At 43.3% G+C, this 144179-nt stretch overlaps 3 protein-coding genes and 1 long non-coding RNA gene across 4 annotated transcripts in view; all 4 read right to left on the reverse strand.

Moving 5' to 3' along the window:
* LOC127304281 (uncharacterized) overlaps window positions 1–1858 on the reverse strand; it is a 7389-nt gene extending 5531 nt beyond the window's left edge. The window contains exons 1-2 of the mRNA XM_051334971.1: window positions 1604–1858; window positions 1265–1389 (exon numbers count right to left, since the gene is read on the reverse strand). Of these exons, the coding sequence (XP_051190931.1) occupies window positions 1265–1389; window positions 1604–1858 (380 nt within the window). The remainder of the gene's footprint in view (window positions 1–1264; window positions 1390–1603) is intronic.
* Window positions 1859–6943: 5085 nt separating this feature from the next.
* LOC139831126 (uncharacterized) lies at window positions 6944–58183 on the reverse strand. Its single transcript, XR_011745735.1, has 3 exons — window positions 58076–58183; window positions 7117–7142; window positions 6944–6994 (listed from the first exon to the last, which is right to left on the reverse strand). It is a non-coding gene; the product is annotated as an uncharacterized lncRNA (long non-coding RNA).
* An 18495-nt stretch (window positions 58184–76678) lies between these two features.
* Window positions 76679–77920, reverse strand: LOC127298338 (putative F-box protein At5g15660). The gene has a single exon (XM_051328225.2). It carries the CDS (start codon window positions 77918–77920, stop codon window positions 76679–76681), a length of 1242 nt encoding a protein of 413 aa, XP_051184185.1.
* A 12061-nt stretch (window positions 77921–89981) lies between these two features.
* On the reverse strand, window positions 89982–92001 carry LOC127302582 (protein STAY-GREEN, chloroplastic). Its single transcript, XM_051333070.2, has 3 exons — window positions 91391–92001; window positions 90949–91296; window positions 89982–90709 (listed from the first exon to the last, which is right to left on the reverse strand). The coding sequence occupies exons 1-3, from the start codon at window positions 91517–91519 to the stop codon at window positions 90347–90349; spliced, it is 840 nt and encodes a 279-aa protein (XP_051189030.1). The 5' UTR covers window positions 91520–92001; the 3' UTR covers window positions 89982–90346.
* Window positions 92002–144179: the final 52178 nt, after the last annotated feature.

Below are 144179 nucleotides of genomic sequence, written 5' to 3' on the forward strand. Positions count from 1 at the left end.
ACCATCATCGCCCGATCAAAGATCTTAGGTTTTCACCCTGAAGATAATCCCCGCTCTTAAAATAATGCCTCCAACAAGGTCATTGCGAGACACAACCAGTTAAGGCCAGACCTTAGGTTTTCACCCTGAAAGGTAGGACTCTGAACTTCCCTTGTGTTGTCGCCCCCACTTTCATACCGCTGCTGTGAAGCCCGAAACACCAAGCAAGTCCCTCAACAGCGCGGAGACTTGAACCTCCCTTAGCTAGTCCTCCCATCCAGCCTTCATGAAATTCTCTTCTTCTGACTTTCATCATGGATCCATAGTCACTTGATGTCAACACAGAAAAAGAGCTTCACGTCGCTCCCTCCAGAACCAAACAGTCGGAATAAAAGCATGGGTGCGCGTGACCGAATACCACCCGATCCAGCAAACTACAGCAAAAGATGTGCGGATGCATTCGCCGGCGGAGCCTTCAAGAACTCAACACTCCGGCTAGATGAAAAGGATCAGCATCCGGTAGATCTTCATCTTCGCAGAAGAAAAACCCTAGGACCACCACCTTCAAACCCGAAGCAGACGAACAGGCCCCCACGCCGCCATCCGCTGACCAACGATGACGAAGGAGAATTCGGTGGACGGCGGAAGCCGCAACCACACCATCCTCGCCCCGCACATTGCCGCCCCCTTCCTCGCGCCGCCAGCAGAAGCCGACGATGGATCTCGGCGGGCACAAGAGCCAACAGCCGCATCACCATCCATCGCTGAAGGCCGTGGTGGAGGAGCCACCGCTGCACATCCAGGGACGCCGCCCTAGACGCGGAGCACGCCGAAGCCGGAGGTCGCCGCCATCGCCGATCGCCGCCTCCAACAACCCCCCGGGCACTTTGGCGCCGGGGTCCGCCGCCACTGTGGCCAGCGCCGACGGCAGCGGCGGAGGGAGAAAAACGGAGGGAGGGGGCGGCGGAAGGAGAGAGGGAGATCGGCCCCCCGGCGGTGCCCTGGGGAGCGCCACACGGGAGGGGTTTTCACGGAACGGTCCTGGATGCAGGGGGAGCCAAAGCAAGCTTTGGGATGCAGGCCTTCCTCTGTTAAGTTACCTGGTAGTACGTAGGATCCACTTAGCGCCACTTCAGCAAATACGCTGCTATGCCGCGAGCGCTGCCCGCGTGTGAATCTCTAACGCCGTAAATTCGTCTGGTTACCAAATTGATTTTGCGCGACTAGTTGCATGACTACCGATGAATTTAACTCTATATATGTATGTAGTATATAAATGTTTTACCCGCCGGAGTTTTCTTCGCCCTCGCCGTACTGGAGGAGGTTGGGCTCGCCGGCGTAGCGGACGCCGGTGATCTGTCCCTGCGGCTTCAACACCGAAACCTGCACGACGCCGTTGTCGACCAGCACCTGCGCCGCGCCGTGCATGCACGCGTACATTTCAAACATGCATCAGAAAGGAAGTATACTATTTCGGAGAAAAAAAACGTACGGTGACCAAGATACGGCGACAAACTGATGTCTAACGAAAAAGGTAACATCGAGATCGACGCGATTATGTATGCATGGAAGAAGAAGAAGAAGAAGAAGAAGCGGCAGAGAAGCATCGAAGGACCAAACTCACCTGGTGTGGCTGTACGTGCAGCGTAACGCCGGCGCTGCCGCGTGCCCTCGGCGCCGGTGCCGGCGGCACCATTGTCGCCGCCACCGGTTGCAGCAGAAGCAGCACCAGCGACGACGTCACGGCGGCGAGCTGGACTATCTGAACCGCGGGCATCGTCATCGAGATCGAGCACGACGCCGGTACGGTGGATTCAACCAGTTTCCTAACAGCTGCATGGCTTCTATAGACGTGAGGTAACTTCCGCCATGCTGCCATTGCTAGCTGTTGGTTACGGAAACGATTGAAGGGAAGCAGGTACATATAATTGGCCGGGTTCGTTGCGCGCGGCGATGGACTTTCTACTTGGTTTTATAAAGGCGCCGCCCCGGGGCTGACGCCGGTGTACGTATCGAGTTCGTTGCGCCGGCGGCCACGCAAAGAAGCTCACACCCAAATGGAAACAAACACCGACTATATACTAGACTATGTGCTGTGATTTAACCGATACATGCCAAGACCGCTCCAGACTGGGAAATCTTTTCGTGTAATTAACCTCCAAAAGTGGATGAATGCGATATATTCCTCTAAATCAAGTGCCAGATCTCGCAATTAATATATTTATATCCTGCCTGTGTATATATCAACTTACCTATATCATTGCTTGAAGATGAGAGGAATAATTAATCGGCGCCATCGATTGATTATAGCAAGTATTGATATTACTGTATTTTAAATAGGAGGTTTTTAATTAATTCGATTTGGTTAACTCTTTCCAATATCTCAAACCCCTTCTCCTTTACATGAGCACACACAACAAGACAATATTTTTGGAGAATTGTTTCATTAACTAGCAAGGTGGCCCTCCCAAATGCGAGGGTACCATCTTTAATGTGTTGAAAGTATTAGACAATACTCACTCCGTTCCATTCTATAGTGACTATAGTTTTTTGGCACGGAAATTAGCACAAGAGTGTTCTTTACATAAGACCCCCTAGATTAACGATTTGAGATCAGAGTAAAATGAGGGAAATCGGTAACTTCCTAAATTAACATAACAAATCCCACAAATCTCTCTGATTGAATCTCCATATATGTGCAGTCAGGTTATATTAAGGAAATAAAAACACTGCTTTCTAAATCTAAGAAATCGTTGGGGTCATGCATTAGGAATCTCAATTAATTGTTTCATTTTTGTATGGATTTTTTTTTTTCACGCATGTCGTGTGGGAGCTGACCGGTAGAGGGGTAATTGAAAAAGAGCCAAGCTGCTACAACCTTATATTTTGTATCTGACATTTAATAGTCCATTATAAAAAAAGTGGTAATGTAGCAACATGAGGATGTAAGCCATATTTCATCAGTATCCAAATTTAAAGTGCATGCATGATTTAAGTCGCTGATATTAGATGTATACCCTATATAAGGGATCCGTTGGTGATGTCCATTATCGCTGCATATGGTCCATTATAAGGGCTCATCAAATCAATATGATATACTCATTCTAAGACATGTTTCATGGGACGGAGGGAGTATATAATTATTGTAATGCCACTATTGTTAGACTATGCACTAACTAAATGTCTGTTTTCACGGAACAATAAAAAGATGTACACATTGATGACAAATTATTCACTATATAAAAGTTAACCCGATCTGCCGCAAGGAGATTTATTTGGGTACTGTTGCCCTCCCAGTTTCCACCAATCACGCTTAGACACGATAGAATTTTCCACTGTTCACGGGTGATCGTTTCTGCCCCAGCCGGAATTCATTTACTTTCCTTTACTTTTTCTTTCCTTCCTGAATTACATGATTACCGGCAGGCAGCGGTCAAACCTCCAGATGCGGACCGGCTGCTCCACGATTACAACGTATTTTCTACCTTTGATCTCCGGTTTCATCCGCTTCTACCGGATGTGCATGTTTTACGGCAACTTCCGTTGCCATTATTTGCCACACAGTAGCCTCACTTTTTTCCACCATCACTAGTACGTGGGGTCCCAAAAAACAAATTATCCTCTCTGCGTGTCCGTTTCTTCCTCTACTGCTTTCTGGGCCTACTTTGTTATTCGGTTTTGTATAGGCTAGGCCTCTTCTGGGTTCCTCCGCTCATGTCTCCGCATCGGAGGGATCGGCATATTGGCCAGGCCGCTGTTTGCAGGTTCTGATTTCAGCATGGATGGCGCTGCTGGCCGTGGGCGAGGAAGGTCGGTTCCTCCGCCGTCTCCTTTGCGTCCGTTATTGCCGCGCCTCCATGATCAGCGCAGCTTACCTTCACTTCCTGCTGTCCGACCATCTTTCCCGGTGCCCTCGCCGTTCGCATCGCCGACTTTACGGCAACTTCCTTTTCCTTTGTCTTCGGGGCCGCGTCGCCGGTGTGGATTGGATGAGCTGTCCTGTCGGCCGGTAGGCCGGGGTTCCGGCCGCCGTGGCCGACCCCGTTCTGCCTGCTGCGGCCCGGCCTTCTCTCCTGCTGTTGCCGCAGTTGCCTCAACGTCTGCTGCTTCAGCTGGTCCTGCTACTTTTGTTGGGTTTGATCGATCGCCTTCTGGAACTCCCGCTTTGCCTCAAGCTGGTTCTTTGCCTGTTGTACATCCTCTCGGAGGTTTGGAGGTGTAGGCCAGCGATCAAGCCATCGGCGTCCGCGGTCGTCTTCCTCCTCTGCTTCTCCACCTCTACGCCGCCGTCGTCTTTTACAAGATAGTGCTCCTGCTTCTGCTCGTCATCAACTTAGAAATAAGCTCCTTTTGATTACCACATAGAACTACTGAAGTAATTCCGTAATTCGACTTCTAACTTCTTAGCATTTCTACTAGTTACGTTTCTTCTTCACACGGGAATAAAACAATATAACCATAATTAAGTATTGTACTCAAATAATTTGTAGGCTAATCAGAGACTGACTTAAAATTATTCTAGAAGTAACTCCTTATGTATCTGTGGATGATGCCGAGAGGGTGACAATGGGCTTCTAGAGCACTCATTGTTGGCTTCTCGGCGGACCGACAGATGAGCGCGAGGCCAGCGGCGCACCAGATGGTCACCATCGATGGTATTGGTATGCATCGATAGATCAGTTTGAGAGACTTTTTTTCTTCCTTTAGGCGTAGCCATGTAGACGTATGTATGCGTGCATGCATTTTATACCAGTGTGTAACATTCCGCATGCATTTTATACCAGTGTGTAACGTTCCAGGATTTCAGACGTTTGCGAGATCGAAATAGAAAAGGGATATGCATTGCATCGCAAAACTGGGAAAAATTTCGCGCTTAATTGTATAAAAACTTAAGAGGGAACAAGTTTCTCTCTCTGAATTAGGGTTTCAAAAGAGGGGAGCCATTTGAATTCAACACATACAATTGAGTATTAGCATTTGAAATAAGTTTGAATTGAGTTTCAAACTTAAACATTACTTGATATAAAAGACCACGTATAATTCAAACAAATAATATTATATACAAATAATTCAAACAATATAAGAAAAGATAAAAGTTACAATTAGCTCAATAGATAAACTTTGAGATTTATTAATAATCACACAAGATACATTAAGATACATTGTCAATTACAATATTCAAACATATATTACATAAACATTTTAGAAATAAACAAAGAAAAAGAAAAAGGAAAATTACAAGTAAATCAAGTGACATATTCTAAAACCTAGCTACTGTTTTTGATCTTCTTGATCATCTAGTGGACTTTGTTCATCTTGAATCCCTGCAAAAGATGATACAAGTACAAACACAATTGCCAAGTGGTAAAGCCACTTTGAGTAAAAAAGAATTACACAGGGAGGATGAGCTCCAAACCAACCGAGCTGGTCCATCCAGAGAACAAGTTCCAGCATGGAATACCCACACTGCTCACAAGGCAGTGTGCATGTTGAACAACACACAAGCCTCGGGGCTAGTCAGGAACACCACAACACACTAAAGACATGGAGGGACGGTATAAAACCTTTTCAGCAGTCAACTCCAGTAATTCATCGACATAAACCAGCAAGAACAACTAGAACATCAAGAACAAGAAGAACAACTAGTCCAGTAGTCATTCCACCAAGAGTAAGTTACTGTTGAATCAAGCCATGGTGGAGTAGCACCATCACAAGCCAGTAAGGAGGAGCAGGGCAAGCATCAGCCAACCACACTGAAGCTAACCACTACATCAACACAAATCTAGGAGCTGAAGTGAGGTATACCATTAAACATGAACAAACCAGATGGTTTTGTTCACCATTTGCACAAACATGCTACACACCAGCACACAAAGGGTGGAATTACCCTGTTTTGATCATCATTTGGTCAAGAGACCAAGTGAAGCCTGGTAGAAATGGCAAGGACCAGGGATGAATCAAAGCTAAGACCATGGTTATGCCAACCAGGCAAGCTGTAGCATCTTCCAAATGGAAATAGAAGGTAAACTATCCCAAATACTTACCAAAATACCTAAACTACACTAGCCCTTTTAAAAACCATCAGATATGCAAAATATATGTATCTGCAAATAATTTTCAACATCAAAAAGGCTGCTGGCAATCAAATATGATCACCCAACAAGCTATAACATATTTCCTAACAAGCCAACAAAAGGGAGAGCCACCTAGGCCAGCAGTTCTGCAAAGGCTAACTCAATCCCCAAACCTTCCAAACCATCAAGCTTATTCAAACATCATCACCCAACAGGGTTCAGTTTGCAGCCAGGGTCCCCAACAATAGTTGGCATCCATCTAGCTGTAATAATACAAGTAAAAGAACCATCACTGCTAAACAGTTCATCTCATTTATCCACTAGAACAAGATACACTGCACAGATAAATGAATTAGTTAACTAACAAGTAACAACGACACTTGCTAAACATCAAATGGAGCACTGCAAGCATACACATGCTTTTCCAATTTGAAAGAAAAAACAATTATGTCTATACCAGAACCATCCTTGGGTGGTTTATATGTTGGAGATAAATCATGTTACTGTTTTCAGCTTTTGCCTTGTCATCAACATCCAAACTAGTATTCATCTTGTAATCGACTAGATCATCAGTTTTCCAAGAGGCAGATGCATGATCCCTAAAAAAGTCAAGATTCAAAGTGCCCGTTTCTTGTTGACTTGCAACTATAGCATCGATCACCTGAAACCAAAAAACTGTGACCGTAAGCATAGTAGAATTGAAGAAACATAATGTTTCCTATGTGAACAGCATCACAATGGATGGTTATTGAATAATCACAACACCCATATCATTAATTACAGACCGGATGAGCTCACGGGGGGCAGGAACAAGACAGTCTAAACTGCCCCATAGAAAGTAAATAGATAATGCGCATGTACACTACTGACTGCAGGATGTTCTGACCTCGCAAAACAGTTTTCAGATTGTTTGTCACCCATTGTTGTTGCCAATCTGTTTCCTGCAGGGCAGGGTTAAACGCGAGACGAATCCTCTAAAGAGAGGCTAGTGACCAATGTGAGACCAATCCTAAAAAGTAAGGCTAGTAAAACAATCAGCTCAATTTTAGAATTAGATATATACCTGATTGCCATTCGCACCCTTGGGATCTGCAGATGAAAAAATTATGGAATCAATTATTAATTTGAAGTTAACAAAATGATGGACGCAAAATATTACAATAGTGCTCTTAAAACCTACTCAAATCAAGTCTAAACACAGGTAAATAAAGTTTAAACTGATGATAACCCCGCAGAGGGTGTGTCACTCATGCCTGGGAGGATCTTATAATGTTCTCCCCCTTGTAACTGTGTTTGCTGCTTGCACAGCAAACTGCAGGTTCGATTTTTTATATCGCTAGTAAAATGTCATGGGTTCTCCTAACAGAAACCTCTTACATCCAATGCAGGAATGCCGTGCAATCCGACAGAGAGGGCACCAGGAGAACAACATCCAGATCACTTAAATCAGAACTTCTACTGCCTCTCACAAGCTCGCAATCCTTGACAGTTTAATATAGTACTGAATTTTGGTTTTACAGCTTCACAACTAAAAGCCCCATCCAAACCTAGCCAGTGCCCACCACAATGTAGGATAACGTTGCATAGAAAACAAAAAATTTCCTACCGCGAACACGCAATCCAAGCCAAGATGCAATCTAGAAGACGGTAGCAACGAGGGGTTTATCGAGTCTCACCCTTGAAGAGATTCCAAAGCCTACAAGAGGAGGCTCTTGTTGCTGCGGTAGACGTTCACTTGCCGCTTGCAAAAGCGCGTAGAAGATCTTGATCACGATCCCTCCGGCGCCACGAACGGGCAGCACCTCCGTACTCGGTCACACGTTCGGTTGTTGATGAAGACGACGTCCACCTCCCGTTCCAGCGGGCAGCGGAAGTAGTAGCTCATCTTGAATCCGACAGCACGACGGCGTGGTGTCGGTGGTGGTGGAGAACTCCAGCGGAGCTTCGCTAAAGCACGCGGGAGCTATGGAGGAGAGGGGGGCGGCTAGGGTTTGGGAGGGGGTGGCCGGCCACTTGATGGGTGCGGCCAGCTTGTGGTCTTGAGGTGGCCGGCCCCCTCCCCTTGTCCCTCATTATATAGGTGGAAGCCCCAAGGGTTGGACTACAAGTCTCCGAATAAGACCCGAACCCAAAACCTTCCATATGATAGGGAAACCTACCCAAGCTAGGACTCCCACTAGAGGTGGGAGTTCCACCTTCCATGGAGGGGGTGGCCGGCCCCCCTTGGGGGAGTCTACTTGGGTCTCCTCCCCCACTAGAGTTGGCCGGCCATGGAGGTGGAGTCCCTCCGGGACTCCACCTTCCTTGGTGGTTTCTTCCGGACTTTTCTAGAACCTTCTAGAACCTTCCATAGAACCTTCCGCATCATTTTAATTCACATAAAATGACATCCTATATATGAATCTTATTCTCCGGACCATTCCGGAACTCCTCGTGATGTCCGGGATCTCATCCGGGACTCCGAACAAATATTCGAACTCCATTCCATATTCAAGTTCTACCATTTCAACATCCAACTTTAAGTGTGTCACCCTACGGTTCGTGAACTATGCGGACATGGTTGAGTACTCACTCCGACCAATAACCAATAGCGGGATCTGGAGATCCATAATGGCTCCCACATATTCAACGATGACTTTTAGTGATCGAATGAACCATTCACATACAATACCAATTCCCTTTGTCACGCGATATTTTACTTGTCCGAGGTTTGATCTTCGGTATCACTCTATACCTTGTTCAACCTCGTCTCCTGACAAGTACTCTTTACTAAATCTTGTGGTATGTGGTCTCTTATGAACTTATTCATATGCTTGCAAGACATTAGACGACATTCCACCGAGAGGGCCCAGAGTATATCTATCCGTCATCGGGGTGGACAAATCCCACTGTTGATCCATATGCCTCAACTCATACTTTCCGGATACTTAATCCCACCTTTATAACCACCCATTTACGCAGTGGCGTTTGGTGTAATCAAAGTACCTTTCCGGTATAAGTGATTTACATGATCTCATGGTCATAAGGATCAGGTAACTATGTATCGAAAGCTTATAGCAAATAACTTAATGACGAGATCTTATGCTACACTTAATTGGGTGTGTCCATTACATCATTCATATAATGATATAACCTTGTTATTAATAACATCCAATGTTCATGATTATGAAACTAATCATCCATTAATCAACAAGCTAGTTTAAGAGGCATACTAGGGACTTCTTGTTGTCTACATATCACACATGTACTAATGTTTCGGTTAATACAATTATAGCATGATATATAAACATTTATCATAAACATAAAGATATAAATAATAACCACTTTATTATTGCCTCTAGGGCATATCTCCTTCAGTCTCCCACTTGCACTAGAGTCAATAATCTAGATTACATTGTAATATACCTAACACCCATGGCATTCTGGTGTTGTTCATGCTTTGCCCTAGGGAGAGCTTTGGTCAACGGATCTGCTAGATTCAGATTAGTGTGTATTTTGCAAATCTTTACTTCTCCATCTTCGATGTACTCGCGAATCGAGTGGTAACGCAGCTTGATATGCTTCAGCCTCTTGTGTGACCTTGGCTCTTGTGCATTAGCGATGGCACCCATGTTATCACAGTAAATGATTAATGGGTCCAATGCACTAGGAACCACACCGAGCTCTACAATGAACCTCTTCATCCATACCGCTTCTGATGAAGCCTCTGAAGCCGCTATGTACTCTGATTCTGTTGAAGACTTTGCCACCGTGCACTGCTTCGAGCTTGCCCACCATCTGCAGCACCATTCAATATAAACACGTACCCAGATTGTGACTTAGAGTCATCAGGATCAGTGTTCCAACTTGCATCGGTGTAACCACTTACAACGAGCTCTTGGTCACCTCCATAACAAAGAAACATATCCTTAGTTCTTTTCAAGTACTTCAGGATATTCTTGACCGCTGTCCAGTGTTCCATTCCTGGATCACTTTGATATCTGCTAGTCAAACTAACAGCATGTGCTATATCCGGTCTAGTACATAGCATGGCATACATGATAGATCCTACTGTCGAGGCATAGGGGATATTACTCATCCTTTCTATTTCTTCTGCCGTAGCCGGTCCTTGAGTCTTACTCAAGATCTTGCCTGGTAACATGGGTAAGAACCCTTTCTTACTTTCGTCCATTCTAAACTTCTTTAGAATCTTGTCCAGATATGTACTCTGTGATAGCCCTATTAGGCGTCTTGATCTATCTCTATAAATCTTGATGCCTAATATATACGATGCTTCACCAAGGTCTTTCATTGAAAAACTATTATTCAAATAACCTTTAACACTGCTTAATAGTTCTATATCATTCCCGATCAATAATATGTCATCTACATATAATATCAGGAATGCTACAGAGCTCCCACTCACTTTCTTGTAAATACAGGCCTCTCCATGACACTGTATAAACCCGAAGTCTTTGATCACCTTATCAAAGCGTCGGTTCCAACGTCTTGATGCTTGCTTCAGTCCATAGATTGAACGCTGAAGTTTGCATACTTTGTCAGCATTTTTAGGATCGACAAAACCTTTGGGTTGTACCATATACAACTCTTCCTCAATGTCTCCATTATGGAACGCCGTTTTGACATCCATCTGCCAAATCTCATAATCGAAAAATGCAGCTATTGCTAACAAAATCCTCACAGATTTTAGCTTCGCTACAGGTGAGAAAGTCTCATCGTAGTCAACTCCTTGAATTTGTCGGAAACCCTTTGCGACAAGTCGAGCTTTATAGACAGTAATATTACCATCAGCATCTGTTTTTCTCTTGAAGATCCATTTATTCTCGACAGCCTTTCGGCTATCAGGTAAGTCTACCAAACTCCATACTTTGTTATCATACATGGATCCCATTTCGGATTTCATGGCTTCTTGCCATTTGTTGGAATCTGGGCTCATCATCGCTTCTTCATACATCGCAGGGTCCTCATCATTGTTATCCACAATCATGACATTTAGACAAGGATCATACCAATCAGGAGTGGCACGTTCCCTTGTCGATCTGCGAGGTTCAGTAGTTTCCTCGTTCGAAGTTTCATGATCATTATCATTAGCTTCCTCTGTTGCCGGTGTAGGCTGTACAGGTACAACTTCCGATCTTGTGCTACTCTGATCAACGAGTATAGATTCATCAATCTCATCGAGTTCTACTTTTCTTCCAGTCACTTCTTTAGTGAGAAATTCTTTCTCAAGAAAGGTTCCGTTCTTAGCAACAAAGATTTTGCCTTCGGATCTGTGATAGAAAGTGTACCCTATAGTTTCCTTAGGGTATCCTATGAAGACGCATTTCTCCGCTTTGGGTTCTAGCTTGTCCGGTTGTAACTTCTTTACATAGGCTTCGCAACCCCAAACTTTCAGGAACGACAGCTTAGGTTTCTTATTAAACCATAATTCATACGGTGTCGTTTCTACGGATTTTGATGGTGCTCTATTTAAAGTGAATGCAGCTGTCTCTAATGCATAACTCCAAAATGATAACGGCAAATCAGTAAGAGACATCATAGAACGAACCATGTCTAAGAGAGTTCGATTACGACGTTCGGACACACCGTTTCGTTGTGGTGTTCCCGGCGGTGTCAATTGTGAAAGTATTCCGCATTTCTTTAAATGCATGCCAAACTCATAACTCAGATATTCACCTCCACGATCAGATCGTAAAAATTTAATCTTCTTGTTACGTTGATTTTTTACTTCACTTTGAAATTCCTTAAACTTCTCGAAAGTTTCGGATTTATGTTTCATGAAATAGATATACCCATATCTACTCAGATCATCTGTGAAGGTTAGAACATAACGATAACCACCGCGCGATGCTACGCTCATTGGTCCGCACACATCGGTATGTATGATTTCCAATAAGTCAGTAGCTCGCTCCATCATACCAGAAAATGGAGTCTTAGTCATTTTACCCATTAGACATGCTTCGCATCTATCAAGTGACTCAAAGTCAAGTGATTCAAGTAATCCATCGGTATGGAGTTTCTTCATGCGTTTCACTCCAATATGACCAAGACGATTACCACATATAAGTAGAATTATCATTCAATTTAATTCGCTTAGCATCAACGTTATGTATATGCGTATCACTACTATCGAGATCTAACAAAAATAAGCCATTCTTTTGTGGTGCTCGACCATAAAAGATATTATTCATAAAAATAGAACAACCATTATTCTCAGACTTGAATGAATAACCGTCTTGCATTAAACAAGATCCAGATATAATGTTCATGCTCAACGCAGGTACATAATAACAATTATCTAGGCTTAAAACTAATCCCGAAGGTAGATGTAGAGGAAGTGTGGCGACTGCGATCACATTGACCTTGGATCCGTTTCCAACGCGCATCGTCACTTCATCTTTCAGTAGTTGTCGTTTATTCTTTAGTTCCTGTTTCGAGTTACAAATATGAGCAACCGAACCAGTATCAAATACCCAGGTACTAGAACAAGAACCAGTGAGATAAACATCTATAACATGTATATCAGATATACCTTCTTTCTTCTTCTTGACAAGGCCGCTCTTCAGATCAGCCAGATACTTGGAGCAATTACGCTTCCAGTGTCCCTTCTCCTTGCAGTAATAGCACTCATCATCAGGCTTAGGGCCGTTCTTAGGTTTCATAGGAGGCGTGGCAGCTTTCTTGCCACCCTTCTTGAATTTTCCCTTAGACTTGCCCTGTTTCTTGAAACTGGTGGTCTTGTTGACCATCAACACTTGGTGCTCTTTCTTGATCTCAATCTCAGCAGCTTTTAGCATGCCAAAGAGTTCAGGTAACTCCTTGTTCATGTTCTGCATATTGTAGTTCATCACAAAGTTCTTGTAACTTGGTGGCGATGGATCGAAGGACACGATTAATCCCCAGTCTGTTAGGAATCACTATTCCCAAGTCACTGAGTTTCTTCGCATGCCCGGTCATGGCGAGCATGTGCTCACTAACGGAGCTGCCTTCTTCCATCATGCAGCTGAAGAATTGTTTCGATGCTTCATAGCATTCCACGGCCGCATGAGTCTCAAAAATAGCTTTCAGCTCTTTCACAACTCATGAGGATCGTGGTGCTCAAAACGTTTTTGAAGATCGGATTCCAGACTGCACAGGATGGCACACTGAACTTGAGAGTACCAAATTTTCCAAGTCTCGTAAACAGCTTTTACTTCATCGGTTTCAGTTTCTGCAGGAGGGTCACCTAGCGGTGCATCAATCACATATTGCAGATTTCCGCCAGAGAGGAAGATCCTCACATGACGGAACCAGTCGGTGAAGTTGCTACCGTTGCTCTTAAGTTTTTCTTTCTCTAGGAACTGGTTAAAATTGATTGGGGACGCCATCTCTACAACATATATTTGCAAAAGTTTAGACTAAGTTTATGACAAATTGAGTTCAAATTTTAATTCAACATAATTAAAAATCTAGGTGAACTCCCACTCAAAACAATATCCCTCGCATTGTCTTAGTGATCACACGAACCAAATCCACCGCACCTAAGTCCGATCATCACGAGACAAGGTGTGATTTCAATGGCGAACACTCAAAGTGTTCATCATATCAACCATATGATTCATGCTCTACCTTTCGGTATCACGTGTTCCGAGACCATGTCTGTACATGCTAGGCTCGTCAAGGCCACCTTAGTATCCGCATGTGCAAAACTGTCTTGCACCCGTTGTATGTTCTTGTTGATTCTATCACACCCGATCATCACGAGATGCTTCGAACCGACAAGACTTGGTAACGGTGCTACTAAGGATGAACACTTTATTATCTTGAGATTTTAGTGAGGGATCATCTTATAATGCTACCGTCGCGATCTAAGCAAAATAAGATGCATAAAAGGATTAACATCACATGCAGTTCATATGTGATATGATATGGCCCTTTTGTCTTTGCGCCTTTGATCTTCATCTTCAAAGCACGGACATGATCTCCATCATCTTCGGGCATGATCTCCATCATCGTCGGCGTAGCGTCAAGGTCAATGGCGCCGTCTTCATGATTGTTCTCCATGTAGCAACTATTACAACTACTTTGAAATACTACTCAACATGAAATTTAAAGACAACCATAAGGCTCCTGCCGGTTGCCACAATACAATAATGATCATCTCATACATATTCATCATCACATTATGGCCATATCACATCACCAAACCCTGCAAAAACAAGTTAGATGTCTCTAATTTGGTTTGCATATTTTACGTGGTTTAGGGTTTCCGAGAGAGATCTAATCTACCTACGAACATGAACCACAACGTTGATACTAATGTTGTCAATAGAAGAGTAAATTGAATCTTCACTATAGTAGGAGAGACAGACACCCGCAAAGCCTCTTATGCAATACAAGTTGCATGTCGAACGAGGAACAAGTCTCATGAACGCGGTCATGTAAAGTTAGTCCGAGCCGATTCATCCCACTATGCCACAAAGATGCAAAGTACTCAAACTAAAGATAACAAGAGCATCAACGCCCACAAAACCATTGTGTTCTACTCGTGCAACCATCTATGCATAGACACGGCTCTGATACCACTGTAGGATAACGTTGCATAGAAAACAAAAAATTTCCTACCGCGAACACGCAATCCAAGCCAAGATGCAATCTAGAAGACGGTAGCAACGAGGGGTTTATCGAGTCTCACCCTTGAAGAGATTCCAAAGCCTACAAGAGGAGGCTATTGTTGCTGCGGTAGACATTCACTTGCCGCTTGCAAAAGCGCGTAGAAGATCTTGATCACGATCCCTCCGGCGCCACGAACGGGCAGCACCTCCGTACTCGGTCACACGTTCGGTTGTTGATGAAGACGACGTCCACCTCCCGTTCCAGCGGGCAGCGGAAGTAGTAGCTCCTCTTGAATCCGACAGCACGACGGCGTGGTGTCGGTGGTGGTGGAGAACTCCAGCGGAGCTTCGCTAAAGCACGCGGGAGCTATGGAGGAGAGGGGGGCGGCTAGGGTTTGGGAGGGGGTGGCCGGCCACTTGAGGGGTGCGGCCAGCTTGTGGTCTTGAGGTGGCCGGCCCCCTCCCCTTGTCCCTCATTATATAGGTGGAAGCCCCAAGGGTTGGACTACAAGTCTCCGAATAAGACCCGAACCCAAAACCTTCCATATGATAGGGAAACCTACCCAAGCTAGGACTCCCACTAGAGGTGGGAGTTCCACCTTCCATGGAGGGGGTGGCCGGCCCCCCTTGGGGGAGTCCACTTGGGCTCCTCCCCCACTAGGGTTGGCCGGCCATGGAGGTGGAGTCCCTCCGGGACTCCACCTTCCTTGGTGGTTTCTTCCGGACTTTTCTAGAACCTTCTAGAACCTTCCATAGAACCTTCCGCATCATTTTAATTCACATAAAATGACATCCTATATATGAATCTTATTCTCCGGACCATTCCGGAACTCCTCGTGATGTCCGGGATCTCATCCGGGACTCCGAACAAATATTCGAACTCCATTCCATATTCAAGTTCTACCATTTCAACATCCAACTTTAAGTGTGTCACCCTACGGTTCGTGAACTATGCGGACATGGTTGAGTACTCACTCCGACCAATAACCAATAGCGGGATCTAGAGATCCATAATGGCTCCCACATATTCAACGATGACTTTTAGTGATCGAATGAACCATTCACATACAATACCAATTCCCTTTGTCACGCGATATTTTACTTGTCCGAGGTTTGATCTTCGGTATCACTCTATACCTTGTTCAACCTCGTCTCCTGACAAGTACTCTTTACTCGTACCGTGGTATGTGGTCTCTTATGAACTTATTCATATGCTTGCAAGACATTAGACGACATTCCACCGAGAGGGCCCAGAGTATATCTATCCGTCATCGGGATGGACAAATCCCACTGTTGATCCATATGCCTCAACTCATACTTTCCGGATACTTAATCCCACCTTTATGACCACCCATTTACGCAGTGGCGTTTGGTGTAATCAAAGTACCTTTCTGGTATAAGTGATTTACATGATCTCATGGTCATAAGGATCAGGTAACTATGTATCGAAAGCTTATAGCAAATAACTTAATGACGAGATCTTATGCTACGCTTAATTGGGTGTGTCCATTACATCATTCATATAATGATATAACCTTGTTATTAATAACATCCAATGTTCATGATTATGAAACTAATCATCCATTAATCAACAAGCTAGTTTAAGAGGCATACTAGGGACTTCTTGTTGTCTACATATCACACATGTACTAATGTTTCGGTTAATACAATTATAGCATGATATATAAACATTTATCATAAACATAAAGATATAAATAATAACCACTTTATTATTGCCTCTAGGGCATATCTCCTTCACACAAGACACAGCACATCAATGTCTGGATAGCAATCCTAGACCACTCAAATCAAATCTAGACCGGGTTCCACTGAGTGCATCAAAACTTGGTTTCTAAGAGCATCCCCACTCGTCTCCCCGACGAGGCCCCGAGTGATGTTTTTTTCCATCCGAACGGCGAAATTCGGCCCAGTCGCGCCCCCGGTTACTCGTTTTCGTCCGGATTTGGCCCTTCATCCATCCGGCGAGCCCACGCCATCCCCGGTCCCCCGGGGAGCTATCGGGGGGTCCGGACGAGTGAAAAGCGGGGAAGGGCCCGATCTGTCGGCGACTCGACACACGAACCCCACCGCCACCTCGCTCAAAATCTCCCCCACCCCTCGTATCTCTCTCGCCGCCGGCTTGTTGTCCAGATTCCGCCGTCCACTGCATGCTGTACGTCGACTACTTCGCCGACAATCCATTGCACGGTGAGACTGTTTTCAGGCGTCGTTTCAGGATGAGCAGAAAGCTATTTCTGAAAATTGTGTATGCCATCCGAGACTTTGACCCCTACTTCAGATGCAAGGTGGATGCACTGGCTTGGTTGGATTTTCGTCACTGCAAAAGTGCACAGTGGCTATGAGGATGCTGGCGTATGGAGCTCCCGGTGATGGTGCAGATGACTATCTTCGGATGGCGGAGTCCACCGCCCTTGATTGTTTCTACCGGTTCTGCAGGGCCGTCATAGCAGTGTTCGGGGACTTTTACTTGAGATCACCCACTGTCGAAGACACTCAGAGGATCCTTGCAACAAATGAAGCTAGGGGTTTTCCAGGGATGCTTGGAAGCATTGACTGCATGCATTGGAAATGGAAGAACTGTCCGTTTGCGTGACAGGGAATGTACAAGGGTCACAAAAACGGCTGCACTGTGATACTTGAAGCAGTGGCTACCCATGATCTCTGGATTTGGCACTTTTTCTTTGGTATGCCTGGATCCAACAATGACATCAACGTCCTAAACTGCTCCCTGATCTTTTCCAAGCTTGTTGAGGGTCATGCTCCCCCGGTGAACTATGTGATCAATGGTCGGCACTACAACAACGGATACTACCTTGCAGACGGTATCTATCCAAAGTGGGCAACATTTGTGAAGGCTATCTCGAAACCTAGCACCCCCAAACTTTGCGAGTTTGTCAAGAAACAAGAAGCTTGCCAAAAATCCGTCGAGCGTGCATTTGGTGTCCTCCAGCAGAGATTTGCTGACGTCCAGTTCCCCGCTATGACTTGGTCCAAAGATCAGATGTGGGAGGCGATGAACTGTTGTGTGTGCTTACACAATATGATTATTGAAAATGAGCGAAAACATCCGGTTCCTCTGGCTGAGCAAGAAGCACCATGCTGGCGTGTAGTTGACGTGGCAGTTAGAAATCTTTGTGGTGTAACTTTTCTTCAGATCCCCGGCAACGGCGCCAGAAAAAGAGCTTGATACGCGTACATCACGCGTCCGTTGGGAACCCCAAGAGGAAGGTGTGGTGCGTACAGCGGCAAGTTTTCCCTCAGTAAGAAACCAAGGTTTATCGAACCAGTAGGAGCCAAGAAGCACGTTGAAGGTTGATGGCGGCGAGATGTAGTGCGGCGCAACACCAGGGATTCCGGCGCCAACGTGGAACCTGCACAACACAACCAAAGTACTTTGCCCCAACAAAACAGTGAGGTTGTCAATCTCACCGGCTTGCTGTAACAAAGGATTAGATGTATAGTGTGGATGATGATTGTTTGCAGAAAACAGTAGAACAAGTATTGCAGTAGATTGTATTCGATTAAAAGAATGGACCGGGGTCCACAGTTCACTAGTGGTGTCTCTCCCATAAGATAAATAGCATGTTGGGTGAACAAATTACAGTTGGGCAATTGACAAATAGAGAGGGCACGACCATGCACATACATGATATGATGAATATTGTGAGATTTAATTGGGCATTACGACAAAGTACATAGACCGCTATCTAGCATGCATCTATGCCTAAAAAGTCCACCTTCAGGTTATCATCCGAACCCCTTCCAGTATTAAGTTGAAAACAACAGACAATTGCATTAAGTATGGTGCGTAATGTAATCAATAACTACATCCTCGGACATAGCATCAATGTTTTATCCCTAGTGGCAATAGCACATCCACAACCTTAGAACTTTCTGTCACTGTCCCAGATTTAATGGAGGCATGAACCCACTATCGAGCATAAATACTCCCTCTTGGAGTTACTAGCAAAAACTTGGCCAGAGCCTCTACTAATAACGGAGAGCATGCAAGATCATAAACAACACATAGGTAATAGATTGATAATCAACATAGCATAGTATTCTCTATCCATCGGATCCCAACAAACACAACATATAGCATTACAGATAGATGATCTTGATCATGTTAGGCAGCTCACAAGAGCGACAATGAAGCATAATTAGGAGAAGACGACCATCTAGCTACTGCTATGGACCCATAGTCCAGGGGTGAACTACTCACTCATCACTCCGGAGGCGACCATGGCGGTGAAGAGTCCTCCGGGAGATGATTCCCCTCTCCGGCAGGGTGCCGGAGGCAATCTCCTGAATCCCCCGAGATGGGATTGGCGGCGGCGGCGTCTCTGGAAGGTTTTTCGTATCGTGGCTCTCGGTACTGGGGGTTTCGCGACGAAGGCTATAAGTAGGCGGAGGAGATAGGTCAGGGGGCCACACGAGGGCCCCACACAACAGGCCGGCGCGGCCAAGGGCTGGGCCGTGCCGCCCTAGTGTGTCGCCAGCTCGTGGCCCCACTTCGTATCATCTTCGGTCTTCTGGAAGCTTCGTGGAAAAATAGGCCCCTGGGCGTTGATTTCGTCCAATTCCGAGAATATTTCCTTACTAGGATTTCTGAAACCAAAAACAACATAAAACAGCAACTGGCTCTTCGGCATCTCGTTAATAGGTTAGTGCCGGAAAATGCATAAATATGACATAAAGTATGCATAAAACATGTAGATATCATCAATAATGTGGCATGGAACATAAGAAATTATCGATACGTCGGAGACGTATCAGCATCCCCAAGCTTAGTTTCTGCTCGTCCCGAGCAGGTAAACGATAACAAAGATAATTTCTGGAGTGACATGCCATCATAACCTTGATCATACTATTGTAAGCATATGTAATGAATGTAGTGATCAAAACAATGGTAATGCAATGAGTAAACAAATGAATCATATAGCAAAGACTTTTCATGAATAGTACTTCAAGACAAGCATCAATAAGTCTTGCATAAGAGTTAACTCATAAAGCAATAAATTCATAGTAAAGGCATTGAAGCAACACAAAGGAAGATTAAGTTTCAGCGGTTGCTTTCAACTTATAACATGTATATCTCATGGATATTTGTCAATGTAAAGTAATATAACAAGTGCAATATGCAAGTATGTAGGAATCAATGCACAGTTCACACAAGTGTTTGCTTCTTGGGATGGAGAGAAATAGGTGAACTGACTCAACAATAAAAGTAAAAGAATGGCCCTTCGCAGAGGGAAGCATTGATTGCTATATTTGTGCTTGAGCTTTGGTTTTGAAAACATATAGAGAGCATAAAAGTAAAATTTTTGAGAGGTGTTTGTTGTTGTCAACGAATGGTAGTGGGTACTCTAACCCCCTTGCCAGACAAACCTTCAAAGAGCGGCTCCCATTTTATTTTATTTTTGTGTGGCACTCCTTCCAACCTTTCTTTCACAAACCATGGCTAACCGAATCCTCGGGTGCCTGCCAACAATCTCATACCATGAAGGAGTGCCTTTTTATTTTAGTTTTATTATGATGACACTCCTCCCCACCTTTGCTTTCTCAAGCCATGGCTAACCGAATCCTTCGGGTGCCGTCCAACAATCACATACCATGGAGGAGTGTCTAGTTTTTTTTGTTAATTAATTTGGGACTGGGAATCCCATTGCCAGCTCTTTTTGCAAAATTATTGGATAAGCGGATGAAGCCACTAGTCCATTGGTGAAAGTTGCCCAACAAGATTGAAAGATAAACACCACATACTTCCTCATGAGCTATAAAACATTGACACAAATCAGAGGTGATAAATTTTGAATTGTTTAAAGGTAGCACTCAAGCAATTTACTTTGGAATGGCGGAGAAATACCATGTAGTAGGTAGGTATGGTGGACACAAATGGCATAGTGGTTGGCTCAAGGATTTTGGATGCATGAGAAGTATTCCCTCTCGATACAAGGTTTAGGCTAGCAAGGCTATTTGAAACAAACACAAGGATGAAGCGGTGCAGCAAAACTCACATAAAAGACATATTGTAAACATTATAAGACTCTACACTGTCTTCCTTGTTGTTCAAACTCTTTACTAGAAATTATCTAGACCTTAGAGAGACCAATTATGCAAACCAAATTTTAGCAAGCTCTATGTATTTCTTCATTAATAGGTGCAAAGTATATGATGCAAGAGCTTAAACATGAGCACAACAATTGCCAAGTATCACATTATCCAAAACATTTTAGCAACTACTACATGTAGCATTTCCCGATTCCAACCATATAACAATTTAACGAAGAAGATTCAACTTTCGCCATGAATATTATGAGTAAAGCCTAAGGACATATTTGTCCATATGCAACAGCGGAGCGTGTCTCTCTCCCACACAATGAATGCTAGGATCCATTTTATTCAAACAAAACAAAAACAAAAACAAATCGACGCTCCAAGCAAAGTGCATAAGATGTGATGGAATAAAAATATAGTTTCACTAGAGGAACCTGATAATGTTGTCGATGAAGAAGGGGATGCCTTGGGCATCCCCAAGATTAGACGCTTGAGTCTTCTTGATATATGCAGGGGTGAACCACCGGGGCATCCCCAATCTTAGAGCTTTCACTCTCCTTGATCATATTGTATCATCCTCCTCTCTTGATCCTTGAAAACTTCCTCCACACCAAACTCAAAACAACTCATTAGAGGGTTAGTGCACAATTAAAATTCACATGTTCAGAGGTGACATAATCATTCTTAACACTTCTGGACATTATACAAAGCTACTGAAAATTAATGGAATCGAAAAATCCATCAAGCATAGCAAAACAGGCAATGCGAAATAAAAGGCAGAATCTGTCAAAACAGAACATTTCGTAAAGACGAATTTCATTGAGGCACCAGACTTGCTCAAATGAAAATACTCAAATTGAATGAAAGTTGCGTACATATCTGAGGATCACGCACGTAAATTGGCATAATTTTCTGAGTTACCTACAGAGAATTAGGCCCAGATTCGTGACAGCAAAGAAATCTGTTTCTGCGCAGTAATCCAAATCTAGTATGAACCGTACTATCAACGACTTTACTTGGCACAACAATGCACAAAACTAAGATAAGGAGAGGTTGCTACAGTAGTAACAACTTCTAAGACTCAAAGATAAAACAAAAGGTACTGTAGTAAAAACATGGGTTGTCTCCCATAAGCGCTTTTCTTTAACGCCTTTCAGCTAGGCGCAGAAAGTGTATATCAAGTATTATCAAGAGATGAAGTGTCAACATCATAATTTGTTATAATAATAGAATCAAAAGGTAACTTCATTCTCTTTCTAGGGAAGTGTTCCATACCTTTCTTGAGAGGAAATTGATATTTAATATTACCTTCCTTCATATCAATGATAGCACCAACAGTTCGAAGAAAATGTCTTCCCAATATAATGGAACAAGATGCATTGCATTCAATATCCAAGACAACAAAACCAACGGGGACAAGGTTATTGTTAACGGTAATGCGAACATTATCAACTCTCCCCAAAGGTCTCTTTGTAGAGTTATCAGCAAGATTAACATCCAAATAACAATTTTTCAATGGTGGCAAGTCAAGCATATTATAGATTTTCTTAGGCATAACAGAAATACTTGCACCAAGATCACATAAAGCATTACAATCAAAGTCATTGACCTTCATCTTAATGATGGGCTCCCAACCATCCTCTAACTTCCTAGGAATAGAAGTTTCGCGATTTAATTTCTCTTCTCTAGCTTTTATGAGAGCATTTGTAATATGTTTCGTGAAAACCAAATTTATAGCACTAGCATTAGGACTCTTAGCAAGTTTTTGTAAGAACTTTATAAACTCAGAGATGTGGCAATCATCAAAATCCAAACCATTATAATCTAAAGCAATGGGATCATTATCCCCAATGTTGGAAAAAATTTCAGCAGCTTTATCACAGGCAATTTTAGCAGTTTTAGCAGTTTCAGGCAGTTTTTCATGCTTTGCATTAGAAGTGGAAACATTGCCAACACCAATTATTTTACCATTAATAGTAGGAGGTGCAGCAACATGTGGAGCATTAGCATTGCTAGTGGTGGTAATAGTCCAAACTTTAGCTATATTTTCTTCTTTTTCCCACCTAGCACGCAATTCGGCCATCAATCTTATATTCTCATTAATTCTAACTTGGATGGCATTTGCTGTAGTAACAATTTTATTATTATGATTTTCATTAGGCATAACTTTCGATTTCAAAAGATCAACATCAGCAGCAAGACTATCGACTTTAGAAGCAAGTATATCAATTTTCCCAAGCTTTTCTTCAACAGATTTGTTAAAAGCAGTTTGTGTACTAATAAATTCTTTAAGCATAGCTTCAAGTCCAGGGGGTGTGTTCCTATTATTGTTGTAAGAATTCCCATAAGAATTACCATAGCCGTTGCTATTATTATAAGGATATGGCCTATAGTTGTTACTAGAATTGTTCCGGTAAGCATTGTTGTTGAAATTGTTATTTTTAATGAAGTTTACATCAACATGTTCTTCTTGAGCAACCAGTGAAGCTAACGGAACATTATTAGGATCAATATTTGTCCTACCATTCACAAGCATAGACATAATAGCATCAATCTTATCACTCAAGGAAGAGGTTTCTTCGACAGAATTTACCTTCTTACCTTGTGGAGCTCTTTCCGTGTGCCATTCAGAGTAATTAATCATCATATTATCAAGGAGCTTTGTTGCTTCGCCAAGAGTGATGGATATAAAGGTACCTCCAGTAGCTGAATCCAATAGGTTCCGCGAAGAAAAATTCAGTCCTGCATAAAAGGTTTGGATGATTGATACGTCTCCGACGTATCGATAATTTCTTATGTTCCATGCCACATTATTGATGATATCTACATGTTATATGCACATTTTATGTCATATTTATGCGTTTTCTGGAACTAACCTATTGACGAGATGCCGAAGGGCCAGTTGCTGTTTTCTGCTATTTTTTGTTTCAGAAATCCTAGTAAGGAAATATTCTCGGAATTGGACGAAATCAACGCCCAGGGGCCTATTTTCACCGGAAGCATCTAGAACACCCGAGAGCCGCCAGAGGGGGGCCACAGGGGCCCCAGATGATAGGCCGGCGCGGCCCAGGCCCTGGCCGCGCCGCCCTATGGTGTCGTCGCCCCGTTGACCTTCTGACGCCGCCTCTTCGCCTATAAAAAGGTCCTCGACCTAAAACCTCGATACGAAAAGGCCACGGACGAGAAACCTTCCAGAGCCGCCACCATCGCGAAGCCTAGATCTAGGGGACAGGAGTCTCTGTTCCGGCATGCCGCCGGGACGGGGAAGTGCCCCCGGAAGGCTTCTCCATCGACACCACCGCCATCTCCATCAACGCTGCTGTCTCCCATTGTTGCGGTCAAAACCCACCGGCGGGCAGCGACGGGCAACACAGTAGAGCCGGGAACAACTTAGGGCTGCGGCTGGCCCTGGTCCCTCCGAGTGACGGCCCGCAAAGCCTCTGGTACACACGTCCGATGCTGATGCAAGGGCGTGCCACCTGACCTATACCTGGTCAGGAAGGTGATGGAGATGCCTCGCTTAGTTTCCTGCATGGCATACACGTAAACATTAAATACGAGCCTCGATCGGCTCTCAGGTTATCCTGTGAATCGGCTCAAGGAGCCGATCCACCCATGATTCGTACGAGGTGCACGAATATATGGTGGTCCTGCTTGATCAAGATAAAGCTAATGCGATCTGCGACGATTTAGGGTTTTCACCGCATAATCGGATCATCCTACTCACGATTGGGCCTCGCGGCCACGCACGGTGATCGTAAGCCGATCCTAGACAAGGCCTAAAAACCAACACGAGGTTGATCCCCGGAACATCCTGTCTAGGACTAGCAAACGACACCCTACGTGCCGCTGGATCCTCCAACCCTTTGTAAGGCCTAACTATTGCAGATATTAAACTAATCCTTGAAGAACAAGGAGCAACCGTAACGGATCGGATCTACTAAATAATGATCAAGCGGGGTGCCGCCCCCACACCTAAGATAGGTGTGAGGGCGGCTAGATATGCAAGGGTTGCACTACGATAGCATGTAACACGAAGAACAATGCTAACCCTAACGTATCTAAGATAACTACGTTGCTCGCCATCAAAAAGGCTTCAGTACGAGCAACGCATGAACAACATGAAGCTTATGCTGCCTAGATCGCAAGATGCGATCTAGGCAGCATGATGCTTACCGGTAGAAACCCTCGAGACGAAGGAGTTGGCGATGCGCCGAGATTGATTTTGTGGTTGAACGTTGGTTGTTGTTTATTCCATAAACCCTAGATACATATTTATAGTCCAGGGGACTTTCTAATTTAGGCGTGCACCTAACCGTGCACGGGTAAAACTCTATCTAAGATGCGATCTACTATATCACAGATACATGGGCAATCTAGCCCAACTTTGCCTATAAGGCCGATTCACATATTTCTTCAGTATATAATCTTTAAACCCATCTTGATCGCGGCCCACCTCTGACTCGGTCAAATTCCGGTGATAACACATGCCCCCCTGGTTTTGGAATTGATAATTCCAAAATCACTCTGCTTTCTCTTCGTCGGGTCATGTCGTGGCAGAGCAGAACCATCGCAGCATCCTTCATCATGATGCTCGTCTTCTCAACTTCTCTGCTGAACTTGATAGCTTCAGCATCACTTTCTTGGAAACTGCAATGGCATTAAATCTCCACTAAGCTCCTTCTTATTTAACCGTGCCGATTGATCCACCCTTCTTCATCCCCTTCCTCTTTCCCTGTAGCTATGTCTTCTTCTTCCTCTGTCTCCTCCGGCCTCTCTTTCCAATCTTCTTCCTCGAGTGAGCCAATGCCAGAGCCCGGGTGGGACTTCGGCCTCTTGTCAGATAGCGACAAGCCCCTGACTAACGGGGAGGATGACCTCCAGTTCCTCATTGAAAGGGAACTGGAGAGCAAGAGCGAGGATGACCTCCACTCGTGGGGGAACGAAGAGGAAGACGACTCCTCCTCCTCCTCCGCTGGGTACCCGCCGGCGAAGCGCTTCCGTGCTTGGGCGGACAGTGAAGATGACGATGATGACGAAGAGGAAGAAGCTCCAGTCGAAGACTGGGGTATCGGTGACGAGGAGTTCTCCGGAAGCAGCGCCGGCGGAAGCTATGACGCTGACGACGAGGGCAGCGAGGATCAGTAGAATAGGATCAGTAGAATAGGATCAGTAGTATACGAGCAATCGGCTCTTCTTTTGTTCCCCTTTTTGATGAGGCACTGTCGAGCAATAGTACAGCTTTGCATGCGACTGAAAAACAACCTCGTGTTGGAATAGTCAGTCAACGAGATATGGCAAAATATATAGTTCCAGCTCGACGTGAAATGAAGAGAGCACATGCTATTCTTGTGCATACTAATATTTGTATGGCACCGAAGATTGCACCACCAGAAGAAGTAAAGCCTACTTTCAGAACTCCATGCACATATATCATGGTGGGTCAGATTGCTATTAAAATCTGAACAACAATCACGTTTCTAGTAGTTTCCTAGTTCTGCTCTTTCTATCTAGCTATACGTGTGGTGTGGTGTTTTTGTTTTAAAGTGTCTAGGTTTGGCTTTACTAAAAAGGGCCGGCCTGGTCTAGTATTAGGTGTTCTGGTTTCAGCTCGTATTTGTGCCGAACCAGGTTACAGGAGTCCAGCAAGTTTCGTGCCTGCGTGCACTATTTAAAGGGCCATCCGGTCATGTACTAGGGCAGACTCGTTTTGTTTTAAGATAAACCAGAAAACGCCAGGATGTTTCGGCGGCCAATATCTGTGTATGCTTGAGTTGAAGAACCGATCTGGTTTGTGTGTTTCCTGGCCGGAAGATTGAAGGCGATCTGAGTCGCCTCTAGTCTGCTGCCGATCCTGAAAGGATTTCCCACGCGCTTCTTCTATTGAAGGTGTACGTGTAGTTTCGGCCGGATTGCATCTACGTGATTGTAAGCCTGCTGCCTGTCTATTGATCGCTTGTGTTTTGGAGCTAGCGCCTGATTGAATTGTTTCCGCTGCCAATTGTTTCGTGAGACAAGAGTTAGTGTATTTCTTCTGCTACTAGTAAAATCGTGAAAGATCTCAAACAATCTGCGGCTACTAGTCACGCCGTATCATCTTGGTACTCAGAGCAAGGTTGTTCACGGTGCAGATTTTTTTTTCTCGCGGCTGTTTCTAGTTTGATCTTGTTCCGTTTTAGAGATGTCGCTGCATGAGGATTCTGATCAGGATGGAGATGATATTCCTTGGGGTCCAGAAGTAACTGAAGATCTGCGTATCCACTTGACGTCGATCAAAGACACCAATAAAAACCTTAGCAAAAAAGTTGTCGATTTGTCTACACATATTGCAGGTGTCGAGGACAGGCTTAATGTGCGTTTGACGACTAGTGATCGCGAGCGTGATGACAGTTTGCGAGTGGTGACAGAAACTCTTAATCGGTTGACTGCAGTTGTTCAGCGTCTAGAGGCAAGGGATGCGGCACCTCGGCAATCCCGGTCACCGCAACGCAGGCAAGGCCAGTCAGGTGATGATTTTTCTGATATTTCTGATGCTCGTGGAGGCCATCAACGCCAACCGCGACGAGGTGTTGAGGTTCGCCATGCTGCTGGCCAGCGGCACAACCATCGTGGTGAGGCTGCTCAGGAGGACGGCGGTCTTGGTCGCATAAAGGTTACCATACCGGAGTTCTCGGGACGTTCTGATCCGGAGAAATACTTGGAGTGGGAGATGCGTGTGAACCAAATTCTTGATGGCCATAACTACTCTGAAGAAAAGAAGGTCCGTGTTGCATCCATGGAGTTTACTGAATATGCTCTTGTATGGTGGGATAATAAAAATCGTACAGGGGAGAGACCAGCAACATGGGTTGATATGAAGCGTGTCATGAGGGAGGTGTTTGTGCCTGCCTACTACACTCGACAACTTCACAGCAAGCTGCGTCGTCTTGTGCAAGGTACGAAATCAGTTGATGAGTACTACAAAGAGATGCAAATATTGATGATCCGTACAGCTGTACGCGAGTCCCCGGAGGCGACCATGGTTCGGTTCTTTGAGGGGCTGGAAGAAAAGATCCGCGACCGTGTTGATTTGATGCAGTATAATGATATACATGAGTTACTTCATCAAGCGGGGCGTGCTGAACGTTGGGTTTTGGAGAAGCAAACTGCAGAGATTCGTCCAAGTTACAGTAGTGGGAAGCGTCATTCTTCTCATAGTGACAATGCTGGTTTTAATTCAAAGTCAGCTGCATCTTATAAATCGGTAAGCAATGAACATGGCAAGATTGCTGCTGCACCAAAGGAGGTTTCTCAATCAGCATCAAGCACGTCTCATCATAGCAACATTATATGTCATAAGTGTGGGGGGCGAGGGCACATAATGCGTGAGTGTCCGAATCGAAAGACGATTTTGCTTGTTGACGATGCATATATTTCAGAATCTGAAGATGAGATGCCTCCACTAGAGGATGATACTAAAAATGATGATGGTACTGCCTTGGATGCTTGGCCTGCAATTACTGTTCCGAGTTTGATGGCGCATAAGGTCCAGCGTGATGATAAGGTCATTGTCGAGGCCGGACAGCGGCGAAGTATTTTTCAAACTGCATGTACCATCAAGGGAGAAGTTTGCAAATTAATTGTTGATGGTGGAAGTGCAAGCAATATGATTAGCAATGACGTTGTGGAGTCTCTTTCTTTGTCTACATGGGAGCATCCGAAACCATACTATATGCAATGGATCAACGGTGTTGGCAAGTTAAAAGTCACCCATAGAGTGAAAGTTCCTTTTGCCGTTGATGGATATACTGATAAAGTGGAGTGCGATGTTCTTCCTTTACATGTTTGCCATCTGTTATTGGGACGCCCGTGGCAACACGATGTCAACGCACTTCATCATGGGCGCACGAACAGGTACACGTTTATGCATAAGGGTGAATTCTATACTCTGCTTCCCAAAGAAGACAAGGATATAAACTGCACTATTGAGGTGTTCAAGAAAAAGGCTGCACGGCGTAGGCTGAAACCGAGGACGGTTTCCCTTCAAGGGAGGGAGGATGATGAGGCACTGTCGAGCAATAGTACAGCTTTGCATGCGACTGAAAAACAACCTCGTGTTGGAATAGTCAGTCAACGAGATATGGCAAAATATATAGTTCCAGCTCGACGTGAAATGAAGAGAGCACATGCTATTCTTGTGCATACTAATATTTGTATGGCACCGAAGATTGCACCACCAGAAGAAGTAAAGCCTACTTTCAGAACTCCATGCACATATATCATGGTGGGTCAGATTGCTATTAAAATCTGAACAACAATCACGTTTCTAGTAGTTTCCTAGTTCTGCTCTTTCTATCTAGCTATACGTGTGGTGTGGTGTTTTTGTTTTAAAGTGTCTAGGTTTGGCTTTACTAAAAAGGGCCGGCCTGGTCTAGTATTAGGTGTTCTGGTTTCAGCTCGTATTTGTGCCGAACCAGGTTACAGGAGTCCAGCAAGTTTCGTGCCTGCGTGCACTATTTAAAGGGCCATCCGGTCATGTACTAGGGCAGACTCGTTTTGTTTTAAGATAAACCAGAAAACGCCAGGATGTTTCGGCGGCCAATATCTGTGTATGCTTGAGTTGAAGAACCGATCTGGTTTGTGTGTTTCCTGGCCGGAAGATTGAAGGCGATCTGAGTCGCCTCTAGTCTGCTGCCGATCCTGAAAGGATTTCCCACGCGCTTCTTCTATTGAAGGTGTACGTGTAGTTTCGGCCGGATTGCATCTACGTGATTGTAAGCCTGCTGCCTGTCTATTGATCGCTTGTGTTTTGGAGCTAGCGCCTGATTGAATTGTTTCCGCTGCCAATTGTTTCGTGAGACAAGAGTTAGTGTATTTCTTCTGCTACTAGTAAAATCGTGAAAGATCTCAAACAATCTGCGGCTACTAGTCACGCCGTATCACTTTTCTTTGAGCAATCGGCTCCTCATTGTAAAAAACCCCCCTTTGTTAATGAAGAAGTATTTCCCGTCACCCTTTTGCCGATAGTCAAAGTCAAACGATTTCCCCAAAAGAACCGATGGCACCGCATCGGTCTCTGCCATAAAAACACAAGTGAGGTCGCCCTAGCCGCCCTTCCAAACGGTAACCTGCGACCTTCATCTGAGGAAGCAAACTCAGATCCCCAAATCGCCGCCTGAGCAGCTCCTACTCGCGACCGCCTTCGTCTCAGATCTCGACCGCGCCGCCTGCAACTCTTCAGCGCGTCCAATGGCGGAATCATCCAACACCAACGCCACGGTCTCCGATCTGAAGGTAACCCCTAATCTTTTCTGGCCATCCGAATTGACGTTAGGATTAATAGCAAGCACCTGAAGTAATGTTTTGCTCCGTTACTCATTTTAGGTTTCAGACATCCTACTGCCACATCCTTCTCTCGCAAATTCTATGTGCCTCGGTCCTCGTTCTTCCGAGAGTCCCGCCCTGTTAATTTCATGCGAAGCTAACAGAATCCCCTTCGTGAATCAGAACTTAGATCTGACTTCCTGAGCCGACTGCCTGCGAGCCTGGCCTAATCCTCCTGAGGGTTCGGTGGCATGGTACAATAGGGTATCCAAAACCCATTATGCCACTTGGGAAACCATAGGGATAGCCGATGCCCTGTCATTATCATTGTCTCCTCTTGAGAAGAATGAAAATATTCTGAAAACCATCGGCTACTTCTGGTCTGATGCACTGAATTGCTTCATGTTTGGCCATGGCCCTATGACACCGACTCTGCTGGATGTGGCCATGATCACAGGCCTAGACATTGCATCCCCCAGCCCTTCTGCATTCAAACTGCCGAAAGTTCCTTTCACTCTCTCCTCTAAAAAAGAGTGTACCAGCTGGGGTGCCTACCTCAATCGCTATATGAAAAACAAAGGCCCCGTGACAGAGAGGGAACACACAGCCTTCCTGAACTTCTGGTTGGAGCACTTCATATTCTGTGGCCCATCGCTCGCCCCTACCAAGAATTACCTGTCCCTGGCCTATGAACTTGCTAAAGGCACCCAACTTGGCCTAGGCAAACTGTTCCTTGGAGAGGTATATCGATCCCTCCAACTGATGTCTGTCAAACTGTTCTCTCAAAAGACAGTTAAAACTGGCGGCCCTTGGTGGTTTATTCAGTTATGGGCGCAGCTATATTTTCAGAACCAGATCCCAGACTTCCCACCTTTGACCACCTGCACCTTTCCAGATGTTAATGGAAAGGATATCCGATGCACCAGCTATGGCCAAGCTTTGTATGGTCTCCCAGGCAGCAGGCTGATCCCCAAGGAAGCAGCAGGGTGGTTCAAGATTTTCTTCCAAGGTTTGGACAACCCCCTGTTCTTTCCTTATACTGAATCGGCGAACTTTGAAAACCCAATCTCCTTTCGATTGGATGATTTTGCCGATGACGCCAGCACCCAGCATCTGTATTCTATCATGATCCGTCCTTGCTTTCTCCCTGTTGGTATGAGTACCTCGAACCGGATCATCAAGCCTGGTTATGAGTGTTACCAACCGGTAGTGGTAGCACGACAGCTTGGCCTCGGGCAGGTGCCTCCACACTTCTTCTTACACCACCTGACAGCAAGTAGAGCTGAACTGCCTGGCATTCTTACTGGCCAAAGATGTTATACCTTCTTCGATGCTTTGGCCGTTCCAATTCCCCACGACCTCCGTTTCTCCTCCACCACCGATGGCTTCGAGACTTGGTGGTCCATGTGGAAGACCCATGTCTTCAGAAGGGCTCTAGGACCGCTGCTGAGTCAACTTGATGCCGAGTATGACATTCCTGCAGACCAGGTACCATTACTTAAACATTTCTTGCAACAGCATTATGGTGATTGTCTGTGACCTGACTCCGTTTCCTGGCAGCAACAAGATGGCCCGGCTCCCACGCAAGCCGATGGTTCCCCCTTTGTATTCCTCCCTCCGGCACCAGTGGTCCTCTTCTGCCAGAGCTCGCCACCCCTGAAGAAAGTCATAATGCAGAGTCAGCCGATTTCACCGAAATCGGCTCCCAAGAATAAAACCTCTTCAGGGCCAGTTGCCCCCCGAGCCTCGACTCAGGCGAGGACGGCAGTAAGGAAGGTAGCTACCAGGAAGACCCTGAAGCGTAAAGCTCCTGCCCAAGAAAGCTTGCATGTAAGTTGGTTCATGCCCCGTCCACATTTATCCGCTTTCCCAGTCTTTTACAACACGCTCGTATTCTTTTCTACAGACTTCCACGGAAGAAACCTCGAGCGGGGCCGTAGAATCCAGCCAGGGGGACTCGAGCTCGGGCAATTCTGAGAGGTCCACCACCCAGAGCCAGACGGCTTCACCAGCGCCGGCTTCTAAGAAAAGGTCGATCCCCGAACCTCCTGCTCCCCAAGCCCCGACCAGATCGGGGTCACGCACGAAGCGCCGCTGCGTCAAAAGGGCTCGTAAGAACCCACGAGCCTCTCCATCAAGCCAGGAGGTCTCAAATGTAATTATCTCCCTAGTCACACTTCATGCTAACCCATTGTCATTTGGATCGGCTAATCACTTCCTCCTGCAGACCGAAGAAACTTCTAGCGGAGACGTCGAGGAGGTACCGATGCCGTCCGCCACCCTGGACCTAGCCACATCGACGATCGCGGCTGCCCAAGTGGCTGACCTATCCAAGTCCACAGAAAAGCCGATCATCACTACATCGGCTGTTCCTCCTACCTTGGGAGAGGTATACCCCTTCTCCTTGGCTCTATCACCTTCTTCATTGTATGCTAAACTCGCTTTGTTTGCCTTACCAGGGTTGTGATCTCTCGAGCTTGCTGACGTTCGATCCAGAATCCATCGAACCAACTTCTTCCAAGGCAAGTGGAGAGCCGAGTCTTAGCACGGTCCATGGCCCACTCCAGCGTCTCAAAGACTTGCTCTCTTCCTCAACTGAGACCCTGATTGAACATTCCGAGGAAGTCAAAGGCATCCTCGAAGATATCCAGCCCCATCTCCCTATGACACTGCAAGTGAAGCTCTGGCCTGCTGTTACTCTGTCGGTCTTCAAGTCAAGGGTGCAATCGGCTCGACAAAGGATTACTCTTCGCCGCACCCAGCTTCCACTGAGAGCCGATATTGCGGAAAAGTGTCAACGGCTCAACGAGAAGAAGGTTGCTCTGGACGCCAAGACGGACACTTCTGCCAATCGAGCCGAACTCGAGGCCCTGCGCAAGGAGCTGGAGAGCCTTGAAGAGAGGGTCAGGGTGACCAAGCAGCTCATCCAAGACAAGGAAGCTCTTATTGCCTGTTCTCAAGATGAAGCAAAAGGCCTCACAGCCGATCTGAAGACCGATCTGGCTGAAATTTGTACCCTGAGCAGCCAGCTGGTGATGGGTAAAGACGAGGACGACGAGGCTGAGATCGCTGAGGTAGATCGCATCCGTGTTGACGCCCTTCACGCCCTCGATGCATTTCTTCAGTAGGGCCCCCAGAGACAAATGTTTCGTTGAACTCGCGAAGTACCGATGAATCTGCTTCGGCTGTACTTGCTACATTTTTTTTTATTGGCCGATTTTCCATCGGCTCCTAATATTTCATTGCCTATGCGTCTGTCTGCCTGATCATGTGCCCCCCGAGCCGAATCTGTCAGGTCACTGCAGATATCGGTTCTGCGGTTATCGGTAGGATTATTCCTGAACATCGGCTCTGCAGTCAGGACCAATGCTGATTTCCCTGAACTTGCCAGCCGATGTAACCCCCATACTCCAGTCTTCCGTCACCCGCTAGATCGACGCTGAATGCAGGCGAAGCGTATGGCAAAGATAATACGGGGTGGCTGCTGAATTAGCCCCTATCTTGGTTGTATGGCTCAAAAGAGGCTTACATCTCGTCGTGTCAGCCGATGTCTCATCACCGGCTTTCCTTCGTTTGGGGCGCCATACTCTCCTTTTATGGTCGACCCTCGTGCGCGACTGGAGTGCCGTCCGCCATCTCAGGGGTAGATGGCGATGTGGTTGATGACGAAGCTTGTCCCACCGGGCGTGCCAGAATGTGTTGCGGTCAAAACCCACCGGCGGGCAGCGACGGGCAACACAGTAGAGCCGGGAACAACTTAGGGCTGCGGCTGGCCCTGGTCCCTCCGAGCGACGGCCCGCAAAGCCTCTGGTACACACGTCCGATGCTGATGCAAGGGCGTGCCACCTGACCTATACCTGGTCAGGAAGGTGATGGAGATGCCTCGCTTAGTTTCCTGCATGGCATACACGTAAACATTAAATACGAGCCTCGATCGGCTCTCAGGTTATCCTGTGAATCGGCTCAAGGAGCCGATCCACCCATGATTCGTACGAGGTGCACGAATATATGGTGGTCCTGCTTGATCAAGATAAAGCTAATGCGATCTACGACGATTTAGGGTTTTCACCGCATAATCGGATCATCCTACTCACGATTGGGCCTCGCGGCCACGCACGGTGATCGTAAGCCGATCCTAGACAAGGCCTAAAAACCAACACGAGGTTGATCCCCGGAACATCCTGTCTAGGACTAGCAAACGACACCCTACGTGCCGCTGGATCCTCCAACCCTTTGTAAGGCCTAACTATTGCAGATATTAAACTAATCCTTGAAGAACAAGGAGCAACCGTAACGGATCGGATCTACTAAATAATGATCAAGCGGGGTGCCGCCCCCACACCTAAGATAGGTGTGAGGGCGGCTAGATATGCAAGGGTTGCACTACGATAGCATGTAACACGAAGAACAATGCTAACCCTAACGTATCTAAGATAACTACGTTGCTCGCCATCAAAAAGGCTTCAGTACGAGCAACGCATGAACAACATGAAGCTTATGCTGCCTAGATCACAAGATGCGATCTAGGCAGCATGATGCTTACCGGTAGAAACCCTCGAGACGAAGGAGTTGGCGATGCGCCGAGATTGATTTTGTGGTTGAACGTTGGTTGTTGTTTATTCCATAAACCCTAGATACATATTTATAGTCCAGGGGACTTTCTAATTTAGGCGTGCACCTAACCGTGCACGGGTAAAACTCTATCTAAGATGCGATCTACTATATCACAGATACATGGGCAATCTAGCCCAACTTTGCCTATAAGGCCGATTCACATATTTCTTCAGTATATAATCTTTAAACCCATCTTGATCGCGGCCCACCTCTGACTCGGTCAAATTCCGGTGATAACACCCATGAGGAGGGAGTAGTTCTCCATCGAGGCTCGGGGCTGTACCGGTAGCTATGTGGTTCATCTCTCTCCCTATGTACTTCAATACAATAATCTCATGAGCTGTCTTACATGATTGAGATTCATATGATGATGCTTGTAATCTAGATATCGTTATGCTAGTCAAGTGAATTTTACTTATGTGATCTCCGGAGACTCCTTGTCCCACGTGTGTAAAGGTGACAGTGTGTGCACCGTGTGGGTCTCTTAGGCTATATTTCACAGAATACTTATTCACTGTTATGGATGGCATAGTGAAGTGCTTATTTATATCTCTTTATGATTGCAATGTGTTTTGTATCACAATTTATCTATGTGCTACTCTAGTGATGTTATTAAAGTAGTTTATTCCTCCTGCACGGTGTAATAATGACAGTGTGTGCATCCGTGTTAGTACCTGGCGTAGGCTATGATTATGATCTCTTGTAGATTATGAAGTTAACTATTGCTATGATGGTATTGATGTGATCTATTCCTCCTACATAGTGTGAAGGTGACAGTGTGCATGCTATGTTAGTACTTGGTTTAGTCGTGTTGATCTTTCATGCACTCTAAGGTTATTTAAATATGAACATTGAATTGTGGAGCTTGTTAACTCTGGCATTGAGGGTTCGTGTAATCCTACGCAATGGTGTTCATCATCCAACAAGAGTGTAGAGTATGCATTTATTTATTTTGTTATGTGATCAATGTTGAGAGTGTCCACTAGTGAAAGTATGATCCCTAGGCCTTGTTCCTAAATACTGCTATCGCTGCTTGTTTCTTGTTTCTTTGCGTTACTCTTTGCTGCGTTACTACGCTTGTTTCTTGTCTGGATAGCAAAGCACTTTTCTGGTGCCGTTGCTACTGCTCATACTTATTCATACCACCTGTATTTCACTATCTCTTCGCCGAACTAGTGCACCTATTAGGTGTGTTGGGGACACAAGAGACTTCTTGCTTTGTGGTTGCAGGGTTGCATGAGAGGGATATCTTTGACCTCTTCCTCCATGAGTTCGATAAACCTTGGGTGATCCACTTAAGGGAAAACTTGCTGCTGTTCTACAAACCTCTGCTCTTGGAGGCCCAACACTGTCTACAGGAAAAGGAGGGGGGGCGTAGACATCAAGCTATTTTCTGGCGCCGTTGCCGGGGAGGAAAGGTAAAAGGCACTCATACTTCGGTTCCAGGTAACAGTACTTTTCTGGCGCCATTGTGTTTGTGCTCGAAGCTATTTCCTTTAGATCCTGCAATTGCAACTTTTTGTTTCTTGTTTACACTAGTTAGACATAATGGAAAACAACAAAAATATGAGAGATCTTTATGAACTTTATCTTGAATTAGGACATGATGTGTTTGAAGAGAGAATTAAAAAACCCATGGAACTTTATATGCATGTTAATGGGAATGTTATTAATATGAATGCTTTGAACACTATTGTTGCTAATGCTATGGAAAATTCTAAGCTTGGGGAAGCTGGTTTTGATGAGCATGATCTTTTTAGTCCCCCAAGAATTGAGGAGAAAATTTACTTTGATGATACTTTGCCTCCTATTTATGATGATTATAATGATAGTAGCCTTTTGGTACCACCTGTTATGGAGGATAAATTTGATTATGATTACAATATGCCTCCTATATTTGATGATGAGAATAATAATGATAGCTACTTTGTTGAATTTGCTCCCACTACAACTAATAAAATTGATTATGCTTATGTGGAGAGTAATAATTTTATGCATGAGACTCATGATAAGAATGCTTTATGTGATAGTTATATTGTTGAGTTTGCTCATGTTGCTACTGAAAGTTATTATGAGAGAGGAAAATATGGTTGTAGAAATTTTCATGTTACTAAAATGCCTCTCTATGTGCTGAAATTTTTGAAGCTATACTTGTTTTATCTTCCTATGCTTGTCGCTTTGCTCTTCATGAACTTGTTTATGTACAAGATTCCTTTTAATAGGAAGCATGTTAGGCTTAAATGTGTTTTGAATTTGCCTCTTGATGCTCTCTTTTTGCTTCAAATACTATTTCTTGCGAGTGCATCATTAAAACTGCTGAGCCCATCTTAATGGCTATAAAGAAAGAACTTCTTGGGAGATAACCCATGTGTTATTTTGCTACAGTACTTTGTTTTATATTTGTGTCTTGGAAGTTGTTTACTACTGTAGCAACCTCTCCTTATCTTAGTTTTGTGTTTTGTTGTGCCAAGTAAAGTCGTTGATAGTAAGGTTCATACTAGATTTGGATTACTGCGCAGAAACAGATTTTTTTTCTGTCACGAATCTGGACAAAATTCTCTGTAGGTAACTCAGAAAATTATGCCAATTTACGTGAGTGATCCTCAGATATGTACGCAACTTTCATTCAATTTGAGCATTTTCATTTGAGCAAGTCTGGTGCCCCAATAAAATTTGTCTTTACGGACTGTTCTGTTTTGACAGATTCTGCCTTTTATTTCGCATTGCCTCTTTTGCTATGCTTGATGGATTTTTCGATTCCATTAACTTCCAGTAGCTTTGAGCAATGTACAGAAGTGTTAAGAATGATTGTGTCACCTCTGAACATGTGAGTTTTTGATTATGCACTAACCCTCTAATGAGTTTGTTTCGAGTTTGGTGTGAAGGAAGTTTTCAAGGGTCAAGAGAGGAGGATGATATACTACGATCAAGAAGAGTGAAAAGTCTAAGCTTGGGGATGCCCCGGTGGTTCATCCCTGCATATTTCAAGAAGACTCAAGCATCTAAGCTTGGGGATGCCCAAGGCATCCCCTTCTTCATCGACAACATTATCAGGTTCCTCCCCTGAAACTATATTTTTATTCCATCACATCTTATGTGCTTTTCTTGGAGCGTCGGTTTGTTTTTGTTTTTGTTTTGTTTGAATAAAATGGATCCTAGCATTCACTTTGTGGGAGAGAGACACGCTCCGCTGTAGCATATGGACAAGTATGTCCTTAGGCTCTACTCATAATATTCATGGCGAAGTTTCTTCTTCGTTAAATTGTTATATGGTTGGAATTGGAAAATGATACATGTAGTAATTGCTAAAATGTCTTGGATAATGTGATACTTGGCAATTGTTGTGCTCATGTTTAAGCTCTTGCATCATATACTTTGCACCCATTAATGAAGAAATACATAGAGCATGCTAAAATTTGGTTTGCATATTTGGTCTCTCTAAGGTCTAGATAATTTCTAGTATTGAGTTTGAACAACAAGGAAGATGGTGTAGAGTCTTATAATGTTTTCAATATGTCTTTTATGTGAGTTTTGCTGCACCGCTTCATCCTTGTGTTTGTTTCAAATAGCCTTGCTAGCCTAAACCTTGTATCGAGAGGGAATACTTCTCATGCATCCAAAATACTTGAGCCAACCACTATGCCATTTGTGTCCACCATACCTACCTACTACATGGTATTTCTCCGCCATTCCAAAGTAAATTGCTTGAGTGCTACCTTTAAATTTCCATTCTCCACCTTTACAATATATAGCTCATGGGACAAATAGCTTAAAAACTATTGTGGTATTGAATATGTACTTATGCACTTTATCTCTTATTAAGTTGCTCGTTGTGCGATAACCATGTTCCTGGGGACGCCATCAACTACTCTTTGTTGAATATCATGTGAGTTGCTATGCATGTTCGTCTTGTCTAAAGTAAGGGAGATCTACCACCTTATGGTTAGAGCGTGCATATTGTTAGAGAAGAACATTGGGCCGCTAACTAAAGCCATGATCCATGGTGGAAGTTTCAGTTTTGGACATATATCCTCAATCGCATATGAGAAAATTAATCGTTGCTACATGCTTATGCATAAAAGAGGAGTCCATTATTTGTTGTCTATGTTGTCCCGGTATGGATGTCTAAGTTGAGAATAATCAATAGCGAGAAATCCAATGCGAGCTTTCTCCTTAGACCTTTGTACAGGCGGCATAGAGGTACCCCTTTGTGACACTTGGTTAAAACATGTGCATTGCGATAATCCCGGTAATCCAAGCTAATTAGGACAAGGTGCGGGCACTGATGGCGTGTAACTCACACGTTCGTTGGGAACCCCAAGAGGAAGGTATGATGCGCACAGCAGCAAGTTTTCCCTCAGAAAGAAACCAAGGTTTATCGAACCAGGAGGAGCCAAGAAGCACGTTGAAGGTTGATGGCGGCGGGATGTAGTGCGGCGCAACACCAGGGATTCCGGCGCCAACGTGGAACCTGCACAACACAACCAAAGTACTTTGCCCCAACGAAACAGTGAGGTTGTCAATCTCACCGGCTTGCTGTAACAAAGGATTAACCGTATTGTGTGGAAGATGATTGTTTGCAGAAAACAGTAGAAACGATGTGCAAGAGATTGTATTTCAGTATAGAGAATTGGACCGGGGTCCACAGTTCACTAGAGGTGTCTCTCCCATAAGATAAACAGCATGTTGGGTGAACAAATTACAGTTGGGCAATTGACAAATAAAGAGGGCATGACCATGCACATACATATTATGATGAGTATAGTGAGATTTAATTGGGCATTACGACAAAGTACATAGACCGCCCTCCAACTGCATCTATGCCTAAAAAGTCCACCTTCAGGTTATCATCCGAACCCCCTCCAGTATTAAGTTGCTAACAACAGACAATTGCATTAAGTATTGCGCGTAATGTAACTAGTAACTACATCCTTGAACATAGCACTAATGTTTTATCCCTAGTGGCAACAGCACATCCACAACCTTAGAACTTTCTCACATCCCCGAGATATCAATGGAGGCATGAACCCACTATCGAGCATAAATACTCCCTCTTGGAGTTACAAGCATCTACTTGGCCAGAGCATCTACTAGTAACGGAGAGCATGCAAGATCATAAACAACACATAGACATAACTTTGATAATCAACATAACAAGTATTCTCTATTCATCGGATCCCAACAAACGCAACATATAGAATTACAGATAGATGATCTTGATCATGTTAGGCAGCTCACAAGATCCGACAATGAAGCACAATGGGGAGAAGACAACCATCTAGCTACTGCTATGGACCCATAGTCCAGGGGTAGACTACTCACACATCACTCCGGAGGCGACCATGGCGGCGTAGAGTCCTCCGGGAGATGATTCCCCTCTCCGGCAGGGTGCCGGAGGCGATCTCCTGGATCCCCCGAGATGGGATCGGCGGCGGCGGCGTCTCTGGAAGGTTTTCCGTATCGTGGCTCTCCGTACTGGGGGTTTCGCAACGGAGGCTTTAAGTAGGCGGAAGGGCAGGTCAGGAGGCGGCACGAGGGCCTGATGTCTACTTCCCCCTCCTTTTCCTGTAGACAGTGTTGGGCCTCCACGAGCAGAGGTTTGTAGAACAGCAGCAAGTTTTCCCTTAAGTGGATCACCCAAGGTTTATCGAACTCAGGGAGGAAGAGGTCAAAGATATCCCTCTCATGCAACCCTGCAACCACAAAGCAAGAAGTCTCTTGTGTCCCCAACACACCTAATAGGTGCACTAGTTCGGCGAAGAGATAGTGAAATACAGGTGGTATGAATATATATGAGCAGTAGCAACGGTGCCAGAAAATAGCTTGCTGGTGTGTAGTTGATGGTGGTAGTATTGCAGCAGTAGTAACGCAGTAAAACAGTAAACAAGCAGTAGTAACGCAGCAGTATTTAGGAACAAGGCCTAGGGATTAGACTTTCACTAGTGGACACTCTCAACATTGATGACATAACAGAATAGATAAATGCATACTCTACACTCTCGTTGGATGATGAACACATTGCGTAGGATTACACGAACCCTCAATGCCGGAGTTAACAAGCTCCACAATTAAATGTTCATATTTAAGTAACCTTATAGTGTAAGATAGATCAAAAGACTAAACCAAGTACTAACATAGCATGCACACTGTCACCTTCATGCATATGTAGGAGGAATAGATCACATCAATACCATCATAGCAATAGTTAACTTCATAATCTACAAGAGATCATGATCATAGCATAAACCAAGTACTAACACGGATGCACACACTGTCACCATTACATCGTGCAGGAGGAATAGAACTACTTTAATAATATTGCTAGAGTAGCACATAGATAAATTGTGATACAAACACATTGCAATCATAAAGAGATATAAATAAGCACCTCACTATGCCATTCATCAGTGAATAAGTATTCTGTGAAATATAGCCTAAGAGACCCACACGGTGCACACACTGTCACCTTTACACACGTGGGACAAGGAGTCTCCGGAGATCACATAAGTAAAACTCACTTGACTAGCATAATGACATCTAGATTACAAGCATCATCATATGAATCTCAATCATGTAAGGCAGCTCATGAGATTATTGTATTGAAGTACATAGGAGAGAGATGAACCACATAGCTACCGGTACAGCCCCGAGCCTCGATGGAGAACTACTCCCTCCTCATGGGAGCAGCAGCGGTGATGAAGATGGCGGTGGAGATGGCAGCGGTGTCGATGGAGAAGCCTTCCGGGGGCACTTCCCCGTTCCGACAGCGTGCCGGAACAGAGACTCCTGTCCCCCAGATCTTGGCCTCGCGATGGCGGCGGCTCTGGAAGGTTTCTGTGGTTTTCGTCGAACGTCTCAGGGTTTTCGATCCAGGGGCTTTAAATAGGCGAAGAGGCGGCGCAGGAGGGTCGAAGGGGCGACGACACCATAGGGCGGCGCGGCCAGGGCCTGGGCCGCGCCGGCCTATGGTCTGGGGGCCCAGTGCCCCCCTCTGGTCCTTCCCGGGTGTTCTGGATGCTTCCGGTGAAAATAGGAACTTGGGCGCGTTGATTTCGTCCGATTCCGAGAATATTTCGTTACTAGGATTTCTGAAACCAAAAATAGCAGAAAACAGGAACTGGCACTTCGGCATCTTGTTAATAGGTTAGTTCCAGAAAATGCACGAATATGACATAAAGTGTGCATAAAACATGTAGATAACATCAATAATGTGGCATGGAACACAAGAAATTATCGATACGTTGGAGACGTATCAGCATCCCCAAGCTTAGTTCTGCTCGTCCCGAGCAGGTAAAACGATAACACAGATAATTTCTGGAGTGACATGCCATCATAACCTTGATCATACTATTTGTAAAGCATATGTAGTGAATGCAGCGATCAAAACAATGTATATGACATGAGTAAACAAGTGAATCATAAAGCAAAGACTTTTCATGAATAGCACTTCAAGACAAGCATCAATAAGTCTTGCATAAGAGTTAACTCATAAAGCAATAATTCATAGTAAAAGCATTGAAGCAACACAAAGGAAGATTAAGTTTCAGCGGTTGCTTTCAACTCATAACATGTGTATCTCATGGATAATTGTCAATGCAAAGAAATATAACAAATGCAATATGCAAATATGTAGGAATCAATGCACAGTTCACACAAGTGTTTGCTTCTTGAGGTGGAGAGAAATAGGTGAACTGACTCAACAATGAAAGTAAAAGAATGGTCCTCCATAGAGGAAAAGCATCGATTGCTATATTTGTGCTAGAGCTTTGATTTTGAAAACATGAAACAATTTTGTCAACGGTAGTAATAAAGCATATGTATCATGTAAATTATATCTTACAAGTTGCAAGCCTCATGCATAGTATACTAATAGTGCCCGCACCTTGTCCTAATTAGCTTGGACTACCGGATCATCACAATGCACATGTTTTAACCAAGTGTCACAAAGGGGTACCTCTATGCCGCCTGTACAAAGGTCTAAGGAGAAAGCTCGCAGTGGATTTCTCGCTATTGATTATTCTCAACTTAGACATCCATACCGGGACAACATAGACAACAGATAATGGACTCCTCTTTTATGCATAAGCATGTAACAACAATTAATAATTTTCTCATATGAGATTGAGGATATTGTCCAAAACTGAAACTTCCACCATGGATCATGGCTTTAGTTAGCGGCCCAATGTTCTTCTCTAACAATATGCATGCTTAACCATAAGGTGGTAGATCTCTCTTACTTCAGACAAGACGAACATGCATAGCAACTCACATGAAATTCAACAAAGAATAGTTGATGGCGTCCCCAGTGAACATGGTTATCGCACAACAAGCAACTTAATAAGAGATAAAGTGCATAATTACATATTCAATACCACAATAGTTTTTAAGCTATTTGTCCCATGAGCTATATATTGCAAAGGTGAATGATGGAATTTTAAAGGTAGCACTCAAGCAATTTACTTTGGAATGGCGGAAAATACCATGTAGTAGGTAGGTATGGTGGACACAAATGGCATAGTGGTTGGCTCAAGTATTTTGGATGCACGAGAGATATTCCCTCTCGATACAAGGTTTAGGCTAGCAAGGCTTATTTGAAACAAACACAAGGATGAACCGGTGCAGCAAAACTCACATAAAAGACATATTGTAAACATTATAAGACTCTACACCGTCTTTCTTGTTGTTCAAACTCAATACTAGAAATTATCTAGACCTTAGAGAAACCAAATATGCAAACCAAATTTTAGCATGCTCTATGTATTTCTTCATTAATGGGTGCAAAGCATATGATGCAAGAGCTTAAACATGAGCACAACAATTGACAAGTATCACATTACCCAAGACATTTATAGCAATTACTACATGTATCATTTTCCAATTCCAGCCATATAACAATTTAACGAAGGAGAAACTTCGCCATGAATACTATGAGTAGAAACCAAGGACATACTTGTCCATATGCTACAGCGGAGCGTGTCTCTCTCCCATAAAGTGAATGCTAGGATCCATTTTATTCAAACAAAACAAAAAAAATAAAAACAAACCGACGCTCCAAGAAAAGCACATAAGATGTGATGGAATAAAAATATAGTTTCAGGGGAGGAACCTGATAATGTTGTCGATGAAGAAGGGGATGCCTTGGGCATCCCCAAGCTTAGACGCTTGAGTCTTCTTAGAATATGCAGGGGTGAACCACCGGGGCATCCCCAAGCTTAGAGCTTTCACTCTTCTTGATCATAGTATATCATCCTCCTCTCTTGACCCTTGAAAACTTCCTTCACACCAAACTTCTCATAAACTTCATTAGAGGGGTTAGTACATAATCAAAAACTCACATGTTCAGAGGTGACACAATCATTCTTAACACTTCTGGACATTGCTCAAAGCTACTGGAAGGTAATAGAACAAAGAAATCCACCCAACACAGCGAAAGAAGCAATGCGAAATAAAAGGCAGAATCTGTCAAAACAGAACAGTCCGTAAAGACGAATTTCTAATAAATACTTCCGTTGCTCAAATCAGAAAACTCAAAACTAATGAAAGTTGCATACATATCTGAGGAACACGCACGTAAATTGGCATATTTTTCTGATTTTTCTACAGAGAAAACAGCCCAGATTCGTGACAGATAGAAATCTGTTTCTGCGCAGAAATCCAAATCTAGTATCAACCTTCGATTAGAGGCTTCACTTGGCACAACAAAACACAAAACTAAGATAAGGAGAGGTTGCTACAGTAGTAAACAACTTCCAAGACACAAATATAAAACAAAGTACTGTAGCAAAATAACACATGGGTTATCTCCCAAGAAGTTCTTTCTTTATAGCCATTAAGATGGGCTCAACAGTTTTAATGATGCACTCGCAAGAAATATTATTTGAAGCAAAAGAGAGCATCAAGAGGCAAATTCAAAACACATTTAAGTCTAACATGCTTCCTATGCATGGGAATCTTGTAAATAAACAAGTTCATGAAGAGCAAAGTAACAAGCATAGGAAGATAAAACAAGTATAGCTTCAAAAATTTCAGCACATAGAGAGGCATTTTAGTAACATGAAAATTTCTACAACCATATTTTCCTCTCTCATAATAACTTTCAGTAGCAACATGAGCAAACTCAACAATATAACTATCACATAAAGCATTCTTATCATGAGTCTCATGCATAAAATAATTACTCTCCTCATAAGCATAATCAATTTTATTAGTAATAGTGGGAGCAAATTCAACAAAGTAGCTATCATCAAATATAGGAGGCATATTGTAATCATAATCAAATTTATCCTCCATAACAGGTGGTACCAAAAGACTACTATCATTATAATCATCATAAATAGGAGGCAAAGTATCATCAAAGAAAATTTTCTCCTCAATGCTTGGGGGACTAAAAAGATCATGAAAACCAGCTTCCCCAAGCTTAGAACTTTCTATATTATTATCAACAATGGTGTTCAAAGCGTTCATACTAATATTACTACCAGCATGCAAATAAGATTCAATAGGTTTTTTAATTTTCGCGTCAAACAATCCATGTTTTAAATCAGGAAATAGAATAAGAAGCTCATTCTTGTCCATTATGCCAAACTAGTGTAAACAAGAAACAAAAAGATGCAATTGCAGGATCTAAAGGAAATAGCTTTGAGTACTTACGGCGCCGGGAAATAGCTTAGTAGCCGAGGTCCGGAGTGTGAGTACCTTTTACCTTTCCTCCCCGGCAACGGCGCCAGAAAATAGCTTGATGTCTACTTCCCCCTCCTTTTCCTGTAGACAGTGTTGGGCCTCCACGAGCAGAGGTTTGTAGAACAGCAGCAAGTTTTCCCTTAAGTGGATCACCCAAGGTTTATCGAACTCAGGGAGGAAGAGGTCAAAGATATCCCTCTCATGCAACCCTGCAACCACAAAGCAAGAAGTCTCTTGTGTCCCCAACACACCTAATAGGTGCACTAGTTCGGCGAAGAGATAGTGAAATACTGGTGGTATGAATATATATGAGCAGTAGCAACGGTGCCAGAAAATAGCTTGCTGGCGTGTAGTTGATGGTGGTAGTATTGCAGCAGTAGTAACGCAAAGAAACGATAAACAAGCAGTAGTAACGCAGCAGTATTTAGGAACAAGGCCTAGGGATTAGACTTTCACTAGTGGACACTCTCAACATTGATCACATAACAGAATAGATAAATGCATACTCTACACTCTCGTTGGATGATGAACACATTGCGTAGGATTACACGAACCCTCAATGCCGGAGTTAACAAGCTCCACAATTAAATGTTCATATTTAAGTAACCTTATATTGTAAGATAGATCAAAAGACTAAACCAAGTACTAACATAGCATGCACACTGTCACCTTCATGCATATGTAGGAGGAATAGATCACATCAATACCATCATAGCAATAGTTAACTTCATAATCTACAAGAGATCATGATCATAGCATAAACCAAGTACTAACACGGATGCACACACTGTCACCATTACATCGTGCAGGAGGAATAGAACTACTTTAATAATATTGCTAGAGTAGCACATAGATAAATTGTGATACAAACACATTGCAATCATAAAGAGATATAAATAAGCACCTCACTATGCCATTCATCAGTGAATAAGTATTCTGTGAAATATAGCCTAAGAGACCCACACGGTGCACACACTGTCACCTTTACACACGTGGGACAAGGAGTCTCCGGAGATCACATAAGTAAAACTCACTTGACTAGCATAATGACATCTAGATTACAAGCATCATCATATGAATCTCAATCATGTAAGGCAGCTCATGAGATTATTGTATTGAAGTACATAGGAGAGAGATGAACCACATAGCTACTGGTACAGCCCCGAGCCTCGATGGAGAACTACTCCCTCCTCATGGGAGCAGCAGCGGTGATGAAGATGGCGGTGGAGATGGCAGCGGTGTCGATGGAGAAGCCTTCCGGGGGCACTTCCCCGTTCCGACAGCGTGCCGGAACAGAGACTCCTGTCCCCCAGATCTTGGCCTCGCGATGGCGGCGGCTCTGGAAGGTTTCTGTGGTTTTCGTCGAACGTCTCAGGGTTTTCGATCCAGGGGCTTTAAATAGGCGAAGAGGCGGCGCAGGAGGGTCGAAGGGGCGACGACACCATAGGGCGGCGCGGCCAGGGCCTGGGCCGCGCCGGCCTATGGTGCAGGGGCCCAGTGCCCCCTCCGGTCCTTCCCGGGTGTTCTGGATGCTTCCGGTGAAAATAGGAACTTGGGCGTTGATTTCGTCCGATTCCGAGAATATTTCGTTACTAGGATTTACGAAACCAAAAACAGCAGAAAACAGGAACGGCACTTCGGCATCTTGTTAATAGGTTAGTTCCAGAAAATGCACGAATATGACATAAAGTGTGCATAAAACATGTAGATAACATCAATAATGTGGCATGGAACACAAGAAATTATCGATACGTTGGAGACGTATCAGGGCCCCACACCACAGGGCCGCGCGGCCAAGGGGGGGGGGCCGCGCCGCCCTAGGGTGTGGCCCCCTCGTGGCCCCTCTTCGTCTCCTCTTCGGACTTCTGGAAGCTTCGTGGCAAAATAGGACCCTGGGCGTTGATTTCGTCCAATTCCGAGAATATTTCGTTACTAGGATTTCTGAAACCAAAAACAGCAGAAAACAAAGAATCGGCACTTCGGCATCTTGTTAATAGGTTAGTTCCAGAAAATGCACGAATATGACATAAAGTGTGCATAAAACATGTAGATAACATCAATAATGTGGCATGGAACATAAGAAATTATCGATACGTCGGAGACGTATCAGCATCCCCAAGCTTAGTTCTGCTCGTCCCGAGCAGGTAAAACGATAACACAGATAATTTCTGGAGTGACATGCCATCATAACCTTGATCATACTATTTGTAAAGCATATGTAGTGAATGCAGCGATCAAAACAATGTATATGACATGAGTAAACAAGTGAATCATAAAGCAAAGACTTTTCATGAATAGCACTTCAAGACAAGCATCAATAAGTCTTGCATAAGAGTTAACTCATAAAGCAATAATTCAAAGTAAAAGCATTGAAGCAACACAAAGGAAGATTAAGTTTCAGCGGTTGCTTTCAACTCATAACACGTATATCTCATGGATATTGTCAACATAGAGTAATATAATAAGTGCAATAAGCAAGTATGTAGGAATCAATGCACAGTTCACACAAGTATTTGCTTCTTGAGGTGGAGAGAAATAGGTGAACTGACTCAACAATAAAAGTAAAAGAATGGTCCTCCATAGAGGAAAAGCATCGATTGCTATATTTGTGCTAGAGCTTTGATTTTGAAAACATGAAACAATTTTGTCAACGGTAGTAATAAAGCATATGTATCATGTAAATTATATCTTACAAGTTGCAAGCCTCATGCATAGTGTACTAATAGTGCCCGCACCTTGTCCTAATTAGCTTGGACTACCGGATCATCACAATGCACATGTTTTAACCAAGTGTCACAAAGGGGTACCTCTATGCCGCCTGTACAAAGGTCTAAGGAGAAAGCTCGCATTGGATTTCTCGCTATTGATTATTCTCAACTTAGACATCCATACCGGGACAACATAGACAACAGATAATGGACTCCTTTTTTATGCATAAGCATGTAACAACAATTAATAATTTTCTCATATGAGATTGAGGATATTTGTCCAAAACTGAAACTTCCACCATGGATCATGGCTTTAGTTAGCGGCCCAATGTTCTTCTCTAACAATATGCATGCTTAACCATAAGGTGGTAGATCTCTCTTACTTCAGACAAGACGAACATGCATAGCAACTCACATGAAATTCAACAAAGAGTAGTTGATGGCGTCCCCAGTAAACATGGTTATCGCACAACAAGCAACTTAATAAGAGATAAAGTGCATAATTACATATTCAATACCACAATAGTTTTTAAGCTATTTGTCCCATGAGCTATATATTGCAAAGGTGAATGATGGAATTTTAAAGGTAGCACTCAAGCAATTTACTTTGGAATGGCGGAAACTACCATGTAGTAGGTAGGTATGGTGGACACAAATGGCATAGTGGTTGGCTCAAGTATTTTGGATGCATGAGAAGTATTACCTCTCGATACAAGGTTTAGGCTAGCAAGGCTTATTTGAAACAAACACAAGGATGAACCGGTGCAGCAAAACTCACATAAAATACATATTGAAAACATTATAAGACTCTACACCGTCTTCCTTGTTGTTCAAACTCAATACTAGAAATTATCTAGACCTTAGAGAAACCAAATATGCAAACCAAATTTTAACATGCTCTATGTATTTCTTCATTAATGGGTGCAAAGCATATGATGCAAGAGCTTAAACATGAGCACAACAATTGCCAAGTATCACATTACCCAAGACATTTATAGCAATTACTACATGTATCATTTTCCAATTCCAACCATATAACAATTTAACGAAGAAGAAACTTCGCCATGAATACTATGAGTAGAAACTAAGGACATACTTGTCCATATGCTACAGCGGAGCGTGTCTCTCTCCCATAAAGTGAATGCTAGGATCCATTTTATTCAAACAAAACAAAAACAAAAACAAACCGACGCTCCAAGAAAAGCACATAAGATGTGATGGAATAAAAATATAGTTTCAGGGGAGGAACCTGATAATGTTGTCGATGAAGAAGGGGATGCCTTGGGCATCCCCAAGCTTAGACGCTTGAGTCTTCTTGATATATGCAGGGGTGAACCACCGGGGCATCCCCAATCTTAGAGCTTTCACTCTCCTTGATCATGTTGCATCATACTCCTCTCTTGATCCTTGAAAACTTCCTCCACACCAAACTTAGAACAACTCATTAGAGGGTTAGTGACAATAAAAATTAACATGTTCAGAGGTGACACAATCATTCTTAACACTTCTGGACATTGCATAAAGCTACTGGACATTAATGGATCAAAGAAATTCATCCAACATAGCAAAAGAGGCAATGCGAAATAAAAGGCAGAATCTGTCAAAACAGAACAGTTCGTATTGACGAATTTTATTAGGCCACCAGACTTGCTCAAATGAAAATGATCAAATTGAATGAAAGTTGCGTACATATCTGAGGATCATGCACGTAAATTGGCTTAATTTTGTGAGCTACCTACAGGGAGGTAGACCCAGATTCGTGACAGCAAAGAAATCTGGAACTGCGCAGTAATCCAAATCTAGTATGAACTTTTCTATCAACGACTTTACTTGGCACAACAAAACACTAAACTAAGATAAGCAGAGGTTGCTACAGTAGTAAACAACTTCCAAGACACAAAATAAAAACAAAGTACTGTAGGTAAAAACATGGGTTGTCTCCCATAAGCGCTTTTCTTTAACGCCTTTCAGCTAGGCGCAGTAAGTGTGTATCAAGTATTATCAAGAGATGGTGTGTCAACCTTACCTTGGGCTTTACCCTTACCTTTCTTATTGTTTTTCTTTCCCTTTGATTTAGGAAATATATGATTTCCTCCTGGTGTAGAGGTGAATTCCAGGGTGCCTTCTCCCACATCAATGACTGCTCCCAATAGTTTCAGCAGGGATCTTCCGAGTGTGATTTTTCCTGTCCCTACGCATTCAATAACAAGATAATCAATGGATATTGTTCTTCCAAGAATGGTTGTATGCACACCTGCAGCTATTCCCTTAGGAATTATAACAGAGTTATCAATGAGAGTTATTTCTTCTCCTCCTTTATCGACTCCCCAAAGTTTCAAAGATTTATAAATGCTCTCAGGCATAAGGCAAAATTCAGACATAATATCACAGTTGGCACGAAGAGTTCGATCACCGATAACAATTTTAACAGTAGGATCCCACAATGAAAGTTTAGAGTTCACTAAAACTTGTTCAAGACGATTACGAACATGGCAATAGTTATCATCCAAGCGAGATGTACTTATCTCGAGATTGTTTAATCTATTATAAATGCTAGTGAGGGCTGAATCAAAGTTATTAGCTGAATCATGTGATGCAACCAACTTCTTTATGGCATTAAAAGCTTGATCCCCATTGCAATGAAGGAAATCTCCTCCCACTAAAGTATCCAAAGCATATCTATAGCGAATCATAATACCAAAATAAAAATTACTAAGGAGCAAACTTAGAGTCATTTGAGGTTCAGTTTTACGATAAGAAGTAAAAATTCTAGACCAAGCATCCTTAAAACTCTCCTCATCCCCTTGTTTAAAGGTGAAGACTAATTCTTCAGGCGAAGAAGTAACAGGTTCAGAGCTAGACATGGTAACAAAAGTAACTAATTTTTTTTGTATTTTTAATATAGAGTGCAAGACAATAAATAAAGCAAACTAGATAAAGTAAATGCAAGTAACTAATTTTTTTGTGTTTTTGATATAGCAAACAAGATAGCAAATAAAGTAAAACTAGCAACTAATTTTTTGTATTTTGATTTAGTGCAGCAAACAAAGTAGTAAATAAAACTAAGCAAGACAAAAACAAAGTAAAGAGATTGAGAAGTGGAGACTCCCCTTGCAGCGTGTCTTGATCTCCCCGGCAACGGCGCCAGAAAAAGAGCTTGATGGCGTGTTACTCACACGTTCGTTGGGAACCCCAAGAGGAAGGTATGATGCGCACAGCAGCAAGTTTTCCCTCAGAAAGAAACCAAGGTTTATCGAACCAGGAGGAGCCAAGAAGCACGTTGAAGGTTGATGGCGGCGGGATGTAGTGCGGCGCAACACCAGGGATTCCGGCGCCAACGTGGAACCTGCACAACACAACCAAAGTACTTTGCCCCAACGAAACAGTGAGGTTGTCAATCTCACCGGCTTGCTGTAACAAAGGATTAACCGTATTGTGTGGAAGATGATTGTTTGCAGAAAACAGTAGAAACGATTGCAGTAGATTGTATTTCAAGATAGAGAATTGGACCGGGGTCCACAGTTCACTAGAGGTGTCTCTCCCATAAGATAAACAGCATGTTGGGTGAACAAATTACAGTTGGGCAATTGACAAATAAAGAGGGCATGACCATGCACATACATATTATGATGAGTATAGTGAGATTTAATTGGGCATTACGACAAAGTACATAGACCGCCATCCAACTGCATCTATGCCTAAAAAGTCCACCTTCAGGTTATCATCCGAACCCCCTCCAGTATTAAGTTGCTAACAACAGACAATTGCATTAAGTATTGCGCGTAATGTAACTAGTAACTACATCCTTGAACATAGCACTAATGTTTTATCCCTAGTGGCAACAGCACATCCACAACCTTAGAACTTTCCGTCATCGTCCCGAGATATCAATGGAGGCATGAACCCACTATCGAGCATAAATACTCCCTCTTGGAGTTACAAGCATCTACTTGGCCAGAGCATCTACTAGTAACGGAGAGCATGCAAGATCATAAACAACACATAGACATAACTTTGATAATCAACATAACAAGTATTCTCTATTCATCGAATCCCAACAAACGCAACATATAGAATTACAGATAAATGATCTTGATCATGTTAGGCAGCTCACAAGATCCGACAATGAAGCACAATGGGGAGAAGACAACCATCTAGCTACTGCTATGGACCCATAGTCCAGGGGTAGACTACTCACACATCACTCCGGAGGCGACCATGGCGGCGTAGAGTCCTCCGGGAGATGATTCCCCTCTCCGGCAGGGTGCCGGAGGCGATCTCCTGGATCCCCCAAGATGGGATCGGCGGCGGCGGCGTCTCTGGAAGGTTTTCCGTATCGTGGCTCTCCGTACTGGGGGTTTCGCAACGGAGGCTTTAAGTAGGCGGAAGGGCAGGTCAGGAGGCGGCACGAGGGCCCCACACCACAGGGCCGTACGGCCAAGGGGGGGCCGCGCCGCCCTAGGGTGTGGCCCCCTCGTGGCCCCTCTTCGTCTCCTCTTCGGACTTCTGGAAGCTTCGTGGCAAAATAGGACTCTGGGCGTTGATTTCGTTCAATTCCGAGAATATTTCGTTACTAGGATTTCTGAAACCAAAAACAGCAGAAAACAGCAACTGGCACTTCGGCATCTTGTTAATAGGTTAGTTCCAGAAAATGCACGAATATGACATAAAGTGTGCATAAAACATGTAGATAACATCAATAATGTGGCATGGAACATAAGAAATTATCGATACGTCGGAGACGTATCAGGCACTATTAGTATACTATGCATGAGGCTTGCAACTTGTAAGATATAATTTACATGATACATATGCTGTATTACTACCGTTGACAAAATTGTTTCTTGTTTTCAAAACCAAAGCTCTAGCACAAATATAGCAATCGATGCTTTCCTCTTTGAAGGACCATTCTTTTACTTTTATTGTTGAGTCAGTTCACCTATTTCTCTCCACCTCAAGAAGCAAACACTTGTGTGAACTGTGCATTGATTCCTACATACTTGCATATTGCACTTATTATATTACTTTGCATTGACAACTATCCATGAGATATACATGTTACAAGTTGAAAGCAACCGCTGAAACTTAATCTTCCTTTGTGTTGCTTCAATGCCTTTACTGTGAATTATTGCTTTATGAGTTAACTCTTATGCAAGACTTATTGATGCTTGTCTTGAAGTACTATTCATGAAAAGTCTTTGCTATATGAATCATTTGTTTACTCATGTCATTACCATTGTTTTGATCGCTGCATTCATTACATATTCTTACAATAGTATGATCAAGGTTATGATGGCATGTCACTCCAGAAATTATCTTTGTTATCGTTTACCTGCTCGGGACGAGCAGAAACTAAGCTTGGGGATGCTGATACGTCTCCGACGTATTGATAATTTCTTATGTTCCATGCCACATTATTGATGATATCTACATGTTATATGCACATTTTATGTCATATTTATGCGTTTTCTGGAACTAACCTATTGACGAGATGCCGAAGGGCCAGTTGCTGTTTTCTGCTGTTTTTTGTTTCAGAAATCCTAGTAAGGAAATATTCTCGGGATTGGACGAAATCAACGCCCAGGGGCCTATTTTCACCGGAAGCATCCAGAACACCCGAGAGCCGCCAGAGGGGGGCCACAGGGGCCCCAGATGATAGGCCGGCGCGGCCCAGGCCCTGGCCGCGCCGCCCTATGGTGTCGTCGCCCCGTTGACCTTCTGACGCCGCCTCTTCGCCTATAAAAAGGTCCTCGACCTAAAACCTCGATACGAAAAGGCCACGGTACGAGAAACCTTCCAGAGCCGCCGCCATCGCGAAGCCAAGATCTGGGGGACATGAGTCTCTGTTCCGGCACGCCGCCGGGACGGGGAAGTGCCCCCGGAAGGCTTCTCCATCAACACCACCGCCATCTCCATCAACGCTGCTGTCTCCCATGAGGAGGGAGTAGTTCTCCATCGAGGCTCGGGGCTGTACCGGTAGCTATGTGGTTCATCTCTCTCCCTATGTACTTCAATACAATAATCTCATGAGCTGCCTTACATGATTGAGATTCATATGATGATGCTTGTAATCTAGATGTCGTTATGCTAGTCAAGTGAATTTTACTTATGTGATCTCCGGAGACTCCTTGTCCCACGTGTGTAAAGGTGACAGTGTGTGCACCGTGTGGGTCTCTTAGGCTATATTTCACATAATACTTATTCACTGTTATGGATGGCATAGTGAAGTGCTTATTTATATCTCTTTATGATTGCAATGTGTTTTGTATCACAATTTATCTATGTGCTACTCTAGTGATGTTATTAAAGTAGTTTATTCCTCCTGCACGGTGTAATGGTGACAGTGTGTGCATCCATGTTAGTACTTGGTGTAGGCTATGATTATGATCTCTTATAGATTATGAAGTTAACTATTGCTATGATGGTATTGATGTGATCTATTCCTCCTACATAGTGTGAAGGTGACAGTGTGCATGCTATGTTAGTACTTGGTTTAGTCGTGTTGATCTTTCATGCACTCTAAGGTTATTTAAATATGAACATTGAATTGTGGAGCTTGTTAACTCCGGCATTGAGGGTTCGTGTAATCCTACGCAATGGTGTTCATCATCCAACAAGAGTGTAGAGTATGCATTTATTTATTCTGTTATGTGATCAATGTTGAGAGTGTCCACTAGTGAAAGTATGATCCCTAGGCCTTGTTCCTAAATACTGCTATCGCTGCTTGTTTACTATTTTACTGCGTTACTACTGCTGCGTTACTACTGCTTGTTTACTGTCCTGGATAGCAAAGCACTTTTCTGGTGCCGTTGCTACTGCTCATACTTATTCATACCACCTGTATTTCACTATCTCTTCGCCGAACTAGTGCACCTATTAGGTGTGTTGGGGACACAAGAGACTTCTTGCTTTGTGGTTGCAGGGTTGCATCAGAGGGATATCTTTGACCTCTTCCTCCCTGAGTTCGATAAACCTTGGGTGATCCACTTAAGGGAAAACTTGCTGCTGTTCTACAAACCTCTGCTCTTGGAGGCCCAACACTGTCTACAGGAAAAGGAGGGGGGCGTAGACATCAATGATCATCCAAGTAGTCAGTCCATGGGTTGGGCAATTTTTAACCAAAGATTTCATTCTTTCCCAAGCTTGTGCAACATGCTCATTATCCAATTGTTTAAAATTCATTATGCTACTTCTCAAAGATATAATTTTAGCAGGAGGATAATATCTACCAATAAAAGCATTCTTGCATTTAGTCCATGAATCAATACTATTCTTAGGCAGAGATAGCAACCAATCTTTAGCTCTTCCTCTTAATGAGAAAGGGAACAATTTTAATTTTATAATGTCACCATCTACATATTTATACTTTTGCATTTCACACAATTCAACAAAATTATTGAGATGGGCAGCAGCATCATCAGAACTAACACCAGAAAATTGCTCTCTCATAACAAGATTCAGTAAAGCAGGTTTAATTTCAAAGAATTCTGCTGTAGTAGCAGGTGGAGCAATAGGTGTGCATAAGAAATCATTATTATTTGTGGTTTTGAAGTCACACAACTTAGTATTTTCAGGAGTACCCATTTTAGCAACAGTAAATAAAGCAAACTAGATAAAGTAAATGCAAGTAACTAATTTTTTTGTGTTTTTGATATAGCAAACAAGATAGCAAATAAAGTAAAACTAGCAACTAATTTTTTTGTGTTTTGTTTTAGTGCAGCAAACAAAGTAGTAAATAAGATAAAGCAAGAAAAAAACAAAGTAAAGAGATTGGAATGTGGAGACTCCCCTTGCAGCGTGTCTTGATCTCCCCGGCAACGGCGCCAGAAAAAGATTTGCTGGCGTGTAGTTGATGTGGGAGTTAGAAATCTTTGTGGTGTAACTTTTCTTCAGATCCCTGGCAACGGCGCCAGAAAAAGAGCTTGATACGCATACAGCACGCGTCCGTTGGGAACACCAAGAGGAAGGTGTGATGCGTACAGCGGCAAGTTTTCCCTCAGTAAGAAACCAAGGTTTATCGAACCAGTAGGAGCCAAGAAGCACGTTGAAGGTTGATGGCGGCGAGATGTAGTGCGGCGCAACACCAGGGATTCCGGCGCCAACGTGGAACCTGCACAACACAACCAAAGTACTTTGCCCCAACGAAACAGTGAGGTTGTCAATCTCACCGGCTTGCTGTAACAAAGGATTAGATGTATAGTGTGGATGATGATTGTTTGCAGAAAACAGTAGAACAAGTATTGCAGTAGATTGTATTCGATTAAAAGAATGGACCGGGGTCCATAGTTCACTAGTGGTGTCTCTCCCATAAGATAAATAGCATGTTGGGTGAACAAATTACAGTTGGGCAATTGACAAATAGAGAGGGCATGACCAAGCACATACATGATATGATCAATATTGTGAGATTTAATTGGGCATTACGACAAAGTACATAGACCGCTATCCAGCATGCATCTATGCCTAAAAAGTTCACCTTCAGGTTATCATCCGAACCCCTTCCAGTATTAAGTTGAAAACAACAGACAATTGCATTAAGTATGGTGCGTAATGTAATCAATAACTACATCCTCGGACATAGCATCAATGTTTTATCCCTAGTGGCAACAACACATCCACAACCTTAGAACTTTCTGTCACTGTCCCAGATTTAATGGAGGCATGAACCCACTATCGAGCATAAATACTCCCTCTTGGAGTTACTAGCAAAAACTTGGCCAGAGCCTCTACTAATAATGGAGAGCATGCAAGATCATAAACAACACATAAGTAATAGATTGATAATCAACATAGCATAGTATTCTCTATCCATCGGATCCCAACAAACACAACATATAGCATTACAGATAGATGATCTTGATCATGTTAGGCAGCTCACAAGACCCGAAAATGAAGCATAATTAGGAGAAGACGACCATCTAGCTACTGCTATGGACCCATAGTCCAGGGGTGAACTACTCACTCATCACTCCGGAGGCGACCATGGCGGTGAAGAGTCCTTCGGGAGATGATTCCCCTCTCCGGCAGGGTGCCGGAGGCGATCTCCTGAATCCCCCGAGATGGGATTGGCGGCGGCGTCTCTGGAAGGTTTTCCGTATCGTGGCTCTCGGTACTGGGGGTTTCGCGACGAAGGCTATAAGTAGGCGGAGGAGATAGGTCAGGGGGCCACACGAGGGCCCCACACAACAGGCCGGCGCGGCCAAGGGCTGGGCCGCGCCGCCCTAGTGTGTCGCCAGCTCGTGGCCCCACTTCGTATCATCTTCGGTCTTCTGGAAGCTTCGTGGAAAAATAGGCCCCTGGGCGTTGATTTCGTCCAATTCCGAGAATATTTCCTTACTAGGATTTCTGAAACCAAAAACAGCAGAAAATAGCAACTGGCTCTTCGGCATCTCGTTAATAGGTTAGTGCCGGAAAATGCATAAATATGACATAAAGTATGCATAAAACATGTAGATATCATCAATAATGTGGCATGGAACATAAGAAATTATCGATACGTCGGAGACGTATCACACCATATGAGAGAGAGGTTCCTCTTGCACATCCTAATCACTAGGTGCCGACATCATGGACCGCCTTCATTGCTATGCGCCAGGAGATTCGAGACTCTACAATGCATCAACAGCTGGAAGATGATCTAGTGGAGCACATATGGACGCTCGGAGGCAACGCCAACGCCGACGCCAACTAGTCTGTCTTAATTTGTTTCAAAACTTGTGAAATTTTGTGCTTCATTTGTTTCAGCACTTGTTAAACATTGTACTGATTTTCGCCGAATTTCTTTCAGCAATTGTATGACTCTTGTTCGCCGAACTTGTTAAATTTTATGTCGAATTTGTTTGAAATATGTCAAATGGGCGAGGTTGGGGTTTTCCTGCCGGGGGGGGGGGGGGCGGCTGGAACTTCGGCGCTCTCCAGGCCAAATTTTCCTCCAATCCGGACGAAAATTTCTCCGGATTTGGGCATGGGGAGCGCCAGTGGAGATGCTCTAAAGAGTGAAATTCTCGGGAGGAAGAGATGGCTTATGGAGTGAGGCGGGACGGACCGGACGCGACGTGGACGTGGCCGTTGCCGCCGCTGCGCGCGATGAGGAAGATCGACGATGCGACGACGAAGAGGAAGACGAGGACCACCACCGGTGGCACCGTGCCGGAGCCGCGCCTCGCTCCGCCCCCAGCGCCCGCGGTCGTGTACGGGAGCCGCTTCGGGGTCGCCATTGATACGTCCAATTTGCATCACTATTTTATATCATAATTTGCTGTTATTCATTGATATATTTCATATTTGGAGATGATACTTATGTTATTTCGTCTATTTTGCATGTTTCATGATTATTGGAGGATCACGCACCGGAGTCAGGATTCTGCTGGAAAAAGCACCGTCAGAACGCAATATTTCAGAAGATCAACAATTGACGAAAGTTATATGAAAAATCCTATTTTTCCAGAAGATGACGAGAGCCAGAAGGAGGAGCCGAGGAGGGCCACCATGGGCCCCCATCATAGGCCGGCGCGGGCCCTGCCCTGGCCGCGCCACCTTGTGGGGAGGGGGCCCACAGCCCCCTCTGGCCTCCTCTCCTTCGCGTATTTCTTCGTCCCGAAAACCTAAGCTCCGGGGGGTAAGTCGCGAAGAGTCACAGCCGCCTCTGCGGGGCGGAGAACACCAGAGAGAAAAGAGCTCTCCGGCAGGCTGAGATCCGCCGGGGAAATTCCCTCCCGGAGGGGGAAATCTACGCCATTGTCACCGTCATCGAGCTGGACATCATCTCCATCACCATCATCATCATCTCCATCATCATCACCGCCGTCTCCACCGCTGCACATCGTCATCGCTGTAACAATTTGGGTTTGATCTTGATTGTTTGATAGGGGAAACTCTCCCGGTGTTGATTTCTACTTGTTATTGATGCTATTGAGTGAAACCGTTGGACCAAGGTTTATGTTCAGATTGTTATTCATCATCATATCACCTCTGATCATGTTCCATATGATGTCTCGTGAGTAGTTCGTTTAGTTCTTGAGGACATGGGTGAAGTCTAAATGTTAGTAGTGAAGTATGGTTGAGTAATATTCAATGTTATGATATTTAAGTTGTGGTGTTATTCTTCTAGTGGTGTCGTGTGAACGTCGACTACACGACACTTCACCTTTATGGGCCTAGGGGAATGCATCTTGTACTCGTTTGCCAATTGCGGGGTTGCCGGAGTGACAGAAACCTGAGCCCCCGTTGGTATATCGATGCAGGAGGGATAGCAGGATCTCAGAGTTTAAGGCTGTGGTTAGATTTATCTTAATTACTTTCTTGTAGTTGCGGATGCTTGCAAGGGGTATAATCACAAGTATGTATTAGTCCTAGGAAGGGCGGTACATTAGCATAGGTTCACCCACACAACACTTATCAAAACAATGAAGATTAATTAGCCGTATGTAGCGAAAGCACTAGACTAAAATCCCGTGTGTCCTCAAGAACGTTTGGTTATTATAAGTAAACAAACCGGCTTGTCCTTTGTGCTAAAAAGGATTGGGCCACTCGCTGCAATTATTACTCTCGCACTTTACTTACTCGTACTTTATTCATCTGCTACATCAAAACCCCCTGAATACTTGTCTGTGAGCATTTACAGTGAATCCTTCATCGAAACTGCTTGTCAACACCTTCTGCTCCTCGTTGGGATCGACATTCTTACTTATCGAAGATACTACGATACACCCCCTATATTGAGGGTCATCAAGACTATTTTCTGGCGCCGTTGCCGGGGAGTGAAGCGCTATTGGTAAGTGGAATTGGTAAGGGAAATTTCTACTGTTTGTGCTGATTTTATTTCTGCCTGCTGCCATAATTCATTATGGAGAGATCTTCTCTTGAGTTTTTATTTGGAAAATCTACTACTACTGCAAAGGTAGTGGATGAGGCGCCAGGTGAGGAAGAAATACCATACAAAATACCTATGAAAATTATTGAACGTGTAGTGGATAACCGTTATACAGGGGATGGAACTGTCCACCCTGGAGATCATTTACTGTTCTTGCATGAATTATGCGGTTTATTCAAGTGTGCAGGTATTGCTATGGATGAAGTGAGGAAGAAACTATTCTCTATATCGCTGTCTGGTAAAGCGGCGCATTGGTATAAATTACTGGATAATGGGGATTCTCTTGAATGGAATGATATTGTGCCCCGGTTTTATTCTAAGTTCTATCCTCCAGGTGAAATTCATAAGGATCGGAACCGCATATATAATTTTTGGCCTCATGATGGAGAGAGTATTGCCCAAGCGTGGGGGAGATTGAAGTCTTTAATGCTCAAATGCCCCATTCATGAGCTTCCTGGTAATGTTATTATTGATAATGTCTATGCAAGACTTTCTTTTCAAGACAAGACCTTGCTGGATACTTCTTGTTCTGGATCATTTACGCGCAACAAAGAAGAGTTTAAAAGGGACCTTCTTAATCGGATTCAGGAAAATACTGAAGGATGTGAGAACGACAAAGATAGAGAATCAGGTATAAATTATGATTATAAATGCATTGAAGCTTTTATGGATACTGATAAATTTCGTAATATGAGTGCTACTTATGGTCTTGATTCTCAAGTTGCTGCAAATCTTTATAAAGCTTTTGCCTCTCATTATGAATTGCCTAAGAAGAATTTTGATAAGTATCATGAACCATATAAAGATAAAATTGATTCACATATAAATAAATGTGTTGTAGTTGAAACTGTTGATCATGTTATTCCTGAAGCTTATATTGAAAAAACTCCTTTCCCTGCTAAAATTAAGGAGTACTCTGTTATAAATAGTGCGGTTCATAAAAGTGAAAAGAAACCTATAGAACCTGAAGAACAAATAAAGGTTGAACCTGTTGTTGCAATAGTTAAAGATCTTGTGATTGAAAATGTGGAGGATGGTCATATTATTTTCTGTGAAGATGCTTCTAATATTGTTTCACATCCTAATAAGTCTAGAAAAGCTAGTGTTCCTATGCTATCTGTTAGAATTGGAGATCATTGTTATTATGGTTTATGTGATATTGGTGCTCGCATTAGTGCTATTCCTTATGAGCTTTACACGGAGATTATGCACGAAATTGGTTCTTGTGAACTTGAAGATATTGATGTGGTTATTCGGCTGGCTAATAGAGAAACTATCTCTCCAATTGGTATTGTTCGAGATGTGGAAGTTCTATGTGGTAAGATTAAATATCCTGCTGACTTTTTGGTACTTGGTTCTGCTGCTAGTAAATATTGTCCTATCATTTTTGGTAGACCTTTTCTAAATACTTGTGGAGCTATTATAGATTGCAAGAAAGAGAAAATTTTGACTAAATTTGCTGGTGAATCTTATGAGTTTAACTTCTCTAAATTTGCCAAAACCCCTTATAAAATTGATTCGCCTAATAATGATTTTAAAGTTGAACAGTGTGCATCTATTGCTCTTGCTCCTAATAATCCTTTGCAGCAACATTTGGAGAATAGTGAGAGTGAAGTTTTTAGGGAAGAAAGAGATGAGCTTGATGAAATTTTCCTTCGTCAACCTATTCTTAAGCATGATTTACCGGTAGAAGATCTGGGTACAACACCACCACCAAAGGAAGATCCTGTCTTTGATTTAAAACCATCGCCTGATAATCTTAAATATGCTCATATTGATGATAAGAAAATATATCCTGTTATTATTAGTTCTAAGCTTTCAGAGTTTGAAGAAGAAAGGTTATTGGAAATACTGAAGAAGCACCGAGGAGCTATTGGCTACACACTTGATGACTTGAAGGGGATTTCTCCCTCTATATGCCAACACGCCATTAATATGGAAGATGATGCAAAGCCTGTTGTTGAACCTCAGCGTCATCTAATTCCTAAGATGAAGGATGTGGTAAGAAACGAGGTATTAAGACTTCTTGAAGCTGGTATTATATATCCTATTGCTGATAGTAGATGGGTTAGTCCTGTGCATTGTGTTCCTAAGAAAGGGGGAATGACTGTTGTGCCTAATGATAATGATGAGTTCATACCTCAAAGAGTAGTTGTAGGTTATAGAATGTGCATTGATTATCGAAAAGTTAATAAAGTTACTAAGAAAGATCATTACCCTTTGCCTTTTATTGATCAAATGTTAGAAAGGTTGTCTAAGAATACTCACTTTTGCTTTCTTGATGGTTATTCTGGGTTTTCACAAATTGCTGTTAAAACTAAGGATCAAGAGAAAACCACTTTCACTTGTCCCTATGGAACTTATGCTTATAGACGTATGCCTTTTGGTTTACGTAATGCTCCTGCTACTTTTCAAAGATGCATGTCTGCTATTTTTCATGGCTTTTGCGAGAGTATTGTAGAGGTATTCATGGATGATTTTTCTGTCTATGGGAATTCTTTTGATAATTGCTTGCGGAACCTTGATAAAGTTTTGCAGAGATGTGAAGAAACTAACCTTGTTCTTAATTGGGAGAAATGCCACTTTATGGTTAATGAAGGAATTGTATTGGGACATAAAATTTCCGAGAGAGGTATTGAAGTTGATATAGCTAAAGTTGAAGCAATTGAGAAGATGCCCTATCCTAGGGATGTTAAAGGTATTCGTAGTGTTCTTGGTCATGCTGGGTTTTATAAGAGGTTTATTAAAGACTTCTCCAAGATTTCAAAGCCTCTTACTAATCTTCTTCAAAAAGATGTACCTTTTGTTTTTGATGATGATTGTAAGGAAGCTTTTGAAACTCTAAAGAAAGCCTTAACAACTGCTCCTATAGTTGAACCTCCTGATTGGAACTTACCATTTGATATTATGTGTGATACTAGTGATTTTGCTGTAGGCGCTGTTCTTGGACAGCGAGTAGATAAAAAATTGAATGTTATTCATTATGCTAGTAAAACCCTTGATGCTGCTCAAAGAAATTATGCTACTACTGAAAAAGAATTGTTAGATGTAGTCTTTGCTTGTGATAAGTTTAGATCCTATATTGTTGATTCAAAAGTTACTATACATACTGATCATGCTGCAATCAGATACCTAATGCAAAAGAAAGATGCTAAGCCAAGGCTTATTAGATGGGTACTTCTGTTGCAAGAATTCGATTTACATATTGTAGATAGGAAAGGTGCTGATAATCCTGTTGCTGATAATTTGTCTAGATTGGAAAATATTGCTTATGATCCTGTTCCTGTTAATGATAGTTTTCCGAATGAACAATTGGCTGTAATAAAGGTGAGCTCGCGAGATAGCCCTTGGTATGCTGATTATGCTAACTTTATTGTTTCCAAGTACTTGCCTCCAACCTTTTCAGCTCAGCAAAGGAGGAAATTATTTTATGACTTGAGGCATTATTTCTGGGATGACCCACACTTATATAAAGAAGGAGTGGATGGTATTCTGCGAAGATGTGTTCCCGAATATGAACAGCAAGAGATATTGAGTAAATGTCATGGTAGTGCTTATGGAGGACATCACGCCGGAGAAAGAACCGCGCAAAAGGTTCTACAATCAAGTTTTTATTGGCCAACTCTCTTCAAAGATGCAAGGAAGTTTATCTTATCTTGTGATGAATGCCAAAGGGTTGGTAATATCTCCAGACGCAATGAAATGCCTATGAATTATACTCTTGTTATTGAACCATTTGATTGTTGGGGATTTGACTTCATGGGACCTTTTCCCTCTTCAGAAGGTAACACTCATATACTTGTTGCTGTTGATTATGTTACTAAATGGGTGGAAGCCATACCTACAAAAAGTGCTGATGGTGAGACTTCTTTAAGAATGCTTTTAGATATTATTTTTCCTAGATTTGGAGTTCCTAGATATATTATGACTGATGGAGGTTCTCATTTTACTCATGGTGGTTTTAGAAAAACTCTTGCTAAATATGGTATTAATCATAGAATTGCTTCTGCCTATCATCCGCAAACTAGTGGGCAAGTAGAATTATCAAATAGAGAGATTAAATCTATCTTGCAAAAGACTGTTAATAAAACTAGAAAGAATTGGGCTAGTAAATTGAAGGAAGCACTATGGGCTTATAGAACTGCTTATAAAAATCCCATGGGAATGTCACCTTATAAAATGGTTTATGGAAAAGCTTGTCATTTGCCTCTAGAACTAGAGCACAAAGCTTATTGGGCTGTAAGAGAATTAAATAAAGATCCTAAACTATCCGGTAAGAAAAGATTGTTGCAATTGAGTTCTCTAGATGAATGGAGAAGTGAAGCTTATGAAAATGCTAAACTCTTTAAAGAGAAAGTTAAAAAATGGCATGATAGAAGGATTATCAAAAGAGAATTTAATATTGGGGATAAAGTCCTATTGTATCGGTCTCGTCTCAGATTATTTGCAGGGAAATTACTCTCGAAATGGGAAGGACCATATGTTGTTGAGGAGGTGTATCGTTCAGGAGCAATTAAAATTAGCTCTCTCCAAGGCAATGCCACCCAAGTGGTGAATGGACAAAGACTCAAGCATTATATCTCAGGTGATTCTTATAATGTAGATGTTGATGTTATTCGAGTGGAAACACCGGAGGCTTTCATCAAAGGTCAAATTGACGATCACTTGAGAACTCGACTTTGAATAGGTAACAGTACTGGTAATAAAAAGTTCGCAATTTACTTTCCGAACAATGTTTTTGGTATTTTTGGAAAATATGAAAAATTACGAGATCGAAACGGAGTGGAGGAGACGCACGAGGGCGTGCCCTCATAGGCCGGCGCGGGCCCCAGCCAGGCCGCGCCGCCCTATGAGCTGGCCGCCTCGTCGCCCCTCTCCGACTCTGGTTCGACCTGGTACTTTCCTTATGACATAAAAATTCCTGCTATATAATCCCCCGGACCCCTGGAGGTCCGTATATCGTTTTCTCGACGTGTTTTGTTTCGAGTTGTTTCTGCCCGGATTTGTTTCGGATCTGGAGCCATCATGTCTTCGTCGGAAACTCCGAAGGACAGCTCCTGCAAGGACGTTGACAACTTGTACATGAACGAGCTGAGGATGCACCCCAAGGAGTTGCTGCTCGTTGATGGAGAGATGCAGATCAAAGATGTCCAGGGTCCTAAAGGAGAAGGAAGCTTGGAAGATAGGATGGAGAAGCTAGAACAAGAGGTTTTCAACTACAAGAAGATGGCTGAGCGTGAGGTGGACATCTTCCACAAGATTGTGTCTGAACTTATTGATGCACACGAGGAGGACACTGCAAAGCTATGGGGCGACATCCTCTCACTTCACGACACCACCAACAAACTCCAAGCTTAACTCTATGACGTTCAGAATCAGAACTGTGAGTATGAAAACAGGTTTAAACACATAAGCTATGCTGCTAGTTTCAGGATTCCCGAGACCAAGATGTCGTTTGTTGATGGAGAGCCTCTTCCTTGGAAATCTGATGATGGGAATTCATCACCACCATCGCCGAAGGAGTAATTCATCATCGGTATTGGCATCCCCTTGGTTTGTTCCAAGCTTGGGGGAGTGCCGCGGTATCACATCATCACTATCTTTTACTTTTTACTATCAAGTAGTGTCATATCATGAGTAGTGAAGTTATCGTATAAGATGGGTTGCAGTGTGGAAGTATCTCTCTTTTAGTTGGTTGTCTATGTATCCCTTGGTGTGAGTTATCGTTATGGAATATTAATGAGAAGTCTTATCATTTACATATTGCGCATCTTATTTTAGTTTGCAATCCTTATTATATGGTTGATCTTGTTATTAGTATTGGTATCACTTTGGGAGCATTGAATAAATCTATTTGGTTTTGGCAAACTTAGCATTGGTCAATAGCAACAACACTTTGAGGTTTAAGTAGAAAAGAGAAATACATGTAGTTGTTTCATTGTCTTCCTTTCTTGTTAGCTCATAGCTTATTATTCTGAAGTTAAAATTGTTTGTGCTTACAAGGAAGATGCATGATTGTTTCTATCACATGTATATTTGTTTGTTTCCCTCGACTCTTATGCTTGCTAATTAACCTTGCTAGCCAAAGACCTGTACTGAGAGGGAATACTTCTCGTGCATCCAAACCTTAACCCAAACCTATGCCATTTGTGTCCACCATAACTACCTACTACATGGTATTTCCTGCCATTCCAAGTAAATACTTCGTGTTCTATCTTTAAATAATTCAAAATTTACTATCTCTTATTTGTGTCAATGTTTTATAGCTCATGAGGAAGTATGTGGCGTTTTATCTTTCAATCTTGTTGGGCAACCTTCACCAATGGACTAGTGGCTTCATCCGCTTATCCAATAATTTTGCAAAAAGAGCTGGCAATGGGATTCCCAGTCCCAAATTGATTAACCTAAATAGACACTCCTCCATGGTATGTGATTGTTGGACGGCACCCGAAGGATTCGGTTAGCCATGGCTTGAGAAAGCAAAGGAGGGGAGGAGTGTCATCATAATAAAACTAAAATAAAAAGGGCACTCCTTCATGGTATGAGATTGTTGGCAGGCACCCGAGGATTCGGTTAGCCATGGTTTGTGAAAGCAAGGTTGGAAGGAGTGCCAACCCAAAATAAAACTTAATGGGAGCCGCTCTTCGAGAGTTTGTCTGGCAAGGGGGTTAGAGTGTCCACTACCATTCGTTGACAACAACAAACACCTCTCAAAATGTTACTTTCATTCTTTTTATATGATTTCAAAACTGAAAAGCTCTAGCACATGATTTAATCCCTGCTTCCCTCTGCGAAGGGCCTGTCTTTTACTTTATGTTGAGTCAGTAAACCTATTTCCCTCCATCTTAAGCAAGCATTTGAGTTGTTGTGATCAAACCATTATATTGTGATGTACTTCATCATGTCTTTTACTCTTCCTTGTTTAGTATGAGTTTTATCTGAATGAATATAGTTTTGAAAGTTATCAATGATCATGAGGAGATTATTATGATTGAATATGCAAGTTGTGCCATATAAACTTTAACATAAGAGCGCTGCTCGATAGATAAGTATAACCTGTTAATTGTTCTTTGACCAAGAACGAAGTTTGCCATCACCAACTATGATTTCTTATGCACCTTTATTTGTGAGTATCTTATACTTGTTTCAAGTTTAATTATATGAGGAAGTAGTTTACTAGAATGTCTTGTGTGAATGAATATGATGCTTCTTGTCCGTATTTTATTTATCGACTCTTCACTCCATAAACATGTGGTCCTGTTTACCGAGTTCAGTTTCGCTTGGGGACAAGCGAAGTCTAAGCTTGGGGGGAGTTGATACGTCCAATTTGCATCACTATTTTATATCATAATTTGCTGTTATTCATTGATATATTTCATATTTGGAGATGATACTTATGTTATTTCGTCTATTTTGCATGTTTCATGATTATTGGAGGATCGCGCACCGGAGTCAGGATTCTGCTGGAAAAAACACCGTCAGAACGCAATATTTCAGAAGATCAACAATTGACGAAAGTTATATGAAAAATCCTATTTTTCCAAAAGATGACGAGAGCCAGAAGGAGGAGCCGAGGAGGGCCACCATGGGCCCCCCTCATAGGCCGGCGCGGGCCCTGCCCTGGCCGCGTATTTCTTCGTCCCGAAAACCTAAGCTCCGGGGGGTAAGTCGCGAAGAGTCACAGCCGCCTCTGCGGGGCGGAGAACACCAGAGAGAAAAGAGCTCTCCGGCAGGCTGAGATCCGCCGGGAAATTCCCCCCCCCCCCCCCCCCCGGAGGGGGAAATCTACGCCATCGTCACCGTCATCGAGCTGGACATCATCTCCATCACCATCATCATCATCTCCATCATCATCACCGCCGTCTCCACCGCTGCACATCGTCATCGCTGTAACAATTTGGGTTTGATCTTGATTGTTTGATAGGGGAAACTCTCCCGGTGTTGATTTCTACTTGTTATTGATGCTATTGAGTGAAACCGTTGGACCAAGGTTTATGTTCAGATTGTTATTCATCATCATATCACCTCTGATCATGTTCCATATGATGTCTCGTGAGTAGTTCGTTTAGTTCTTGAGGACATGGGTGAAGTCTAAATGTTAGTAGTGAAGTATGGTTGAGTAATATTCAATGTTATGATATTTAAGTTGTGGTGTTATTCTTCTAGTGGTGTCTTGTGAACGTCGACTACACGACACTTCACCTTTATGGGTCTAGGGGAATGCATCTTGTACTCGTTTGCCAATTGCGGGGTTGCCGGAGTGGCAGAAACCTGAGCCCTCGTTGGTATATTGATGCAGGAGGGATAGCAGGATCTCAGAGTTTAAGGCTGTGGTTAGATTTATCTTAATTACTTTCTTATAGTTGCGGATGCTTGCAAGGGGTATAATCACAAGTATGTATTAGTCCTAGGAAGGGCGGTACATTAGCATAGGTTCACCCACACAACACTTATCAAAACAATGAAGATTAATTAGCCGTATGTAGCGAAAGCACTAGACTAAAATCCCGTGTGTCCTCGAGAACGTTTGGTTATTATAAGTAAACAAACCGGCTTGTCCTTTGTGCTAAAAAGGATTGGGCCACTCGCTGCAATTATTACTCTCGCAATTTACTTACTCGTACTTTATTCATCTGCTACATCAAAACCCCCTGAATACTTGTCTGTGAGCATTTACAGTGAATCCTTCATCGAAACTGCTTGTCAACACCTTCTGCTCCTCGTTGGGATCGATATTCTTAGTTATCGAAGATACTACGATACACCCCCTATACTTGAGGGTCATCAGCCATCTCCGGCGATGCGTGCGCAGGGGGGAGGATCCGGTCGGAACGCGGCGGCGAGGGGCTCGCCATCGCCGGAGGGCCCTCTCTCGCCTCGCCTAGGGAGTGGGGATGCCAGGGATGGCAAGCGAAGCGAGGAATGTACAACTGTCCAATACGAGTGGCCCGGTAGCAAACGGGCCGGAAGTTGTTTAGGGCAATAGAAGCCCAGGAAGGGTTGTTCGCAAAAATAGAAACCCACGACCGACGTGTGGGCCGGACGGCTGGTACGACCCGTCACTGAAAATACCCACCACGAACTTTGGTTTCCTGACCTTCTCTTGGGGTATGATTAGCTAGAGGCCGACCTTTGGAAAGGTCCGAACGTTCCTGAGCAATGCTCCGCGAGCGACGCGTGGCGCTACTCCTGAGCGCGTGGGCGCGCGGGTACGTACGCGCGTGGGCGCGTGGGCATGTAGCGACCGGAGCGCGCGCGAGTACAAAACACGAACGAGCAGGAATACAAGACCGCGTGGAGAACGATGGGGCGTGGGCAGGTACGAGCATGGATCGATCGGTAGCTTGCATGCATCCATCGTGCGTGTCCTGTGCCCATCGCGAAAGCTTTGACCAGTACAGATACTATAAGTCACATACAACACTGTGCACGTTGGTTTTTTATAGCGCGTTCGACAGTTAGCTCGAGTACAGATAGGTACACGACACGAGTACAGTTACGTAAGACACGCGAGTACAGTTATGTAGAAAGCACGAATACAGTTATATATACGAGCGGATACAATTACGTATGACACACGAGTACAGTTGCGTACAACGTAGGAGTATAGCTGCGCATAACACACGAGTACAGTTAAACAAACGGGCGAGTATAAGTACAGTCACGCACACGCGCAGGTACAGTCGTCCACATAAGACAGTGTAAATAAGCAAGACACGAACGAGTCAGTGTACAAATACAAGACACGAGATGGCAATAGCCGCCTTACACGAGCAGTACAGTACAACTATCCATATAAGACAGTGTACACTCACAAGACACGAACGAGTACAAGTACAGTTGCTCACACGAGTAAAGGAAAAAATACACTAAATACCTTCAAAAGAGAAGTACTTATCAGTTCATGCACGAGTACATCCATAGTAGTATAGGAAGTACGAAAAAAAAGTATCTCGAAACCTGCTAACATGGGATCTAGTTTTGAAGATCTCGACGAGAGGATCTCAAAAGTGAAAACGGTTCGTCATTTGGACTTACGGTTCTCAAGATATTTCATTTTGAAAAACCGAATCTAGAAAATAAAGGGAAAAACGCAGCCCCCTCTGCCTTCTCTCTCCTCCCTCATCCCCACTTTGCTTCGACACGTGTCAAGCAGGGAGACCACTTCCCCGAGATTTTCTGGCACCACAGCGCGCCACTTGTCGCGCGCGGAGCGAGTTGTCTTCCCTTCGCGAAGGTCGGCATTTTTCTAGAGTTTTCGCCTTCTTCTCTTGCCAAAACAAGAATGATTACCTAATCAATCATCTCCTGCCAAAACAAATGGTTTCCCAAAATCGTCTACGCCTTGCTCACTAGTACGATTCAAAGTCGAGCCCGTCGTATGCTAAGCCAATTATGTCTGTATATATGTATAGCTCGTGTGATCGATCTTGGATCAAGTGCCAACACGATCACGCCGGCGCCACCATGTGTATGTATAGCTCGCGTGATCTATCTTTGATCAAATCTCAGCACAATGACGCCGGCGCAACCGTGGCGGCTTCCCCTACTGCCTCCGTCGAGACCGCGCCGACGGTGAAGGTGGGTCCCGCCTCCCGTGCACGGGTGGTGCTCACCCTGGCGTTCCAGGCTTCCATGGCGGTCGTAGCCGTGGCCGTGCCCGTCGTCCTCCTGATGCGCTCCAGTGGACAGCCTATGTCACAGCTGTGGATCATGGCCGTCACCCTCTGCAGCTACGTCTTCGTCTTCCTCACCCGCATCTGGTGGAGCTGGTGATCTGGCGGAGCTGGTGGTTCACCACCGACCTCATCCGCCTCTCCTACGGCCTCCTCCTCGCCCACTACGCCGCCGACCACGTCGGCAAGGGCAACACCGTCCTCATCCTCGTCCTCACCACGGCCTGGGCTGCCGCGTACCTGGGTTACTCCCTCGCCCTCCACCGCCTGCACAACGGCACCGAGCGGGCCATCGTCGACGGCGAGCTGCCCCGCCCCTGCTGCCACAGCAAGCGCAGTCGACCTGACGGTGCTCTGGATCGCGCTCATGGCGGGGATCGTCAGCATTTTCGACCTGACGGACGAGCCGCGCCTGCCGCACCGGCTGGACGAGCTGGACATCTTCTCAATCCTCTCCTTCGCTGGATTGATCTACGCCGCCTTCTGGGTGGCGGCCGTCGGCGAGTTGGCAATGCATGGCGTTTTCATGAAGGGGCCGATTCCGTGGCTGATGGTCGGCCTCATCCCGTGGACGATGGTTTCGCCTGCGGTAATCTTCCTACTAAGTCGTGCCCTCTGGGTCATGTTAAACTGGCTGCTGATGATGGTCTTGCTCGCCTTCCTTGGGTACAATCTAGCCGTGTACGTGTGCTACCTGCAGACCGCTGAAGCTGAACCAGCTACCCCGATGCGATCACTCAGCTCCTTGGGCAGCTCAACTCTGGCCGAGCCTGTACCTGGAGAAACGTCGGTATCTGAAGGTTCACGACAGTAAATTTGCTCCCTCCATCTGCTGATGTCCGGCTGGAATACCCATCAAATTAGTTGTTGTCTTACCGGCATTATCTAAACAGTTCTGCTACTTCTAAGTCGAGTTATATACGAAATCACTGGCTGGCGTTCGACCGCGCCCGCGGTTAGTCCGCGTGAAGCGCGGGGAGCGCGGGTCAGTTTCAGTTTCCTATTTTGTCGTTTTGTGTTACCGCGTGCCATTTAATTACGGGTCAACTAATCCTGCGTAATCAATTCCAGTTTCCTTTTCTGTGATTTATATTACTACCACTGCCCAGTAGTTCGAGTTAATTACGGCAGTTAATCTCGCGCATTTAATTCGCTGGACTAATTCTATTCCTTTCTTGGTCGCTTTTAATCCCGCGCGCTTTAATTCCGATCCGATAATTTCGCACATTTAAGTGATATAACTAATTTCGTCCGGTCAATTTTCCGTTCCCTTTTTTGTTACGTTTTTTACCCTCTATTTTTCTCCGTGATGCCCTATTTTTTCAATTTTCTTTTATCAATTCCTTTTTTTTCAATTCCCTTTTTACCTCCTTTTCTTTGTTGTTGTTATTTCTGTACAACAAATTATGTTATTTTGGACTAATTTTTTTATTCCCTTTTTGGGATAGTGGTCTTTTCTAGGAAAAAAAAAGGGTGGGGAAACCACTTGCAACTTAAATAAACTAACACTTGCAACTTAAATAAACTACTACTTTTTAAATTGATATTTTTCATTTACCGTTGATAAGTAACGGGCAAAGGGGTTGATAAACTTTGAGAGTTAAAAAATATTCTAAATATAAATAGCTTTTCGGGTCGATAAATTTTTATATTTACCACTGATAAATAACTAACAGAGGGTTTGATAAACTATAAGCTAAATATGTCTTCAAATATTCTAAATAAAATTAGGTTTTCGGATCGATAACTTTTCACATTTACCATTGATAAATAACGGGCGGAGGGGTTGATAATTTGTGAGCTTATAATGTTCACAAAAATATTTAAAATAAAATTAGCTTTTGGGTCGATAACTTTTCACATTTAACGTTGATAAATAATAGGCAGAGAGGTTCATAAATTATAACCTAAAAATATTCCCAATTGTAAATAAAATTAGCTTTCGGATAGATAACTTTTGACATTTAGCATTGATAAATAACGGGCAAAGGGCTTGATAATTTGTGAGCTAATAATGTTCCCAAAAATATTCTAAATAAAGTTAGTTTTTTGGGTCGATAAATTTTCACATTTACCGTTGATAAATAATGGGCAGAGAGGTTGATAAATTGTGAGCTAAAACTGTTACCAAAATATTTAAAATAAATTTTGGCTTTTTGGGTCGGTAAATTCTCGCACTTACCATTCATAAATAATGGGGTAGAGGGTTGATAATTTATAGATAACGGGTAGAGTGTTGATAGATTATGAGCTAAAAATTTTACTAAATAGTGTAGTTTAAGAACTGGACTAGGAAGCTCGAGGTCTACTATTCGTCCTGTATTTTTGCTGGTCTTAGTGTACAGCCAAATTTCCTTTTTGTACCTCTACCGTGTAGAATCTGATAGTACAAAATAAGTGCGTCTCTTTACTTTAGCACGAAGTACTACTAGCTCAGCTGGCGTACTCTCGTCTGCGCTGCGCCCGCTCGATCTGGAGGTTGGAGGTTCGATTCCTGCCGTCGCGGTTATTTTTACCAGCGCGCCCGCACGCATAACCAAACAGATTTGCTATTTTCGGAAAGGTTGACTTTGTCGAAAAGTGACCGCTCGGGAGGGATCCAGCGATCGCTCGCTAGCTAGGGAAGCCCAGTTATATACCCTTATATTTTCACCATGATTCGTGAATTTAGATATTTTTCAGTTACAAGTTGCGTTGCAACTAAATTGCAAATAAGGTTGCAACTCGAAACATGCCTCTAAACTGTTAGATTAACTTTGTGATTCGTGCTAATGGTGAATTGCAATAGGGGTTGCATCTGAGAGTCGATGATGTCAACTGAGATTGTTATGGTTACAAATATATCATGGGCTTTACGGTTATGTGCTGTTTTTTAAAGATTTTTTTTTAGAAAATAGCAGCTATGTTAGCATGATTGTGCACTGATTTAGACTGAGAGGAGTCTGAAAAATTATCCGTCACGGACAAGCATCCAATTTGAGGCACGAAATTTTACTCGCTTCTTTCACGGAAATCCATTTTGGCCTGTAGGTGTAGATACACCTATTACTGAAAAAACATATTTTAAAATTTCTAAAAAATTTGAAAATAATTTGGTGTGTACTTCCACATATTCGATGCCTGCTCAATCATTTTTATTAGAAATATGAAAATGGTTTTAAGCTATGGGCTGTTGAGCCTCTCGAACAAACTACACTTACATCCGGGCCTAGCTCGTGAGGGCACCTTCTCTTCTTTAATTTTTGTTCTTTAAAAAAATAGGGAAATAAGATTTCACCCCGGCATGACAAATTAGGGTGCCTTCTCCTCTTTTATCCTTCTCCCATGTATGAAGCGGTGGTAAAAGAAGAGGCACTACTTGGTCAACGACAAGGGATTGGCTCCGTCAGCTTGATCCGCAAGCTGTGGTAGGAGTTTAAAATACAAGTCCCGTTGGATGTCGATGTTTTATTCCGTGTCGCCACTAGCTCGGTTGTTGGTGATAAAGAGGACATTCTATTCTTGGAGGAGGTTTGATTTACGGCACTCAACATTGCGATCATGTTCGAAAGCTTTGGGGTTTATGGTCCGCTTATTACAGAAGGTCTCTTGATAGGTGTTGGTCTGAACCTCGATGTCGCGGCGATTCATGAGACCATCTGGGCTAGATTGCAGGAGGTGGAAAAGCTCATAGTGGGGACGAGGGATGTGTGTTTTGTTGGGCATGGGAGAAACATGGGAGTTGCGGCCATATTTGACTACATTGTCTTCTTTGCGGGAAGGAGAAAGGCGTGGCCAATTCGATATGAGAGTATCGGACACCTCTCAACGGTCACTTCTTTGTGTGGCTTTCTTCGAAGACCCAGCATTAACGGCAAAGAGACTTCCAGAACGTAACGATTTTGGTGATGTGGGTGATCTCGATGCATTGGAATGGCATTGTCTTCGATGGAGTCTCATTGGTGGGTTCGACATGAAGGATATGAGTGGCTAAATTTGGGGGAGATAGTCAACTATTTTTAAAAATAATGGTGGCTTCCACCTCGCTGGTAGGACATGTTGTACTCTTGTCTTCTGTGGACTGTCTTCTTTAATATATGATGCTCATGCTATGTGTGTTATGAAAAGAACAATTAGAGGAATCAATTGGCATCATATATTAATGAACGGAAGGAGTATTAATTGGGTTGACTAACATGAAACGAAACGTGTTTCAGCTTGACGGTTAGGAGCAATAACTTTGAATGATTGATTAGGTACTTGTGTTGCAATATATTTTTACCACTCATGTTGCAGCCTTCCCCATCAGGGGTCCAAACAAAATCAATCGTTCTTGCTGCCAAAATAATACTATAGTAAAAAATCCATGCAAACATGAAGGTTCATTATTTAGTCAATATGTCAGATTATAAAATTAATAAAACAAGCCAGGCATGTGGGGCCTATCAACATTGTGGAGATATCACATCTATTTCACAACAGCATAACATTGTGACAATATGTCTTAAATATTACCACACACGTACGTTCTATTGCAGTACCTACTTTCGCAACCAAAAAATTATGTCAATGAAATAAAAACATTGCAATGTGTTTTAAATATTCGTACGAGCTAGCATTTTGTTGCACTAACTACCCTCTACTGCAAAAAAAAGTCTAGCTTCCCACAACACAGTAAAATTGTGGCAATACATGGGCCCCTATTACCACAATTGGAATTTACATGGTAATATTGTGATTTATTGCAGCAAAAAGTGTCGTTGCAATAAAATTTGTTGCAATACAATGGAATCCTTCTTGTATCTTAGGGTGTAACCTTATTCTGAAAAAGAAAATGATCATGTTCAGCCGAAGACTGCGTCGCTCAGAACCTCCAGGTCGGGGCGCCCTTGGATCTATCAAATAGTTATATGCCCTCTGTTGTCTCGTGCGCCACGCATCCTTGGCTGAGACCCTCCTACGCCTTATCTCTTCACCCGGTCATCCCCATCCACTCGCCCCTCCCTGGTTCCCCTTTATTCTTCGATTTCTCTGCAGCCTCTCCACAACCACGATAGAACAACGTGTGCCGCCATGGACGACCTCCCGCGCGCAGCATTATGGCTAACCTTCTGTCCACAGCAAGGCGTGTCGCCGTTGCACCTTCCCATGGCTGCAATCCGCGCTGTTGTGGTGCGAGTACTGAACAACCAACCTCCGAGAATTGAGTGGCATTTGATGCATGGCCACACACAGCTGATGGATGGATCCGCAAGGTAGGCCACGCCAGCGTTGATGCTGCGGGCATGGAGGAGTTGCGAGCCACACCATGTAACCTGCAAATCGAAGCATCGTGATCCCGGTGCTGCTATGGTGTTTTCGTGCTCCAAGGGCCAGGTATGATGTCGCGACCAGTGTTTGCCTAAGATGCAAGGGACATGAGTTGATGCTGCGAGCAGCGGTGGCGATTGCTACAAGCGGCGTCGACGGTTGCTACAATGTGGTTGTGTGCCTTTTCTTTGTCGTGTGTTTTTTTCCACCGTGGGCGTGATATGTCCTTTGTCGTGTGTCATGGCAAAGGCTCACATTGCAAAGACAGTATTTGCCGTGTTCCAGGCTCCCTGACACATGCAAACCCACATGAACACGACAAAGCTGGATTTTTCGGTACTGGCGGCAATATACAAGCAAGCGTGGGCCCTTAGCTATAGTCCTTGCTTCCACTAGGGAGCTATATGCATGCAGGGGAAGATCAAGCAAAACTGTTTTGAAAAGGGTTTATGCGATTTTTTTTGCCATATTCAAAATTCAGTTCAAGGGGCAATATTCTTACTGGTGTATAATTTGGGACAAGAAATTTTGTTGGCTACTTAAGCACCTAGGTAAGTGTCTGGCATTGTTGTGGAAGCTCTAAACGGAAAATGTTATTGCCAAGACAAGACAACTATATATACATATATGTACATAGAGTTGGTGTACATGCATGCCTCGTTTACACCTGACGCTAAGATTTCCAGACTAATTAATTGTTCCCACTGAACTTTTTTTGAGGGGTGATATTCACACTGAACTTGTTAAGGGTTTTTGGACTACTCATGATTATCAGTGCAAAACTCAAACCTTTCTTGCAGACTGAACTTAGTTACGAGATTGCGAGATGTCCTTCGACAGTGAAGTTTCTGATGGAGACGAGACTCTCCCTGTATGGGACGACGTGGCGAACATAATTGCCCTCCTCCAAGTCCAGAGCCTCTTCCAGGTCCACCACTTCCTCCACACCTCGGCTCTTCTCGTCGCACCAGTACAGCGTCTCGTCAGACACCATCACCAGCATCCTGCCGCCGGTGGCCCAAAGCGGCAGGAAGCCGTAGCTCCCGAAGCACTCGTCGTCGTCTCCCGGATCGATCCGGCAGCGCAGATACCACTGGGCTGGTCCTGTCCCGCCGTCATCCGCCAGCTGCCACACGTCGAAGGTCGTCAACGAGGCCCCATTGTTGACATAGCACAGCTTGCCGTCTAGCTCCGCCAGATGGTCGAGGGCAGTGTGGTAGCCGAAGTTAGGAGGGCATGGCACCAGGTCGAACGTCCTGTGTCGCAGGCTAAACCGTAGCAGCGAGCTCGGACGGGGGTGTTCGTCTTCATCGCACGCCCAGTAGAAGGCGTCTCCCGTGTAGGCCGGCCGAGTGCCGCTGATAGCGTGGGGCGGGTCCGCGGTGAGCTCCCAGGACTTGCCCCCGAGCGTGAAGATCTCGTGCCCGATGTCGTAATCAAGCTTGCCGCCGGACTCGTCGTCGTAGCACCGGCGCCGGTAGAAGTACCTGGCGACGACGTACTGGTTGCGCCACCGGTCGAAGCCGATCGCCCCCGATGGAAACTTTGTGTTTTCCACGTTCGGGCTGCCGAGCGGCAGCGCGACGAGCTCATTTGTGGCCGGATTGCACACAAACACCTGATCCGTGGCGGTTACGATGGCGACCAGGCCATCGCAATGCGTCGGTGATACCGCCGCTTCCAGTGGGCACGCCTTCTCGAGCAGCAACTCCGCTTTGACCTTGGACTTGCCCGGTGTCTGTCCCAGCCGCAGGCGGTAGAAGGTGATGTCCCCGGAGGGTTCTTCTTCGTCTTCGGTGGCACTCTTGCGCCCGATGAGGAGCATTGACGGCTGACTCGCGCGGGAGAAATCACGGTGGCGGCGGACGAAGCCGGCGTCCGCCATGCCGACGCACCAGGAGCGGCAGACAGATTTGAAGCGCAGGAGGCATTTTGCAGGGAGGCGCACCAAGACTTCCATGAAAAGCAGGTCGTCGGGGAGGGCGATGCCGGCAGCCGGAGGAGGCGTTATTATCCTGCGGCGTTTCTCCGGGCGTCGCCGCCGATGATCCATCTTCTAATCCTTCGTGGCTTCCTTTGCTTGAGCCTGTGTATGCCTACTCCGAAGATTATGTACAGGTTTTAGATAGGTACTGCATTATGTATGCGCCAGTAAAAAAAAACCTTCCAAATTACAAAATGCTTTATATATTTCGATGTTGACTAGATACGTAATAAAATGAATGAACACACTAAAGTATGTCTAGATACATACAATATTAAAAGAAAAAAACTCTCAAATTTGGAATAGACTGATGCCACTATATACGAGGTAAAGCATAATTTTGTTCCCGTATATTCTCATGGGCTGGCGTTTGTTTTCTGTTCGACTTCAGGATTTTTGTGTGCTGGTTAGCGCATGGACTTGCTGGCATGGACCTAGCTTGTTGGTCCTTCCTTACTTATAATAAGAGTAACCTAAACAGGCAAATATTTGCGAGTGCGGCTTTTGTAGCCAGGGCTACATGTTGGCCACTTTTCAAATTTTTGAATATGGCATTTTTTTAAACCTGAATTTTTTTTAAAAAAACTGCAAATACTCAACTCGAATTAATTTATATTCTAATATATAGTGCAAAAATAAAAAAATGGATATCTCAAATAGTGAATAGTGCAAACTTTGAAATCTACAAAAATAGCCAGATTTTATCATTGTTGTGTTGCCCAAAATACAATGGTGTTTGAGTTGATATTTTATATGTTTATAGAATACAACAGTATCAACATCGGTATTATCTTTCATAATTGTTTGCAATTTAATATGAGGAAAGTTATTTTGGCTCCCGAACACCAGTGCTCTCGGCATATTATAAAAATTAAAAATTTATATTTACAGGTTAAAGAAATTATGAAACAAAATTCTAAAAGTAGATGATGATCTATCCCACTAACATGAAAATTTTCATTTTCAAATATTTTGTATTATGAGCAAACAAAAATGACAAAGTATGTCCTTTTTAGAGATTTAAAATCACTATACCTACATATACATTTTTGTTACTTTTGTGTATCCCAAACTACACATTGTTTCCAAATAAAATTTTGCTCGTTTGTGAGATACATTACTGGCTACATCAATAAAATTAAAACTTAGTAATAATTTTTTTATTTTTTTGAATAAAGAGATCATTGGTGCCCATGTGTACCAAATCTATGTCCTTTCATACGTCATTTTCAAATAACAAAAAGACTTACATGTAGCCCGAGCTACATTTGTAGTTTCTGAATATTTTTCCGCAATATAACTGTGGTCTATACGTGATAAACTCATCATAGACTAGAGCGACAGATGTGATTGATCGCTAATATTGCCTCTATCCTAAATTAACTGGCTAATTTAAATCGTAACCCCTCACGTCGCCCCCTGTCTGGCGACCGTGGGGAAGCCTTAGCCGCCGCTACCTCTCCATCCCCTTCCCACCTCCCACCTCGTTGCCACCAGAGGGTGCGGCTAGGCAAAGCCCTGGCGGTGGGGCCTCCCTCACCCCGTCGTTTGCGCTCGCTAGCACGGGACGATGATCTAGGGTTTGGGTGTGGCGTGGACGCTGGCATAACAGTGTGACTGCCCTGCAGCAGCACGAAGGATGGCGGACGATGGTTTCCTCTCGGTTGATGGCGGTTGCTTCTGTCGTCATCTGGGAGGGAGGGCGGCGAGCGGTGCAGACTTCGTGGCTGGTTCCCGACAGAGTCTGTGTGGTGACAAGGCTGCTAGGTCTCGTCTTCGGGCCTAGGCACATCATGGTTGGCATGCATCCATCGAGTCTCTCTCGGTGGCTGCAGCATGGATCAGATGGTGGTGATGTTGTTGGATATGTGCCCTACAGGTAAATAAATAAAGATGTTTTATTGTAATATATTTTTCGTATTAAGTTTTATGCAATAATATAACTGTATAATGTAAACAAAACCTTAGCCATTTGACACCAACGCTATTTTTATTATGTGGCATATTTAGCTTTTAGCAACACTGTGGCTGCGCTTATATGATCATTTTTCTTTTTTTCTTCTTCAAAATGAGGGAAATATCTCCCCAGCTTCTGCATCCAAAGGATACACACGGCTTTTTTTATATTAGATTATTCACGAAACCTTACAAGAAAAAATACAAAAGATCAAACTCGAAGCAACCTTACTATACCTACAGTGGGATGAAGATGGTGACAATACACCAACTCAAATCATCCAAAACTAAATGCCTTCTCAGACCGCCCAATAGCAGGTGCGAAACACATCCAGTCAAGCAGACTCTCAGCGCAAGCCAACGCACACGCCACATGAGTTGCTCCCGCCGTCTTCCTCGACACCATCTTCAAGAGAGATCAACACATTAACCTTGCAAGACCTGCCGTCAGTGCCACCATGACGCCAGACGGCTCCACCCTCCTGCACGTATACATCATCCCGCATCTGTCGTCGATACCCTGCAGCACCATGCCACTGAGACTCGGCGCCAAAAATGTGGTAGATGAACACCACTCCACCGAAGTCCGCCAACATCCAGCAGCTGCTCCAAAAACGATGCCCCAAGAGGTAGAACGACGCAGGACGCGCCGCCATCGTCCGATCCGGGAGACCCGGACCTAGGGTTTCCCTCGGAGCAGCACGAGTGAGAAACCGCAGACTGCGTCGACGATGCCTTCAAGAAGGTTGCGGCGCGACACGTCGCCATCGTCCGCCAACCGAGGTCGGAACACGATTTTCACCGGCAGCCGCGCATCCCCAACTCGCCGAGTGTAGTGCCAAGATGGGCAAAGATGACGCCTTCGACAAGGTAACGACGTCGACCGATGATACGTCTCCAACGTATCGATAATTTCTTATGTTCTATGCCACATTATTGATGTTATCTACATGTTTTATGCACACTTTATGTCATATTCGTGCATTTTCTGGAACTAACCTATTAACAAGATGCCGAAGTGCCGATTCTTTGTTTCTGCTGTTTTTGGTTTCAGAAATCCTAGTAACGAAATATTCTCGGAATTGGACGAAATTAACGCCCAGGGTCCTATTTTGCCACGAAGCTTCCAGAAGTCCGAAGAGGAGACGAAGTGGGGCCACGAGGGGGCCACACCCTAGGGCGGCGCGGCCCCCCCCCTTGGCCGCGCGGCCCTGTGGTGTGGGGCCCTCGTGCCGCCTCCTGACCTGCCCTTCCGCCTACTTAAAGCCTCCGTCGCGAAACCCCCTGTACCGAGAGCCACGATACGGAAAACCTTCCAGAGACGCCGCCGCCGCCGATCCCATCTCGGGGGATCCAGGAGATCGCCTCCGGCACCACCTGGGAGGGGAATCATCTCCCGGAGGACTCTACGCCGCCATGGTCGCCTCCGGAGTGATGAGTGAGTAGTCTACCCCTGGACTATGGGTCCATAGCAGTAGCTAGATGGTTGTCTTCTCCCCATTGTGCTTCATTGTCGGATCTTGTGAGCTGCCTAACATGATCAAGATCATCTATCTGTAATTCTATATGTTGCGTTTGTTGGGATCCGATGAATAGAGAATACTTGTTATGTTGATTATCAAAGTTATGTCTATGTGTTGTTTATGATCTTGCATGCTCTCCGTTACTAGTAGATGCTACGGCCAAGTAGATGCTTGTAACTCCAAGAGGGAGTATTTATGCTCGATAGTGGGTTCATGCTGCATTGACACACAGGACGATGTGAGAAAGTTCTAAGGTTGTGTTGTCTTTGTTGCCACTAGGGATAAAACATTGATGCTATGTCTAAGGATGTAGTTGTTGATTACATTACGCACCATACTTAATGCAATTGTCTGTTGCTTTGCAACTTAATACCGGAGGGGTTCGGATGATAACTTTGAAGGTGGACTTTTTAGGCACAGATGCGGTTTGGATGGCGGTCTATGTACTTTGTCGTAATGCCCAATTAAATCTCACTATACTCATCATAATATGTATGTGCATGGTCATGCCCTCTTTATTTGTCAATTGCCCAACTGTAATTTGTTCACCCAACATGCTGTTTATCTTATGGGAGAGACACCTCTAGTGAGCTGTGGACCCCGGTCCAATTCTCTATCTTGAAATACAATCTCGCAATACTTGTTCTCTTGTTTTCTGCAAACAATCATCTTCCACACAATACGGTTAATCCTTTGTTACAGCAAGCCGGTTAGATTGACAACCTCACTTGTTTCGTTGGGGCAAAGTACTTTGGTTGTGTTGTGCGGGTTCCACGTTGGCGCCGGAATCTACGGTGTTGCGCCGCACTACATCCCGCCGCCATCAACCTTCAACGTGCTTCTTGACTCCTCTTGGTTCGATTAAACCTTGGTTTCTTACTGAGGGAAACTTGCCGCTGTGCGCATCACACCTTCCTCTTGGGGTTCCCAACGGACGTGTCAACCACACGCATCAAGCAAATTTAAGGCGCCGTTGCAGTGAGATCAAGACACGCTGCAAGGGGAGTCTCCACTTCTCAATCTCTTTACTTTGTTTTTGTCTTGCTTAGTTTTATTTACTACTTTGTTTGCTGCACTAAATCAAAATACAAAAAAATTAGTTGCTAGTTTTACTTTATTTTCTATCTTGTTTGCTATATCAAAAACACAAAAAAATTAGTTACTTGCATTTACTTTATCTAGTTTGCTTTATTTACTGTTGCTAAAATGGCCAACCCTGAAAATACTAAGTTGTGTGACTTCACAACCACAAATAATAATGATTTCTTATGCACACCTATTGCTCCACCTGCTACTACAGCAGAATTCTTTGAAATTAAACACTGCTTTCTTGAATCTTGTTATGCGAGAGCAATTTTCAGTGTTAGTTACGATGATCTTCTGCGCATCTTAATAATTTTGTTGAACTATGTGAAATGCAAAAATATAAAGATGTAGATGGTGACATTATAAAATTAAAATTGTTCCCTTTCTCATTAAGAGGAAGAGCTAAAGATTAGTTGCTATCTCTGCCTAAGAATAGTATTGATTCATGGACTAAATGCAAGGATGCTTTTATTGGTAGATATTATCCCCCTGCTAAAATTATATCTTTGAGGAGTAGCATAATGAATTTTAAACAATTAGATACTGAACATGTTGCTCAAGCTTGGGAAAGAATGAAATCTCTGGTTAAAAATTGCCCAACCCATGGACTGACTACTTGGATGATCATCCAAACCTTTTTTGCAGGACTGAATTTTTCTTCGCGGAATTTATTGGATTCAGCTGCTGGAGGTACCTTTATGTCCATCACTCTTGGTGAAGCAACAAAGCTTATTGATAATATGATGATCAACTACTCTGAATGGCACACGGAAAGAGCTCCACAAGGTAAGAAGGTAAATTCTGTCGAAGAAACCTCTTCCTTGAGTGATAAGATTGATGCTATTATGTCTATGCTTGTGAATGGTAGGCCTAATGTTAATCCTAATAATGTTCCGTTAGCGTCATTGGTAGCTCAAAAAGAATATGTTGATGTGAATTTCATTAAAAATAACAATCACAATGATTCTAGGCCATACCCTGCTGATGTTGATCTTTTGAAATCGAAAGTTATGCCTAATGAGAATCATCATAATAAAATTGTTACTACAGCAAATGCCATCCAAGTTAGAATTAATGAGAATATAAGATTAATGGCTGAACTGCGTGCTAGGTGGGATAGAGAAGAAAATGAAAAACTAGCTAAAGAGAAGAATGTAGCTAAAGTTTGGACTATTACCACCACTAGTAATGCTAATGCTACACATGTTGCTGCACCTCCTACTATTAATAATAAAAGAATTGGTGTTAGCAATGTTTCCACTTCTAATGCAAAGCGCGAGAAACTGCCTGAAACTGCTAAAATTGCTGAAACTGCCTGTGATAAAACTGCTGAAATTTTTTCCAACATTAGGGATGATGATCCTATTGCTTTAGATTATAATGGTTTGAATTTTGATGATTGCCACATCTCTGAAGTTATAAAGTTCTTGCAAAAACTTGCTAAAAGTCCTAATGCTAGTGCTATAAATTTGGCTTTCACGCAACATATTACAAATGCTCTCATAAAAGCTAGAGAAGAGAAACTAGAGCGCGAAGCCTCAATTCCTAGAAAGCTAGAGGATGGTTGGGAGCCCATCATTAAGATGAAGGTTAAAGATTTTGATTGTAATGCTTTATGTGATCTTGGTGCAAGTATTTCCGTTATGCCTAAGAAAATTTATAATATGCTTGACTTGCCACCATTGAAAAATTGTTATTTGGATGTTAATCTTGCTGATCATTCTACAAAGAAACCTTTGGGGAAAGTTGATAATGTTCGCATTACCGTTAACAATAACCTTGTCCCCGTTGATTTTGTTGTCTTGGATATTGAATACAATGCATCTTGTCCCATTATATTGGGAAGACCTTTTCTTTGAACTGTTGGTGCTATCATTGATATGAAGGAAGGTAATATAAAATATCAATTTCCTCTCAAGAAAGGTATGGAACACTTCCCTAGAAAGAGAATGAAGTTACCTTTTGATTCTATTATGAGAACAAATTATGATGTTGACACTTCGTCTCTTGATAATACTTGATACACACTTTCTGCGCCTAGCTGAAAGGCGTTAAAGAAAAGCGCTTATGGGAGACAACCCATGTTTTTACCTACAGTATTTTGTTTTTATTTTGTGTCTTGGAAGTTGTTTACTACTGTAGCAACCTCTCCTTATCTTAGTTTTGTGTTTTGTTGTGCCAAGTAAAGTCTTTGATAGTAAAGTAAGTACTAGATTTGGATTACTGCGCAGTTCCAGATTTCTTTGCTGTCACGAATCTGGGTCTACCTCCCTGTAGGTAGCTCAGAAAATTAAGCCAATTTACGTGCATGATCCTCAGATATGTACACAACTTTCATTCAATTTGAGCATTTTCATTTGAGCAAGTCTGGTGGCCTAATAAAATTCGTCAATACGAACTGTTCTGTTTTGATAGATTCTGCCTTTTATTTTGCATTGCCTCTTTTGCTATGTTGGATGAATTTCTTTGATCCATTAATGTCCAGTAGCTTTATGCAATGTCCAGAAGTGTTAAGAATGATTGTGTCACCTCTGAATATGTTAATTTTTATTGTCGCTAACCCTCTAATGAGTTGTTCTAAGTTTGGTGTGGAGGAAGTTTTCAAGGATCAAGAGAGGAGTATGATGCAACATGATCAAGGAGAGTGAAAGCTCTAAGCTTGGGGATGCCCCGGTGGTTCACCCCTGCATATATCAAGAAGACTCAAGCGTCTAAGCTTGGGGATGCCCAAGGCATCCCCTTCTTCATCGACAACATTATCAGGTTCCTCCCCTGAAACTATATTTTTATTCCATCACATCTTATGTGCTTTGCTTGGAGCGTCGGTTTATTTTTGTTTTTTGTTTTGTTTGAATAAAATGGATCCTAGCATTCACTTTATGGGAGAGAGACACGCTCCGCTGTAGCATTTGGACAAGTATGTCCTTAGTTTCTACTCATAGTATTCATGGCGAAGTTTCTTCTTCGTTAAATTGTTATATGGTTGGAATTGGAAAATGATACATGTAGTAATTGCTATAAATGTCTTGGGTAATGTGATACTTGGCAATTGTTGTGCTCATGTTTAAGCTCTTGCATCATATGCTTTGCACCCATTAATGAAGAAATACATAGAGCATGCTAAAATTTGGTTTGTATATTTGGTTTCTCTAAGGTCTAGATAATTTCTAGTATTGAGTTTGAACAACAAGGAAGACGGTGTAGAGTCTTATAATGTTTACAATATGTCTTTTATGTGAGTTTTGCTGCACCGGTTCATCCTTGTGTTTGTTTCAAATAGCCTTGCTAGCCTAAACCTTGTATCGAGAGGGAATACTTCTCATGCATCCAAAATACTTGAGCCAACCACTATGCCATTTGTGTCCACCATACCTACCTACTACATGGTATTTTCCGTCATTCCAAAGTAAATTGCTTGAGTGCTACCTTTAAAATTCCATCATTCACCTTTACAATATATAGCTCATGGGACAAATAGCTTAAAAACTATTGTGGTATTGAATATGTAATTATGCACTTTATCTCTTATTAAGTTGCTTGTTGTGCGATAACCATGTTCACTGGGGATGCCATCAACTACTCTTTGTTGAATTTCATGTGAGTTGCTATGCATGTTCGTCTTGTGCGAAGTAAGAGATCTACCACCTTATGGTTAAGCATGCATATTGTTAGAGAAGAACATTGGGCCGCTAACTAAAGCCATGACCCATGGTGGAAGTTTCAGTTTTGGACATATATCCTCAATCTCATATGAGAAAATTATTAATTGTTGTTACATGCTTATGCATAATAGAGGAGTCCATTATCTGTTGTCTATGTTGTCCCGGTATGGATGTCTAAGTTGAGAATAATCAATAGCGAGAAATCCAATGCGAGCTTTCTCCTTAGACCTTTGTACAGGCGGCATAGAGGTACCCGTTTGTGACACTTGGTTAAAACATGTGTATTGCGATGATCCGGTAGTCCAAGCTAATTAGGACAAGGTGCGGGCACTATTAGTATACTATGCATGAGGCTTGCAACTTATAAGATATAATTTACATGATACATATGCTTTATTACTACCGTTGACAAAATTGTTTCATATTTTCAAAATCAAAGTTCTAGCACAAATATAGCAATCGATGCTTTTTCTCTATGGAGGACCATTCTTTTACTTTCAATGTTGAGTCAGTTCACCTATTTCTCTTCACCTCGAGAAGCAAACACTTGTGTGAACTGTGCATTGATTCCTACATATTTGCTTATTGCACTTATTATATTACTCTATGTTGACAATATCCATGAGATATACATGTTACAAGTTGAAAGCAACCGCTGAAACTTAATCTTCCTTTGTGTTGCTTCAATGCTTTTACTTTGAATTATTGCTTTATGAGTTAACTCTTATGCGAGACTTATTGATGCTTGTCTTGAAGTGCTATTCATGAAAAGTCTTTGCTATATGATTCACTTGTTCACTCATGTCATATACATTGTTTTGATCGCTGCATTCACTACATATGCTTTACAAATAGTATGATCAAGGTTATGATGGCATGTCACTCCAGAAATTATCTGTGTTATCGTTTTACCTGCTCGGGACGAGCAGAACTAAGCTTGGGGATGCTGATACGTCTCCGACGTATCGATAATTTCTTATGTTCCATGCCACATTATTGATGTTATCTACATGTTTTATGCACACTTTATGTCATATTCGTGCATTTTCTGGAACTAACCTATTAACAAGATGCCGAAGTGCCGATTCTTTGTTCTTTGTTTTTGGTTTCGTAAATCCTTGTAACGAAATTTTCTCGTAATTGTACGAAATCAACGCCCAGGGTCCTATTTTGCCACGAAGCTTCCAGAAGTCCGAAGAGGAGACGAAGTGGGGCCACGAGGTGGCCACACCCTAGGGCGGCGCGGCCCCCCCCCCCTTGGCCGCGCGGCCCGGGGGTGTGGGGCCCGCGGGCCGCCGCCGGACCGGCCCGTCCGCCGACTTAAAGCCACCGGCGCGAAACCCCCAGTGCGGGGAGCCCCGATACGGAAAACCTTCCCGAGATGCCGCCGCCGCCGATCCCATATCGGGGATCCAGAGATCGCCTCCGGCACCACTGCCGGAGAGGTGAATCATCTCCCGGAGGACTCTACGCCGCCATGGTCGCCTCCGGAGTGATGAGTGAGTAGTCTACCCCTGGACTATGGGTCCATAGCAGTAGCTAGATGGTTGTCTTCTCCCCATTGTGCTTCATTGTCGGATCTTGTGAGCTGCCTAACATGATCAAGATCATCTATCTGTAATTCTATATGTTGCGTTTGTTGGGATCCGATGAATAGAGAATACTTGTTATGTTGATTATCAAAGTTATGTCTATGTGTTGTTTATGATCTTGCATGCTCTCCGTTACTAGTAGATGCTCTGGCCAAGTAGATGCTTGTAACTCCAAGAGGGAGTATTTATGCTCGATAGTGGGTTCATGCTCGCATTGACACACAGGGACGGTGACAAAAAGTTCTAAGGTTGTGTTGTGCTGTTGCCACTAGGGATAAAACATTGATGCTATGTCTAAGGATGTAGTTGTTGATTACATTACGCACCATACTTAATGCAATTGTCTGTTGCTTTGCAACTTAATACTGGAGGGGGTTCGGATGATAACCTGAAGGTGGACTTTTTAGGCATAGATGCAGCTGGATGGCGGTCTATGTACTTTGTCGTAATGCCCAATTAAATCTCACTATACTCATCATAATATGTATGCGCATGGTCATGCCCTCTTTATTTGTCAATTGCCCAACTGTAATTTGTTCACCCAACATGCTGTTTATCTTATGGGAGAGACACCTCTAGTGAACTGTGGACCCCGGTCCAATTCTCTATACTGAAATACAATCTACTGCAATACTTGTTCTACTGTTTTCTGCAAACAATCATCTTCCACACAATACGGTTAATCCTTTGTTACAGCAAGCCGGTGAGATTGACAACCTCACTGTTTCGTTGGGGCAAAGTACTTTGGTTGTGTTGTGCAGGTTCCACGTTGGCGCCGAAATCTCTGGTGTTGCGCCGCACTACATCCCGCCGCCATCAACCTTCAACGTGCTTCTTGACTCCTACTGGTTCGATTAAACCTTGGTTTCTTACTGAGGGAAACTTGCCGCTGTGCGCATCACACCTTCCTCTTGGGGTTCCCAACGGACGTGTCAACCACACGCATCAACCGACGCCGCCATCATCCGCCAAGACCGAGGTCGAGGCTTAGTTTTCACCGGCCGCCATGACACCCCGGACTAGATCACCATCGTCGGAAACCTGTGTGAGATCCCATGATCCCCCACACAGGACTACCAGCCTGGCCGACCACCTCCGACGAAGAAGAAGGCCACCTCCTCCATCGAACCCGAGGTTGCTGCCCCGGGCGTCCTCGAACCGCGGGAGAAACCCAAGGTCACCACCCCGCACCGGCGAGAAGCAGAGGGGATGGCACAAACCGTCCCACCACCAGCCACCACCGGTGTGCCACCAAGGGAGGCAGGGGAGGCCGCAACACTCTGGCCACCGCCGCCCCTTCTTGCTCCGACCGCCGCCGCCCCGCCATCACACAGGATGGAGGAGGTCTACCGCCGCCACCGTCGAGGGGATGACCCAGCCGCCGTCCCATCCGCGTCAAGAGGGAAAGCCCCCGCCGCCGCCACGCCCCGAGGTCTTTGCCCCGGCGGCACTGCCGGCGGCGGCGGCGGCGGGAGGAACGGATGGTGGAGCAAGGTCTCGGATTACGGCTTCACACGTGTTTGACTTCAATAAAATATCACACTCTCCAAAAAAAAAGTTAACTCGAATTTAGTATAAAGTTGTACTAAATTCTAATCAATTAAAATGAATAGGAGGGAAGGGAGTCCGTGTGTTCAAAATGTTCTTTTTTAGAAAGCTATACTGGCTTCCAGTAAGAAAAAGAAGGGTGTGTCTATATCTCAGTTACTGAGATTTTCTTCACCTCAGAAAAATGCAACTGTTGTTTAAAGAAAAGTGTAACTCGATCCAGTTGCACATTTATAGGAAAAAAATACTACACTCTTTTAACGTAAAAGTGCAACTCAGACACTTTTTTATAAATAACTTAGACTTAAGAAAATCTAGACATAGCAAAACCGGAAAAAGAAACGACGTGTTTTTTTTTTAAAGCAAAAGAAACGACGTGGTTAGCGGTGAAGCCGTACGTTCTGGCGGTAGAAAAGTTGGTGAAGCTTGTACGCATGAACAACCACGGCTGGCTGAAGACAAAGTTGCAGATCCCAGCGATGACGCAAAACAAATTGAAGTAACCGTTCACCTCGAACAGCCGTGTCTCGGTCCACTAACCCAGTGATTCTGAATCGACCAACTCGACTCGATTACTCGTGAGAAAGTTCCCGGCCAGCACTCTCTCTCCACGCCGGCACGCAATCGCCGACAGCTACCGCTACCAACACACTTTCAGAGTACCACGCTGCCGACAGTTGCCAAACTCGGAACGACTCCAGAGTCCCGAGCGATCTCGGCACCTTCCGATCGCGACATGGCTGAATAAGTTAACAGTTGACCATTTCGAGCTAATTACATGGTTTATTTCGCTACACAAATACATCCAAGTGCCAAACATCGTACAAATGAAATTGTGGATCTTGCTTGCTACCTAGTGATGTGTTTGCCAATCGTCTAATACTTCTATTTACAAGATGGAGTATACAATGCTACAAGATCACCACATCCATGGCGTTAATTAATTAACTAACCTAGGTGTATGTGTGTATTGGCTAGAGCTGAGCTAATTAAGCTACCAATTAAAGAATACCGCAGCGCATGCAGATGGGTGTTCTTGGCGCCACCGCATGCGCTGTGTTGGCTGACCCGTGTACTTATGTACCTGCGCGAGCTGAACCATCCGGCTAGTCTATCGAAGGGCGTACATCACTGCGGCGGCTGGCCGGCGTCGGTGGCCGCCGCCATGTCGCGCTCGTGCGGCCAGGGGATGAGGCACTCGGGCGGGAAGCAGCACTCGCACTTCCCGGTGCAGCGCCGCGGCCACTCGCTCGCCGGCGGCATCGTCTGCGGCTCATCCGCGGCCGTCATGGCCATGGTAGGGTCGGCGGCCGGCGCGTCGACGGCGACTTCGTCGTCGTAGGGCGCGGCGGCGTCGTGGAGCGGGCCCCAGCACTCGACGCGGTTGAAGCGCGGGAGGTTGGAGTGGAAGTAGACCCACACCGTGGCCTCCTCCAGCTCCGGGTGGCTGCTGAACAGGCTGCCGTCGCCGTGCACGAACGCCTTGAGAACCTGCATATATACGTGCCGGACGGCAAGCGGAGTCAGAGGATGACACACTGGAACTTCTACAAGTGCTTCCATGAAACTCCGCACATTTTCATTTGGAAGTCCGTACGAGAACAAAATAATGGTGACACGGACATAAAGGCTGCCCATGTCTGAACATTTTAATTTTGAGAGACACTGTTCGTCAATGGAGTTGTGGTCCAAAATTCTTGTGAAGAAAAAGGGGTCAAACGGTAACCTACCACGGGTAGCTCCTTGCGGAAGATGTAGTAGCGGAGCGGCGCGATGAGGTCGAGGAGGAAGTGGCCGCCGGAGATGTGGCAGTGGACGTGCAGCGACATGGCGCCCTGCACCTTCTTCCACTCGGCCACCACCTCGTCCCGCTGCAGGCGGTTGTACCACCCTTGCAGCTGCGCGGCGTGGATGGTGTGCGACACCGCCAGCGTGAGGCGCGCCGTGACGTCGCTGTGGGTGAGCGTGTAGGTCCGCGGCAGCTTACCCGGGTGCTTCGAGTTCTCCTCCTCCACCCCCACGAACAGCACCTTCAGCTTCGACGCCTCGAAGATGGCCGGACCGAACAGCCGCGCCCTCTGCACACGCGCAAAAAACAGAGCATCCAGTTCGTCAGCCGATCGAGTCACTCAACAGCAGACCAAAGAGATTGTCCATCCAGATGGTTCTTACCGGCACGACGAATCGCTTCCGCCGCCCGAGCACGAGCACGGAGCTGGCGCCGCCATGTCGGCGCTGCTGCTGCAGCTGCTTTAGCTGGGAGAGCGGGAGCAGGGACATGGTGGAAGCGGCAGTGGCCATGTCTGCCCTCCTTCGATCAGGCTCTCTGCTTCCACCTCGGAGGCTAACCAAAAGTAGGAGCTGAACCGGGTGCCAAGAAAGGAACCCTATGAACTAGGTAGGATGAGCTCGATCAAGCAGGGTCGCCGGCTAGTTAACCGGCGTGGAGCAAAGGGCACGGTGTAGCTTGCACGCCTCAACCGGAAGAAATTAAGCAACGACCAGATCGATCCAGTAGCCCCAAGACTGCAGGAGAGAGCGGTAGATCGATGGGTGGAATCGCGTGTGCGTGCGGCACTGGCAAAAGAGAGTTGAATTGGATTCGTCGTTTGTTCCACAAGTGGCTACTGATTGGATGGGGCAGCAGGTTTTGGGGAGTTATAGGAGGGCGGTTAGGGTCAAGGAAGAGACAGTAGGTGGTGGTGGAGTGAGGGCTCGGGAAACGTCGCGGTTGTGTGTGAGAGCCGGCAAACGAAGAAGAAGCTCTGGATGCTCTCCGTCTCTCTTGTCCTCGGCGTTTCATCGGACGGGAGCGGAGGAAAAAGCGGCAAGAGATGGCGTGTCGGGGACTGGGAGCGGCGAGAAACTAACGGGATCCGTCCATCTCCCATGATTTTGGCACGTCCACGTTTGCGCCAGCGTGGAAGAAGGCATGTGTGTTTTTCTTGTTATGGCAGGTGGCGCCTCCTCGTTGGTGCTTGACACACGCTTCAGGTTTACCTGGGGTTAAAATACAAGATACTCAATTTTTTTAAAAAAATATAAGATACTCTTCTCCGGTGGTACCCATGTGTCAGCCACATGTGGTATTAGGAAAACAGCTAATTTAGCTAGAGAATGTAGAATTTATTCAATAATTTTACGAGAGTACAGTTTAGTAAGACCTTTTTGGTTAGGTTAACGAGCAGCGATGGCATCGCTCCGCTAGTCATGGTGGCGTTGTCTCGGGAGTACCGACACTCTTGCATTACATTTAGGCCCATCTTGCCCGGTGTTAATCTTGGGTGCTTGAAACCAAGCCTAAGTGCTCTCCCAAAACCAAATGGAATTCCAACATTGGAACGAATATGCGGCGTGGTCCCGGGTGATTGGTTGCAAAGTTGGCAAAGGGTGCAGTTTGGTCATCCTCTCTTCTCAAGCTTGTCAGCTATCCACACATTGTTTTGGGTAGTAAATAAGCAAACATCTTGCACTTAGGGCAGGGCGTCCAATTTTCCCACACACAAGGCCTCATGCGAGTGGATTCTGCTCCAACGAGGTGGATGTTGTAGGATAACTTGGAGGAGTATTCACCCGAAGTCGTTAGCGTGCAAGTGATGCCATCGGGCAAGCCCTCGTCGAGGTGGATGTCGCGAAGCAAGGTCCAAAGCTTGATAAATTCTGCGAGGTGCTTGATAACCCCCAAGAGCAGGGGGTCATTGTAGCACCTCTCAATGTGGAAGTATGGGAATCGAACAGCATGAGCAGGAAGGAAATCTATTTACTCTCTCCAACTAGAGTATCTCAATTCTACTTGCCTATGCAGTAAGAAAAAACAAAGTAACGAATAGGTTTAACTTGATGCTTCAAAGTAAAAACAAAACATAAAAAGTAAAAGTGTCTCAATCCTCTAAATGCAAGAGGAAAGACCAGATGCTTATGCTTATAGGATCTTTCTCTCTCAAACAATGGTGGATATCATATTAGAAGATGGTAAAGTATACACAATTGTCATGCTCCAGTGGTTAACTTTTATAGCGGCTACATGTCCTAACACATATAGTTGAAAAGAAGTTCTCATATGACTGTTCTGTCACGCAGCGTGAAATTATTGTCACTTCTCCTCGTCACACTTAACCCCTTTTAACCCCTAGAAAAATGATGTTTGTGTTACCATTTCCATCACTCGGCTATGCCATTGTTATCACTTGGCTACAGTTCTCATCTGCATACACCATACTTTATGTAAAAACACACTGGACCACTATGTCAAAGGTTTTGTTTGTTGTGCGTGTACCGCATCTCTCTCATTGACCAATAGTTAGTGTTGTCAAACACCTCGTGATGTGGAAAGACAAGCCATTACCGCTAGCACTACGCCGATGCTTATGTGACGTATAATCACAAACGAATGCATAGATATGATAAACATGCTTCCTAAGTATGGCACCCTATAAAGTCTCAACACAATGGTAGACACATAACATAGGACGTATAATCTCATGCCACAATATCCACCATAGGATGTGCGCTTCATCGACAAGATATTTTTATTTTCTAAATTAAGAATATTAAGGTTGCAATATCTTTGGGCTTGCAAACCATCCCCAATAGTGATTTTTGTAGCCACGTAGAAAAGCTCCATGTCCTCTTGATGTTGTGCAGAGCACGCAGTTGGGAAACCCCAAGAGGAAGGTATGATGAGCACAGTAGCAGATTTCCTCCAGTAAGAAACCAAGGTTTGATAGACCAGTAGGAGAAACAAATCACTTCTGAAGGTGTTGATGTCTGACTTTGGCAGGGCGCACTACCGGTGTCAGCACACAACACAACCAAAGTACTTTGCCCCAACTTACAGTGAGGTTGTCAATCTCACCGGTTTTGCTGAAAACAAAGGATTAGACGTATAGTGTGGAAAGAGATGTTTGTTTGCAGTGAAATAAATAGAACAGTGTGTGGATACCATAAAAAGAGTTGTTGCCATGGGGTTGGCAATAAAAAGAACAGGTATTTGCAGTGTAAAATAAAGGATTAGGGTCCACAGTTCACTAGAAGTGTCTCTCCATAAAGATAAATAACATGTTGGGTAAACAAATTACAGCTGGGCAATTGACAGAATAAAGACCATACATGACACGATGATTACTATGAGACTCATTTCGGCATTACAACAAGATTCATAGACTGTAATCCAACTAGGTCTATGACTAATAATCCACCTTCCGGTTAGCGTTCGCACGCCCTTTTAGTATTAAGTTGCAAGCAACAGATTATTGCATTAAGTAAAGTGTGTAAAGTAAACAATAGAATTATCCTTGGATAAATCATTGTTGTTTTCTCCCTAGTAGCAACAACACATCTACAACCTTAGAAGTTATTGTAACTCTCCTAGATTACTAGAGGCATGAATCCACTATCGAGCATAAATACTCCCTCTTGAAGTCACTAGCACATACCTGGCCAGAGCATCTACTTGCAATGGAGAGCATGCAAGATCACAAATAACATATGACAAATATATAATCAAGCTCAACCATAGTATTCAATATTCATGGGATCCCAGCAAACACAACATGTAGCATTACATAAAGATGATGTTGATCATGATAGATAGCCCACAAGATCTAAACATGAAGCATAATAAGGAGAAGACAATCATCTAGCTACTGCTATGGACCCGTAGTCCAGAGATGAACTACTCACGCATCACTTTGGAGGCGGGCATGGCGATGTTAAGGCCTCCGATGATGATCTCCCTCTCCGGTAAGGTGCCGGGAAGAGTTTCAGAACCCTCCCGAGCTAGGGCCGGCGATGGTGGCGGCAATGGAACTTTTCGTGGATGGAGGCTCGGGTATTTAGGTTTTTCTTGATCAGATGAATTTATAGGCGGAAGGGCGAGATCGGTGGGCGCCCAAGGGGCCCACACCATACCTAGGCGTGGACAGGGGCTGGGCCACGCCTAGGGGTGGTGTGGCCACCTCCTCGCTTGTCTCCATCTCTCCTCTGGACTCCGTCTTTGTTACGGTAAAATATGAACTTCGGCTTTTGTTTCGTCCAATTCCGAGAATATTTCCTGTACAACTTTTCTGAAATGCAAAAATAAGATAAAACAAGAACTGGCACTGTGGCATCTTGTTAATAGGTTAGTTCCAGAAAATGCATAAAAGTTCCACTAAGTGTAAACAAAACATATAGAAATTGGTGTAAAACAAGCATGGAGCATGAAAAACTATAGATACGTTTGCAATGTATCACCTGTTCACAGGGATTATCTAGCCCCACCCATCCAGGTCGGGGTCATTCCATTCGAACCAAGTCCATCGGAGCCGAAATGCTCTCGCAAACTTTTTGTAATATCCCAGGTAATGGGGTTACAAAAATAAAGGAAATAGATGTGTGCATTGCATTCATGCATAGAAAATCTGGGGAATTTTCGCGCTTTAAAGTAAAACAGTCACAGTAACTGAAGTTTCACTTGACCTTGGTGGAATTGAAGTAGCTCATCAAGTCAAGCGCTATAAACCTCAATGTGACTTTGTTAAAACTTTGTTTTGGGAAGAAATGATTTGATCTAAGGGGTTAGATCAAATAGAACTAATAATCAACACAACAACACTTTACTCAATGATCAACTACTTGATCTTCTAACAGATCATAATATGGTAATCATTGCCACAACACATGAACACCAATTCAATTGTAAATCCAGTAACAATAATTGGAGAAACTATTCTTCACTCATCTTCTCCATGTCTTAAACTAATCCATGCTCTTATCATAAACCCTATGATATCCATTCTACTTTAATCTTGGAAACAAGACAAGGAGATCCAACTAAGGAATACAACTCTTCTCTATTCCAAATTATTAAGCATCAAACCTAGAGAGGTGAGAGTTCTATTAATTATTAGAGAAGCAATAACAAACCTTGAGTTAAACCCTGGATATACATCCATGTAAACAAAACCTCATCTTAAGAACATAACCTTAGGATACTAATCAAGACCATTCCTAGAAAGAGAACCTTTTATGTTGAACATAGATATTGATGATCACATCATTATCTATGGAACCAAATCTTAAGATGGTATTAAAAGTCCTTTCCTAGATGAGAGAGAGACCACTCATACCAATTTTAGCTTTACCTATTTAAGAATAAAGGACAATCTTTGAATTAAAGTATTAGGTTGAAAACCATTTCTCTTGGAGTGGTGGGATAACCTAATATCACATGGAATAATACCATACCCCTTAATTGATAAGGTGAGGAAGAGACTAACCCAATTAATCTAGACAAATGAAACCTTAGCCTAGATACCTAAGGAGATATTGGGAGTACCCCATAAACCCTAGAATAAACATTCTTAAATGAGAAAGCTCAATCTATGGTGTTATACTCAAGATAATTGAGACAACCCTAACCATGCCCATTCAAGAAACTATAAAAGAAGGTATATATTTAATTGATCAAGACAACACTTGATCTTGGGAGTGAGAAAACCATTCAAGGAGAGATACCTTAGGAAGTCCAACCTTGATCATTATAAATTGTGTAATGATCATAAACCCTAAGAATTTTAAGTAAAGATATTAAGAACAAGATGATCATATGTAATATATGATCATGCTTTGGAGATATGTGAGGATAAGTTAAACCCTACTAGTATAAGTAGATCCCCTTTCCACATGAAATTATAGGGAGATCACTAGTAAGAAACCCTAGGCTTATATCTCAATCCCAACTTGTGAATCACTTGGTGATCATAAAGTAGAATCCTACCACATCTATATTCCATTTATTCCTTAATTAAAGGACCTAAGAAAACCTTAGAGTAAAATTCCATATTTTATATGGTGAGAAATCATTAATCCATATAACCAAAGTTAACTATAAAAAGAACAATATTCACTCTAGTTACTTTAATGATAAAATGAGGATAGTAATAAAAGTCAATTGGTAGTAAATAAAACCAATTCTCAAGTCCTTAACTAAAGGAGCACATGATAGATTAAGCAAATAACCAATTTATCATGCATTGGGGAGAGTAAACCTAACCAATGCAAAATGGTGTCATCTCATATCTACCACCTAGAATTATATCTCAACAGTAGTTTGTGTATCACTATGGAGATTACAAAACTATAAACCCAATCCACATTTGAGTTCCAACCCATGTGTCATTAGGTTAATAGTATTGGAACCTAAAATTATCCATAGAGTAAACCTTATATTCCAATTTATTAACACATAATTATGCACATCAAATAATAAACAAGAGATCACTTCCCAAATGGAAACTAAGTCTTAATAACAATCCCTCAAATACTTTTAGTTGGAAGTATCACTCTCATAATTCTAAACAGAATTGATTGCATAGCAAAATGAGAATTAAAGGGAACATATAAAATTCATGATTAAGGGTTATTTTGAATAAGTCACTAATATGCAATATAATCTCATCTAAAATAATTATTCCAATAGAATCCTGGTATGAAAGACAGGAAACTAAATCCTGATTGAAATTTGCATAATAAAAAGATCTGCAAAAGTAAATCAAACCCAAATATGAATTTCAATGGATAAATATAAAACAGGAAAATAAAAACAGAAAAGAAAAACAGGGAAAAACTTACCTGGACCCTGCCAGCCGAAGGAGCCCAACAAGGCAGCCCAGCAGCAGCCCAGAACCGACACACCGAGCAGCCCAAGTACCCTTTCGTTAAAAATAACAAGGAGAAGGTCGTCCTCATCCCTTCCTGGCGCATGGAGGCCACCGCGACGCCGTGGTGAGCTTCTCCTCGCGCTGGCGTCCTCTCCTCGACCGAGTCCGTGACGAGGCGTCCACCTGCGTCGTATAAAAGCTTCTGATCGACACCTAGCTTCGGATTTCTTCCTCCTTGCTCCATTTCTTCCCTCTTGCCGAAACCCTGCCGCACCGGTGACCTCAAGCGCCGCCGGTGGAGACCACCCCGAGCCTCGCCGTAGCTTCCATTGGAACCGCCATGGTCGACTTGTTCATCCTGCAGGAGGAATCGGGCCGCTGTGACCGAAATCGGCGCCGGCGACCTCAACTCCCCGACGGCCGGAGCTGGAAATTCCGGCGATGCCGACCTCCTCTCGCCTCACCGTCAAGCGCATCGTACTCAGGGTGAGCTACTGGTGCACACGCAACCCCTAGCTTCTTCGATTTCGCCCTAAATCATTCCCGCATCGATAGCCAGCGAGCGCCGCCGCTCGTCCTCGCCGCCGGACTTTCTCCGATGACCATTTGGAGGCGGCGCTAGCATCATTAGACTTGCCATAGCATGCTGGTTCATTTGGTGCAAGTATTACATCCGCGCGAGCCCGGGATCGACGGCGATCATCGAATTCCGCCGGCCACTGTGAGTCTCTGGACATGAAATCGTATTTTGACTAGTCCACGCCGCGTGGCAGCTGACGTGGACCCTTGGCCCACTCGTCAGTGACCCCGGGTAACACTAACCCGGGTACGTCCAGTAGTTTTTCTATTTCTATTTCAAATTTCATAATTGCTGCAACTTTAAATAAATGTATAAAATTCGTTATAACTCAGAAAATTTTAAATAAGATATCAAAATTCTTAAAAAAGTAAACTCTATCCAATAAAAATATAATATGAAATTTTTATTTTTAATAAAAATTTAATTGTTTAATACCTATTAATTAGGCCTTTTCTTTTAATTCTAAATTCAATTAAAATTCAATAATTATGAAAAACATCCAAATTTAGTAAAAACCATTAAGTAAATAAAGAAAACATTAAAACAAATTTTCTTTATTTATTATCTTATTAAATCCTTAATAGAGGGATTTAAAACCCTAATTAATAATTATCTTAATTATTAATCCATTACAAAAATAATAAAAAGCCAAATTCTATATTATTTTTATTTCTAAGTTATTAATAACTTCAACTTTATAATGAAGTTATTAATCCAATAGTTATAGGGTAATTAGGAAACCCTAGTTCCATTATAAATAAAGTGATAACCTCATCATTTCATGTGATCCCTAAAACCCTAATATCATTAGGAACCCTAGTTCCATTATTACATGGAAACCCTAGTTTGCTTCTAACCTAAACCCTAGGTTAGCACAGGTGATCATGGTACCTTCTTTCAAATCATAGAACCATAGTAGCAACTAAACACTAGTCTTGGTCACATAAAATGTAGAATACCTATCACTAATATATGGGTATCCCATGTGTTCATCCTCATCAGACTTAATTGATCAATTAGGGTCAACCAAATGTAAACCCTAGATCCTATTACCAAAGCCATCGTCCTTATTTAGCATCACACAATTGTGATGAACCCTAATAGTAACCATGATTGATGATTACCTTACATACCATATTCCACTAAACCCTACTAGTGTTAGATATTTATCAAACATCCTATTTAGGAACCAACCAATCTTTACTTAGGGAATTAAATAGCTAACCTAGACAACCTCAACCCTAATTGATATACTTCTTATTACTTAAGAAGTATGTTCTTCAAAAGTTATTCTTTTGAAGTAAATAAAGAATCATCACCAACCCTGCTTATAAAGACCTATAAACCCTAGCCAGCTATCACTAGCAAGATAAACCAACCTTGACAACAACCATGTATAATGAATTGCTTAGGATGCCTAGGCTTATCTCAACCTTACAAGCCCTAGTTGCTGATGAATCCAACTATGTTGTGATCCATCTTATACTTACTCCAGAAACTACTTGGAATCAGAATAAATTATAGCAACCCACAAACCTAATTACCATACTTGTTCTTTATCAAATTACATGTTCTTCAAAAGTTATTCTTTTAAAGTATAGGATAATCAATCATTAACCATGCCATACAGTACTAAAACTGACCACTGCTCCTTACTTGTTAACATTATGCCAATAATCATTCTCTTTGTGATCAATTGATTATTATGCTTTATTATCTACCTGTTTATAATACCAAGTAATCACACCTGAATAAGAACCTTGTTTGTGAATCACTCTAAAAGCGTAACACACCCTGAACCAATCATTACAACTCACTGATCCTAAATCATCGGGGTTAGATCACGCTTAGAGCGATTGCATCTCATACTTATGCATTATTGCATCCTTGCCAATCTTTTAAACATCGTCCTTATCGAACGATGATGCTATTTCGGAATTTGGAGTTATTGCGTATCGAAGACCTTGCCTGCATAATCTTGCAGTCAAGAAAGGCAAGTTCATCACTTGCTCATGTCATTTGAGTATTTCTATCAAATTACTTGCAAAGTATTATGGTTATCACTATTGCATAAAAACCAAAACCGCTACTTTCATAACTATGAATATGACTATGTGGTGGGAAATGGAACCATGGATTGTGTTGATATGGTGGAGGTTCCATTGCACGGGCTTATATCCATCTAGGATTAAACAACAAATGTCGCCAGTGATTCTTGTGCCGTAATACCTGTGTTAACCATAAGATCCGGAGTGGGACGGAGTAGTCAAAAGTGTTTCCACCTCTCGTTCATCAACGGATGCGCTTTACCGTAGACACTTGTATCTGTCAGGGCAAGCGGTTGGCTGGGGAAGCCTTAAGTCCCCACGGCATAGTCCGTAGACACTTGTCGCTCGAAGTGCAAGCGGTTGGCTGGGGAAGCCTTAAGTCCCCACGGTATTGCGGTCTATGATGGGTTGCAGCCACCGGCGTAGGAGTGTATGGTAGAGCCCAACACTGTTGTCGTGGTCGGGGTCCACCTTGAAATCTACAGGAATAATGGGACCGACGTGGACCCAGGATCGGCGCATGCAACAACGGGTGGGTGTTCGAGGTAGCGGAGGAACATGATTGGCTAGACCTTATACTGGGCCTCACACCATAGGAAGTGTGGACGAGAACATGACTCGGTTGGCACCAAGGTTAAGATCTCTTATGGGTAAAGCAACACACCTCTGCAGAGTGTAAAGAACCGTGACCTGTCACTCCCTGTTCCGGGATATGGAACTGCGAACGCTGCCGGAAAGGAGCTCCATGAAGTTCTAGTAAACCGGTGAAGGCTGACGGACATAGTTCTTCTGAATAAAAGCAATCTTTTGAAGAAATGGTTATGAAAACTTGCATTGGTATTAGACTTTCTGGTCTAATGCCGTAGCTAGTGCATTAAACACCTCTTTCCTATAATGAACTTGTTGAGTACGCTCGTACTCATCCCACTCTTAAATCCCCTGCTTAGATATGGAGGCATCAACGGAGGATCTACAGTGCAACTCAAAGGCCGAGGAGTCAACAACTACTTCAAGAGACAGGACCCTGTCAGAGGAGTCAGATACCACATCCAACAAGGAGAAAACCTAGTTTAGTCATAGAAGGGAACTAGCTTCCTAAACCTAGCTCCTATTTAGCTAGAATCTATTCACATCCCCTATAGCTAGTCAAATACTCTACAAATAGAGTTCGTGATAGGATTAGACTACGAGTCGTTCTTCTGGAGTTTATTTGAAGATTTACCTCATTGTAAAGTAGGAGGCTGTGCTGATCTTATGTAATAGAGTCGATGTTGTAATTCTATAGACATGCCTTGGACCCGCATATGTTTCTGTTGTACCACTCTGAGCGATATGATACCCGTGGAACTGTGTTTCATTGGTGTTATATCAGACTTGCATACTACACCATGCAGTGGTATGCCGGGTCACCACAGTTGGTATCAGAGCAAATGCTTTGACCTTAGGATTAAAACCCTTTAAAGGAGACCTATAGGATTGGTAGTGTCTATAGGAAGTTGTCTTAGTTGAACCAAATTTTCTTATGACTTGAGATGGATATTCACTTGAGAATAATCCTGACACACTTGAGTCAACATTTCCTACCTATCCTTCCTAAGTGAAGTTAGTTAGCTAATCCAAAACTTGTAGCACATCAATAAGCCCTTAAAACAATAGATGAGTAGATCACAGTTGGTATACAATACATGGTAGTCCAAAGAAAGGATACAACCATAAGGAAGATATCCTATTGGAAGATGTGTACCAACACATGTTATAGTTAAATAAGAATTACTTAGACCTGCACTAGAAGTAATATCAAGTGATGGAGATAATTAAGATATCCTAATAGAAGGTGTATACCAAAACAAGAAATGTGTAAGTAAAATCTATCTAGACTTGTGAAACAACTGATAGTAAGTAATACAAACAAGTGATATGAGTAGTATTGACCATGATGAGTCAATCATGGGAGACAAGGAAGAGTGATAGGAATAATATATGTCTACTCACAAGGTAGAGTTGTAATCATATATGATTCATCTGAGGATCATTATGTGATGAACATCTAAAGTATTTAGGAGGAGAATACTAAGAAGCCAGTTTTTTTCAACAATAGTGCAAGAATTGTGTTCCAAAACAATGGGAAGTGTGCCAAGCACATCATGACCATATGCTTATGGTAGAAACGCTTAGAAGTATAGGAACTATATCCTAATAAATATGTATTCAGAGTAACCATATTAGAACTAGTGGTATCATACAAAATAGTCCTCAATAACACTTATATATGGTATAATACTTTGTTAGTACTTCCAAACAAAATTAGGTCAACCACAACTATCCTAGACCACTTTGTTTCAAGTTATCTCATTGCAATTGTGCAATTCAGGTAAATGTCAAGACAAATAGTAGAATGCCAAATTTATGTGCTAAGTATCACGAAATAAACCTATCTTATGTGGTGTTATATACTACACATCTTAGCCTAATATTTTGAGATGTCCTACTCAACTATTATATTCAGGCTTATGATGGTGTGTATTATAAACACAAAGCTGAATCTTCTTGGATTTTATTGGATTTTCATTGTTTGACTAGATCCATACATGAAGTTTGACTTTGATATGCAAATGCATGTTGCAATATCAAGTTTTTACTTGATGCTCTAGATCTAGAGGGTAATAGTATACGTGTGAGGAAGTGACGAATTCTGGAAGATTCCGAAGACAAGATGAATGTTCATCAGATAAAGGAAACAAAGTTGTGGGAAGCAACCACAATATTCAGAAGGAAGTACCAATCAAAACTCATGCTTAGCCTCAACAGAGGAATACTTTAGTACGGGAGAAGCATGAGGGTGAGAAATCTGGTGATTATGGTGAAGCTGAAGCAGATCCATAATCCACATAGAAGAGGGAATGCATGGGAAATCACTTCGAATACTATAATCATAGTGTTAGCTAGTGGTTTTCTTGCAACAATAAACCCTCGAAAAAGGAAGATGACTTATGAAACCATAGCAGATATAAGAAGACCATAGTTGGTATCAGAAGACCATAGTTGATATAGGATCAATACTGCGAGATAAAGTAGAAGATGTCTCGTCCAATTGATCAGAACCTATAATAGAATCCATTTTTTAGATAACAAATAGCCACAATTGGTATCAAGTAGTCCATCGTTGGATTATTTGTACCAAGAAATTGTGAAAAAATAAAACTTTGGTAGCCAAATAACAATGACTTATAATCATTCAGTCGAAGGATTCACATTGGATGTCCACAACTGAGTGGATATACCACAAACATCCTTCATGAGACCTTAGAATAAGTACAAACCAAAGCTAGACCTAGACCAATATTCTAACCATCAATCCAATGGTTGGAAGAAAAGGAGTTGAAGACATAAGAAAACTCTAAGGGGTAGAGTAAAGATTGAGATGAATGTACAATAACTCAAAATTTTGAGCAAGATAGAAGCAGAAGGTCTCGACTGAGAGGAAGTTCGATCTTATTTTCATAAGATTATCGAACACTACTTTTAGAAGGATGTCATATTAGAAGCCGAGATTCATACCTCGAGAAAGTAAGAAGTGGACTATAACTTGAGAAAGTGAGTAGTATTTACTCAGAAGTACGGAAGCTCAAGTAAGTCAAGCATAAAGAAGTTAGACGAAGAAAATACTATAGATCAAATAAAGCCCAAGATGGTCAAAGAATGAAGAAGATTGAACATACCAATATCAAAGACTAATAGAATGATTCCTTTCATGGAACCTAAATAACCCAAAATAGTTATAGGTATCAACTATAAACCATGATTGGATGGACTAAATGAGTATAATCTATTCTTAGGAAAATAAACCATCACAACCATCCCATGTTAAGTACCTTACTTAGTACCATTATTGCAGTTTTGGTAGTAAGGGAAAACAAAGACCTATGTACCAATTAGGAGTATGTTATCAAACTAGTCTTCAGATAAGACTAGCAGCCTCAGAAGAAGTCTCAAAACATTGAATCTTCAATGAGAAAGGAAACAAGACTATAGGGTTGAAAGAAATAAAATAATTAAAGTTAGAAGCCATGGCTCAGAGACAGGTATTATTAGATTCCAGGAAGAAAATCATAGAACTGGAGTAAGAAACTAATGTTCAGAGACAGACTCTAATGGATTCCAGGAAGAATCTGGACAAGGGATATATACAATTATATCCAGTGAGATCACCACGGAGTTCTATAAAAGTTTAAGTCTGCATAAGTCAGAACCACACTTCGGAAACGTGAGAGAGTTCAAACTTCGAGGACGAAGTTTAGTTTAAGGGGTAGAGACTGTAATATCCCAGGTAATGGGGTTACAAAAATAAAGGAAATAGATGTGTGCATTGCATTCATGCATAGAAAATCTGGGGAATTTTCGCGCTTTAAAGTAAAACAGTCACAGTAACTGAAGTTTCACTTGACCTTGGTGGAATTGAAGTAGCTCATCAAGTCAAGCGCTATAAACCTCAATGTGACTTTGTTAAAACTTTGTTTTGGGAAGAAATGATTTGATCTAAGGGGTTAGATCAAATAGAACTAATAATCAACACAACAACACTTTACTCAATGATCAACTACTTGATCTTATAACAGATCATAATATGGTAATCATTGCCACAACACATGAACACCAATTCAATTGTAAATCCAGTAACAATAATTGGAGAAACTATTCTTCACTCATCTTCTCCATGTCTTAAACTAATCCATGCTCTTATCATAAACCCTATGATATCCATTCTACTTTAATCTTGGAAACAAGACAAGGAGATCCAACTAAGGAATACAACTCTTCTCTATTCCAAATTATTAAGCATCAAACCTAGAGAGGAGAGAGTTCTATTAATTATTAGAGAAGCAATAACAAACCTTGAGTTAAACCCTGGATATACATCCATGTAAACAAAACCTCATCTTAAGAACATAACCTTAGGATACTAATCAAGACCATTCCTAGAAAGAGAACCTTTTATGTTGAACATAGATATTGATGATCACATCATTATCTATGGAACCAAATCTTAAGATGGTATTAAAAGTCCTTTCCTAGATGAGAGAGAGACCACTCATACCAATTTTAGCTTTACCTATTTAAGAATAAAGGACAATCTTTGAATTAAAGTATTAGGTTGAAAACCATTTCTCTTGGAGTGGTGGGATAACCTAATATCACATGGAATAATACCATACCCCTTAATTGATAAGGTGAGGAAGAGACTAACCCAATTAAGCTAGACAAATGAAACCTTAGCCTAGATACCTAAGGAGATATTAGGAGTACCCCATAAACCCTAGAATAAACATTCTTAAATGAGAAAGCTCAATCTATGGTGTTATACTCAAGATAATTGAGACAACCCTAACCATGCCCATTCAAGAAACTATAAAAGAAAGTATATATTTAATTGATCAAGACAACACTTGATCTTGGGAGTGAGAAAACCATTCAAGGAGAGATACCTTAGGAAGTCCAACCTTGATCATTATAAATTGTGTAATGATCATAGACCCTAAGAATTTTAAGTAAAGATATTAAGAACAAGATGATCATATGTAATATATGATCATGCTTTGGAGATATGTGAGGATAAGTTAAACCCTACTAGTATAAGTAGATCCCCTTTCCACATGAAATTATAGGGAGATCACTAGTAAGAAACCCTAGGCTTATATCTCAATCCCAACTTGTGAATCACTTGGTGATCATAAAGTAGAATCCTACCACATCTATATTCCATTTATTCCTTAATTAAAGGACCTAAGAAAACCTTAGAGTAAAATTCCATATTTTATATGGTGAGAAATCATTAATCCATATAACCAAAGTTAACTATAAAAAGAACAATATTCACTCTAGTTACTTTAATGATAAAATGAGGATAGTAATAAAAGTCAATTGGTAGTAAATAAAACCAATTCTCAAGTCCTTAGTAACTAAAGGAGCACATGATAGATTAAGCAAATAACCAATTTATCATGCATTGGGGAGAGTAAACCTAACCAATGCAAAATGGTGTCATCTCATATCTACCACCTAGAATTATATCTCAACAGTAGTTTGTGTATCACTATGGAGATTACAAAACTATAAACCCAATCCACATTTGAGTTCCAACCCATGTGTCATTAGGTTAATAGTATTGGAACCTAAAATTGTCCATAGAGTAAACCTTATATTCCAATTTATTAACACATAATTATGCACATCAAATAATAAACAAGAGATCACTTTCCAAATGGAAACTAAGTCTTAATAACAATCCCTCAAATACTTTTAGTTGGAAGTATCACTCTCATAATTCTAAACAGAATTGATTGCATAGCAAAATGAGAATTAAAGGGAACATATAAAATTCATGATTAAGGGTTATTTTGAATAAGTCACTAATATGCAATATAATCTCATCTAAAATAATTATTCCAATAGAATCCTGGTATGAAAGACAGGAAACTAAATCCTGATTGAAATTTGCATAATAAAAAGATCTGCAAAAGTAAATCAAACCCAAATATGAATTTCAATGGATAAATATAAAACAGGAAAATAAAAACAGAAAAGAAAAACAAGGAAAAACTTACCTGGACCCTGCCAGCCGAAGGAGCCCAACAAGGCAGCCCAGCAGCAGCCCAGAACCGACCCACCTAGCAGCCCAAGTACCCTTTCGTTAAAAATAACAAGGAGAAGGTCGTCCTCATCCCTTCCTAGCGCATGGAGGCCACCGCGACGCCGTGGTGAGCTTCTCCTCGCGCTGGCGTCCTCTCCTCGACCGAGTCCGTGACGAGGCGTCCACCTGCGTCGTATAAAAGCTTCTGATCGACACCTAGCTTCGGATTTCTTCCTCCTTGCTCCATTTCTTCCCTCTTGCCGAAACCCTGCCGCACCGGTGACCTCAAGCGCCGCCGGTGGAGACCACCCCGAGCCTCGCCGTAGCTTCCATTGGAACCGCCATGGTCGACTTGTTCATCCTGCAGGAGGAATCGGGCCGCCGTGACCGAAATCGGCGCCGGCGACCTCAACTCCCCGACGGCTGGAGCTGGCAATTCCGGTGATGCCGACCTCCTCTCGCCTCACCGTCAAGCGCATCGTACTCAGGGTGAGCTACTGGTGCACACGCAACCCCTAGCTTCTTCGATTTCGCCCTAAATCGTTCCTGCATCGATAGCCAGCGAGCGCCGCCGCTCGTCCTCGCCGCCGGACTTTCTCCGAGAACCATTTGGAGGCGGCGCTAGCATCATTAGACTTGCCATAGCATGCTGGTTCGTTTGGTGCAAGTATTACATCCGCGCGAGCCCGGGATCGACGGCGATCATCGAATTCCGCCGGCCACTGTGAGTCTCTGACATGAAATCGTATTTTGACTAGTCCACGCCGCGTGGCAGCTGACGTGGACCCTTGGCCCACTCGTCAGTGACCCCGGGTAACACTAACCTGGGTACGTCCAGTAGTTTTTCTATTTCTATTTCAAATTTCATAATTGCTGCAACTTTAAATAAATGTATAAAATTCGTTATAACTCAGAAAATTTTAAATAAGATATCAAAATTCTTAAAAAAGTAAACTCTATCCAATAAAAATATAATATGAAATTTTTATTTTTAATAAAAATTTAATTGTTTAATACCTATTAATTAGGCCTTTTCTTTTAATTCTAAATTCAATTAAAATTCAATAATTATGAAAAACATCCAAATTTAGTAAAAACCATTAAGTAAATAAAGAAAACATTAAAACAAATTTTCTTTATTTATTATCTTATTAAATCCTTAATAGAGGGATTTAAAACCCTAATTAATAATTATCTTAATTATTAATCCATTACAAAAATAATAAAAAGCCAAATTCAATATTATTTTTATTTCTAAGTTATTAATAACTTCAACTTTATAATGAAGTTATTAATCCAATAATTATAGGGTAATTAGGAAACCCTAGTTCCATTATAAATAAAGTGACAACCTCATCATTTCATGTGATCCCTAAAACCCTAATATCATTAGGAACCCTAGTTCCATTATTACATGGAAACCCTAGTTTGCTTCTAACCTAAACCCTAGGTTAGCACATGTGATCATGGTACCTTCTTTCAAATCATGGAACAATAGTAGCAACTAAACACTAGTCTTGGTCACATAAAATGTAGAATACCTATCACTAATATATGGGTATCCCATGTGTTCATCCTCATCAGACTTAATTGATCAATTAGGGTCAACCAAATGTAAATCCTAGATCCTATTACCAAAGCCATCGTCCTTATTTAGCATCACACAATTGTGATGAACCCTAATAGTAACCATGATTGATGATTACCTTACATACCATATTCCACTAAACCCTACTAGTGTTAGATATTTATCAAACATCCTATTTAGGAACCAACCAATCTTTACTTAGGGAATTAAATAGCTAACCTAGACAACCTCAACCCTAATTGATATACTTCTTATTACTTAAGAAGTATGTTCTTCAAAAGTTATTCTTTTGAAGTAAATAAAGAATCATCACCAACCCTACTTATAAAGACCTATAAACCCTAGCCAGCTATCACTAGCAATATAAACCAACCTTGACAACAACCATGTATAATGAATTGCTTAGGATGCCTAGGCTTATCTCAACCTTACAAGCCCTAGTTGCTGATGAATCCAACTATGTTGTGATCCATCTTATACTTACTCTAGAAACTACTTGGAATCAGAATAAATTATAGCAACCCACAAACCTAATTACCATACTTGTTCTTTATCAAATTACATGTTCTTCAAAAGTTATTCTTTTAAAGTATAGGATAATCAATCATTAACCATGCCATATAGTACTAAAACTGACCACTGCTCCTTACTTGTTAACATTATGCCAATAATCATTCTCTTTGTGATCAATTGATTATTATGCTTTATTATCTACCTGTTTATAATACCAAGTAATCACACCTGAATAAGAACCTTGTTTGTGAATCACTCTAAAAGCGTAACACACCCTGAACCAATCATTACAACTCACTGATCCTAAATCATCGGGGTTAGATCACGCTTAGAGCGATTGCATCTCATACTTATGCATTATCGCATCCTTGCCAATCTTTTAAATATCGTCCTTATCGGACGATGATGCTATTTCAGAATTTGGAGTTATTGCGTATCGAAGACCTTGCCTGCATAATCTTGCAGTCAAGAAAGGCAAGTTCATCACTTGCTCATGTCATTTGAGTATTTCTATCAAATTACTTGCAAAGTATTATGGTTATCACTATTGCATAAAAATCAAAACCACTACTTTCATAACTATGAATATGACTATGTGGTGGGCAATGGAACCATGGATTGTGTTGATATGGTGGAGGTTCCATTGCACGGGCTTATATCCATCTAGGATTAAACAACAAATGTCGCCAGTGATTCTTGTGCCGTAATACCCGTGTTAACCATAAGATCCGGAGTGGGACGGAGTAGTCAAAAGTGTTTCCACCTCTCGTTCATCAACGGATGCGCTTTACTGTAGACACTTGTATCTGTCAGGGCAAGCGGTTGGCTGGGGAAGCCTTAAGTCCCCACGGCATAGTCCGTAGACACTTGTCGCTCGAAGTGCCAGCGGTTGGCTGGGGAAGCCTTAAGTCCCCACGGTATTGCGGTCTATGATGGGTTGCAGCCACCGGCGTAGGAGTGTATGGTAGAGCCCAAAGATCGTTGTCGTGGTCGGGGTCCACCTTGAAATCTACAGGAATAATGGGACCGACGTGGACCCAGGGTCGGCGCATGCAACAACGGGTGGGTGTTCGAGGTAGCGGAGGAACATGATTGGCTAGACCTTATACCGGGCCTCACACCATAGGAAGTGTGGACGAGAACATGACTCGGTTGGCACCAAGGTTAAGATCTCTTATGGGTAAAGCAACACACCTCTGTAGAGTGTAAAGAACCGTGACCTGTCACTCCCTGTTCCGGGATATGGAACTGTGAACTCTGCCGGAAAGGAGCTCCATGAAGTTCTAGTAAACCGGTGAAGGCTGACGGACATAGTTCTTCTGAATAAAAGCAATCTTTTGAAGAAATGGTTATGAAAACTTGCATTGGTATTAGACTTTCTGGTCTAATGCCGTAGCTAGTGCATTAAACACCTCTTTCCTATAATGAACTTGTTGAGTACGCTCGTACTCATCCCACTCTTAAATCCCCTGCTTAGATATGGAGGCATCAACGGAGGATCTACAGTGCAACTCAAAGTCCGAGGAGTCAACAACTACTTCAAGAGACAGGACCCTGTCAGAGGAGTCAGATACCACATCCAACAAGGAGAAAACCTAGTTTAGTCATAGAAGGGAACTAGCTTCCTAAACCTAGCTCCTATTTAGCTAGAATCTATTCACAGCCCCTATAGCTAGTCAAATACTCTACAAATAGAGTTCGTGATAGGATTAGACTACGAGTCGTTCTTCTGGAGTTTATTTGAAGATTTACCTCATTGTAAAGTAGGAGGCTGTGCTGATCTTATGTAATAGAGTCGATGTTGTAATTCTATAGACATGCCTTGGACCCGCATATGTTTCTGTTGTACCACTCTGAGCGATATGATACCCGTGGAACTGTGTTTCATTGGTGTTATATCAGACTTGCATACTACACCATGCAGTGGTATGCCGGGTCACCACACTTTTCTTGGGCAACTATGACCCCTTTGTTTGGTTCATTGCACACAATGTTTTGTGGGAGGATGATGAAAGTCGAAGGAGTTTGGTAGCCCACATGATCTTGCATATGGTTACCCCATTCAAACTTTGTTTAGGTTACCATTCATCCGATCTTACACACAAGCAACAAGAACATAGATCGAGGATGATCAGAAGAAGAGTCAATTCACAATCACCACCAACAGGACGATGATGATGAAATCTCTTAGCCTATTCTGTCGGGCCTGATTAGGCATTACCACATCTACAACATCCATAGCTTGAACAACCATTACCTCCTCAGCCAAGAAGTCTAGTAATCCTCATCTACCTCCTCTCTAGTTTCATACCCTCTAGAGTAGCTGTTGGAGAAACTATTGACTTCATCCGGGCGGATCCTCCAAGAACTGTAGAGTCCTAGGTGCCTCCCTCTATACACCACGCACCACTAACATGGAACATATATATACAAAGTACAATATCGCAAGCATTAAAAGTTCACAAAAAATCATGAACTAAGGTGAGCACGTATGATCATTACCAAAAGGGGATCACACATTCATCCTACCACTATGATGTTAACCTACCACCACATCAAAAGTGGGTGTCATCCTACCACTGCACATAAAGGGTTAGTATATACCACCTCATCAAAATATACATGCCATAAGAAGTTTGTAGGCCCTAGCTACCACGAATCACACTTTTGGATTGGGAGTGCCACTTGCACTAGTAATCCACAACATAGGATTGATTTGAGATGGACCTAATATAAGGAAAATTGAATGGATGAAAAGTGACATTATTCACAATACATGGGAATACCAGTACATGCACCTGACTGCCCCACGAATCGGATGTTGGCCTTGTTTGCTGCCACACTGATCTGAATGTTGGCCTTGTTTGCTGCCACACCGAGCTGAATGTTTGTTGCCACACCAAGGTGAATGTTTGCTGCCACACCTGCCTGGAGAGGTCACCAGGGCAGCTTGGTTGGAGGGGACACTGGGGCAGAGGCAAATAGAATGGCCGACGACCACTAGGTGTGCGTTAGAGCTTGACGAGGGATTTTGTCGATGTATCCTTGCGCCTAGCGCGGCAGTGCGCCTCACGCGCTCACTGAATTTGTGATGGATGTGGGCTGGTCGGTGCAGTCACTGGTAAAAACCGGGGCACAACGAAGGGACCCCATGGTCGTCGGCATCCTCCTTTTTGGCCCCTTGGAAGCGAGCATCATGCTCACGCGGCCAGGGGAGCCCCCACCAGACCTATTTCCCTCATCGTGTGGGTCCTAAGGTCGTCGACGTCCTCCTCGCATGGCTAAGTGAGGTCTACATGTGGAGAAACCAGGAGCACATGGGGAGACCAGGCCGCAATGACGGGAACCGTGTCGATCCCGGCGGCATGGGACCCTATGGTGGCGTGGAACCAATTCGGTCCAGGTGGCGTGGAATGCAGCGAGAAACCACATCGGTCCCAGTGGCATGGAACATGATGGCGGGGAACAATGTTGAGCATGCGGGCGCAGACAACAACCTCCAACATGCCTATTGACTTTTGTGCACCGGTTGAGTATAAGATACATGGGTGAGAACCCAATGGGTTGGGATGGTTGAAGAGACGATGAAAGCTCGAATTGGACTAATGAACAAGGAACAATAATAGTGAGCATTGGATGCTATCGTACATGAGCCTCCAACGACACTTTTTGACTTGTGTGTATCGAGAGATGCGAACATTGAACATGTGGGTCTAGGTCGGTCAGGATATTGGGTACAATATACAGACATTTTACTAGGAGTATACATGGGCATCGGTGGTTGTGACTCCCGGAGCCACACTGCAATTATCCTAGCTACCACCAAAATATACAACATCAATAAGTTCATCATCATCGTATCAAGACATCACCAACAATCAAGCATGCGTACTCCCTCCCCTCACATGGCACCTAGGCCGGCACTACAGATTGTGAATGCTTGCTCATGTAGGTCATGAGCTACAGGATCTTGTTTGGCTCATCCATACCAAAAGTTTGGTTCCCTAGGCCTTGTGGTCGACGAGGTGGTCTAGAGTCGCCATGAGAGCCTCCTGGGAGAACTCAACAGCCTTAATGGCGGCCTGGTAGAGGCCAGGGCGCATGTGAGTTGGCTTGTTGTTCCTAAACGCTTGAGTGATGCTTATGAAGGCATGTAGCTCATCCTCTGCCAGGGTTCCCCTCTTCCTCTAGCCTATACTTGCATGGGCATGGGCAGGCTTATACGAGACATCGATAATGATAGTCTCGTACTATTATGTGACGACTGCATCCTCAAATGAAGGTGTTCGTGTACCTAGGGGGTCATTAGAGCCCATGACAAACTTGCGAGTGGCGAGACCACCTGCAAACATGGTGTGCATTTCAGTGTAGTTGATGATGGGCATGTTGAGGAACTCGGCGTCCTTTGGGTTATATCCTAAGGAAGACAGTTAGTTGTGCAAGGTAGTCATGGATGATAAATTCACATGTGCAAGAGTGTACTAACCATGATGTGTCCCTGATAGCTAGTGTTCAACCTCTCCCACTGAGCTCCACTGAGGTCTCTGAGCTTTTTAATCTGGATCCACCTGACCTTCAATTTCCTCAGGTGGTTGTACACGTGCGTAGAGTCACCTATCTCGACAATGATCAAACGCAGTCGTGAAAATAGAAGGCACATGGACCTCTTTGAAGCTTTGTTAGTACATACGCCCCTCTTGTTGAGCTCGCACATCTTCTCCGGCATAAAGGAGGACCGGAAGGGCAACCACTTCATGGTGTTAGCTTGTGCTTTGCGCTTTTTGAGCATTGTGCGCCTCCTACACCTTCCGTGCCTTGTCAAGGTTCACAACCACCTTTGAAGCAACACTAAGCACAAGACTGTGTATAGAACTGTGCGACATGGATCCAAGCTCTGCATACTGAGGCAAGTCTGATGAATTCTGAGCCACCTCAACATTGAGAATGTTCTCACCCAAGGTAGTTAAACAAGACATGGACATGATCAACAGAAAACAACATTATACTAAAAGTTGTGCCATCGATTTCACTAAAGTACCATGGTACAAGCTAGGTATAAACAATCAAGGGAAACAAGACATGCTCATGGCTAGCATATAATAAGATCATACTACAAGCAATGCCATAGATTTGAATATTGAAGTGTCACATATTTACCCTAACTAGATGAAGGTTTAGGACGAAGTCATGCTGATGTTACTTACAATCATCGCTAGAGGCAGAGGACGAAGCGGGGAGCTCGAAGAAGTGGTCGAAGGCGCGCTGCCGCCGATGCCGCCTACTTACTAGCTCAGTGACCGGAGGTGAGAGTTCGAAGGGGCGACATGGTGGTTTGAATTTGTGTTCTGGCGGGAGGTGGTGAAAATAAGGGGAGGATTTTGGCGGGAGGTGACTGACATATTCCCACCCCTTTTTCTCTGCGGTGTGGGAGCTCGCGCCATCTCAATGGTCGTAGCACCTTGTGCAGACAGCGCCACTTTTTGGCTCGGGATGCACCGTACCTAGGGAGGGTGGCTTTGGGGAAACAACCAATTCTAGCGTTTTTCTTGACATGGCACGGGACAGTTTTTTTCTTTTGAAACGGAGACAATTTTTTTACCACATCTACTAAAAAAAATTCAATTTTTACGAGAAAACTAGACGAAAACCAACAGCTGGTTGCCCCAATGAAGTCCAACCAGACCTTGTGAGCCAAAAACTAGGTGATCGGTTGGTTGGGCTCACTCCACGATGTTGCTAATGCGCGTCAAAGCAGTTCCGGGATTGATGGGAGCAAACGCGTTGACACTATTCACCAAGATATTTTGCAGTCTTTCATACACGAATCCACTGGTACGTGGAGTGAGGATACTTCACACAGCACAGTTGCTTAATTAGAAGCTAGGCGTATATATACGGGTCGTTTGACTGAATCCGTGCACTACAACAAGTTTGTATCAATCGTGAGAATTGTGGTGGAATCTATCTCTCTGTCTGACTTTTTTCATTGAGAGATCTCTCTGCTGGGCTTAAGAAGGAACCAGCATCGCACTAACCCCTAGCCGTATATGGCCATGCAAGTTGATCAAGTAGGAACAGAAGACATGTGTCTAATTTGATTACCAGCTGGCTGCTACGTCTCCAGTCCAGTCTAGAGTCATCGTACTGCATTTTCTACATGTAATTATCTGTTAATCCTGGTACGTATTTCCATCAAATAATACGAATCCGGCACGTATACTTCGGCCGGCGCCGGTCGACGTCGATCGATCAGGACAGTGTACGTGGTCACGTGGACGTACAGGCGTGTGGAGCACGCGGTGATGCTTACAAGGCACTGCTGAGTGGCTTGTGCGGCTGCCTCTCTTTCCATCTGACCAGCTCCAAGTTCCGATCAACGTGGACATACAGGCGCGTGCTTGTGAGCGCGGCGTCGGTCCACGTATATGTACGTACGTCTGGTCCGCAGCGCCGCCTCGACGGCGACGGCGAGCAATGCGTTTCTCCACGACACGTTACGCGCGTGCTACGTAGCTCGGCTTGGTCTTGTCTCGGCCTGCCGCCGGCGAACACGTGCTTCGCCGGCAACTAGGACGTACGATGCCCTACCTTCTCCGCGCGCATGGTCGCTCTGCCGAGTCCTGCACTGGCTCCGGCGGGAACAGGACGTCTTCGTCTCGACCCTCCCATCGACGACCTCTTCCTCCGCTTCTGCTCCGGTGCTCCCAGGGAAAAGACTGGAGGCGCCAAACACATGGACGGCTGATATCTTCTGATACCTCTTCGACAGCGGAGGTAAAATCGTAATTCCACTGTGCGTAGACCGTTCGTACAGCCTTGTACAGGCCCGTATGGCCCGCGTGCGTTATTATGTACGTATCTACAGCACATGCTTATGAGCGTGTACCGACATAGAAACTCATATAAAAGTGGATGTTTCCTTCTCCGCCTCCCTCGCCTCACCATTCCCGTACGAGCGTGTACCGAAATAGAAACTCATATAAAAGTGGATGTTTCCTTCTCCGCCTCCCTTGCCTCACCATTCCCCCAAGATCAGGAGCGAGCCAGAAAACCCTCCTCTCCATTTGCCCAAACCCTCCTCTCCCTCCACCACTTCGGCTTCTCTACTCCCACTCCACTGCTCGCGATCGAATCTGTAGCCGATGGAGGGTACGAGCGGAGCATCGCGGGCGGCTGCCGCTGATCTGGTGAGGAACAAGGCCGTGGTGGAGGCAGATGTAGCTGTGGCCGGCGGAGGAAGGCGTGGTGGAGCGGCTGCGTCGGGCGGATTGGTGGCGGCGGCGGTGGACCAGAGGAGCACGGATTTCCCGGCGCGACCGTGCCGGATGTGAACGTGGTGCCGGCCGGCGACACTCTGGTATATCCTCCTCGCTCGACTCTCCATCTTCTATGCCCTTCTCTGGTGGTGGTTAGGGTTAGATGAAATAAATTTCGTGGAGGTAGTACCAGATTGTCCTAGGGTTTGTGACGGATTTTATTTCATTTTACATGGATAAATTTTCTGCAAATATTATATGTTGGAATGTTATTTGAAATGGATGTGGAAATTGATGCCGTCAGCAGTGGTGCAAATGCTAATTATTTCATTGCCCTTTGGTAATATGTGTTTGCAGTAAATTTGCCCAGATTGGACACATCCTCAAGTATAAGTACAACCATTTTGCTAAGATCTGTTGGCAGTATCTTTCATTGCCCTTTTACTAACATATATGTTGGCCGTATGTTTTCTCTTTAGGCCTATGGCCTTTTAGATAGCCACCCATTGCTAACCTATAGCAATTGCTTTTCATCCAAATACTGACCACAAGATTTAACATCTTATGGTGATAATTATTGCTTATAAAATTTATGATACTGTTGCTCAGGGGCATTCCCATTTGTGCATAAGATATTTCCTTTTTCAGAATGTGTTGTAATCTATTAATTCCACCTGTATTAAACATGCTTTATGTAGTAATATTTAACATGCTTTGTATAGTAAGATATAGTTGTCATGTTTTCAAAGTACAGTTGTAATTTAGAATGTGCTCCATTTCTTTGAAGTACCTATAATGTAGTAATGATTGCAATAGAATCTTGACTCTGTTTACTCTATGAAATTTACTATTAAGAGCAATATTATGTTAAGGTGAAACATACTATTGTCTATGATTAATCTATGATATTAAGATCAGTATTAATGATAGGTTGATAGAATTATGTTTCACTTTAACATAGTAGGAGAAATATAATGTTACTGGCCTATTCTTGTAATGATTGCAATATTGATTTGTAGTGCTGCTATGATTGCAATTTAGATTGACATAATAATTTGCTCCCTACTAGTATATTAATTGAAATAGAATGATAGAACCTGTATATGGTACTATAAACTGTAAATATGCCGAGTTATTAGTTCCCAAAGTTTTGTACTAGCATTATCCATTCGATAAACATTGTACAATTAATTGCAATGTGTACTCTTTAATTTATAACAATGCATCATTGAGTTTATTATTTGCTTAGTTTTCCCACTTATTTTCTTTAAATTAGGCAATGTGAAATCTGTATATATGAACATTGTTTTTAAATTTATTCTTACCAGGTTGGTGAGACCTCCTCTGTCCGCAAGAGGAAGTTTGAGGAGTTGGATGACAGGGAGGACTCTGCCCACTCCTACATTTTCTCCGAGGTCCAGTCCGGGGACGCTGTGTCGGTAAGATAGCTTTCTCAATATTGATTGTGCATGGCTGACAACTTTATTGAACTCATTGTTGTACAAAAGTTGTGACATATGCTTGTGATATTGCTGTTTTACAGTACAACTCAGATGCTTCATCTGATAATGAAGTCAGCAAGTACAATGTGTTGTCATATGAGAAGAAGGTGGAGGAGAAGATCTGTGCTGAGGGAATCAGTGCTTACATGAAAAATGATGGGAGGTACTACTGCAAGTTCCATCCCAACAAGCAGGTTCCTATGGATGGTATGCGTGAAGGACTTGTTAGCCATGTGAAGACTGTGCACCCGAAGGACCTCGGCGACAAGGCGAACCATGCTGCCCTGACCAAAGTATTGGAGTACTATGGTCAGGATTGACCGAATGTCTGAAGTTACTGAAGAAGTACATCATCAGTAGATGATGTTAAGTAATGTATTGAAAGTTCAGAGATGGTAAACCTAGAGGGGGGTGAATAGGTTTCTACAGATTTTAATTCTTTCTTTGCAATATTAGGCTTTGCGGAATATAAAGATGAGCCTAATGCAAACTAGGTGAAGCAACCTATATGAGGATACAAATAACTCAAGCACGAAGGCTCTCACAGGCAGTTATATCACAAGTAAGGAGTTCGGTTAGAGATAACCGATAGCACGCGGAGACGAGGGTTTATTCCCGTGTTCCCTTCCTTTGCAAGAAGGTACGTCACGTTTGGAGGGGTGGAGGTCCCACGAAGGATTCCCCACACCACGAAGGCTCACCCTATTCTCCGGAGCCTATCCCACGAAGGAATAGCTCACTCACTTGTGGTAGACTTTGAGGTAGACTCCAAACCTTCACAATCTTATCAGGAGCAAATCCAAAGCCCGGATGCTTCCGAACCTCTCTTGCCCACCTAGGGTTTCCAAGAAACCCTAGAGAGCAAGTTTCTTGATGAATACAAGGGGAATGAGATTTGGCTTGGTAGAACAGTAGATCGGGTCCTCCTCTATCGTTTCCCTGGAGGGATTTGAGTTTGAGTGGAGGAGGAGGGAGATCTGAGGCTTTTGGTGTTTCTAACAATGGAGTATGAGAGAGAGAGCTCAAAAACAGCTTGTAGTGTAGTGCCTACTGTTATCACCAGATTTTGGCCAAATCAGGAGATGGGCCGTAAGGGAGATGGGCTTGGAAGATTACATGTGGAGGATCTCTGAAGCGGCCTTGCACGAAGAGTTTGGGCTAGATTGCCCGTGTATCTGTAATATAGTAGATCGCATCTTAGATTAAAAGATAGAGTTTTACCCGTGCATGGTTAGGTGCACGCCTAAATTAGAAAGTCCCTTGGACTATAAATATGTATCTAGGGTTTATGAAATAAACAACAACCAACGTTCACCACAAATCAATCTCGGCGCATCGCCAACTCCTTCGTCTCGAGGGTTTCATCCGGTAAGCATCATGCTGCCTAGATCGCATCTTGCGATCTAGGCAGTATAAGCTTCTTTGTTGTTCATGCGTTGCTCGTACTGAAGCCTTTTTGATGGCGAGCAACGTAGTTATCTTAGATGTATTAGGGTTAGCATTGTTCTTCGTATCATATGCTGTCGTAGTGCAACCCTTATACATCTAGCCGCCCTTACACCTATCTTAGGTGTAGGGGCGGCACCCCGCTTGATCATTATTTAGTAGATCCGATCCGTTACGGTTGCTCCTTGTTCTTCAAGGATTAGTTTAATATCTGCAATAGTTAGGCCTTACAAAGGGTTGGAGGATCCAGCGACGCGTAGGGTGTCGTTTGCTAGCCCTAGACAGGATGTTCCGAGGATCAACCTCGTGTTGGTTTTTAGGCCTTATCTAGGACCGGCTTACGATCACCGTACGTGACCGCGAGGCCCAATCGTGAGTAGGATGATCCGATTATGCGGTGAAAACCCTAAATCGTCGTAGATCGCTTTAGCTTTATTTTGATCAAGCAGGACCACCATATATTCGTGCACCTCGTACGAATCATGGGTGGATCGGCTCCTTGAGCTGATTCACAGGATAACCTGAGAGCCGATCGAGGCTCGTATTTAATGTTTACGTGTATGCCATGCAGGAAACTAAGCGAGGCATCTCCATCACCTTCCTGACCAGGTATAGGTCAGGTGGCACGCCCTTGCACCAGCATCGGACGTGCGTACCAGAGGCTTTGCGGGCCGTCGCTCGGAGGGACCAGGGCCAGCCGCAGCCCTAAGTTGTTCCCGGCTCTACTGTGTTGCCCGTCGTTGCTCGCCGGTGGGTTTCTGACCGCAACACATTCTGGCACGCCCGGTGGGACGAGCTTCGACATCAACCACATCGCCATCTACATCTGAGATGGCGGACGGCACTCCAGTCACGTACGAGGATCTGACCGACGAGCTCAAGAAGAAGTATGACGAGGTCAAAGCAATCCTCGAAGCCGACCTCATCGGCTCTTTTCACAGAACCCGTTCACATGGCATCAGGTGGAAGGGGTTCTCGCCTGATGGTGCGCTTGATGGAATAGACCTGTCTGCCCCGTCAGAAGAGCGCACCAGGTCCCTGCGTCAGGAGATTAACTACATGGTGGCTCACTCGCTGCACCGCCACTCTGAGAACCTGGTGAACACTTTGGAGCGTGTCGCTCTTCGGGTGATCCAGGAGATCATGAGGCACCAGTACTCTCCGTCAGGACCAGCTCTCGGGACACTGATGTCTACTTCCCCCTCCTTTTCCTGTAGACAGTGTTGGGCCTCCAAGAGCAGAGGTTTGTAGAACAGCAGCAAGTTTTCCCTTAAGTGGATCACCCAAGGTTTATCGAACTCAGGGAGGAAGAGGTCAAAGATATCCCTCTCATGCAACCCTGCAACCACAAAGCAAGAAGTCTCTTGTGTCCCCAACACACCTAATAGGTGCACTAGTTCGGCGAAGAGATAGTGAAATACAGGTGGTATGAATATATATGAGCAGTAGCAACGGTGCCAGAAAATAGCTTGCTGGCGTGTAGTTGATGGTGGTAGTATTGCAGCAGTAGTAACACAAGAAACAAGAAACAAGCAGCGATAGCGATATTTAGGAACAAGGCCTAGGGATTAGACTTTCACTAGTGGACACTCTCAACATTGATCACATAACAGAATAGATAAATGCATACTCTACACTCTTGTTGGATGATGAACACATTGCGTAGGATTACACGAACCCTCAATGCCGGAGTTAACAAGCTCCACAATTCAATGTTCATATTTAAGTAACCTTAGAGTGTAAGATAGATCAATTCGACTAAACCAAGTACTAACATAGCATGCACACTGTCACCTTCATGCATATGTAGGAGGAATAGATCACATCAATACTATCATAGCAATAGTTAACTTCGCAATCTACAAGAGATCATGATCATAGCATAAACCAAGTACTAACACGGATGCACACACTGTCACCATTACACCGTGTAGGAGGAATAAAACTACTTTAATAACATTACTAGAGTAGCACATAGATAAATTGTGATACAAATACATTGCAATCATAAAGAGATATAAATAAGCACTTCACTATGCTCTTCATAACAGTGAATAAGTATTCTGTGAAATATAGCCTAAGAGACCCACACGGTGCACACACTGTCACCTTTACACACGTGGGACAAGGAGTCTCCGGAGATCACATAAGTAAAATTCACTTGACTAGCATAACGACATCTAGATTACAAGCATCATCATATGAATCTCAATCATGTAAGGCAGCTCATGAGATTATTGTATTGAAGTACATAGGAGAGAGATGAACCACATAGCTACCGGTACAGCCCCGAGCCTCGATGGAGAACTACTCCCTCCTCATGGGAGCAGCAGCGGTGATGAAGATGGCGGTGGAGATGGCAGCGGTGTCGATGGAGAAGCCTTCCGGGGGCACTTCCCCGTTCCGGCGGCGTGCCGGAACAGAGACTCCTGTCCCCCAGATCTTGGCGTCGCGATGGCGGCGGCTCTGGAAGGTTTCTGTGGGTTTCGTTAATCGTATCAGGGTTTTCGCGACGGAGGCTTTAAATAGGCGAAGAGGCGGCGCCAGAGGGTCGAAGGGGTGCCCACACCATAGGGTGGCGCGGCCCCCCCTGGCCGCGCCGGCCTAGGGTTTGGTGGGCCTGTGCCCCCTCCCTGGTGGCTCTCGGGTGTTCTGGATGCTTCCGGGCAAAATAGGAACCTGGGCGTTGATTTCGTCCAATTCCGGGAATATTTCGTTACTAGGATTTCTGAAACCAAAAACAGCAGAAAACAGGAACTGGCACTTCGGCATCTTGTTAATAGGTTAGTTCCAGAAAATGCACGAATATGACATAAAGTGTGCATAAAACATGTAGATAACATCAATAATGTGGCATGGAACATAAGAAATTATCGATACGTCGAAGACGTATCAGCATCCCCAAGCTTAGTTCTGCTTGTCCCGAGCAGGTAAAACGATAACACAGATAATTTCTGGAGTGACATGCCATCATAACCTTGATCATACTATTTGTAAAGCATATGTAGTGAATGCAGCGATCAAAATAATGTATATGACATGAGTAAACAAGTGAATCATATAGCAAAGACTTTTCATGAATAGCACTTCAAGACAAGCATCAATAAGTCTTGCATAAGAGTTAACTCATAAAGCAATAATTCAAAGTAAAGGTATTGAAGCAACACAAAGGAAGATTAAGTTTCAGCGGTTGCTTTCAACTTATAACATGTATATCTCATGGATAATTGTCAATGCAAAGCAATATAACAAATGCAATATGCAAATATGTAGGAATCAATGCACAGTTCACACAAGTGTTTGCTTCTTGAGGTGGAGAGAAATAGGTGAACTGACTCAACAATGAAAGTAAAAGAATGGTCCTCCATAGAGGAAAAGCATCGATTGCTATATTTGTGCTAGAGCTTTGATTTTGAAAACATGAAACAATTTTGTCAACGGTAGTAATAAAGCATATGTATCATGTAAATTATATCTTATAAGTTGCAAGCCTCATGCATAGTATACTAATAGTGCCCGCACCTTGTCCTAATTAGCTTGGACTACCGGATCATCGCAATGCACATGTTTTAACCAAGTGTCACAAAGGGGTACCTCTATGCCGCCTGTACAAAGGTCTAAGGAGAAAGCTCGCATTGGATTTCTCGCTATTGATTATTCTCAACTTAGACATCCATACCGGGACAACATAGACAACAGATAATGGACTCCTCTTTTATGCATAAGCATGTAACAACAATTAATAATTTTCTCATATGAGATTGAGGATATATGTCCAAAACTGAAACTTCCACCATGGATCATGGCTTTAGTTAGCGGCCCAATGTTCTTCTCTAACAATATGCATGCTTAACCATAAGGTGGTAGATCTCTCTTACTTCAGACAAGATGAACATGCATAGCAACTCACATGAAATTCAACAAAGAGTAGTTGATGGCGTCCCCAGTAAACATGGTTATCGCACAACAAGCAACTTAATAAGAGATAAAGTGCATAAGTACATATTCAATACCACAATAGTTTTTAAGCTATTTGTCCCATGAGCTATATATTGCAAAGGTGAATGATGGAATTTTAAAGGTAGCACTCAAGCAATTTACTTTGGAATGGCGGAAAATACCATGTAGTAGGTAGGTATGGTGGACACAAATGGCATAGTGGTTGGCTCAAGTATTTTGGATGCATGAGAAGTATTCCCTCTCGATACAAGGTTTAGGCTAGCAAGGCTTATTTGAAACAAACACAAGGATGAACCGGTGCAGCAAAACTCACATAAAAGACATATTGAAAACATTATAAGACTCTACACCGTCTTCCTTGTTGTTCAAACTCAATACTAGAAATTATCTAGACCTTAGAGAAACCAAATATGCAAACCAAATTTTAGCATGCTCTATGTATTTCTTCATTAATGGGTGCAAAGTATATGATGCAAGAGCTTAAACATGAGCACAACAATTGCCAAGTATCACATTACCCAAGACATTAATAGCAATTACTACATGTATCATTTTCCAATTCCAACCATATAACAATTTATCGAAGAAGAAACTTCGCCATGAAAACTAAAAGCTAAGAACACATGTGTTCATATGCAACAGCGGAGCGTGTCTCTCTCCCACACAAGCATTTATTCAAACAAAAACAAAAATAGAAACAAACAAACAGACGCTCCAAGCAAAGCACATAAGATGTGATGGAATAAAAATATAGTTTCAGGGGAGAAACCTGATAATGTTGTCGATGAAGAAGGGGATGCCTTGGGCATCCTCAAGCTTAGATGCTTGAGTCTTCTTGAAATATGCAGGGGTGAACCACCGGGGCATCCCCAAGCTTAGAGCTTTCACTCTTCTTGATCATAGTATATCATCCTCCTCTCTTGACCCTTGAAAACTTCCTTCACACCAAACTTCTCATAAACTTCATTAGAGGGGTTAGTACATAATCAAAAACTCACATGTTCAGAGGTGACACAATCATTCTTAACACTTCTGGACATTGCTCAAAGCTACTGGAAGGTAATGGAACAAAGAAATCCACCCAACACAGCGAAAGAAGCAATGCGAAATAAAAGGCAGAATCTGTCAAAACAGAACAGTCCGTAAAGACGAATTTCTAATAAATACTTCCGTTGCTCAAATCAGAAAACTCAAAACTAATGAAAGTTGCGTACATATCTGAGGAACACGCACGTAAATTGGCATATTTGTCTGATTTTTCTACAGAGAAAACAGCCCAGATTCGTGACAGATAGAAATCTGTTTCTGCGCAGAAATCCAAATCTAGTATCAACCTTCGATTAGAGGCTTCACTTGGCACAACAAAACACAAAACTAAGATAAGGAGAGGTTGCTACAGTAGTAAACAACTTCCAAGACACAAATATAAAACAAAGTACTGTAGCAAAATAACACATGGGTTATCTCCCAAGAAGTTCTTTCTTTATAGCCATTAAGATGGGCTCAGTAGTTTTAATGATGCACTCGCAAGAAATAGTATTTGAAGCAAAAGAGAGCATCAAGAGGCAAATTCAAAACACATTTAAGTCTAACATGCTTCCTATGCATAGGAATCTTGTAAATAAACAAGTTCATGAAGAGCAAAGTAACAAGCATAGGAAGATAAAACAAGTGTAGTTTCAAAATTTCAGCACATAGAGAGGTGTTTTAGTAACATGAAAATTTCTACAACCATATTTTCCTCTCTCATAATAACTTTCAGTAGCAACATGAGCAAACTCAACAATATAACTATCACATAAAGCATTCTTATCATGAGTCTCATGCATAAAATTATTACTCTCCACATAAGCATAGTTATTCTTATTAATTGTAGTAGGAGCAAATTCAACAAAGTAGCTATCATTATTATTCTCATCAAGTGTTGGAGGCATAGTATAATCACAACAAAATTTACTCTCCATAGTAGGTGGCACCAAAAGACCACTATCATTATAATCATCATATATGGGAGGCAAAGTATCATCAAAGAAAATTTTCTCCTCAATGCTTGGGGGACTAAAAATGTCATGCTCATCAAAACCAGCTTCCCCAAGCTTAGAATTTTCCATATCATTAGCAACAATGGTGTTCAAAGCGTTCATACTAATATTACTACCAGCATGCAAATAAGATTCCCTAGGTTTTTTAATTTTCGCATCAAACAATCCATGTTTTAAATCAGGAAATAGCATAAGAAGCTCATTCTTGTCCATTATGCCAAACTAGTGTAAACAAGAAACAAAAAGTTGCAATTGCAGGATCTAAAGAAAATAGCTTCGAGTACTTACAACGACGGAAAATAGCTTGGTAGCCGAGGTCCGGAGTGTGAGTACCTTTTACCTTTCCTCCCCGGCAACGGCGCCAGAAAATAGCTTGATGTCTACTTCCCCCTCCTTTTCCTGTAGACAGTGTTGGGCCTCCAAGAGCAGAGGTTTGTAGAACAGCAGCAAGTTTTCCCTTAAGTGGATCACCCAAGGTTTATCGAACTCAGGGAGGAAGAGGTCAAAGATATCCCTCTCATGCAACCCTGCAACCACAAAGCAAGAAGTCTCTTGTGTCCCCAACACACCTAATAGGTGCACTAGTTCGGCGAAGAGATAGTGAAATACAGGTGGTATGAATATATATGAGCAGTAGCAACGGTGCCAGAAAATAGCTTGCTGGCGTGTAGTTGATGGTGGTAGTATTGCAGCAGTAGTAACACAGTAAAACAGTAAACAAGCAGCGATAGCAGTATTTAGGAACAAGGCCTAGGGATTAGACTTTCACTAGTGGACACTCTCAACATTGATCACATAACAGAATAGATAAATGCATACTCTACACTCTTGTTGGATGATGAACACATTGCGTAGGATTACACGAACCCTCAATGCCGGAGTTAACAAGCTCCACAATTCAATGTTCATATTTAAGTAACCTTAGAGTGTAAGATAGATCAATTCGACTAAACCAAGTACTAACATAGCATGCACACTGTCACCTTCATGCATATGTAGGAGGAATAGATCACATCAATACTATCATAGCAATAGTTAACTTCGCAATCTACAAGAGATCATGATCATAGCATAAACCAAGTACTAACACGGATGCACACACTGTCACCATTACACCGTGTAGGAGGAATAAAACTACTTTAATAACATTACTAGAGTAGCACATAGATAAATTGTGATACAAATACATTGCAATCATAAAGAGATATAAATAAGCACTTCACTATGCTCTTCATAACAGTGAATAAGTATTCTGTGAAATATAGCCTAAGAGACCCACACGGTGCACACACTCACCTTTACACACGTGGGACAAGGAGTCTCCGGAGATCACATAAGTAAAATTCACTTGACTAGCATAACGACATCTAGATTACAAGCATCATCATATGAATCTCAATCATGTAAGGCAGCTCATGAGATTATTGTATTGAAGTACATAGGAGAGAGATGAACCACATAGCTACCGGTACAGCCCCGAGCCTCGATGGAGAACTACTCCCTCCTCATGGGAGCAGCAGCGGTGATGAAGATGGCGGTGGAGATGGCAGCGGTGTCGATGGAGAAGCCTTCCGGGGGCACTTCCCCGTTCCGGCGGCGTGCCGGAACAGAGACTCTGTCCCCAGATCTTGGCGTCGCGATGGCGGCGGCTCGGAAGGTTTACGTGGGTTTCGTTAATCGTATCGGGGTTTTCGCGACGGAGGCTTTAAATAGGCGAAGAGGCGGCGCCCGGAGGGTCGAAGGGGTGCCCACACCATAGGGTGGCGCGGCCCCCTGGCCGCGCCGGCCTAGGGTTTGGTGGGCTGTGCCCCCTCCCCGGTGGCTCTCGGGTGTTACGGATGCTTCCGGGCAAAATAGGAACACAGGCGTTGATTTCGTCCAATTCCGGGAATATTTCGTTACTAGGATTTCTGAAACCAAAAACAGCAGAAAACAGAGGCGGCACTTCGGCATCTTGTTAATAGGTTAGTTCCAGAAAATGCACGAATATGACATAAAGTGTGCATAAAACATGTAGATAACATCAATAATGTGGCATGGAACATAAGAAATTATCGATACGTCGAAGACGTATCAGCATCCCCAAGCTTAGTTCTGCTTGTCCCGAGCAGGTAAAACGATAACACAGATAATTTCTGGAGTGACATGCCATCATAACCTTGATCATACTATTTGTAAAGCATATGTAGTGAATGCAGCGATCAAAATAATGTATATGACATGAGTAAACAAGTGAATCATATAGCAAAGACTTTTCATGAATAGCACTTCAAGACAAGCATCAATAAGTCTTGCATAAGAGTTAACTCATAAAGCAATAATTCAAAGTAAAGGTATTGAAGCAACACAAAGGAAGATTAAGTTTCAGCGGTTGCTTTCAACTTATAACATGTATATCTCATGGATAATTGTCAATGCAAAGCAATATAACAAATGCAATATGCAAATATGTAGGAATCAATGCACAGTTCACACAAGTGTTTGCTTCTTGAGGTGGAGAGAAATAGGTGAACTGACTCAACAATGAAAGTAAAAGAATGGTCCTCCATAGAGGAAAAGCATCGATTGCTATATTTGTGCTAGAGCTTTGATTTTGAAAACATGAAACAATTTTGTCAACGGTAGTAATAAAGCATATGTATCATGTAAATTATATCTTATAAGTTGCAAGCCTCATGCATAGTATACTAATAGTGCCCGCACCTTGTCCTAATTAGCTTGGACTACCGGATCATCGCAATGCACATGTTTTAACCAAGTGTCACAAAGGGGTACCTCTATGCCGCCTGTACAAAGGTCTAAGGAGAAAGCTCGCATTGGATTTCTCGCTATTGATTATTCTCAACTTAGACATCCATACCGGGACAACATAGACAACAGATAATGGACTCCTCTTTTATGCATAAGCATGTAACAACAATTAATAATTTTCTCATATGAGATTGAGGATATATGTCCAAAACTGAAACTTCCACCATGGATCATGGCTTTAGTTAGCGGCCCAATGTTCTTCTCTAACAATATGCATGCTTAACCATAAGGTGGTAGATCTCTCTTACTTCAGACAAGATGAACATGCATAGCAACTCACATGAAATTCAACAAAGAGTAGTTGATGGCGTCCCCAGTAAACATGGTTATCGCACAACAAGCAACTTAATAAGAGATAAAGTGCATAAGTACATATTCAATACCACAATAGTTTTTAAGCTATTTGTCCCATGAGCTATATATTGCAAAGGTGAATGATGGAATTTTAAAGGTAGCACTCAAGCAATTTACTTTGGAATGGCGGAAAATACCATGTAGTAGGTAGGTATGGTGGACACAAATGGCATAGTGGTTGGCTCAAGTATTTTGGATGCATGAGAAGTATTCCCTCTCGATACAAGGTTTAGGCTAGCAAGGCTTATTTGAAACAAACACAAGGATGAACCGGTGCAGCAAAACTCACATAAAAGACATATTGAAAACATTATAAGACTCTACACCGTCTTCCTTGTTGTTCAAACTCAATACTAGAAATTATCTAGACCTTAGAGAAACCAAATATGCAAACCAAATTTTAGCATGCTCTATGTATTTCTTCATTAATGGGTGCAAAGTATATGATGCAAGAGCTTAAACATGAGCACAACAATTGCCAAGTATCACATTACCCAAGACATTAATAGCAATTACTACATGTATCATTTTCCAATTCCAACCATATAACAATTTATCGAAGAAGAAACTTCGCCATGAAAACTAAAAGCTAAGAACACATGTGTTCATATGCAACAGCGGAGCGTGTCTCTCTCCCACACAAGCATTTATTCAAACAAAAACAAAAATAGAAACAAACAAACAGACGCTCCAAGCAAAGCACATAAGATGTGATGGAATAAAAATATAGTTTCAGGGAGAAACCTGATAATGTTGTCGATGAAGAAGGGGATGCCTTGGGCATCCTCAAGCTTAGATGCTTGAGTCTTCTTGAAATATGCAGGGGTGAACCACCGGGGCATCCCCAAGCTTAGAGCTTTCACTCTTCTTGATCATAGTATATCATCCTCCTCTCTTGACCCTTGAAAACTTCCTTCACACCAAACTTCTCATAAACTTCATTAGAGGGGTTAGTACATAATCAAAAACTCACATGTTCAGAGGTGACACAATCATTCTTAACACTTCTGGACATTGCTCAAAGCTACTGGAAGGTAATGGAACAAAGAAATCCACCCAACACAGCGAAAGAAGCAATGCGAAATAAAAGGCAGAATCTGTCAAAACAGAACAGTCCGTAAAGACGAATTTCTAATAAATACTTCCGTTGCTCAAATCAGAAAACTCAAAACTAATGAAAGTTGCGTACATATCTGAGGAACACGCACGTAAATTGGCATATTTGTCTGATTTTTCTACAGAGAAAACAGCCCAGATTCGTGACAGATAGAAATCTGTTTCTGCGCAGAAATCCAAATCTAGTATCAACCTTCGATTAGAGGCTTCACTTGGCACAACAAAACACAAAACTAAGATAAGGAGAGGTTGCTACAGTAGTAAACAACTTCCAAGACACAAATATAAAACAAAGTACTGTAGCAAAATAACACATGGGTTATCTCCCAAGAAGTTCTTTCTTTATAGCCATTAAGATGGGCTCAGTAGTTTTAATGATGCACTCGCAAGAAATAGTATTTGAAGCAAAAGAGAGCATCAAGAGGCAAATTCAAAACACATTTAAGTCTAACATGCTTCCTATGCATAGGAATCTTGTAAATAAACAAGTTCATGAAGAGCAAAGTAACAAGCATAGGAAGATAAAACAAGTGTAGTTTCAAAATTTCAGCACATAGAGAGGTGTTTTAGTAACATGAAAATTTCTACAACCATATTTTCCTCTCTCATAATAACTTTCAGTAGCAACATGAGCAAACTCAACAATATAACTATCACATAAAGCATTCTTATCATGAGTCTCATGCATAAAATTATTACTCTCCACATAAGCATAGTTATTCTTATTAATTGTAGTAGGAGCAAATTCAACAAAGTAGCTATCATTATTATTCTCATCAAGTGTTGGAGGCATAGTATAATCACAACAAAATTTACTCTCCATAGTAGGTGGCACCAAAAGACCACTATCATTATAATCATCATATATGGGAGGCAAAGTATCATCAAAGAAAATTTTCTCCTCAATGCTTGGGGGACTAAAAATGTCATGCTCATCAAAACCAGCTTCCCCAAGCTTAGAATTTTCCATATCATTAGCAACAATGGTGTTCAAAGCGTTCATACTAATATTACTACCAGCATGCAAATAAGATTCCCTAGGTTTTTTAATTTTCGCATCAAACAATCCATGTTTTAAATCAGGAAATAGCATAAGAAGCTCATTCTTGTCCATTATGCCAAACTAGTGTAAACAAGAAACAAAAAGTTGCAATTGCAGGATCTAAAGAAAATAGCTTCGAGTACTTACAACGACGGAAAATAGCTTGGTAGCCGAGGTCCGGAGTGTGAGTACCTTTTACCTTTCCTACCCGGCAAGAACGGCGCCAGAAAATAGCTTGATGTCTACTTCCCCCTCCTTTTCCTGTAGACAGTGTTGGGCCTCCAAGAGCAGAGGTTTGTAGAACAGCAGCAAGTTTTCCCTTAAGTGGATCACCCAAGGTTTATCGAACTCAGGGAGGAAGAGGTCAAAGATATCCCTCTCATGCAACCCTGCAACCACAAAGCAAGAAGTCTCTTGTGTCCCCAACACACCTAATAGGTGCACTAGTTCGGCGAAGAGATAGTGAAATACAGGTGGTATGAATATATATGAGCAGTAGCAACGGTGCCAGAAAATAGCTTCTTTGGCGTGTAGTTGATGGTGGTAGTATTGCAGCAGTAGTAACACAAGAAACAGTAAACAAGCAGCGATAGCGATATTTAGGAACAAGGCCTAGGGATTAGACTTTCACTAGTGGACACTCTCAACATTGATCACATAATGAGAATAGATAAATGCATACTCTACACTCTTGTTGGATGATGAACACATTGCGTAGGATTACACGAACCCTCAATGCCGGAGTTAACAAGCTCCACAATTCAATGTTCATATTTAAGTAACCTTAGAGTGTAAGATAGATCAATTCGACTAAACCAAGTACTAACATAGCATGCACACTGTCACCTTCATGCATATGTAGGAGGAATAGATCACATCAATACTATCATAGCAATAGTTAACTTCGCAATCTACAAGAGATCATGATCATAGCATAAACCAAGTACTAACACGGATGCACACACTGTCACCATTACACCGTGTAGGAGGAATAAAACTACTTTAATAACATTACTAGAGTAGCACATAGATAAATTGTGATACAAATACATTGCAATCATAAAGAGATATAAATAAGCACTTCACTATGCTCTTCATAACAGTGAATAAGTATTCTGTGAAATATAGCCTAAGAGACCCACACGGTGCACACACTGTCACCTTTACACACGTGGGACAAGGAGTCTCCGGAGATCACATAAGTAAAATTCACTTGACTAGCATAACGACATCTAGATTACAAGCATCATCATATGAATCTCAATCATGTAAGGCAGCTCATGAGATTATTGTATTGAAGTACATAGGAGAGAGATGAACCACATAGCTACCGGTACAGCCCCGAGCCTCAATGGAGAACTACTCCCTCCTCATGGGAGCAGCAGCGGTGATGAAGATGGCGGTGGAGATGGCAGCGGTATTGATGGAGAAGCCTTCCGGGGGCACTTTCCCGTTCCGGCGGCGTGCCGGAACAGAGACTCATGTCCCCCAGATCTTGGCGTCGCGATGGCGGCGGCTCTGGAAGGTTTCTGTGGGTTTCGTTAATCGTATCAGGGTTTTCGCGACGGAGGCTTTAAATAGGCGAAGAGGCGGCGCCAGAGGGTCGAAGGGGTGCCCACACCATAGGGTGGCGCGGGCCCCCCCTGGCCGCGCCGGCCTAGGGTTTGGTGGGCCTGTGCCCCCTCCCTGGTGGCTCTCGGGTGTTCTGGATGCTTCCGGGTAAAATAGGAACCTGGGCGTTGATTTCGTCCAATTCCGAGAATATTTCGTTACTAGGATTTCTGAAACCAAAAACAGCAGAAAACAGGAACTGGCACTTCGGCATCTTGTTAATAGGTTAGTTCCAGAAAATGCACGAATATGACATAAAGTGTGCATAAAACATGTAGATAACATCAATAATGTGGCATGGAACATAAGAAATTATCGATACGTCGGAGACGTATCAGACACACCAAGGAGAGATGCCACTCCAGTCCCGTCCACCGCTACCATTTGCGTTGGCAGCACCAGAAGTGCCGAATTCACCGGCATTCGTCGTCTACAAGATCGGTGGTGACCCTAGTGACTACCAGTTCTTGCATGAGGCGCCTAAGGAGATCCCTCACGGGTACATGTGCACATACGTGCCAGACTGTGGTAACTGGGTGCTCACAAACCAGGCCGCGACAGCAGGGACTTCTGGAAAAGCAGGAGGAACGTCAGCAACAGATCTTGAGAAGCAGACGTGGCTAGCTAAATATGCCACCCCGACGAACCTCCAGAGCTCAGCTCCTGCAGTTGGCTCAGAGCTGGAAAAGCAAGCATGGCTGGCTAAGTACGCCACCCCGGCGAATCTTCAGAGTTCGACTCCTGCAGCCAGCACCGTGGACCAGATCAGCACGATCCTGAGGGACCTGTTCGGCATGGTGCCGAAAAGGAGGACAATCGGCTATTCCAAGCCGTACCCCGATGAATACGAGTTGGTCCCGCCACCACCCAAGTATCGGCTCCCTGACTTCTCCAAGTTCAGTGGATCAGATGGTTCCAGCTCCATCGAGCATGTGAGCCGATATTTGGCACAGCTAGGAACGGCCTCAGCGTCGGATCCACTACGCGTGAGGTTCTTCGCACAGTCCCTCACGGGATCGGCTTTCGGGTGGTACACTTCGTTGCCACCAGACTCGATCCGGACTTGGAAGCAGTTGGAAGAACAGTTCCACATGCAGTTTCACTCAGAAGCTTCCGAGGCCGGCATTGCCGATCTAGCTCAAATACGTCAAAAGCGTGGAGAAACCGTGGCAGAATACATCCAGCGCTTCAGAAATCTGAGGAACCGATGTTATTCGGCTCGTGTAACTGAAAAAGAAGCAGTCGAGTTGGCAGTGGTGGGCCTTGCCTCGCAAATCAAGGATATGGCTTCCCAAGCAGACTACCCTTCACTGGCGCACATGGTTCAGAAACTGTCAGCATATGAACAGCGCCATCCGGACTTGTACCAGGACAAATTCAAGCGTGCGGTAGTCCTGCTTGAGGCAGATGAAGACGAAGGCTCTGCGGGAGATCAAGAGGTAGCAGTGGCTGAATGGACTCGGGGGGCAAACCCCGTGTCCTGCAAATGGGTAAAGCCACCAGGTCCGCCCAGAGGGTTCGATTTTGACGTGACCAAAACTGAGCAAATCTTCGACCTCTTACTCAAGGAGAAGCAGTTGAAGATACCCGAAGGCCTCAAAATCCCCACGGTACAGGAGCTGAACGGAAAGCCATACTGCAAATGGCATAACTCGGTCTCCCATGCCACCAACGACTGCAGGGTGTGGCGTCAGCAGATCCAAATGGCGATAGAACAAGGACGTCTGATTTTCAATCAGTACGCCATGAAGGTCGACACTCACCCCTTCCCCGCCGTTAACATGGTGGAGTGCACTTACCCTGAAGGTTGCCAGCCAGGATCCTCGTTCAGTATCAACATGGTAGGACCTGGGCACCACTCTGGCAAGGATGGAGACGAGGGCAGCTGCTCTCGTAGCAAGGACACAGAGGAGGCCGCTCCACGCGATCGGCTCCGTCACGACGGCAAGCGCTACGTCACAGAGGGAGAAGTGAGGAACATAAGATATCAGCGACCTCTCTCTGATCACCTCCTCAATAAATATGTGAGTCAATATAGCCAACGCCGACGATCCAGCGACGATGATGATAGAGACCGTCTGGCTAGGGACGCCAGGAGACATCGTCGGCATGATCGCGATGAGGAGGAGTACGAGCGCCGTGCCAAGGAAAAGTCAAGGGAACCAGACGACGAGGATAGGCACTGGGACTGTCCCTTCTTCAGACACTGCTGGGATTCAGGAATGAGCCGATTGCCTGTAGGATAACGTTGCATAGAAAACAAAAAATTTCCTACCGCGAACACGCAATCCAAGCCAAGATGCAATCTAGAAGATGGTAGCAACGAGGGGGTATCGAGTCTCACCCTTGAAGAGATTCCAAAGCCTACAAGATGAGGCTCTTGTTGCTGCGGTAGACGATCACTTGCCGCTTGCAAAAGCGCGTAGAAGATCTTGATCACGATCGGTTCCGGCGCCACGAACGGGCAGCACCTCCGTACTCGGTCACACGTTCGGTTGTTGATGAAGACGACGTCCACCTCCCCGTTCCAGCGGGCAGCGGAAGTAGTAGTTCCTCTTGAATCCGACAGCACGACGGCGTGGTGTCGGTGGCGGTGAAGAAGTCCGGCGGAGCTTCGCTAAGCTACGCGGGCAATATGGAGGAGAGGGGGGCGGCTAGGGTTTGGGAGGGGTGGCCGGCCACTCTATGGGGGGCGGCCAGCTTGTGGTCTTGGGGTGGCCGGCCCCCTCCCTTGGCCCCTCATTATATAGGTGGATCCCAAGTGTTGGTGTCCAAGTCTTCGAATAAGACCCGAAACCAAAACCTTCCATAAGAGGGGGAAACCTAGCCCAACTAGGACTCCCACCCAAAGGTGGGATTTCCACCTCCCATGTGGGGGGTGGCCGGCCCCCTATGGTGGAGTCCACTTGGGACTCCACCCCATCTAGGGCTGGCCGGCCATGGAGGTGGAGTCCCATGTGAACTCCACCTTCCTTGGTGGTTTCTTCCGGACTTTTCTAGAACCTTCTAGAACCTTCCATAGAACCTTCCGCGACATTTTATTTCACATAAAATGACATCCTATATATGAATCTTATTCTCCGGACCATTCCGGAACTCCTCGTGATGTCCGGGATCTCATCCGGGACTCCGAACAAATATTCGAACTCCATTCCATATTCAAGTACTACCATTTCAACATCCAACTTTAAGTGTGTCACCCTACGGTTCGTGAACTATGCGGACATGGTTGAGTACTCACTCCGACCAATAACCAATAGCGGGATCTGGAGATCCATAATGGCTCCCACATATTCAACGATGACTTTAGTGATCGAATGAACCATTCACATATATTACCAATTCCCTTTGTCTCGCGATATTTTACTTGTCCGAGGTTTGATCTTCGGTATCACTCTATACCTTGTTCAACCTCGTCTCCTGACAAGTACTCTTTACTCGTACCGTGGTATGTGGTCTCTTATGAACTCATTCATATGCTTGCAAGACATTTAGACGACATTCCACCGAGAGGGCCCCAGTATATCTATCCGTCATCGGGATGGACAAATCCCACTGTTGATCCATATGCCTCAACTCATACTTTCCGGATACTTAATCCCACCTTTATAGCCACCCATTTACGCAGTGGTGTTTGGTGTAATCAAAGTACCTTTCCGGTATAAGTGATTTACATGATCTCATGGTCATAAGGACTAGGTAACTATGTATCAAAAGCTTATAGCAAATAACTTAATGACGAGATCTTATGCTACGCTTAATTGGGTGTGTCCATTACATCATTCACACAATGACATAACCTTGTTATTAATAACATCCAATGTTCATGATTATGAAACTAATCATCCATTAATCAACAAGCTAGTTTAAGAGGCATACTAGGGACTTCTTGTTTGTCTACATATCACACATGTACTAATGTTTCGGTTAATACAATTCTAGCATGATATATAAACATTTATCATAAACATTAAGATATAAATAATAACCATTTTATTATTGCCTCTAGGGCATATCTCCTTCAGTCTCCCACTTGCACTAGAGTCAATAATCTAGATTATATTGTAATATACCTAACACCCATGGCATTCTGGTGTTGGTCATGCTTTGCCCTAGGGAGAGCTTTAGTCAACAGATCTGCTACATTCAGATCAGTGTGTACTTTGCAAATCTTTACTTCTCCATCTTCGATGTACTCGCGAATCGAGTGGTAACGCAGCTTGATATGCTTCAGCCTCTTGTGTGACCTTGGCTCTTGTGCATTGGCGATGGCACCCATGTTATCACAGTAAATGATTAATGGGTCCAATGCACTAGGAACCACACCGAGCTCTACAATGAACCTCTTCATCCATACCGCTTCGATGAAGCCTGCGAAGCCGCTATGTACTACGATTCGTTGAAGACTTCGCCACCGTGCACCGCTTCGAGCTTGCCCAGCTTACTGCAGCACCATTCAATATAAACACGTACCCAGTTGTGACTTAGAGTCATCGGGATCGGTGTTCCAACTTGCATCGGTGTAACCGTTTACAACGAGCTCTTGGTCACCTCCATAACAAAGAAACATATCCTTAGTTCTTTTCAAGTACTTCAGGATATTCTTGACCGCTGTCCGAGTGTTCCATTCTGGATCACTTTGATATCTGCTAGTCAAACTAACGGCATGTGCTATATCCGGTCTAGTACATAGCATGGCATACATGATAGATCCTCTTGCCGAGGCATAGGGGATGTTACTCATCCTTTCTCTTTCTTCTGCGTAGCCGGTCCTTGAGTCTTACTCAATACCTTGCACGGTAACATAGGTAAGAACCCTTTCTTACTTTCGTCCATTCTAAACTTCTTTAGAATCTTGTCCAGATATGTACTCTGTGATAGCCCTATTAGGCGTCTTGATCTATCTCTATAAATCTTGATGCCTAATATATATGATGCTTCACCAAGGTCTTTCATTGAAAAACTATTATTCAAATAACCCTTAACACGGCTTAATAGTTCTATATCATTCCCGATCAATAATATGTCATCTACATATAATATCGGGAATGCTACAGAGCTCCCACTCACTTTCTTGTAAATACGGGCCTCTCCATGACACCGTATAAACCCGAAGTCTTTGATCACCTTATCAAAGCGTCGGTTCCAACTTCTTGATGCTTGCTTCAGTCCATAGATTGAACGCTGAAGTTTGCATACTTTGTCGACATTTTTAGGATCGATAAAACCTTTGGGTTGTACCATATACAACTCTTCCTCAATGTCTCCATTAAGGAACGCCGTTTTGACATCCATCTCGCCAAATCTCATAATCGAAAAATGCAGCTATTGCTAACAAAATCCTCACAGATTTTAGCTTCGCTACAGGTGAGAAAGTCTCATCGTAGTCAACTCCTTGAATTTGTCGGAAACCCTTTGCGACAAGTCGAGCTTTATAGACAGTAATATTACCATCAGCATCTGTTTTTCTCTTGAAGATCCATTTATTCTCGACAGCCTTTCGGCTATCAGGTAAGTCTACCAAAGTCCATACTTTGTTATCATACATGGATCCCATTTCGGATTTCATGGCTTCTTGCCATTTGTTGGAATCTGGGCTCATCATCGCTTCTTCATACGTCGCAGGATCCTCATCATTGTTATCCACAATCATGACATTTAGACAAGGATCATACCAATCAGGAGTGGCACGTTCCCTTGTCGATCTGCGAGGTTCAGTAGTTTCCTCGTTCGAAGTTTCATGATCATTATCATTAGCTTCCTCTCGTTGCCGGTGTAGGCGGTACAGGTACAACTTCCGATCTTTGCGCTACTCTGATCAACGAGTATAGATTCATCAATCTCATCGAGTTCTACTTTTCTTCCAGTCACTTCTTTAGTGAGAAATTCTTTCTCAAGAAAGGTTCCGTTCTTAGCAACAAAGATTTTGCCTTCGGATCTGTGATAGAAAGTGTACCCTATAGTTTCCTTAGGGTATCCTATGAAGACGCATTTCTCCGCTTTGGGTTCTAGCTTGTCCGGTTGTAACTTCTTTACATAGGCTTCGCAACCCCAAACTTTCAGGAACGACTGACTTAGGTTTCTTATTAAACCATAATTCATACGGTGTCGTTTCTACGGATTTTGATGGTGCTCTATTTAAAGTGAATGCGGCTGTCTCTAATGCATAACTCCAAAATGATAACGGCAAATCAGTAAGAGACATCATAGAATGAACCATATCTAAGAGAGTTCGATTACGACGTTCGGACACACCGTTACGTTGAGGTGTTCCCGGCGGTGTCAATTGTGAAAGTATTCCGCATTTCTTTAAATGCATGCCAAACTCATAACTCAGATATTCACCTCCACGATCAGATCGTAGAAATTTAATCTTCTTGTTACGTTGATTTTCTACTTCACTTTGAAATTCCTTAAACTTCTCAAAAGTTTCGGATTTATGTTTCATGAAATAGATATACCCATATCTACTCAGATCATCTGTGAAGGTTAGAACATAACGATAACCACCGCGCGATGCTACGCTCATTGGTCCACATACATCGGTATGTATGATTTCCAATAAGTCAGTAGCTCGCTCCATTATACCAGAAAATGGAGTCTTTGTCATTTTTCCCATTAGACATGCTTCGCATCTATCAAGTGACTCAAAGTCAAGTGATTCAAGTAATCCATCAGTATGGAGTTTCTTCATGCGTTTCACTCCAATATGACCAAGGCAGCAAGTGCCACATATAAGTAGAATTATCATTAAGTTTAATTCGCTTAGCATCAATGTTATGTATATGCGTATCACTACTATCGAGATCTAACAGAAATAAGCCATTCTTTTGTGGTGCTCGACCATAAAAGATATTATTCATAAAAATAGAACAACCATTATTCTCAGACTTGAATGAATAACCGTCTTGCATTAAACAAGATCCAGATATAATGTTCATGCTCAACGCAGGTACATAATAGCAATTATTTAGGCTTAAAACTAATCCCGAAGGTAGATGTAGAGGAAGTGTGCCGATCGCGATCACATTGACCTTGGATCCGTTTCCAACGCGCATCGTCACTTCATCTTTCAGCGGTTGTCGTTTATTCTTTAGTTCTGTTTCGAGTTACAAATATGAGCAACCGAACCAGTATCAAATACCAGTACTAGAACGAGAACCAGTGAAATGAACATCTATAACATGTATATCAGATATACCTTCTTTCTTCTTCTTGACAAGGCCGCTCTTGAGGATCAGCCGGATACTTGGAGCAATTACGCTTCCAGTGTCCCTTCTCCTTGCAGTAATAGCACTCAGCATCAGGCTTAGGGCCGTTCTTAGGTTTCATAGGAGGCGTGGCAGCTTTCTTGCCACCCTTCTTGAATTTTCCCTTAGACTTGCCCTGTTTCTTGAAACTGGTGGTCTTGTTGACCATCAACACTTGGTGCTCTTTCTTGATCTCAATCTCAGCAGCTTTTAGCATGCCAAAGAGTTCAGGTAACTCCTTGTTCATGTTCTGCATATTGTAGTTCATCACAAAGTTCTTGTAACTTGGTGGCAGTGATTGAAGGACACGATTAATCCCCAGTCTGTTAGGAATCACTATTCCCAAGTCATCGAAGTTTCTTCGCATGCCCGGTCATGGCGAGCATGTGCTCACTAACGGAGCTGCCTTCTTCCATCATGCAACTGAAGAATTGTTTCGATGCTTCATAGCATTCCACGGCCGCATGAGTCTCAAAAATAGCTTTCAGCTCTTTCATCAACTCATGAGGATCGTGGTGCTCAAAACGTTTTTGAAGATCGGATTCCAGACTGCATAGGATGGCACACTGAACTTGAGAGTACCTAATTTTCCGAGTCTCGTAAACAGCTTTTACTTCATCGGTTTCAGTTTCTGCAGGAGGGTCACCTAGCGGTGCATCAAGCACATATTGCAGATTTCCGCCAGAGAGGAAGATCCTCACATGACGGAACCAGTCGGTGAAGTTGCTACCGTTGCTCTTAAGTTTCTCTTTCTCTAGGAACTGATTAAAATTGATTGGGGACGCCATCTCTACAACATATATTTGCAATAGTTTAGACTAAGTTTATGACAAATTGAGTTCAAATTTTAATTCAACATAATTAAAAACCTAAGTGAACTCCCACTCAAAACAATATCCCTCGCATTGTCTTAGTGATCACACGAACCAAATCCGCCGCACCTAAACCCGATCATCACGAGAAAAGGTGTGATTTCAATGGCGAACACTCAAAATGTTCATCATATCAACCATATGATTCATGCTCTACCTTTCGGTATCTCGTGTTCCGAGACCATGTCTGTACATGCTAGGCTCGTCAAGGCCACCTTAGTATCCGCATGTGCAAAGCTGTCTTGCACCCGTCATATGTACTTATTGAATCTATCACACCCGATCATCACGAGGTGCTTCAAACGACAAGACTTGGTAACGGTGCTACTAAGGTTGAACACTTTATTATCTTGAGATTTTAGTGAGGGATCATCTTATAATGCTACCGTCGCGATCTAAGCAAAATAAGATGCATAAAAAGGATTAACATCACATGCAGTTCATATGCGATATGATATGGCCCTTTTGTTCTTGCGCCTTTGATCTTCATCTCCAAAGCACGGACATGATCTCCATCATCTTCGGGCATGATCTCCATCATCGTCGGCGTAGCGTCAAGGTCAATGGCGCCGTCTTCATGATTGTCCTCCATGTAGCAACTATTACAACTACTTTGAAATACTACTCAACATGAAATTTAAAGACAACCATAAGGCTCCTGCCGGTTGCCACAATACAATAATGATCATCTCATACATATTCATCATCACATTATGGCCATATCACATCACCAAACCCTGCAAAAACAAGTTAGACGTCTCTAATTTGGTTTGCATATTTTACGTGGTTTAGGGTTTTCGAGAGAGATCTAATCTACCTACGAACATGAACCACAACGTTGATACTAATGTTTTCAATAGAAGAGTAAATTGAATCTTCACTATAGTAGGAGAGACAGACACCCGCAAAGCCTCTTATGCAATACATGTTGCATGTCGAACGAGGAACAAGTCTCATGAACGCGGTCATGTAAAGTTAGTCCGAGCCGCTTCATCCCACTATGCCACAAAGATGCAAAGTACTCAAACTAAAGATAACAAGAGCATCAACGCCCACAAACCATTGTGTTCTACTCGTGCAACCATCTATGCATAGACACGGCTCTGATACCACTGTAGGATAACGTTGCATAGAAAACAAAAATTTTCCTACCGCGAACACGCAATCCAAGCCAAGATGCAATCTAGAAGATGGTAGCAACGAGGGGGTATCGAGTCTCACCCTTGAAGAGATTCCAAAGCCTACAAGATGAGGCTCTTGTTGCTGCGGTAGACGATCACTTGCCGCTTGCAAAAGCGCGTAGAAGATCTTGATCACGATCGGTTCCGGCGCCACGAACGGGCAGCACCTCCGTACTCGGTCACACGTTCGGTTGTTGATGAAGACGATGTCCACCTCCCCGTTCCAGCGGGCAGCGGAAGTAGTAGTTCCTCTTGAATCCGACAGCACGACGGCGTGGTGTCGGTGGCGGTGAAGAAGTCCGGCGGAGCTTCGCTAAGCTACGCGGGCAATATGGAGGAGAGGGGGGCGGCTAGGGTTTGGGAGGGGTGGCCGGCCACTCTATGGGGGGCGGCCAGCTTGTGGTCTTGGGGTGGCCGGCCCCCTCCCTTGGCCCCTCATTATATAGGTGGATCCCAAGTGTTGGTGTCCAAGTCTTCGAATAAGACCCGAAACCAAAACCTTCCATAAGAGGGGGAAACCTAGCCCAACTAGGACTCCCACCCAAAGGTGGGATTTCCACCTCCCATGTGGGAGGTGGCCGGCCCCTATGGTGGAGTCCACTTGGGACTCCACCCCATCTAGGGCTGGCCGGCCATGGAGGTGGAGTCCCATGTGGACTCCACCTTCCTTGGTGGTTTCTTCCGGACTTTTCTAGAACCTTCTAGAACCTTCCATAGAACCTTCCGCGACATTTTATTTCACATAAAATGACATCCTATATATGAATCTTATTCTGGGACCATTCCGGAACTCCTCGTGATGTCCGGGATCTCATCCAGGACTCCGAACAAATATTCGAACTCCATTCCATATTCAAGTACTACCATTTCAACATCCAACTTTAAGTGTGTCACCCTACGGTTCGTGAACTATGCGGACATGGTTGAGTACTCACTCCGACCAATAACCAATAGCGGGATCTGGAGATCCATAATGGCTCCCACATATTCAACGATGACTTTAGTGATCGAATGAACCATTCACATATATTACCAATTCCCTTTGTCTCGCGATATTTTACTTGTCCGAGGTTTGATCTTCGGTATCACTCTATACCTTGTTCAACCTCGTCTCCTGACAAGTACTCTTTTCTCGTACCGTGGTATGTGGTCTCTTATGAACTCATTCATATGCTTGCAAGACATTTAGACGACATTCCACCGAGAGGGCCCAGAGTATATCTATCCGTCATCGGGATGGACAAATCCCACTGTTGATCCATATGCCTCAACTCATACTTTCCGGATACTTAATCCCACCTTTATAGCCACCCATTTACGCAGTGGTGTTTGGTGTAATCAAAGTACCTTTCCGGTATAAGTGATTTACATGATCTCATGGTCATAAGGACTAGGTAACTATGTATCAAAAGCTTATAGCAAATAACTTAATGACGAGATCTTATGCTACGCTTAATTGGGTGTGTCCATTACATCATTCACACAATGACATAACCTTGTTATTAATAACATCCAATGTTCATGATTATGAAACTAATCATCCATTAATCAACAAGCTAGTTTAAGAGGCATACTAGGGACTTCTTGTTTGTCTACATATCACACATGTACTAATGTTTCGGTTAATACAATTCTAGCATGATATATAAACATTTATCATAAACATTAAGATATAAATAATAACCATTTTATTATTGCCTCTAGGGCATATCTCCTTCATTGCCTACAATCGGCAATTGCCCAGAATGTAACCAGAAGAAGGAGGAGGCAGCCAACGTGTCCGTGTTCCAACGCTTAGGGCCTCTCCCGCCTCGAAGCAAACACGCTGAGTCCCCTCGGATGGAAGATCTCGAGGATTTGGAAGACGAGGGAGAAGAAGAAGAAGACAGGTACCACCGGCCAAGGTGGTGCCCTGATGGACTCAGCCGTTCCCGAAAGCGTAGGGTCCAGCGATTGCGCGGCTTGGAGGAAGCCGAAAGGTTATACCTGCACACGCTAAGAAAGGCGCGGCCTGATCTGGCCGCGAAAATCCAGCGAACCCTAGATGAAGAGGGTCGACCACGGAAAATGGAGTGGCGCCCCAAGCAAAGGAAAGCCGATGATGAAACATCGGCTGGCACAAACATGGTGTTCGTCCTTCCGACGGGGCTTAGTGCCCCAGGATTACACGAGGCACCCAATTTGGACGACTGCGAGCACATCGACGTGACGAAGGGCAGGGTTAGGCTGGTCTTATCCACTGGCCTGACCGTGTAGCAAGAGCAATCCGATGAGCAAATGTGGCGAGGCCGATCCTTGGGATCGGCCCCCAAAGATATATGAAGGAAAATTACAAAACCTTCATTGAGCGCTTCGATTAATATGGAGGCCGATTCCAGCAATCGGCCAAAATTATCCTCACCACATGTTCTGCTTGTATGCAACGTCGATCTACTGGGCAGCGGTTTACGTCGGCTGATGAGTCAGGGAAAATCAACATTGGTCCTACCGAAGCCGACGTGCAAATACGGTGCCTTGGC

Source organism: Lolium perenne, chromosome 5, assembly GCF_019359855.2.
Source record: "Lolium perenne isolate Kyuss_39 chromosome 5, Kyuss_2.0, whole genome shotgun sequence".
Lineage (NCBI taxonomy): Eukaryota > Viridiplantae > Streptophyta > Magnoliopsida > Poales > Poaceae > Lolium > Lolium perenne.

Excerpts from the sequence above, each read along its gene's own strand:
- LOC127298338 (XM_051328225.2), bottom strand. The coding sequence starts at position 77,920 with ATGGATCATCGGCGGCGACGCCCGGAGAAACGCCGCAGGATAATAACG.
- LOC127302582 (XM_051333070.2), bottom strand. The coding sequence starts at position 91,519 with ATGGCCACTGCCGCTTCCACCATGTCCCTGCTCCCGCTCTCCCAGCTA. Across the intron at positions 91,297-91,390 it reads GGAAGCGATTCGTCGTGCCG|AGGGCGCGGCTGTTCGGTCC; the intron begins GTAAGAACCATC and ends GCGCGTGTGCAG. Across the intron at positions 90,710-90,948 it reads TCCGCAAGGAGCTACCCGTG|GTTCTCAAGGCGTTCGTGCA; the intron begins GTAGGTTACCGT and ends GTATATATGCAG.